The 104,456-nt window shown below is 42.4% G+C and overlaps 2 protein-coding genes across 6 annotated transcripts; one reads left to right on the forward strand and one right to left on the reverse strand.

The window, feature by feature from the left end:
- Nucleotides 1-602: 602 nt before the first annotated feature.
- Nucleotides 603-40,373, reverse strand: ATP6V1C1 (ATPase H+ transporting V1 subunit C1). Of its 3 annotated transcripts, none has more exons than XM_073330400.1 (13): nt 40,283-40,373; nt 29,337-29,519; nt 25,540-25,607; nt 20,759-20,844; nt 18,969-19,063; nt 13,576-13,667; nt 11,332-11,430; nt 9,531-9,599; nt 7,439-7,531; nt 7,260-7,353; nt 5,546-5,643; nt 3,073-3,199; nt 603-1,384 (listed from the first exon to the last, which is right to left on the reverse strand). In XM_073330400.1, the coding sequence occupies exons 2-13, from the start codon at nt 29,466-29,468 to the stop codon at nt 1,289-1,291; spliced, it is 1,149 nt and encodes a 382-aa protein (XP_073186501.1). In that variant the 5' UTR covers nt 29,469-29,519; nt 40,283-40,373; the 3' UTR covers nt 603-1,288. The 3 variants fall into 3 exon arrangements, with proteins under 3 accessions (XP_073186501.1, XP_073186500.1, XP_073186502.1); XM_073330399.2 differs by having other exon boundaries at nt 40,198-40,362; XM_073330401.2 differs by lacking the exons at nt 25,540-25,607; nt 29,337-29,519; nt 40,283-40,373 and adding an exon at nt 21,044-22,032.
- Nucleotides 40,374-40,537: 164 nt separating this feature from the next.
- Nucleotides 40,538-79,340, forward strand: LOC140906445 (uncharacterized). 3 transcript variants are annotated; one of them, XR_012157112.1, is made up of 3 exons: nt 40,538-40,735; nt 77,912-78,035; nt 79,025-79,340. XR_012157112.1 is itself a non-coding variant. In XM_073330403.1 (2 exons), the coding sequence occupies exons 1-2, from the start codon at nt 40,564-40,566 to the stop codon at nt 54,907-54,909; spliced, it is 654 nt and encodes a 217-aa protein (XP_073186504.1). In that variant the 5' UTR covers nt 40,538-40,563; the 3' UTR covers nt 54,910-56,140. The 3 variants fall into 3 exon arrangements, 1 of the variants encoding a protein (XP_073186504.1); XM_073330403.1 differs by lacking the exons at nt 77,912-78,035; nt 79,025-79,340 and adding an exon at nt 54,428-56,140; XR_012157113.1 differs by lacking the exons at nt 40,538-40,735; nt 77,912-78,035; nt 79,025-79,340 and adding exons at nt 50,538-53,786; nt 54,428-56,140.
- Nucleotides 79,341-104,456: the final 25,116 nt, after the last annotated feature.

Below are 104,456 nucleotides of genomic sequence, written 5' to 3' on the forward strand. Positions count from 1 at the left end.
AGTGTTTATACTAAGCAATTAGAAGTCACACTACTGATCTTCCTTGAGCCTTTCAACATTGCTTAGATCCCGATTACAGGGGAAACAACTGACTAGGGGGAAACAGTTCCAAAAGACTACAACACTCCAGAGAGGCACTGATTTACCAAACATTATTTCAAAGCTCAGGACTTGTCCGGATGACTACAATAAGCTTTAGTGTTATAAATCCAGTACTTGGAATCCATCAGTGTTGAAGTAGTGAGTGAAGATACAGTTTCAAATGCAAATGTCTTGAGAACAGTTACTAGAAATGTTAATAAACTCTTTCCGACAAGAATTAAAAGGATGCTGTCTTGTGTGATGAGGATATAGGGTAAGTAGCAGCTCTTTCTCTAGAATTTTGCATGCTACGTTATAAAAGAGTAGCCACCGTTGCAAATAAGTGAAAACAGAGTAATACATATATATAAGTAGAAATACTGACTAGGCCCAGGGCGTAAGAAGCCTCTCTCTCTCCCACTTCTCCAGAGAGTAAGGCCATGACTGTCTCCTTAAGAGAAGTTGTGTACGTATATTCACACATGGAACTTTAAATTATAGAAATAAAATCTGCTCCAGTATTTCTCACAACAATGCAGATGTTTATTTTAGTTTACCTCGCATCAAATATTTATGTTAAACTGAAAACTTCATTTTTATATGGTCAGATACAGCATATATCACATCTTTACATTACCTGTATTCATGTTTGGCTGGAGATTTTTACAGTTCTATGCATCAGAATAAGACAGACCATACATTTGCACAGGTATTTTTATTTTCTCCGACAGTGCTTATGGATTATAATTTAAAATATTCTGAAAGCACAGACTGTATATCAATCTCACATACTTTACATCACAATTCAACAACGTTAACATCTGTATCTACTAAATACAGAGAACAAAATGGCATGTTTACACTATCTTCCTTTGTAAACAAGGTCTTTATGAACAATGGTAAATGAAATTAATGCAATCACCATATGAAAGAGGAATTATCCTTTTCTTTAAATAAATGACTGTTTATAAATACTTTCATTCTCTCAATATACATTTACAGACTTGATTGATTAAAAGCAGTAATACCTACATTTTTCTTTAAAAGAAAATGCCAAGAGATGGACCACCATGGGGAAAATTCACCTAAGTAAAGGGAGTAAGAAGCAAGCATAGGATTAACAGAGTTAAAAGTATCATTGTACTTCAACCTCACTTCTGTTTGTTTACACCAACACTATCAGAGGATTGTCAGGATAAGAAAAGGTTTACTTGAAGTCCAGCAAATTGCAATCAATCTTGTAATACACATATGGGTAGTACTCCTGTTGACTGAGGTTTAAGCCTGGAATATCCATAGTTGCCTGTGAAAAAGTTTTTAAAAAAAATTACTAAACATTTTACAATATAATTTGTCAGTATCCCATTCAGGAGATTACATGACATAGTCAAACATTTAAGATGCACAAAAGTCATGCCATGTTTTGTCTGGTAATGTAAACGTTAAGGGAAGAAAAGGATAATATGCCATCAGGCTTCTCAAAATGGAGTAAGATGAATAGAGGAAAAAAGATCCTTCCTCACAAAATATTGGTAGGTTAGCATCAGTAATACATGCCATATTTTCATATGAAATGACATTTGGCTTTGTTACCATAATATAACTATATGGAGCAAAAATGTAGTTACTTGTTTCTTTTTTTCAGTTTCTTAGCTTAATACAATCTTCAGCAAATCACATGCGTTACTGCTACTCCTCTACAATAGTTTGTATTAAAGGATTTTCCTTTACATAACAACATTTAAGTAATGCAGTTTTGTCTAACTATTTTCAAGTGTGGAAATCTAAAGGAGACCCTGAAGAATCAGTATAAATGAAATTTAGATTTGTTTATTTACATCCCTATTTCATTAAACTATTGTATTTAATATTTATGCAAATTTAAAAATTGTACTGGAGGACAATTCAGCTGATCCAAAAGTTTGAACATTAGTCCGCAGGATTAAATATGATTTTTCATTCCCTATTTCTGATCAACATTGACTTCTTACATTAAAAGAATTTTTGAAACATTTTCAGAAGGAACCTTCATGATTATTTGGCTGGACTCCACATTTCACCTGCATTTTGCTCTGAAGACATTGGCTTGTTTTAAGGTCAAATGCTCATGAAAGGTAACAGCTATGGACACTGAAGTTTTATCTAGACACAGAACAAGTATAGTATTGGCAGCAGCAGTGCAAGCTTTCCTTGCACTGAGGACCTCTAGAGGTGGAAAGGGTAATTCTGAATTCATGTCCATTCACTCCTTCGCATCTCTGCTGAAACTGCCAAGTAAAAGTATGCTTTTCTTGTTTTTAATAAACAGAAGCAATCCCTCAGATTGGAGATGGCAAATACTATCTCCTGTATTATTTGTGCTTAAAAGTTATGAAATGCCTAGAGATGAATTCTAAACTAAGTTTAAACTTGACTGAAGGCATTTTTCTCAATCCATTTGACTTAAAGTTCTATTTTCTTCTTACTGTGCCACCATGGTACATTGGCCATGGAAAGGTGCTTTAAAAATTGTACAGTGTCTGTTGGACCCACAGCAATCCCCAAGAACACAGAAACAGCTCTTCAGATGACTTGGTTGTAAATTGAGTACTTCCTCCTTTGCAAAAACCCATGCACAAGGCGTCTGGAGAACTCCACTGAATTAATTCCAATAAGAAAAAATGGCCTCTGCAGTAGAGGAGAGCAATGAGGAACGGTTGTACTTAATGGAGAGGATGAGCTTTAAACAAACAAAACAGCTCCTGAAACCTTTTGTGACCTGCCCCAAGACAATCCATGGAGCATATTTCTTGTTAAACAGCATCCAGAAGAGCCTAGAAGCCTGAGTCTCTTTCTTTCTCATGGAGCAATTCCTTTCAGAGGATTAACACTGTACAGTGAGGCAGACCATTCCCACTTAATTTTAAGAAAAGACTAATCAATGTAGGGTTGAACGTGGGTGGCAACTGGACACCATAAACACTAGTTATAGAAATTACACAAGTTACTTACATCAATGATAGCTGCTGCACTGCTATCAAGGTGTTTGTATAAATCATTCAAAACCTCTCTCAGTTTCTTCATTGTTTTCTTATTGGGTTGAAGGAGCATTGCCTGGAAATTAACTGGCAAACCATACCTGAGGGAGCAAGCAGAAAGCTGTGACAGATGCTAATGAGATTTTTTTTAAAGTGGCTTAAGAGTTTATTCATTCTTACTTCAAACAGTGCTATATCACTTTTTAGGGAGAAGAGACCTTGCTAAAGGTTTCTGGTTCCTGAGAATAAAACATCTGCTTATTTTTTTAATTTTGGGAAGACCATATTGTTATTACTGTTTCATCATATTGAGAACTTTGGAAAAGAATTTTATTTCATGTTAAAGAAGAGGAGATATCTAATATTTAGACACCTGTTTTTTTATTCCTTCCATGGTCAATATTGAACTCCCATATTCATTCTTACCAAGCTTCATCCCCCACTTTATTATTATTATTTTAAGTTTTGAAGACTTCAATTAGCTTACTTCTAAGTCTTGGGGTTGCAACAAAATAATTTACCTAGGTTGAAAGATCTCATTTGTGTGGAAAGGCTAGCCCCCTTTCTTATCAATCCCTTCTCACAACCACCTTTTAACTTCTCTAGGTGCATATTCATCTTCAACACTTACATTCTCATCTTACTTTCCTTACCCACATTGTCTCCCAAGGTAATAAGTCTGCATAGTTGTGGGATGGGCAAGCTGTGGAAAAGACCTATCAAATTAATTTAAGATTCTATTATCAATCCCTACCATTCTTTCAACACTGCTCCTTCACCTACCTCATTCTATTTTTTACACTGTTCCGTTATTGTAAATGTAGTATCAAGAAGGTTTCAGTAACTGTCCAAATTAGAAAGCTGCAAACGTCAACTGAGAACCAGATGTTGCTATCCTAACAATCCGCCTTCTTCGCAGAATTCATCCAGTTATTTTAATCAACTTATTAGCTATGCTTCTTGTTCACTTATGAACAAGAGAAAAGCAGAGCATGAGCAAATAGTAAAGCCACATGCTGGGGAAAAAATAAATCTAGTGGTTACTGCTACGCAGAGTCTTGGGTTGCTTTGTATGCCTCAAAGCCTGAGCAATTTTGTATTAAACTGTGTTTACCTAATAATATGACTGAGTGCTTTGTCTTCTGTGTACAGTAACTCCTCGCTTAACGTTGTAGTTATGTTCCTGAAAAATGCGACTTTAAGCAAAATGATGTTAAGTGAATCCAATTTCCCCTTAAGAATTAATGTAAATGGGGGGGCGTGTTAGGTTCCAGGGAAATTTTTTTCACCAGACAAGACTATATATATATATACACACACACACAAAGTATAAGTTTTAAACAAACAATTTAATACTATACACAGCAATGATTGTGAAGCTTGGTTGAGGTGGTGAAGTGAGAGGGTGGAATATTTCCCAGGGAATGCCTTTCTGCTAAATGATGAACTAGCACTCGGCTGAGCCCTGAAGGGTTAACACATTGTTGTTAATGTAGCCTCACAAGCTACAAGGCAGTGCAGATGGAGAGAGGCATGGCAGACAGTGACAGAGACACACACCATGTGCGTGTGAGAGAGAGGCGCATCGCCCCTTTAAGTACACTGACCCCACTCTAAGTACATTGCCTTTTTAAGTAGATCTGCAAGTTGAGACAGCAGCTGCTGCCAGCAAGCTCCCTCCATCCTGAGCCCTGTTGTGTCCCCCCCTGCTCTATGGAGATGGGGTAAGCGGGGGCCAGGAGCAGGGGGGAGGGGAACACCCTGACATTAGCTCCCCACTCTTCACCCCCCCCCCCCGTACAGCAAGCAGGAGGCTCCCAGGAGCAGCTCCAAGGCAGAAGGCAGGAGCAGCACATGGCAGTGGGGGGAGGGAAAGCTGCTGGCAGTTCAGCTTTCCCTTCCCCCACTGCTGGGTGGCTGCCACACAGGGAACTTAGGGGAACGGGGAGCTGATAGGGAGGCTGCTGGTCCACCCTGGTGCCAAGCCCCCACCAGCTAGCTCCAACGGGCTGCTCTTCCTGCAAGCAGTGGACAAAGCAGGTGGCTGCCAAACAATGTTATAAGGGAGCATTGCGAAACTTTAAAAGAGCATGTTCCCTAACTGATCAGCAACGAAACAACATTAACCGGGATGACTTTAAGTGAGGAATTACTGTATCTTGAATAGATCACTTTATTTATTGCTTGCATTTCTAAGTCTAGAAAGTTTTCTTCTACAAGCCATTCAATTAAAGCAAACCATTAACAGTCAGTGAGGACCTCTTGCTCTAATATACAGAAAGCCCAAGATGCTTAAAGGAGTAAGGCAAGAGCACCTCCAAGAACACTACAGAATGAGCTGAGCCAGATGGTGCATGGATTAAGATCCTCAGTTATCTACATGTCGCTCCAGATAGGTTTTTTAAAGTCTAGGAAAAACAGTGACACTCAGCTCCAGATCTATTTACCTTAGAACAGATTCAACAAAAACTCGTAATGCTTTCACATGAATCCATGCAATGAATGCTTCACTGAAATTCACTTTCAGCCACCGAACCAGAGGTCCCTGTTAGAGGGGGAGGAGAGAGGGGACAAGAGACAGGAAGTTATTCACAAGCATCAATAAAGATTCAGCCTTATTAAAATTTGTTTAAACAGATACTCAGTGTTAAAAATGGTATTACTACAGACACAGAAAATGGATGAATGGAATAGGTGACGCTGGACAGCTAACTCCAAAATGTTTTAGTATACAGAAATTACAGTAGGAATCTCATATGAAAACTGCACTTGGGTTTACTGAGACTACTCTGGACTTTAAGAATAGCCAAATATCTATTAGTGAAGTTCATAATCACTCTGCTACTGTACTTTTAGCCCATAGAAATCTGTTAACTCTGAAAATTAGGGCAACAATCCTGAGTCATGCCTCATCTACTTTGCTCCACTCCAACGGTATGAAGCAGCCCTAAACCCAGAAACCATACTGTTAAGATCTTCTTTGCATAGGGAGATCCCTGGACAGGATAGAGTCCCCACAGAGAATCAACGTCACTCCTCTTAGCTGCTGGTATAGGAGATGTGGACAGGGCTCTTGTGCACTGGGAATGCCTAGAGCCATAATGGCTCCTTAGGTCTGCTGGCAGCAGGCACAGGTTAGATCAGTGATACTGAGACTTCAGTGGTTTAGGAACCAAACTAGCAATCAACATTATTGAAAAGAGAAACAGTAGTGTGAATTCATTGTTTAATTTACTATAGCGCTATATATTCATAGAGTTTTATATTTTTTTTATATATATATATATATACACACACACACACACACACAATTCTCACAGCAAAATAATTGACCAATTATCATCATCTTATCAACTACAATTAACAGTAAAAAAGCAACCTGATTGGTTAATAACTTAGATCAAGTAAAAACTAAATCACACAGTGTTTAAATATGTGCTTTAAAGAGCCACAGGAGACACATTAAAGAGCCACTTGTGGCTCTTGAGCCTGTCTGCCTAGCATTTGGTTAGGCTGACCTACTACACAGCAGCCCCAAGATCAGGGAAACACAGAGAGCATCACTTCAACCCCCATCCTCATTTACCTTAGCCAGAGCTAAGGATCTGGCTAGGTATATTGTACCACTGAAGGAGGACAACTTAATGTGTGTTTTTTCTTCTACTTAAAAGGAGAGAATTGAGTTTTAGCTTTCTGCTTGGACACCATAGTCTTTCTAACAGTGTTTTTGGACTAGAGACATAGTTGTATATTTTATAGAAGACTTTGTAATGCTAGGAGCTACTATCTGTAATGTTTTCAGGCAAGCTACAATGCCTTTAACTGGCGTTCATAGCCAGGATCCACCATATTTCAAGCGTGAGTGTAATGGAAACAACTTACATATTATCCAAGTCCTTTTGGGACTGAGTTACCATTTTGGTGAGTTTATTCAATATCAAAAAGCCATTCAACAGTTCACATGCAACTGAGTATACCCTTATCTCAAGGATTATCATCTCTGAGCATTATGTCTCAAACCAAAAACAGATATAACAGAGAAAAGGACTCTTGTTGTGAGCTTTGTAGTTGGAGGATGATTGCAACAGTGAACTTTTCATGCCTAAATGCTCAGTTATAGTAATTTCTGTCCAAAATAATATTTAGTTTATGCCAACTTACAAACTGTTTTTTTTTGTCAGTAGATAGCCTGTTCATTTCTTCTTTGTCTGCTTTCATCTCTTCTTCATTATACTGGAAATCACGGACCATAAACCTACATTTGGAGAGGAACAAGAACACTGCAAGTGGCTGTGTAGAGTACTCTTAAATAGGAAATCAATCTGAAGAAGTGATCTTACTTGTATTCCCTGGCTTTGTGTCTGAAGTCATCCACTGCCTTCCTGAACAAGGTGACATTACACAGGTAACTATCTTGGTCCTCAGAAAGAACACTGTAAAGGAAAAAAAAAAGTGTTACAATTCGCAAGTTTAGAACCTTTATGGGGCTGAAGCATCACAATCAAAATTCTAGTCTGTGGTCACTCAGAACTAGTAAAATCAAATTAGTTGCTTATGAATGGTTCTAGAACAACCCTACCACACCCAGAATACTTAATTTCCAGAGTTTAACTACATTAGAGAATAGTAATTGTAGCTCAAACATGTGCCTTTGTCATCCTTGAGCAAGAGAGGAACTGTTTACATTTTACATTCACATGCTTTCTGGAGTAAAACTGTTAGCTGCGCTAAACCAGATATTTCTTCAATTTAAAGCCATATTTTATTGGAAATGAACTTGAGTTGATTTCATTTCAATGTACATAGTCATGAGACTTTTCAGTAGTTACATTTATTTTGGTGCCTTTCAGGTGAAAGGAAATGGGTGCAAGTATGGAGAGACAGGAGTTGAGGTAGCAGCGAACTAAGAGTAGGTGATTGGGTGGCATAGAGCTGCGTTAGCCATCTTGGAAAGGGAGTGCTCTAAAGAAGTCCAGCTAACGTCCCAATACAATGTGGCTTTTCTCACAAAAGTTAATCTTTCTAAAAGCCCAAATGCTAAAATGTCTGTAGCGAACAATTAAAGGGATCTAGCTTGTTCCCCACTGCCATGAAATCCATCATCCAACCCACCTGATTTACACCACCCACCCATCTAAGAGCAAAGTGTGCAATATACCTAATTATCAAAATAATCTACGAGGAAACTACTAAAAAATGATGCCTCAAATAGAAAATGACAATTTTGCCTCAGTAATTATAATGCTTTTAACACTTGGAACACACTGTTTGCCTAGCCATCTCCCTTGCCACATTCAAATCCCTCTAAAAAAATCATTTCTATCTCCAAGTAAGATAGGGGCAAGAATAGTAACAAAACAGAAAGGACTGGAAGTTAGGCATCAAGCTTGCATGTGCTCGAGTTACCACGTTATATTACTGTTGCCCTTGTTCTCTCTCCCACTACTGCTATCACATTTGTCTTTACGAACATTTGTTGTGTTAAATTTACATTGTAAGCTCTTAAGGGAAAGGATCATGTTTTTACCACATATCTAGGCACTCTTAAAAATCCAGTGTTGCTTAATATGACTTGCAGACAAAGGAAAATGCATTTGCCCATTCCCCCTTCCTGCATGATTTTTTTTTTTTTTTAAATAGTAAAGTTCACTGGATTTCCCCTAGCCAATCCTCTGGCATGTTCCCAAATATTCTCCCCACCAAAAAAACCCAATCCAACACCCACACTCTCCACTCCCATCAAGGATTTGCACTTACACAGATCCATCCTGTTTCTCTGCACCACCCCCAAAACACTACACAATAGTCACCTCCACACCATCACACAGAGGCACACGTGTGTGCCTCCTCACACATTTTTTCTAGGTAATGTGCTGACCTCCATGGTTATAGAGTGCCAAAACATACATTACTCATCTCCACATCTCCATCCTATCCCCTGCCCAGAACCATCTGCATCAGGTTTCCAGTGATATAACTTATTTGTTTCTAGCCCTTCTAGTAATGGCAACACAGTTACCACTATCAAGCATTGTTTTGTAGAGGGGGGTTTTGTTGTTGTTGTTTTTTAAAATAAGACACTGGGGCCCAGGACTAAAGCAGCACATCTAGACTAGTTTAATTTTCCTGCTTCAATTCTTCGGTCCATGCCTTATAAACACTGGGGCTGACTGACACCTTTGTGAACTACAGAATTTAGAGAGAATCTTAAAGTTTAGAATATTGTACTTGGAGTTGAATTCAGATGAATTATTTAATAAGAACATAGGTAATGACTTTATAATCAATTACTAATCAGCAATTAAAACCCAATTACAAATAAAAGGTCCCAAAGATTTAGGGTGAAGAGGTACTCTTATGCATCATTAAAACCCAATTCAAGCAAATCAAAGATTTACTTTGGAAAAAGCTGAATCATAAAAAACCACTTACTTGCTGGATCGTGGAACTACCATCTCCGATAATGTTTCATATTGCTTAACCCAGTCATTGTAATTTGACCTACAGAATAAATAGGTTATAATTCAAGTTTAGTACTACAACAATAAAACCATGGTAAAAATCAAATGGGTCACAAGAAGCTGGCAGAGAACCCCTGAATATTAAGATACCCACAGGAGTATTTCAAAATTCTTTCTTCCTCTTGCTAATCAAGTTTCCTTCCTATCATTGGAGGACATCAGAAAGTATATGAAATAGGGAATTTGGTCCCCTGTCCTATTTTTCAGGGCACGAAATATTGCAAAGAAAACACTCTGAAATGAGAACTCAGAGAAATTGAGAAATAGTATCTGATTTTTAAAAATATTGTTTATAAGTTTACACGTGTATTGTATAAGGTGGGCTATTTTTTAAAGTGAAAAGCAAAGTTTTTCTTAAATCTGGCACAGCTACACAATGAAGTTAATAATTACATGTTTAACACCTCTCAGAGGATCTCCAAATGTCTGACAGACATTGTTCAATGAAGTCTCTCAACACTCCTATGAGATATTTACACCCCTTTTAGGAGTTGGATAAATGTAAGTACAGAGATTAAGAACCAGCTTTTCAGAGACATTATGCACCCCAGCACTCAAAATTAATATGATGCATTTGTGGGTGTTTTATTCCTGTTTATGGGAATGGAACCCATCCCTACGCAACCTGCCCAAAGTCAAAACAAGTCAAATGCAGAAGGAAAAATATGATCCATGAGTCTTCACTCTCATTCCCTTGCTACTACCACTAGAATAGATAATATTGCTTTCCTATGGTGTTACACTTAATTCTTACTGAATACTGAACTACTATTTAGTAATGTTGTGTGTATATATTGTAAATTAGAAGCCCACCATCTGCTCCCCGCCCCAAAGGGATAGCCTGGTGACGTAAAGGCAGCACAACAAAATGCCCTGAGTTTACTCAGTTTTTGAATCAAGAAATAGTCAGTCTGCTATGTTCCATCCCATTCGCTCTAAAAAAAGATTTGGGTTTCTAGGTTAGCACTTTTTGGCAGAGGGGCAGATTTTCAATTTGAAGCTAATACTTCAAAAGTTATCTGTACAGTACTCAGCATGTACCTGACAATTCCTCTTGACCCTCATGCCAGTCAGAGCATTCCTTTAGAAGACTTAATGAGATTTCAAGACTACTGAAAGGAATATTCCTTAAATTGCTAGAGGTTGTACATGATTCTAAAGGCAATGCTCAAGCTCTTTGAGAAGATGGGATAAAGAAACTAAATAGAACCTTAATGTATTAAAATTAATGTATGAAAAAAAAAGCTTAAGTTAAGTGGTACAAGCTAATACTGAAATTACAAGGCAAATCAGTGACTAGTTCTTTTAGGAAAATTAGGAAAGAAATCCTGGCTTTCTTCCAGTATTTTGCTTGGATTTTATTATTTTATATGGACAACTTTTGTAACATTAGCAAGGGGAATCACCTTTCCATACAAAACATTAACGGCCTAATTCCAAATTTTCTCCAAGGGGATTTGTGGATAGTGAGCACTCCCTATGATAAAGCCAAAAAATAGCAACAGTGAGAAAATATCCACACAGGCTTATTATGCCACAGGTGAGCATCCAAAAGTTTGGGCTACATTGTTTTCAATCTCAAAATTGTCTAAAAGCCATACTATAAACAGTTCCTTTCCTACTTCAAACAAAACATATTGTACAAAACTTACATTTTTGCTTGCATTTTGGTTATATTTGTATTCAGTGTTTGGTACCACAAGATTACTTACTTTGGTACAACCACCACCAATGTAATTAAGTATTCTGAATCAAGTACAAAGTCCTCTTTCTTTACAATATCAGCCAGACTTCTAGTTAGCAAGCTTCCCCTGTAGAGGAACAAAAACTGCTATAGTAAGTGTATAGTTCAAATCTTAAACTTGGTCTGGATAACTTCTAGTGTTTGGTTAATAACATTTTAGAAAGTACTTCACTTAAGAACTAATTACTAGTATGCAGAGTGCACTTACTACTCTTTCTGTAACTGAAGTTTTTGTAACATAAGAGTTATCAGTGGTTCCACTGTCACTACTATAGCCCATGTGGCGTGGCAGCAGCTGAGGCTCCTGATCAGTGATGAGCTGCCAAAATCTTAACAACGGGTTCCCTCCTCACCCCACGAGGGGGTCGTTGCCTGCCCCTGCCCCCCCGGGACTCCTGCCCCATCCAACCCCCCCCGTGTTCCTTGACGCGCCCGCCCCCCCAGAACCCCTGCCCCCTGACTGCCCCCAGAACTGGGCAGGAGGGTTTCGTGGGCCACCATAGTGGGTGCCCACTCCTAAGAGCCAGAGGCACCCGCCGGGGGGTGACATGGGGAGTCCCGGAGGTGCTTACCTGGGGCAGCTCCCAGGAAGCATCCGGCAGGTCCCTCTGGCTCCTAGGGGCAGGGGAACATAGCTGGGGGGGAGCAGGGGGAGTGGCCGTTCCCCCACTGATCACATCAAAAGTGGCGCCTTAGGTGCCGACTCCCTGGGTGCTCCGGGGCTGGAGCACCCAAGTGGAAAATTTGGTGGATGCAGGGCACCCACTGGCAGCTCCCCACCCTACCCCCAGCCCCAGCTCACCTCCGCTTCCTCCCCTGAACATGCTGCCCCACCCTGCTTCTCCACTCCCTCCCCCGGCTTCCCGTGAATCAGCTGTTCGGCGGAAAGCCTGGGAGGGCTGAGAAGCAGGCGGCGGCTTCCCACTCAGGCTCAGGCCGAGGGTGGCGGAGGTGAGCTGGGGCGGGGAGCGGTTCCCCTGCAGCCCCCCCACCCCCGGGTTTACCTGTCTGCAGTGCGGGCAGCCCTCCTCGCGCCCCAGCTCACCTCCACCTCCCTGGGCCTGAGCAGGAAGCCACGGCCTGCTTCTCAGCCCGCCCCGGCTTCCCGCGCAAACAGCTGATTCACAGGAAGCCTGGGGGCAGGGGGTGGAGAAGCAGGGCAGGGCAGCACATTCAGGGGAGGGGGAGGAGGCGGAGGGGAGGTGAGCTGGGGCTGGGAGTAGGGCGGGGAGCTGCCAGTGGGTGCTCTGCACCCATCAAATTTTCTACTTGGGTGCTCCAGCCCTGGAGGACCCATGGAGTTGGCGCCTAAGGTGCCACTTTTAGCCACTTAAATTTAGAAGCCCTTTTAGAACCGGTTGTCCCTCGTGGAACAACCGGTTCTAAAAGGGCTTCTAAATTTAACAACCAGTTCTAGCAAACCAGTGAGAACCGCTCCAGCTCACCACTGCTCCTGACCAATCCATATGTGAGGGTTTGCGATAAAAGTTCCTAAGTCAATTACGTGTTTTTAAGTCCCATTTTAAAAAATGACTTTAAGAGGCAAAAGTACAATTGACTATCAGAGACTTAGGAGCCCAAATCACTTCTGAAAAATGTATCCTTAGGGCTTGTATATAGCCACTGGGCATACCCTCCCAAAGTGCATGCCTCCACACAGAAAACACTATAGTCTGGTTACATTAAGGACCTTTCACACGCAGAGAGGAAGGACAGAATGTTACCCTCAGTTACTTAAAGTTACTCCGATTCCCTATTTTCATTACGTTTTATCTTTACCCATTTAAGACATTGTATCTACATTGCTCAACTAATCTGGGTTTTTGGGGACAAGTCACCTATTACTGGAGGAATATATCAAGTTCAATATTAATTGATTTCTTCAGACAGCAACAATAAAAGGAGAAACTTCCTCAAGAGAAGTTTAGGTAGATACTTAAATTATAAGGAAACCAATAGCAACAGGCTCAGGTAATTAGTAGCATTATTCAAGTAGAATACTGTTTGCGTATAACTATAGTGAAGTAAAAATTACTATTTTAGGCCTGTTCACCCCCGTAAACAAGCTAATTATCATGACACACCAGAATTCTGAAACATAGGCACCTCTAAAAACCTACCAAGCCGAAATATAGTATATTCACATTACCAACACTTTGCAGTTAAACTGCCATTTTTCTGTGCTGCATTAGCAAGGTCTAAGATCACTTACGCATTCTTTCTTTCCAAGTTCTGAAGGTTGCCTTTCAGATTGTTATATGCTGATGCTCTTGATTTTAAGTCATTATCAATCTGGGTTACTCCCTTTAAAACACAAGATTCAAAAATCAAATTGTTCACTTTAAGTCTCATAAAAGGATAAATTTAGCAAACAAATTATTTTTTAAATTGTCTCTAAGAAAAAGTTAGAGATTTCATTATTTGTAAGCAGAAATTTGACAAAATTGGAAAAACAAAGCACTGAACAAGTTGTATTGCTACACAATTCTAAAACTGGGAACACACTGCAATCATCTCTAAGGAAATCCAGTGAGTAATGTAGACTGGAACTTGCCATTTATGAACCACAAGTTCTATGCTGACATGCGGTTTTTGTTTTCAGAAGTGTCATGAAGTGATGCACACTTCACTCACCTCCCCCTTACCAAATAATATTTCATCTGTATTTTTATGTCAACTATCTTTACAAGATATTTAATTTATTCCAGAAACTTTCAGAGACCCCACAATCGAAATTGTTCATCCATTGTGCTTCTATAGTGCATTACATGTCCAAAAAACACTATACAAAATATAGTTGCAGAAACAGTTTACCACAACTCTTCTGCCATAAAACACTCTCATCCATTTAAGTGGAACTGACCAACTGCCAGTAGTGAACAGACTATTTTCTAATGCATGATCTTCACTTGTATCATAAAAAAAAAAGTGAATTGTGACCATATTTCATCCCCTACCCAATATATCTCCATATACTCTTCTGTACACTAATGGGAGTTCAAACATGTTGCTCTGTATTAATATTAGATCCTCCAAGTTTAGTTTCCAGACTTCAAAAGGAGTACAGATTTTGAATCTTTAAAGCAGGCTCTCTCTTTACTACTACACACTAAGCTATTTACTAAATACACTTTTAACTTCCTCCCTCGACCTTGATTTCTAATCATATTATTATTCCTTCTATCAAGCCATTTCTTGGCCAAAGAATGTCACTGAGGCCAAGAATTTAGTAAAAAGAAAAGGAGTACTTGTGGCACCTTAGAGACTAACCAATTTATTTGAGCATAAGCTTTCGTGAGCTACAGCTCACTTCATCGGAGATCTTCTACACTTTCCACAGTATGCATCTGATGAAGTGAGCTGTAGCTCACGAAAGCTTATGCTCAAATAAATTGGTTAGTTTCTAAGGTGCCACAAGTACTCCTTTTCTTTTTGCGAATACAGACCAACACGGCTGTTACTCTGAAACCAAGAATTTAGTATGATTCAAAAAGGGAATGGATGTTTACATGGATTCAGACTTACACTAGTTAACAACAGTATTTTCGGAAGCAATATAGAACTTCATGCTTCAGGGTTTAAGCCAGTCTGTATCAAGAAGAGACATGAATGGGGGCAGATTACACAGATTACACTGCCTATTGCATGGTTTCTTATACCTTCCTCTGAAGTATATGGCACTGGACACTGTCAGACAAGATACTGGACTAGATGCACTGGGTCTAAATCCAGTATGAAAATTCCTATGTTCCAATTCTAAATATTGTCGTGTTTATACTACACCATTTTTTTTTAACTAAGCAGTTCCCTGATTGTATACTTTGAAGGGAAGATGTAGCAAAGTTTGCATCAGAAAGCCACTTGCCAATTCCATTTAGGAAGTTTCAGTCCTGTTTTATATCTTGGCATAACACCAAGCTATCTCTGCTGCAGGTCTGTAGCAGTTTGTTATAACTAAAATGGTGGGGTGGGGGGAGGGCTGTTTCAGCATGTTTTATGAGAGTTTTCTTCATTTAGTAAAGAGTGCCATGAGATATTTTGGCTTGTGCTGAAATTGCACTGGGCCACATCCAATGTAATTATTGCTGGTTAAAAATCAAAGCATTTCAAAATTAAAAATCAGAGCCTGACTTATTTTATTAGCTACAGATAATTGGGTATGTCTTAACTCCTTTCTTTCTTTCCTCCAGACTATTTTGCCCCCCTTATTCATTCACTGTTTTGGGTCTGATTATTTCCAATTACATTAGCCTACATGCTAGTTTCAAATATAAGGTATCTTTGGCATTACAGACAGATTCTCTGCCCATCTCAGAGCCATCTTGTTATAAGATTCTATTAAGGATTTACATCTGTAATTAGAAGTCTAGTCTCTTAGAATTGCCTACTTCCTCCATGGCTACTCAAGCCAAGTATAACTTGTACTCCACCTTTAAGATTTAGGGGGTCACTGTGAACCTTTAATGATCTTCGATAAAGAGATGGTAAAACAGATATTCCTTTATCACACGGAATTTAGGAAGGCTCTACATGCTGGCTGCCTGTTAAGCATATTGATTTAAAAATGTTTAGTTATATATTATATATATATATATATATACACACACACACACACACACAAAAAGGACTTAGTACAGTGTACCTCTCTGGTCTTATAATTAAACCTAAAACCCACCTCTACTGCTTCTATCTCAAGTATCTAGGTACATATACATTACACAATAATATATGAATGCCTTATTAATAGACAAGAGCAGCAAAGAGTCCTATGGCACCTTATAGACTATCAAATGTACTGGAGCATAAGCTTTCATGGGTGAATACCCAGTTCATCGGATACATGTCAGATCCAGACTAACACACCTACCCTTCTGATTATTAATAGGTAGTGCCTTTATTTGGGCCTACATTGTTGTCAGAGAGTTTTTCAGTGTTTTTTACCATGACTGCTTCCAAGGTTAGGTTTTTTAGTTACTGGCAACAGGTGTCCCAGACCCAGTCCCAGCTCCCAGGATTATGTCTGGGGGGACTCAGCTCAGAACCTTTTTCTCCCTATGTGCCAGAGAACACGGGAGCTTGTAGCCAGCTTCAGTTGCTTATCTTACTGGCTCCCCAGGCCTCAGCTGCTGAACTGGTCTTCAGGTTGCCTAGTTTGCCAGCCTACACTTCTGTTTCCTTTGCTCCCTGGCTGCGGGTTGGACTTGGGCTCTTTCTCAAGTCCCTGCTCCATGACTCCAGGGAACAGTGAAGGGAACATGCACTGTGATGAAATTAACTCCCCCTTGTGGGGAAAGCATCAGAGTTTTTTTAGGACAATAATATGGAAGACGAGAACCACCAGAGTTATATTTAATGCAAAAGGTATTTTGGAAGTGATCTAAAAACCTCATGCTTCAGGGTTTAAGCTAATCTTTAACTATTAGGAATCAGCAAGAAACTTTCATGTGCGGCAGATTATACCACAGTGCCTACAGTGAGGAGGTTTCATACTGCCTACAGTGAGGAGGTTTCAAACTGCCTACAGTGAGGAGGTTTCAAACTGCCTACAGTGAGGTTTCATACATCTGGTGTTGGCCATTCTCAGACAGGAGACTGGCTAGATGAACCATGTTGTGATCTAGTATGGCAATTCCTGTGCAGTAAGAGGCAGCTGTAGGCAGGTCCTGGAAGGGTAAGGCAACAGACAGAAACAAGATGTCTGGCCCTGGCTACAGCAAAATGGCAAAATTTCATGCCACCTTGAAAATTCCCAGGTATGCACAGTTGCAGAATTGCAAAGTGCATGGAGCCTGGATTGAGATCAATGTGGCTGGTCACCCCTCAGGACTATTGTTTCAGGTTCTCTACAGACTCAAACAGATGACACTATCAGTTTACACTGTTCATTTCAGGTTCTCCGCAACTCTCAATGGCTAGAAACAGGTGGCTTTAAAAAATAAAAATAATCAAAAGTAAGGTTCTGGTGCACAGTTTTGTGGCAGGTGGGCAAGAGCTTTAGCAACTTCCAAGGCTGGGAGGGAGCGGGGAGAGAAATCACAGAGGACACTATCCTGCTTATGTTTGAGCTATTTTTGAAATGCAATTAAATTACACTTACGTTTGTGTAGTTCTCTAAGTGATTTCCATCCTCTACCTCTGGACAGATAAATTACTATAACTATGATTGTTTCTATAGATAATTTCCATTGCAGGACCAATAATGAGAGAAGATATAGTGGCAAAATCTTCTGTTACTTGTCCAAGTACTCCATACTCTCTTACTTATTAAACAAAACCAGATTTCAGAGACTGCTTATTTCCTCAAGTATCAGCTCAATAAGACTTTCACAAATCTACCAGTGAAGTTACTGTAAAACTTTTTCCAGAGTTTAAATTCTAGGAGTGGATGAACATTTTACAACTGATCAATTGCCAAAAACAAATCTCTTCATTTTTTCTGCTTTCTTCAAGATTACAAAGAACTCATGACCTTACATAGTTTCACATTTTAACACGAACACATTTCACATAAGAAATATTACGGTCATGCAGTTTTTATCAAAGCCAGAAGTCAGCCTTCATACTTCCAGTAGGACTAAAGTATTGCAGACACAAAATATATGAAAGTTTAATTACCAAGCCTAGGAACATGATTATTGATAAAGAGGTGATCTTAAGCTATTTATCTAATTTAAGAAATGACAGTTACTACAGCTTGAATTTAGTCTTCCATAACACTGCATCAAACTAAGTGTCAGATACAGTCTGGATCAGCTACATGGTGTATACTGGTATAACAAACTTAGCAAGAAGTTCAAACCAGAGGATGCAATCTGTAAACAGCTGGGGCATGCACCCTAATTGCAGAGCACATGTCAGCATTCTAGCACTGATCCTTCCTTTTACTTGCAACCTACTTCCATGATTCTCAGTTTTGACCAACTGAACTAAAGAAGAAAAGGAGTACTTGTGGCACCTTAGAGACTAAAATTAATTTGTTAGTCTCTAAGGTGCCACAAGTACTCCTTTTCTTTTTGCGAATACAGACTAACACGGCTGCTACTCTGAAACCTGAACTAAAGAAGGTACTTCTGTGTGCCCTGTGCAGCTGCTTCATGGTTGTCTGGATTTTCTTTTGTGCAAATTCCACCATTAGCCAGTTCAGACACCACACAGGAGAACAGAAACAAACCGTAAAGTACCCTGGAGCTATTAACGCAGTGGAAAAATATACTGAAATCTCTTGTTGCTTTAACACAAGGGGTCATATCTGGCCTGACCTGTGTAATCCCACAGAAATCCATGAGATTATACATGGTGAGAGAACAGATTTTGTTTTAGGAAGAAAAAAAGAGCACAGATACCAAACGAAAGACATAACGAACCTGCCAAACAGAAGCAAGTTTTGTTTATATATGGTGTTAATATTGAATTTTTTGCTGTAGCCAAATACTACAGTTGTCACAGAACTGGTGATAGGTGGAAAGGAGGTGACCCTTAAGAAAATCTCTCGTTTCGTAAGTAGTTCAGAGTGGAAAAAATTGAGAATCATTGTCAAACTAAGTTCTCGTATCAAGGATGAAAGCAACACAATATATATGTAGTTTGAATTACATGTCATCTTACCTTTGCAATTATTTCTGAAATATTCTTCAGGGACTGTTTGATGGGATACTTGGCCATATCCCACTGGAACCTTATTATATAGGTAACCAAGTCAACTAAAAATGCGAAGGAATGAATGTGTTAAATTTGGTAATAAAGAAAATAGACTTTAATACTTTACTTGTTTGCTATAGTATTGTTTATGATGCCATGGAAGGTACTGAGAAAGACTGCAGACTTTCAGATATATTGGCCCTATTACTAAGGCTGTGTTTACACTGCCACTTTCAGCGCTAAAACTTTAGTTGTTCAGGGGTGCGAAAAAGTGACAGAAGTGACAAAAAATTTTGCGCTGAAAAGCACCAGCACGCTCTTGGCAATAAAGCTACCACCCCTCATTTGCGGTCGGTTTTGGTTGTTTTTTTAAAAATCGCCAGGAGAGCTCTCCCCTGGTGATAAAGCATGACTACACTGCCCACATCACAGCGCTGCCGTGGCCGCGCTGTAATGTGGGCAGTGTAGACATACCCTTAGACTTATGGTATTAGAATTTCTGATACTAAAATGTTATAGGTGCATTAATTGAGATTCTTGCCTTCAGATATTGACTGCTGTAGACCCTTAAAATTGAAGAAATATTAACCTGGAGAACATGGCAGTGATATCTCTTGAGAACCAGCAAAGTGATGAAGACAAAAACAGTATGTCTGCCTACCACCTATGACAGGGATGGCCCAACTGCAGCTTGTGAGCCGCATGCAGCTGTTTTACAGTTAAAGTGTGGCTCACTAAGCCCCTCACACCTCCCCCCCATTCTCCAGCTGCCAGACTGGGGCAGGGGGCTTGTGGCTTCTGCCCTGTGGCAGGGTGGTGGGACTTGGGGCTTCTGCCCTGCTGGGGAGGTACCTGCTGGGGCTCCAGAAGGAGCAGGGATGAGGCCCTTACCCCCGGCAGGCACGCCCGGCTCTCAAACCTTTGAAGATTATTGTGTGTGGCTGAGGGTCAGTAAGTTTGGCCACCCCGACCTATGGCATTCAAGTCTTGGATTTGCACAAAGCTGTTTTTTAATTTAAAATTTAATTTGGGTCTCAGAATAGCAGCTTCATGCATAGGTGCTGGGAGCAGTTTCTATATAGATATGTATATATCAGATTTCCTTTCTGTTGAGCACTACTTCAGCAGTTATTTTAACTGAATTTTGTATCTGTCCTTAATATCAATACCAGGCAATAGTAAACTCAGTTTGAATTTGCCAGATTACTTGGTGACAGAATGCTGACATGAGGGATCAGTGCTGTGTTCCACCATAGCCAGTCTTCTGTTTCTAAGAGAAAACTAGCTTGATAAAATGCCACTTGACAACTTGGGGGAAGGCAGAGATTCTCAGCTAGCTTATGTGAAGAACTTAGTAAGCAAAATTTGGACACCCTTTTATGAACATAATTTATTGATGGAGTATTGGATTCTAAACAAAATCTTTAAAAATGTATAAAAAGTAAAGAAAAAAATTGGACTTTAAACTGGTGGAGGTATCAAACCAGAGTACCCAAAAGGAACTCAAGGCTTTTCTTGGAAGTGGACAGTTACCATACACATCTGTACCTATATTTTCTACCCACAATTGGAGGTATCATCCCCTCCGATATAAGTGACTTATGTAAGACTGGTATAAATGACTTATGCAAGAGACAGATGAAAGCATTTTCATGTTTAAACTAAGTTCTCAGTCTGATTCTTTACATGATCTGTTAAGTCGGTAGGAAAAAAGGCAGAAAATCCTGAAACACTTGAGAATAAAGTTAACACTTTACCTCCATTAGCCAATAGATTTTCCTGAACTTTATCTTTACTGTCTTCCAGAACATCAGCCATGTATTGGGCCACCTTCTTGACCACTCTGGAGAACAAAGATAGAGCAACAAAACATGAACTGCTTTGAGGATGAAGAAAGCACTGCCATCTTATAAGAGAATCTGTTACATTAGTCCACTGAGTCAAAGACAATTTGGCCCAATCTTTTTTAATACTGTTTTCCAAACAGTTTCAGATCAGTTACATCAAACTTAATTTTTAAATTGCGTTCCTGGAAGCCTCACCTTACAGAATTTTTCCATTTGCAGGAAGCCATCTCCCCAACAACTGCAGACATATCTGTTTTGTTTTTAGGCTTTCATAGGTGCTTGTCATTGTGATGTGACTATCTTCCAGAGTTCCACAGTATTTATATTCTATTTATATTCAGTGGGATTTGGGTGCCTGCTTCCCTTAGGATCTTCTGAAAAATCCCAGCCCAGTGAGGTTGGGAGTATGATTATCTCTATTTAATACAAAGGAAACTGAGACACAGACTGATTAAAGCCATGTCTACTATGCTACTGTAACTCCGTAGCATAGATGCAGATACAGTGACAGAAGGGGTTTTTCCGTCGCTATCAGAACTCCACCTTCCTGAGCATAACTATGGCGCTAAGGGTTGTGCCTTTTCACACACCTAAGCACTGTAGATATGCTAACCTAAGCGTTAAGTGTAGACCAAAGTGTTAAGTGAGTTACCAAAGGCACAAAGACAGACTGTGGATGAGCCAGCAAGAGAACCCAAGTCTCCTGAGTAATAGTCCAGTGCCTTAAACACAAGGCCATCCTTCCTGTCTAGTAAAGTAGAATGCTATTTTAACAGTATTTCAACCATTTACATGTACAAACCTAAAAGATTATTTGCTTTGTTTGAAAGCTTTACAACAAAGTTACCACACCATTAATCATTTCGCTTTCCCTCCCTTTAAGACTATGTCATCAAACTGTTAACTAACAATTTTAGATTTGGATAAGACAATGGTCATCTATATTGAATGCCTTACTATGTCTGTATCAGTAAGACACACACTGGTTTAGCAGGGACACTGTGAACATAATGCTGTGAAAGGAAAAGGAGTTGTGTTTATTTAGCTCTTCATTTTAAAAAGCAGTTATGTTGCCCAGGCTACAGATACTTTCCCCAACACAAACCTCCTCAGACAACAATGAACAAACTCATGTAAGGCTATACCTAGCAATTTGTAAAATAAATTACCACAAGCAACTGACTGCAGATTTGCTAAGGAAAATGTCAGCACCACTACTAGTCGGCCATTTGATTAGCTGAGCTTGAAGGCCTTACTCAAGGAAATTTGTTAGTCTCTAAGGTGTTACAAGTACTCCTCATTCTTTTTGCTGATACAGACTAACATGGCTACCACTCTGAAACCTGTCAAGAACATCTGTTTCTCATGCAGTAACTTTTGAATGTCACGTCTGATCAATTCCAAAATTTCAGGGAATGTTCTAGGCATCAGTGGCCAAAATCCTACTTATTTGGGAGAAAATTGAAAAACCAAAAGGGGACAAGTGGGGAAACATAAGAATGGCCATACAGGGTCAGAGCAAAGGTCCATCTAGCCCAGTATCCTGTCTTCTAACAGTGGCCAATGCCAGATGCCCCAGAGGGAATGAACAAAACAGGTAATCATCATCAAGTGATCCATACCCTGTTGCCCATTCCCAGTTTCTGGCACATGGAGCTCCTGCCACCTGATTAACACAGTCACAGCTTCAAGCACCTCTACAATTGTCCACAGATCAAGCAGGTTGATGGCATTCATTAATGCCTTCCATCATAACTATAGCCTCTTATATTTCTGCTTATCCTCCCAACAGTTTAACTTGTTGGCACTCTGAATAACTCATCTTCTAGACAGAAAGAATAATGCTGAATAATGTCGGTGCCAGGGGCAGAGGCATGGTGCCTGAGGAGAAGCTTGGTGTCAAGTCCCCTACTGGTACACTCAGTGCCATGGAGGAGGCATTCTTTGTGCCTCAACTCCATCTCCTTCGCACGGACCTCGGTGGTGCCAGAGGTGCCCGGAGCGCCATAGCTGCTCACCCAAGCATATATTGGCATCAGGGGCAGCGACCTGGAAGGAGACCGCCTCTGTTTTCAAAGTGTTCTCTATGAAGAAATCTGAGCCCTCTTTTTTCATTTTTCAGAGGGTATGTCTCCTTTCCCATTTGGAGGAGTGACCAGAGAGGCAGTCTGCTTGTCCGACTCTGGTTGGAGGGATTTCTCCATTAAAATAATTTTTAGCCGGAGATCCCTGTCACATGGGGCTCTGGCTTTCAAATTGCTGCAGTGGGGGCATTTTTGGGGGATATGCCCCTCACCCAGGCAGCGTACATGCAACGAGCATAAGGAGCCGCAGCATTTGAAGCCTGAAGAACCAGGCATCTTAGCAGGTAACCATCCCCTGAGGGGAGGTAGCTAACAAAAGAAAACTTTTCTTTTTTTTTTCCCAATAAACTAAAACTAACTTTCTATCTAACTATCTAATTAACTATTTTTCTAATGGTTTTAGAGAAGAGTGCTAACACTGCCCCAGAGCTCCATCTTCAGCCGAGGACATTTGAGAAAGAACTGGAGGGCTCAGATCATGCACATGTTACATGCAACACCAACAGCACGTGCAAGAAGGCTACTGGGCACGTGCAACCAGTGTGGACACTGCTATTGTAAATCCCTGATCAACAGCGCCGGGACACACCAACACCTGAAGTGGAGCACCCACAGGAACAGCACTAGAAGAAGAATTATAGCATTAAATGGAAAGATCCTCTAATCTCTTTCTTTTCTTCCCCACCTAAAGAAAGACCAAACCCTTGCCCTTGAAGATAATGAGTCTTTTTTGGAATTGGTAAACTCCATACCAGACAACCCTGTAGAACAGCAAAGATGCATTCTGTTGGAACAATGGCCCTACAGCAAAATTAATTTCTTTGTAATCCTATATACTTTACCTCAGAGTTAGCTAAGAAGGTATTAACTACTCCTGGGGGAATTCTGCGCCACTGTGTGCCTGAAGAAACATCGGCCCTGCAGAATCCCTTTGCCTCCCCACGCTAGTGCTCACTCACCCCTCCCCAGCAGCCTGGAACCATCTGTTAGGGCACCTGGAGCAGCTGTGGGAGAGAAGTCACCGCACGGGGGGGGAGGGGGGAGGAGAGGGCAGGGGGAAGGAGAGACAGAATTCCCTCTACCCTGCATGGAGCAGCCAGGGCTGGGTCAGATCAACCCCCAGAAACCTTTCCCCCCGCTGCAGGAAGCTCTGCACAGCAGAGGGGGTGTCTGGGTGCAGAGGGTAAGACTCAGCATAGGGGAGCAGGGGTCCAGATGCACTGGTGTCAGGTGGATGGGAGAGCAGCTCCCCATACAGTGACCCCTTCCCCCACTTCCTGGCCCCATCGCACCTCGGCCATTGGGGGAGGGGTCACTGTATGGGAAGCTGCTCCCCGTGTCCACCCGACCCCTGTGCATCTGGACCCCCACCCACACCAAAAACCCCTTTCCCCACTGAGAAGTTTTGTTGTATCTGTGTTACTGAAATATGTTGTGAGGTTGGGAACACCCACAACCAGCCTTTCAGGTGCAAAAATGGAGGAGCTAGACATGCTGATGGCCCATTAAAGGGAATCCACGCTCCCAAGGACTATCCCGAGAACTGTATACAACGGAGACTTCTCAGGAATAGCATGTAGACAATGGAGACTGCTTGACCCATGTCATAACAAAGGATCTTTCCAGCAAGGTGGAAGAAGCTTTGAAAGGAGGGGAAGTATATCATCACTTGGCCTCATGCTCCCCACAATTCACCACCTGGAAACATGTTTGGTGGACAAAGACTTTGAACTGGGGAAGTAGTCCTGGGCTGGAGGAGAATTCCAGCCTGTGTACTGAAGATCTGTAACCTGCTTACACTATCAGGGTGAGACACCACTTGATTCAAATCTTGTTTAATTTATAGAACTTACATTGTGCACTTATTTTAATTTTCTTTGGTAACCATCTCTATCCTTTATTCCTACCACTTATAACTTCCCGTAGTTAATAAACCTGTTTCATATTTTTCCTAAAACAGCGTATTGTGCTTGAAGTGCTGGGGAAACCTCTGCTCAGTGTATAAAAGCTAGTTCAGGTCCTCTCCACATTGGGCAATAAACTTACACTGGTCAGGCTTCTGACCAGGGCAGGACGGTACATCCCTGGGGTCCTAGGCTGGGGAGCTGGGGGAATTGGCTGGAGTCTCTCTACTGTTAGTTCATGAGTGGCTAGGAGAAGCATTTATGTAACTCAGCTGGATGTGTCCCTGCCTGTGGATGTCACACAGACAGTATCTGGAGAGGTTTGTAGCTTGTCATAGTATAACAGTGTGAGAGGGAGCCCAGGTTGGTAAGCCAGTGGGCTCAGCAGTATTCCAATTCCAGTTGCACCCCAGGAAAACCCGTCATACTCACCATCACTTCCTGTGATTCTTAAGCCAAGATCTGAACACATTTCTCCTGAATCTGGCAGCACACAGCACTTTTTTTTTTTAATTAATGAAGGTAACCTTAAGCCTGTTTAGATCTCTCTTTTTATAAAAAGTATGTGTACTACTGAACAATAGGTCAATCTGCTGAAAGGTTGACTATGGAGTTTGACATTGTGAAGGTTGACATGAAGCCTGAGCAACATCAATTATACGATATATACATATATATATATATATATATATAGTTATATTACCCCTCCACAAATGCGTCCAACTTAGCCAATTCATCTGACAAACCAACTAAAATATCCAGTGTGCCAACCTAGAAGAGAAAAAATAATTAAAGTTTATTAATGGATTTTAGGTTCAAGTCAAGTCTTAGAGACCAAGCACTTAACAAAAAAAGCTTTACACATTCTATACAAACCCAGACCTTAAGGATTCAAAGCAGTACAAGATGTCTGAATTTGATAATTACCACGGACTTTAATAGGAGTCACACAAATCAAACTTTAAACATTAATTGCTTCCTGAAACGGTCTTAGACTTGACTTAATGTAGCTTGCTACAACAGGGCTTTCTGCACTATACCCATTCAAAATCCTTTGATACTGTCCATCGATACTGAAAAGTCAATTGTGATTTGCTGCAGTCTTTTTGAGTTCTGTATGTAGAAATTGCCAGTGGCTAGTTCCAGATGCTCCAATGGAAGTTATAAGAACACTGAAGTAGGCAGATGTGGGATAATTTGCCACCCATATTAGGTCTCACTCTTATCTAATAATTAGAGATTGGTTTAAGCCCTGAAACATGAGATTTAACATCCCTTCCAAGATTTGTTGCTATTAATAACAACAACTCTGGAAACTCATTATTCATATAAGTGTCCAAAGTACAGTAATGAAGTGTAGTTTTTTAGCATTGGTTCTTACTTTTGCCACCCTCCAAAAAGCAGTCATCTTCTTTTCCTTTTTATATATAAGATATTTGCAGCTACTTTTGCACATTTACTTTCAGGAGACTAAAACGTAACCATTTTAGATTCAAATATTGTGTAATAAAGTGTGGATTATATGAAATATTTTGGGTGCCAGTTATTTGATGTTTAAGTCACAGGAAGGTCTTGGAACCTCATATATGGTTAGACTTCCTCAAATATACAGACAAAAACTGAAGGGTTTTTTTTTGGGGGTGGGGGGAGAGGACATGTAAAATAAGAGCTCAGAAAAATCTCTTGACATGTGCTGGTACATGTTGTTCACATAAAGAAACAAATGTTTTACAAAGAACAAGCACTAAGTCTACGACCTTTAAAAGCCACATTTAAATGCCTTGATTATGTTACACTGAAAATTAAATAAAGGTGCGTTACAAACCTTTATGTAGACACAATCGTTAACCTAAGCTGTTGAAGACTCCAAATCTAACAGATTTCTGTTCTATGCACTCACATGTACATAAAAATGTGCCTCAGGTTGCAATTTTGAATACAATCCCTGTGCCCTTTTCTTGCCTTGAGGGCTAGGGAGGGAAAGAGGATGTTTCACATTCTAATCCCTGGTAGTGGCCTACTTACAGGTTCATATACAGCCAAAAATCCTAAAGTGAATGATTTATGAGATTTTGGTCTCAACAGGGAGAAATCTCAAGAACATCTTGTGATATTTTGATGCCATCCAAACCTTAACCTAAGCTCCCTCTGCACCTGAATACAGCCTCTTTGTCCACACAATGTTTAGGCTGGAAGAACACAACTTTTGGCCATAAAGCGTACACAGGAATTAGAAAGGTTATACACAAGCACAGCACAAAACAGTCTTGACTCCATGAGGAAAGAGTCTTACTTCAGCAAGATCAGAGATAAAGGAAAAAGGGAAGAATTACTTGCTTAGGTCCTCAATGAGGGGTACAACAGTAAAACCCACAGAGAGCTGTCCTTGGTAAGTATTGGCCTCACCCCTGCAGACAGACAATTATTTGATTCTGTGCCAGATCCACAGATGCATTAAGCTTGTGCTTGACACAACTGAAGAGAAGGAGAGGGAAGATTGTTTTAATCTACCTTCTACTCTCAGGATGCTGGGTCTGAAACTTCTACCAGCATAATATAGAGTATTTCCAGGGGTGCTTTAAATTATACCAGCTGGAGACGACTCCGAAGAACCTCACCACCCGCTAAGAATAAACTGGAGCATTGTGCTCTCTCACTCTCGCTCCCAAGGACAGCGACAGGTAAGCCGGTGGTAGGTAGCCAGTGGCCTCCTATTTAGGAATCATTCCAGTGACAGGCAGGTTTTCCTACCTTCTTCCTTTTCTCCTTCCCCTTTGGTAGATTTTTCTTCTTTTAAAAGTTGATCTGGACTTATAATTTCTTATTGTTTCTGAGACTAGGATGTGTCTTTTCTTACTTAATGTACTGGCTCCCAACTGTGACTGACAGGAAGAAGTAAACCAATTCAAGAGAAACTGCTTTTCAGATTTCCTTTTCCTTGCAATGGTATCCACTGTCTCTTACTACTTTTTTACTCTTGGGGGAATTCTGCACCATTGCACATGTGCAGAAGGCATGTTCCCTCCACAGTTTTGTTTTTTTCTATGCAAAATACGGATTCTGCTGGAGAGGTGTTGCTATACACCTTTTGCCCAACCAGGGGTTGCTGTGGCACCAGAAGAGAGGGAAGTCAGCTGGCAGAGAAGCTGCGCTCCTCACAGCAGGGCCGGGTGACGAACCATGGGATGGACAGAGTGGGGCACACAGGGCTGCTGGGGGGGTGGGGGCATCACAGACTGGGGTTCAGAAGGGCTAGCAGGGCGATAGACTGGGGCACAGGCTCAAGAGCTAGTGGGTGACAGCATTGAACCAGGGGCTGAATGGGAGGGGGGCTGCAGGAACTCGTGGGAACAGGGGCACATGCGCCTGACTGAATGGGAGAGGGTAGGGGTCTGACAGGGTCTGCATGGGGGAGGCTTCCCAACTCCCTAACAATCCTTTCCCCCCCTTCCCAAAAACAAAACAAAACAAAAACACAACCAACCTTGTTCCATACATCTCCCACTCACATCCAACAACCCTCCAGATTCACTCTCAGACTCCTTCCCAGCAATTACTTCCCCTCCCTCAGTTCTTCCATTACCCCTGACCACCACCCAAACCTTTGCTCTGATTCTGAGGTAAATACATTTCTGTATTGTAGTGTAAATTAATAACTCAATGCTCTGTATTAATATGTCTAGTAAGGTATCTATTTGTCCTGAATTTTTTTTGTCTGTATTGTTAGAAATACTTGCTGACAGGTATTTCAAAATAGATTACCAAAATAATTGAAACTAGTGTGATTCTGTTTTATTTTGACCAAAAAAATGCAGAATTTTAAAATATTGTGTGCAGAGTTTTTGGGGTTTTTTTGCCATAGAATTCCCCCAGAAGTCATTTTTCCATGCAATAACTTGGCAAGACACACTGAGGCAGCACCATTTGCACTGAAGGAAGAAGTGCTGTGTCTGGATATAGGTTCTGTCTCTGACAAAGACTCTGATTTTAATCAAGCCATTTCATGGTATCTCATGTGAAAAAGGAGAAGCAGACAATTCAGAAGTGGACCATAGAAAACCCTACCGCAGACAGCTCATATTACAAATCTTAGTTGATCAAAATACATTTATATCTTCTCCTCCATTTAACTACTAACTCATGGTTTCAACATTTTTTTTTCTTATGCAGCAGTTGCCAGATCTAGAAGAATGCAGTGAGTGCGATTTATTGCATCTTCAAGCCTTGCAGAGTAAATAGAACCCAGAACTCAGAATATGTTAAGCAGAATAATTGATTTTTCAGTTATTTTCTTCAACTGAATTTATTTCTGGTGTTCCGGTCTACATAAACTTCTAATTATCTGCAATTTTCTTCATTAAAATTAAAGTTTCACAATTCAAACCACCAATAACTACCTAACTAGAAACATAAGTTCACTGAGTTTTTGCAGCAGAAGAATCCTGAATTAGATAAAGAAAATATGCACATTTTAGGAAATATGAGAGAGTATTTACGTACCTTTAAGTCAGGAATATTGAACTTTGAATTGGTGGAGAGATTATTATTTTTTGTAGTAGCAGCATGTAGTTTCTCCCATGTCTGTTGACACGTTTTCTCCCCAGGAGCAGAAATAAGCCAGAATTCTGTCATTTTTGTCACTTTATCTTTACACTTAATATGTCTGAAAATAGATGCGAGACACTGGAGAGAAAAAGGATCTATACTTAGCCACAGATTAGTGTCCCTCAAAGTAGTACTGTAACTTTAAAAAAAGTCTACTGTGTTTTCAGAAAAAAGAAAAGGAGTACTTGTGGCACCTTAGAGACTAACCAATTTATTTGAGCATGAGCTTTCATGAGCTACAGTTCAACACACTGCAAAAAGCCTACTAAAATACCCCATAATGTTGTTACATTTGTTTTTTTCATTACTTGCCATTTTACTTTTAAATTACCAGCCCTGCAAACTCAACCTAGAAATTGCAAGTTAAGGTGGGTTCTTTCAACTACATAGATTCTCCAATAGGACATAATTTACAAGTCTACTGAAGGTGCACAAGTGATAACAGAATTCAGCTCAAACTCCCACAGCCATATTTACTCTGCAGTGCCAATATAAAGAAGGTTTTTTTTTAAAAGCCCAGACAGCAAGCAAATACATTTGAATATATAAGGAGAACAAATTGGCTCAGTAAGGTGGCGTTAAGTTTTACCTGACCACTTTTCAGAGTAGAATCACACTTGAAGAGCTATTGCTTGACAATGAAGTAATTTTTGGACGTTTACTGCTCTGAAGTTAAGAGTGTTTTCCAAGTGGCTAACATGAATAGGGAATTTGTTACACATAATCTAATAGTCACTGAATCTCTGATCTCATCATGGTACTTTACAAAACTGTACACATAATAGACAATTGTTCATTACAACAATGCAAGTACTGAAAGAAAATTACAGTGAGACAAGTAAACTTTTCAAAGAAGATCAAAGAGGAAGTATTTAGGCACTGTTCTAGACATGAAAAACAGAACCAAGCCTATTGAGAGTTACTGGACTTTTTGAATTAGTAAATGAATTTAAAAAAAATCAAGTTTAACACATCACTAAGTGGGCTTTGTTCATTTGACAATTATGGCTTAGTTCTGTTAATTCCTAATATTTTTTTCTATAGTATATTTTGGAAAAGTTGTGAAGTTTTAATGAGACCTCACTAAAGCACTTATAATCTTTCTTGAGAAAGGGGCCCATATCTTTAAGAATCAAAGTGTGTGGGTTAGCAAAGCTCTACTGTACTTTAAAACACATGTATTCCCTTGATTGTATGACTTCCAAATTAATGCAAGTCTCTTCCAATTAGAAGATAAACAGGATGAGGCTCATATTACTAAACTCTACTGTCTGCCCACACAGAAGATTTCCTCAAATGACAACTGCCAATTTATTTCCTCCCTTAATAATATGCCCTTTCACCACCACCAAGATCCCTCTTATAAAGGAAGCTACTTAATGCAATAACAGAATGTGGCACATGACTGCAAAGATTTTATGCCCATGAGTGTGATGTCTATGCAGGGGAAGGAGGGGGTATAATTTTCTGGTATATAAAGCCTAGACATCTACATGAAAAAATGCTAGCTATATTATCTCACATCATTTGACTTCCATAGAATTTGGTCTGCTAAATATCCCATGTTTCTGGAGAAAATGAGACTTACACCCTTCCCTTCTCATGACTTAGAAGCACTCTTTCACTTAATATATGACAAAAATCCAGCACTCCAGGTGCAACGCTAGACGCCTCTTCCACTACCCTCACTCTTAGTTTCTATATACACACTTACAAAGCAAAGTACTGATGTTGCTTGGTGCGTGCGTTGTGGGTTCCCTATTCCAACCACCTTTCACATCATTTGTATACTTTATCTGAAAACAGTGGCAGAATGGCTTTGGTTTACTGTATAGCACTTGAGCATTTTACAGCTAACATTTGCTCACAATCTCTTCTGAGTGGAAACTCCCAATCAGCTTTTGGTTCTGCCACTGCATGAGATGGAGCTCCACTCTTCCCCTGCCTCCTAACCCTATCCACAGGAAAAGACCAGAGTTCAATTTAGAGACACACACCCTGACATCTGAAATGCTAAAGTCATTTGTGCTATTTTCAATTTGCCACACTTAAGGTTTGACTAGAATTCGAAAGTACTAAAACTTATTTTTAAAACGGATTTTGTGGGAAGACGGAGGAACTAAAAAACAGGCCTCACTGCAAAATGAGGAAGTAGTTCTTCTGAGAGCATAACAGTGCAAGCAAATATCCTAGCAAAACCAAATCTGACTCATTCACTCCAATAAGTGGAACATTACATGATTCCATTTAGATCTGAAAGGCTCCTCATGCACGTGTTATAAAGTATTTCCAAAAGATGTCTCAGATATGATCAATAAGAGAACAGTTACATTTTCAAGGTGACATGGTCCCACATTCTTTGCATTACAGATAATTATGTTGTGAAAGGTAGCTTCTCTGAACAGAACATGCAGTAATCATTAATAAATTCTTTTAAATACTTAAACTTTTTTCTGAAGAAAACAGTGAATACAGGCTGACTTCAGAATGTCAAGTTTTAGGGATTTTTACAGATAGTACAGAACACCTTTGAAAACTATTTTAACATAGTTCAACGTTTAGTCTATGGTAAAAAATTATAAACTATTGAAAAGAGGGACTTGTAGCAAATCTTTAATTCGGCTGGTACAATAAAAAATACAAGAGGCTGCATTGTAGCCTTATATTGTTATATTCAATTCCTCTTTCTGATAACCAAGACTGGTTTTGACTTAGACTATCTTTACACTAAAAACACAGGAGTGGCACAACTGCAGCTGTGCTGCTGTAATATTTTACTATAGATTTCAGAGTAGCAGCCGTGTTAGTCTGTATCCGCAAAAAGAAAAGGAGGACTTGTGGCACCTTAGAGACTAACCAATTTATTTGAGCATAAGCTTTTGTGAGCTACAGCTCACTTCATCGGATGCATTCTGTGGAAAATACAGTGGGGAGATTTATATACCCAGAGAACATGAAACAATGGGTGTTATCATACACACTGTAAGGAGAGTGATCACTTAAGATGAGCTATTACCAGCAGGAGAGTGGGGGGGAAAAAACCTTTTGTAGTGATAATCAAGGTGAGCCATTTCCAGCAGTTGACAAGAATGTCTGAGGAATGGTTGGTGCGGGGAAAACAAGAGGAAATAGTTTTACTTCGTGTAATGACCCATCCACTCCCAGTCTCTATTCAAGCCTAAGTTAATTGTATCCAGTTTTTGAAGTTTTTTTGTTGAAGAATTGCCACTTTTAAGTATGTCATCGAGTGACCAAAGAGATTGAAGTGTTCTCTGACTGGTTTTTGAATGTTATAATTCTTGACATCTGATTTGTGTCCATTTATTCTTTTACGTAGAGACTGTCCAGTTTGGCCAATGTACATGGCAGAGGGGCATTGCTGGCACATGATGGCATATATCACATTGGTAGATGTGCAGGTGAATGAGCCTCTGATAGTGTGGCTGATGTGATTAGGCCCTCTGATAGTGTCCCCTGAATAGATATGCGGACACAGTTGGCAACGGTCTTTATTGCAAGGATAGGTTCCTGGGTTAGTGGTTCTGTTGTGTGGTTGCTGGTGAGTATTTGCTTCAGGTTGGGGGGCTGTCTGTAAGCAAGGACAGGCCTGCCTCCCAAGATCTGTGAGAGTGATGGGTCGTCTGGGTACTCTTTAGTGTAGACTATGTTTACACTAAAAACACTAGAGTGGCACAACTACAGAGGTGCTGCTGTAATACTTTACTGATAGATGTTCACTATAGCAATGGAAGGGGTTCTTCCATCACTGTTGTAAATCCACCTCCCCCAGAGGCAGTAGCTAAATTAATGGAAGAATTCTATCAACCTAGCACCATCTGCACTAGGGCTTAGGTCAGTTTAACAACATCTCTCGGGGTTGTGAATTTTCCATACCCCTGAGTGACACCAGAGTCGACCTAACTTTCTAGCGTAGACCAGCCCTAATAATACTGTCATAACTAGCAATAGAAAAAGTATGTGGCTATGTCAGCTGCTCAAATCAGGATCCTAAGTAAAACAATTATTTCATTTCCTTGCAGACTGCAGTAACAGTTGCATTTAAACTGTCACCGCTCAGGGCTTGCAAAATTAACTTGCCATCTTGCCCTGTGATGAGAAGGAAGCTTTCCCAGGCAAGGCCCATTAACATCTCCATTTTTAAAAATAGTTTGTTTCTAGTCCTTTGATAGAAAGATATCCTTCCAAACATGGAATGTAAGCCAATGCAGTGCTGTCATCTGAAATGTGCAGACAGAGCTCAGTGCCTCTGCTGCTGCTCAAAGCAGACCTGAGCTGCAGTAGAGTGAAAACTGATAATTCAGACTATTGTGGGCAACAATGAAAGTGAAAAGAATCTGATCAGTTTCATTCTACCACTACTGCTTGGGAAATCATGGAGCTATTCACTGGGAAGCAGACTGAGGGTTTGTCTTCACGTACAGAAGCACAGGTGCACTTTAAGTGAAGACACTACTACATCAATGGGAGAGCGTCTCCGTTGGTGTAGTTAATCCACCTCCCTGAGAGGTGGTAGCTATGTTGAAGGTAGAAGCGGTCTCCATGAGGGGGTTAAGCCAGTATAAAGCCAGTGTGAAAAAATCCACACCCAAGTGATGTAGTGACACCGATATAGGTGTGTAGTGCAGACCCGGCCTGAAAAACAAAGGCTGGCGGAGGGGTTGAGTAGTAGAGAAATACTCCATTACCATCCTCAGAGAAGACTGAAAGCTGAGGGAAAAGGAAAAGCAGAGGAGACCCATGCACATGTTCATTAGCAGCCAAGTGTGTTTACCCTAGTCAGAGAACATAAATAAGCATTCCTTCTCTTTTTCAGTAGCCAGAAGAGAACAGCACCACTTCAAGTTTCTCAGGCACCTATTAGCTGGAGGTTTATATGAAACTGAAGCCTCCAAGCAGGGTAGGAATTCCAGAACCCTTCCATTTCTCATCAGTTGCAAGAAGAGGTTAGCTTCTTACTTGGGCATTGCCCCACACAGTTCCATCAGCCTTTGACAAGTAGTATAACTATTGTATATATCATATAAAGATAAGCAATAATCTATTATAGGAAAGAAAATATGGCAGAACAAAAAGAGGAGATCGTAGTTTTTACTTAAAACTCACTAGGAGTCCGGTGGCACCTTAAAGACTAACAGATTTATTTGGGCATAAGCTTTCGTGGGTAAAAAACCCACGAGAAGTAGGTTTTTTACCCACAAAAGATTATGCCCAAATAAATCTGTTAGTCTTTAAGGTGCCACCGGACTCCTCGTTGTTTTTGTGGATACAGACTAACACAGTTACCCCTCTGATACTAAGTTAAGTGATTTTTTCTTCAAAATACATCAATAGAATTGCAATTAAACAGTAAGCCACTGTTTTGTTCCTTTAAATTGCATGGGAGTGTTGATTCAGACTCTTCTCCCGCCACTGCAAACTGTTAGATTTTGTCTTTAGGCTAATAGGTGTTGGGTACATTTTGAAGTCCTGGCATCACAAATAGTATCTGCTGATATTAGCCCAAGCATTGTGATAGCTGAGACTAATATCTGTCAGTTTCTAGGGAAAGTGGTCTCAAATTTGGGAGGAAATATAGATATATGGTTTTGCAGACAATTACTTTTAAATACTGGAAAACAATTATATAAACAAATACCAACTTCCATCCAGGTAAACAAAACTAGAATCATCAGGCCTTTACACTAATGCTGGCAGCAGTTATACCAAAGATTAGTACAATCCTCATTTCAAATTCTAGCACATAGTATTTCAAAGATACTAGTAAATTTTGAAAACTGGGCAGCTTATGAATTAGCAAAAGAAGCAGAGTATATAAAGCAAAGTTCCTTGCAGACTTATTACCCCCAATTTCTTATTCAGACTGTTTTAAATTCTATAGTACAATAACTGAGATATTGTTTAACTGTCTAATGAACTGGCCGATTCTATCAAAAAAGTATGAAAAACCCTTCTCCGTTTAATTACTTAGTAACAAGTAGTCTGACCTAAATTCAGCTGTTCAATTTTAGTGTTGCAAGTCAGAGAAAAAATGAGCCCTTTTACAGAAAGACCAAATTCCTAACTGTATTCAGTTTAGAGTCATAAAATTCATATTTTAAAATCTTACTTCAGAAATACATTGACTGTAAATACAGGTTGCCTACAAGGACAGTCAATGTTTTTCCTGCAAAGAGGTTTATCCAATGCTGTTAAAAATAACACTGAAGATTAAAACTACTACTATTGCAATAAATAGGTTTATAAACTGTGCACGATAACACCCAGAAACTCCAATCAAGGTTGGGTCCTATTGTGCTAGGTGCTATACAAATAAATATAAGGACGCAGTCCCTGATCTGTAGAATCTGCAATCTAAGAGGGTGCAATTATTATTACATTTTTATTGCAAGTAGTTTTCAAGTTGTGCCAGATTAAGATTCTAAGTATAATTTAAGAGTATTACAAGAAACTATTGTAACAATATTCAAAAACTAAATAAAACTGAAGACACTAAGAGCAGCTTAATTGTACATTTTAAAAGTGCCTCTCAGAAGTTTTCAGAGCATGTTTCTAATAACTGAAAGATTAGAAAAGAGATCTGTCAAATTAGTTTGCAATCCACATCTGACAGCACTTTGTGTCCCGAGTTTCACTCAGTTTCCCTTATTTGTGAGGTTTCACAACAACAACTGGGGCTTGGGGGGTGAACAGCTTTGAAGAGAAATGATTGACAGGGCAGTAGAGGACAAGTGTAGTACTGAAGACTACTTTTCACTCATTTTAAGAAAAGCTGATTATGTTATGAAAGAATGTCAAAGGAACATAGTATTTGAACCCCCTTGGGTAGTATTCTTTATAGAATTTAGGGTTCAATGAACACTGGTACTGCTAGCGATTTCTCCCCATTGCAATTATTTCTGATATACATTCATAAGAAATCAGAGGTATCCATATTATGTAATGGAATTCTGCCTGCAACAGGGAAATACATCAATTTCTTCCAAGTCATTGATTTCACAGTGAAATGAAATCAATTTGGCAGATATAGTCTTAAGCGACAGGCCAAACAAAAGGCAAAATTTCTCATTTGCTAGTATAGTTGACACAGAGTAAATAATTCTGAAGTTTCTACGTGTTTGTGGAAAACTAGACACCACTGTTAATTTTGAAAAATAGATGCAGATGCAGATAGTTCAGTCAAATTGTTTGATTCCTCTAAAGGCTGATTTTTTTCCATTGATGTTGTTATTCTGTTTTAAGACATTCTGTTACATTGAATGGGCAGAAACAATGTCCTGAATCCTGTTGCGTATGAGCAGACCCATGTGCTTATGTAGAGACCCAGTGAAATCATTAAAAGTAACCCCTCCACAATATATTGCAGGAGTGGGACAAAAGTTCTCTCGTCTTCTGAAATGTCACTATGAAAAATTAATCAACTTTTACAAGAAGTATTTGTATACAATTTAAAAACAAAAAGTCACCAAGCTAAGCAAGTTACATAAAAACCTCTCATTGGTTAAGCCTGTGAAAGGATGTCTGGAACTTCTTCAATATTTTCTGAAACTCTGCTTCTTATCTAACTAAAATATTTTTAGAGAGACAAGGTGGGAGAGGTAATATGTTTTACTGGATCAACTTCCATTGGTGAGAGACACAAGCTTTTGAGCTGACGGAGCTCTTCTTCAGGTCTGGGAAACTGCACTAGATACCTTACAGCGACATAGCTGTACCAATGCAGCTGCATCACTATAAGATTTCCCACATAGCCGCTCTATGGCGACAGGAGAGAGCTCTCATGTTGACATAATTAAACCACCCCCAAGAGTGGCGGTAGCTATGTCGGCAGGAGAACGTCTCCTGCTGACGTTGTGCTGTCCACACCGGCGCTGCTGTCAGTGTAACTTATATCACTCAGGGGGCTGCACCTGTGAGCAACGTAAGTTATACGGACAGAAGTGCTAATGTAGACATAGCCTAACTAGAGTGTCACTGCTAAATACAAGATGGAACAGACTGTTTAGCATAAGTAGTCAGCACATATTTCAAGGGACCATTCAAGAAGCCCATTGACACCCCCTCCAGTCATAGGGAAGAAAAGTGAGGGGGAACATGGATTGTTAGTGGGTTTCAGATTGTTGTAATAAGCCATAAATCCAGTGTCTCTATTCAGTCCATAATTTTTAGCGTCTAGCCAAGATATGAATTTAAGCTCCCAGGCTCATCTTTTGAAGGTGTTGTGCAGGTTTTCTTTCAGGATGAGGACTGATAGGTAAGACATAGAGTGACCTATAGCTGCTGCAGTACAGCTGTGCTGCTGTAAGGTCCACAGTTTAGACACAGTCTTCATTTCCCAGACCTGAAGAAAAGTTTGTGTAAACTCAAACGCTGGTCTCTCTCACCAGCAGAAGTTAGTCCAATAAAAAGATATTACCTCACCCACCTTGTCTCTCTAATATCCTTGGACCAACACAGCTACAACATTGCATAAAGTATTATTAGTCATTTAATGTTAAGGGGCATAGATAGGATGCTGCAGGCTTGTAGATTATTAGTTATAGGATTGACCAACTGAAGTCTAACATTTCACATGAATCATTTTGCTCCAATTATCTTACAAGAAAATGGAATGTTTTAGCCGGTCTTCATATGGAAAATTTTTAAATCTTTCCACTATTAGAATACAGGATACTGGGCTACATGGACCATTAGTCTGACTCAGTAGGGACATTCTTTTAAAATGATGCATTATTTAACACTTCAGTACTACTGATAGAGAATGTCTATTCTTGTTTATAATAAAAAGGATCAGTAGAGTTTTAATGGAATACACTTACAACTTAGTTTTCATTTTAGTGTCACTGATTAAGCAGCACATTACACTGAATTTTCCTTGATACTCCTTTATAAACATGCCTGTAAGGGATTTCAAGATAAGACTTACGATATTAGCAACTGCTAAACTACAAAAGCAGTCACAGAAACACACAGATGTTTCCTGGTTTTCAAAATACAAGTTTATATATATCGAAAGATTATATTAACTCTGACTGAACTAATGGGGAAAAAAATTATTTTTGGCATCACAATAATTGGATGCTTAAATATGCTTAAAACAACTACACTAGGTACAAGGGGTGGAACTTAATGTACAAAACCTCTTAGAAACATGGAAGTTAAGCCTCAAAGAATTTTTCATCAGGTGATGTTTACTAATGTTTTGGAACATGCCTGCTGCCACATCTATAGAGATCTTTCTTCATTATTATGAATATTTTCATGAAAGCCCTCATGCGGTATCAAGTGAAGAATGGACAGTGGGGAAGATGCATGTCTGTAGAGCCAGCTTTCATGCAGTGTGCCATACATAAGCACAAGCATCCCTAAACAGAAGTTAGAAAGTTCACTAGTAGACCAGTGAGTGTAACTATAATAATGCCAAAACAGGATCTTAACTAGTACGCATTTTATATTGCATTTTTCTAGACTAATTCAGAGGTTTTTATATTCAGCTCTCATCTTTACTAAGGTGAGTGTAAGGTTTCCAGTACCTCAGAGTGTAACTGTGTTGTATATACTTCTTCATTTTTGTCTCCAGAAATCACTTCTGGTATGTATTGCTTTGCTATTAATGTCCCTACATTTCATAAAGGGAAGTCTGCCATAGCAAGGAAGTGATATTTGTACTGGGAAGAATTTGAGGAAACGCAAGCTTCGTACAAACACACTGGGGGGAAAAAAGGACATGTTTATATGTCATAAGACAATATCACAAGAAGTAGACTACAGTGCTCCATTTGACTGAGCATTCAGTGCCCATCACTACAGAATCTCAGTCATTTCCAGGTTTTCACAAAAGCTTCACTTAAATTTACAAGGGACAAAGACATGCCAAAGTTTTTATCTTCAACCCTTGACATTTCAGGTCAGACGAAGTTTGTGTCCTTGAACCAGTTGCTAGAAGCAGCAATTCTCAGGATATAATCCTGCACACATACAGCTTCTGCATTTACAGCTGACTGACTCAGGTAGGATAGATGGGGTCCTGTAATGATCCCTGATAACTGAAACCTTTGGTGGCCTAGAGAGCCTAGGAGAGGCTGTTATTATCTCACTAAACAAAATTTTAAAAGCAAGGAGTTGTTAAGTGTTTCATTAGACAATAAAATACTTTAGGACCAGAAATCACTAATTCTAGAGTTTGGTTTCCCATGGGCCCCACAGAGCCCAAGTTTACTGACCAGAAGGCTTTACTCAGCTTTGGGGAGGGGGGTTGTTTTTTGCACTTTAGGGACAAGAGCAAAGCTTTTTTGATTTAACATTGGGTCAATGGTTAGCCAACATGGTTTTTAAAAGGATGCATGAGAAAAAGAGGTACATTGGCAGCACACACCCTACACCAAATTTCAGCATCAGCCTCACCCCCTATTCAGCGGGAGGCCGGGGCCCGGGCTACCCGGTGGAGTCTCTCTTTTCCCCACCGCCTCCCCTGAGTGAGAGGCCGGGGACCAGGCCCGCCCGGGAGAGTCTCTCTGCTACCCCTCCCGCAAGCCAATGAGTCAGGGGCCGGGGCCAGGCCTGCCCGGGCGTGTCTCATGCGCTGAGGGGTGACCCGCTCCCAGCCCTGACACCGCAGTGGCCCTCACTCTCGGGGGCCTGTCAGCCCCATTCACCCGGGCCGAGTCTCACCCCCCGGGGCTGGGCCCTTCAACGCTGCTGCTGCTGCTGCTTCGGGACAATGTCTCCCCGCACTCACCGGTGTCCCCGGAGTGGCCGGGCCGGCGCAGGGAGGGAGAGAGGGGGCGGGACGGATCCCGCTGGCGCGCCCGGTGGCAATTTACCCGTCACTGCTCCATCCCCCCGTGACAGCAGCGCTCGCCACCCCCGCAGCAGCCAGTGAGTCACGTGAGGCGCCAGTCAGCTGATCCCTGCGGCAGCTTCACCCAGGGGGACCGGGAGAGGAAGGGGTGGGGCGAAGACCGGAAAGGGCTGTTGATTGGCGGGCGGGGGGGCCGGTGAGGCGCCGAGAAGGGTCGGCGGCGCGGATTGTGAAAGCAGGTAGCTGAGGGGGGCGGGGCCGATGGCCGTGAGGGGAGGGCGGTTAGGACGGGTGCCGGGAGGGATGCCGCCCTCTCCAGGTTTCGCTGTGGAGCGGCCTGCACGGGGCGGGGGCGAGAGACGCGAGCAGCCCCCAGCCTGGGCCGCCGTGAGCCTCCCTGTTGTTGAACCCAGTGGGGTATTCGGGGCCGGTTCCAAGCGGCCTGGCCTGGCCTGTCAGCCCGCTGGGAGTCGCAGTGAGTTGTGTCCAAGCTTTGCCCCCGCCCACAGGGCACCACATCGCTGCTGTCTCATCTCTTCCCCGCCCTTGCATTGTAGTAGATGGGTAGGACAGCGTGAGAGCTTGCATGAAACACACTTGCGCCCTTGGGGCCCCAGAGATTAGCCCTTGTACCTAGGGTGGAAGGAGCTCATGCGCTCAGTCTCCAGCGCAGTCACGTCTGCCCTTTCCTCCCTACTAATGCAACAACGATCTTCTTGGAGACATAAAAAACAATAGATTTAAAAAAAAAAAAAAAGAAATAGGCCTGACAAAGGTAAGGAAAGGCCCCATAAAGGGGGCCCTTCAAATCAAAGGGGCAGTTTAGGATTATTTATAGCTCTAGTATTGCCTGCATATAAGAAACTAAACTGAATAAAATAAAGAGACAAAAAGAGGTCCAATAAATTATATTAGCTCACCCACCTTGTCTCTCTAGTATCCTGAGACGGACACAGCTACAACTGCACTGAATAAAATAGTCAGTTGCTGACAGGTTCCATGCCCTGGGTGTTTGGCTTGAAGTTAGTGGTCTGTTACATGTGTGGAAAAATTATCAGCCCTGCAAAACAAGGCTTAAAATCCTAGCTAATGAGCTTTGAGCAGAAGAATTACAAATACAGTACACTGGGTGGGAGCATGTAGTCTGCCTTCTATTATTTGCTGTTCAGTTGTTTTTGTGAGATAGCAAGGTTTTTAAATTTACAACAGTCTTTAAGTCTACGGTATTTTATGTTTGGCACTTTAAGACTCTCCTAACTCTGATTTTTTTAAAAGATGGGGGGAGGGGATTTTGCTTTATAAGAATCACCCTTTCAGCCTGTTAATTTTACCTTTCTCAATGTGTTCAGATACTCTGAACATGGCATGAGCATGGCATAGAAGTTAGATAGATTTATTGTCCCTTTAACGTATCTGTTGTGCCTATTCCAGAGTCCTTTAAAGAGCTACTGCAGTAGCAAGAAGAGAAAATAGGGAGCCTTAGCTCATGGTTTCCTTGTTTTGTTGACCTAAAGGGGGACCTTTTATTCTTGGAGAGTGGTAGTAATTTTAAAAAAAGGGGAGGGGGGGGAAGTACTCTTCCAAGGTAATCTCCAGATCTGGACACATCCTAAACATGATCATCTGACTGGAAGAGAATTTAAGGAATAGAACTGACTAAAAATTTGCTGTTGAGAAATTTCTAAAGGAAATACTTTGACAGCAAAAAAAAAATTTGGAAAAAAAATGAGAAAAAGCCAATCCCCTCCCCCAAACCCACAGAATTTTAGTTGAAGTGTTTCATTAAAATAACCCAACAGTTGCCATTTCAAAAATGGTTGAAGTTTTAAAATTTTTGGTAGGATGAAAAAAAGTGCCATTTTATCTCACTGTCACCTCATCCCCTTTTGGCCAGTGGAGGAAAATAAGTCAAAGGAAAAAATGGGTATTTTAACCATTAAAACCAATTTTTAAAATTGTGTGTAGTTTATTGGAAAAAAATCCCAAGTGTTGAAACAAAATGAATTACCTGAAATACTTATTTTTTTCAACTGTCTGTAACAGTAAACATAAAAATCATTCCCCTAACCTGGATAGATTATTACCTCATCCAGTCAGATCAGCACTTGGGCTCCAAGCTCAACAATCCACTGTCTGCCCTTATAAGATTGTGGATCAAGCTAAATTCTAGAGCATTCTTGAAGAAATCGCACCCAATCAGTGGACCAAAGATGCCTTGTCTACACTTGGAAAATAGATCATGCTAAATGTCATATACTGTATTGCTTTTAGTAGACAATGACAGTGTTTAAAAATGTGTGGTTGTGGTTTTAACTACAGTTGGCTAAAGCTTTTTAGCAGCAACTTGTCTTTCTACACTAGGTACTAAGTCTTGGTTAACATCCTATTAATATAGTATTAGAAAACATGTTTTAACATTTTTTTGGTGTAGACATAGGGTTCATAATGTTGGGAAATTTAATGATAATACATTGAGCAAAGCCACTAATACACACTTGTGCCTAAATGTACCCTCCCTAAATGTACCTCTAAGGTGCCACAAGTACTCCTTTTCTTTTTGCGAATACAGACTAACACGGCTGTTCCTCTGAAACCTCCCTATGCTGGTTTTCTAATGACCTGCAGTGAATTTCCTGCTCTCCCACTTCATTCAAGTGATGGTGATGGGCAGAAGAAGACTAAATCTGCCACAGTTTAGTCCAGAATGTGCAGCACTGAAGCTAGCGTTGAGGTAAATGGCGCTGCGCCGACCAGATTGAAAATCTCTTCCACTTGGCAAGGTATGTGGCCCTCGTCAAGGGTTTCCTACTGCCAAGGAGGACCTGTCTAACCTGGTCTGAACAGGAAAGCTCCAACGGACTTAATCATGGATCTTCCACGCCATGAGATGGAGCGACTGAAGGTTCAGGTGCTAGAGATATCTGATCTTGTGTGAGAAGGTCCAGAGAGAGCGGCAAGGTAATGGGGGCTCCCACAGACATGTCTAGGAGGGATGTGTACCAGTGTTGAAGGGGCCAGGCCAGTGCTATCAGTATGACCCAAGCTTGATCCCTGCAGATCTTGAGCAGCATCTTGTGAACGAGCGGTATCGGTGGAAAGGTGTATAGGAGAGAACCTCCCCAATGGAGGAGGAATGCATCTGCGCTGGAGCTCAGGCTGTGATTTTGGAAGGAGCAGAACTGCTGGCACTTCCTGTTGTGTCACGTGGCAAAGAGGTCTATTGGGAAAACCCCAACCTCTGGAAGATTGAAATTGCGATGTCTGGGCGAAGGGACCACTCATGGCTGAGGAACAACCTGCTGAGGTGGTCCATCAGCTCGTTCTGAACCCTGGGGAGGTATGACGCCTGCAGGTAAATTGAATATTCTACACAGAAGTCCCACAGCATGAGGGCTTCATGGCACAGGGGAGAGGAATGTGCCCATCCCCCAGTTCGTTGATATAGAACATTGCTGTTGTATTGTCAGTCATGTCTGATACACATTGTCCAGTTAGGTAAGGACAGAATGTCTGACATGCTAGGTGCATTAGTCTGACATTGATGTGGAGACGCAAATCTGCTTGCAACCAGAGGCCTTGAGTTCTGCGGTCTCCCAGATGAGCTCCCCAGCCCAAGTCTGATGCATCTGTCAGCCACGACAGAGATAGCTATGGGGCAGCAAAGGGGACCCCTGACCACACCTCCTGAGCGTCGATCCACCACCAGAGGGAGTCGAGGACCAGGCGAGGCAGGGTCATGAGCCTGTCCAGACTGTCTCGAGCTGGGCGATACACTGATACGAGCCACGACTGGAGCGCTCGAAGCCTGAGTCTGGTGTGCTGCACCATGTAGGTACAGGCAACTATGTGTCTGAGGAGTTTCAGGCAGTTTCTCACTGTAGTGGTGGGGAACTGCAGGTGGCCTCTTATGTCGTTGAGAGCCTGAAACCTTGCCTGCGGCAGGTATGCCCTAGCTTGGGTCAAGTCCAGTACTGCCCTTATGTACTCCATCCTCTGGATGGGAGACAGTCTATTTTTCTTTGTTTAGGAGTAGACCCAGACTCTTGAAAGTGGCTCTGATAAATGTGACCTGAGTTTCCACCTGGGTCCTGGAGCAGCCTTTGATCAGCCAGTAGTTGAGGTACGGAAACACCTATATTTGGAGCCTTCGCAAGACCACGGTGACAACTGCTGTGCACTTGAGGAATACTCGAGGTGCTGCTGACAGGTCGAACGGAAGGACAGTAAATTAATAGTGAGTACCGTTGACCACAAACCTGAGGTACTTCCTTTGGGTCTGAGTGATTGCGATGTGGAAATACGCATTCTTCAAGTCGAGGGCAGCATACCAATCTGCTGGATCTACTGAGGGGATGATGGAGGCCAAGGAGACCATGTGGAACTTGAGTTTCTTTATGAACTTGTTGAGTTCTCGCAGGTCCAGGGTAGGTCTGAGGCTGCCTTTGGCTTTTGGCATTAGGAAATACTGGGAATAGAAGCCCTCGCCCGTGTGCTGCTGAGGAACTTCTTCCACTGTCCCTAGTGATAGGAGCAACAGCACCTCCTGGACGAGGAGTTGCTCGTGATAAAAGTCCCTGAAGAGGGACGGGGAAAGGGGGTGGAAGGGCGGGAGGGCACAGAATTAGATGGAATATCCCCTCTTTACCATTCGGAGCACCCAGGGGTCTGAAGTGATATGGGACCACGCACAGTAGAAAGGGGATAGTCAGCAGGAAAAGGTAAGGTGGCATAGATCTAGTCTCTGATCTGGTGCACCGTCTTTGACCGCACCTTCAAAAGACTGGTTTAGGGCCAGAAGGTGGCTTGGGGTGGCCAGAGCTCTGGCCTGAGGATGGGTGTTGCCTCCTCCTGCCACTCCTGTTCCTTCTCCGAGAACCGTCCTGTCGGTTCTGCTGCTGGAATCTGTGAGGAGGTTGTGGTCGGAAGTATCTCCACTGTGTGGCAGGAGAGTGCAGGCCCAACAACTTGAGGGTAGCTTGTGAGTCTTTGAGGCTGTGCAGCCTCTTGTCTGTGTTTTCAGAAAACAGAGTCACACCCTCAAATGGGAGATCCTGAATAGTCTGCTGGACCTCGTCAGGGAGCCCCGAGACTTGGAGCCAGGATCCCCTCCTCATGGCTACCCCAGTCGCCATGATCCTAGTTGTGGCATCTGTAGCGTCCAATGTGGCCTGGAGGGAAGCCTGGGAGACTAGCTTCCCCTCCTCTACCAACGTCGAGAACTCAGTTCGGGAGTCTGATGGGAGGAGCTCTGTAAATTTGGCCATCGCCGCACAGGTGTTTTATGAGTACCTGCTGATGATGGCCTGTTAGTTTGAGATATGGAGCTGAAGACCCCCGGTGGAATAGACCTTTCTCCCAACAACGTCTAGACGCTTGGCCTCCCTGTTTTTTGGGGAGGGCTCTTGGAAACCCTGTCTCTCATGCTGATTAGCAGCATCCACAAGAGAGTGAAGGGGTGGGTGAGAGTATAAATGGTTGAACCCTCTGGAGGGCACAAAATAACTCCTCTCATTATGCTTGGCAGTGAGCGGCAAAGAAGCTGGGATCTGCCACAGGGTCTTGGTGATGTCCACAATGGTTTTAATTAATGGAAAGGCAATATGGGAAGGTCCTGAGGGGGCGAGGATGTCCACCATGAGATCAGCCTCCTCGACTACTTCCTCAGCCTTAATGCCCAGACTATGAGCAGCCCTGCGCAGCAACTGCTGCAGCACCCTGTTGTCCTCGAGTGCTGGTGCTACGGCTGTACCTGCCAATGCTTCCATCAGGTGACGAAGAAGAGGAAGCGCTTATAAGGAGCGGATGCTCTCTGCCATCTGCTCCCAGGGGGTCTCTAGGCTCTCGGGGCAGCATCGTTGCCAGTGGTGCGCTTGATGGTGCTAGGGTGTGCTTGATGGTGCTAGGGCTGCAGACGCCGGACTATGTGTTGTCGCTGTCATCAGTATGATGAGAGGAACCTCGATGGAGCTGGTGCCGATCTGCACTGACAAAGATGGAGGGCCAGGCCATAGGTGCCTGTGTCATAGTCGACATTGACAACGGTGCTGGCATGGAAGTCGGGTGTGTCAGCGATGCCGAGGTTGTTGCCAAGGGTGGTGCCGGGGTCGGTGCCAAATCCACTGCCGGAGTCAACGACGGTGCCACTGTCAGAGGAATTGGTGTGTGGGCAGGTGCAGAGGGAAGATGCGTAGCTGATGGCAGGATAAAGGTGGCTGAGGCCACAGAAGATGCAGCAGAGCGGTGATCTTGGGTCCCTCCCTGTCCTTGGTGAAAGGCCCATGGGGTCCAGAAGGGCCACTGTGGTAAGTTCTGCCACTGCGGAGGCCATGCCTGGGGCTCCCTCCTATCTCTCCTGGACCTCGATCTGCAGCTTCTGCTCCTCCTGGAGCGATAGGAGTTGGACTCTGACTCTGAGGTCTCAGAGACTGAAGACCACGGAGGAGCTGAGCGGCAAGAGCTCAGGGAGTGGGTAGGCTCTCTGTCTGAGTGGGCTGATGGAGAGGGGGAGCGCCTGGACATCATAGCCGGCTTCCCTCTTGACTGCACCAGGGGGCGGGGTGGGTCTGCCAGTGCTGGAGGTTCTTCCCTCCTTGGGGGTAGAACGGCGCTGTAAGGTACAAGAGGTCCCAAGTGGCTTGGTAAGCTTTGGCATTAAAGGGAGCTGTCACTGCTGTGTAGGGACCGGTGATTGAGGGGGGCCTGGACTCAACTACCTCGCCTGGGCAGGAGTTGACATGGCCCCGGTAGGGGATCTGGAGCTGTGGCCCGCCCGGGGTCTCACTTCTCTGGATTTAGCTGGAGGTGAGCGGCTGTCCAGCTTCTTTTTCTTCTGAGGCACCAGTGAGTGGGATTGGTGCCTGCTCTCAGCCGGGTCTTGTGAAGTGCCCTGTCGGTGCTGAGCATCCTGGGACGAGTCCTTTCTTGGCTCCGAGCTTGACGACGGTGCTGGGGCTCTCCATATCAAGGATGAAGTGTTATGAGCCGGGTCCTCTGACCCGGGTCGCAGTGAGGCCGTCGGGCTGCCTCCATGAGGATCACCTTAAGCTGCTGTTCCCTTTCTTTAAGAGTTCTAGGGCGGAACTTGCTTCAGATTTTACAGCGATCCTTTTGGTGGCCCTCCCCTAGCTACCGTAGACACTAAGAGTGTGGATTGCTTTTCAGCATGCGTGTTGCATGGGCCACACAGTTTTTAAACCCCGAGGACTGCGGCATACCACAGTTCCAGGGAGGCGGAATGGGGGCAACGCCCAACAACTTTATACTAAGAACTCCAATACTAATACTAAGAACAGATACTAAGGTAACTATACACAGTAACTATAGAATGCGCTTGCTAAGCAAGGGCTGAGGGAAGTTCCAGCCAACCGTCACTGGCGGTAAGAAGGAACTGAAGGGGTGGCAGGTCGGCAGGGCTTTATATGGAGTGCCATGAAGGCACGGCTCCAGGGGGCGCCCAGGCCAGCCTGATGGATGCTGCTAGGGGAAAAACCTTCTGGCCACTGCACATGCATGCGCACACACCTGATTGGAACGGACACGAACAAGCACTCGAAGAACAGCTATTTCCCTGAATTTTGTTCAAGACTACAGAAATAGGTTTCAGAGTACTCAGCATGTGTTCAACATTTCTCTTAAGCCCAATGTTGAGAACTTTGGCTATGACCGTGCCATTTATTTTTTCACGATTTTGTTCACAAACTGTCATCAGATTAGGCCAGTTCTTGATATAGTGCTCAAAACAGGCCACTACTGAGTTCCATCGAACGTGTTGTGGGAGAGTTAGCTTGGTTCCTCCCACTTCTTTCAGAGCAGCTGCTGCAAAGTGATTGTTATGGAAGTATTTTGCAGTTTCAACAACATTAGCCTTTATTTCTGGAACACAGAAGTCTTTGGCTAGGAAGTGCATCAAATGAGCACTGCAACCATATGTTATTAGCTTGGGACTCTCTTCTAAATTTCTTCTCATCTTGGATTCATTTGCAGCATTGTCTGTGACCAAGCTGGGTACTAGACATTTGAATTTTTTTCACAGTTTGTTACAGCTTTTAATGCTACTTCTTGTAAGTATCATGCTGTCTGTGCATTTCCTGATGTATCAATTGTTTCTGTAAGGAAGACATTCCCTTCTCTTGCCACACAAGCACATACAATAGGATTATTGTGGACATTGCTCCACCCATCAAGACTCTGATTATCCATTTTACCCTCTAGACCTTTTGCACACTGTTCAATTTCTCTTTCATATACTTTATCCAGCAATTTGCCTGCGGCATCTGCTCTGTTGGGTGGAATGTATCCTGGTCTTAATGACTGAACCATGTTAATGAAGTGTGGGTTCTCAATCATACGGAAAGGTGAGTTTGTTGCATAAACAATCTGGGCAATTTTTTCATCAATTACCTCTTTTTGTAATCTGCTGGTTCTTATCACAAACTTATCTATGGTTGTTTCTGGATGGTGGTTGTTTTTTTTTCCTTTTTGCCACAGGTGATATACTGTGGCTTTGTGACATACATGACGTGACTGAAAAACTATCATTAGCAGATAACTCTGAAACTATAGAAAATTATGGTGATCTTGAAGGTGGATCATCTTCAGAATCCTGTATGTTGAAGATGGATTCTCCTAAACAAAATAAGTCAATGCAGTTATTTAATTATTATTTACCATACTGCTCATTTAGTATTACTCATTGCATTCACTAACAGTCAGTACTACTTTAAAGGTGAAATTTGTAAAAGAAAGATCTGCCTATTTCAGCTATTTGTTTTTTATCACAATTGCATCTAAAATGATAATACCATAGAGTAACGAGTATATTTATTGCTCAAAATGAGAATTCAAGAATAGTCCAGAAGGAAGACAGGCAGTCCTTAAGAAAGAAGTAGGAAATAAAGTTTACCAACCTGAAGATCCTGCATGTTCAAACATGTTCCTTTCATCATCTTCAATGCAGCTTCCCCCTGAGAAGGAACACTTCTCATGATGTTGTTTCATTCGGGCAACCAAGCCTTGCATTTCTTTGTTGCACTGTTTACATTTTGCGCGCATGCCTGTCTTACCCACAGGTAGAGGAAGTTCATTAAAATATTCCCAAACTGGGTCTCTTTTACGGCCTGCTGCCATCATAGGTTTTCCCTTCTAGTGAGAGAATAGTATGGTGGATCTCAAATCAATGAAGGCTACACTCAGAAAGACCTCAAGATTTCTGGAATATGTTGGTCACACAGTTTCACTTTTGTTTCTACTGCGTGTCCCTCCCTTCTCACATTTATCTCCAGACTTCTTCTCCTTGTCCAGATCTATTCCACCTACAACAATTTTCTGTTCATTGAACTTTCTGAAACTTTGCACTTTTAGAGAGAGGTAAGGGATTGACTCTGTGTACACAAATTTGCAGGGGGACAATAGGGTTGAGGTCTGTTATTCTCACCTCTATATATTATTTATTTTAAAACATTTTTGCTATTAACAAGCATGTTATCTCTGGAGACACAAATCCACAGTTTGAGAACTGCAAAACTAAGCAACTCTGATGGTATCTTCTAGACCAGAGGTGGGCAAACTGTGGCCCGCGGGACCATCCTGCCCAGCCCCTGAGCTCCTGGCCCGGGAGGCTTGCTCCCAGCCCCTCTCACGCTGTTCCCCCTCCCGTGCAGCCCCGCAGGCAGCGGGCCTGCAAGCTCCTGCCGCTCTGAGCGGCATGGTAAGGGGGCGGTGGCAGCATGCATGGCAGTGGGGAGGGTGGGGTGTTGGGTAGCAGGTCCCGGGGGGCAGTCAGGGGACAGGGAGCAGGGAGTGGTTAGGGGTGAGGAGTCCCAGGGGGGCAGTCAGGGGACAGGGAGCAGGGGATGGTTGGATGGGGCAGAGGTTCTGGGGTGGTCAGGAGGTGGGGAACAGGGGGGAAGGGGTTGGATAGGGTGTAGGAGTCCCGGGGGGTCTGTCGGGGGCAGGGGTGTGGAAAGGTTGGGGCAGTCAGGGTATAGGAGTCCCAGGGGGTTTGTCGGGGGCAGGGGTGTGGAAAGGTTGGGGCAGTCAGGGTACGGGGGGGGAGAGCAGTTTGGGGCGGGAGGTCCCAGGAGGGGGAAGTCAGGGGATGGGAAGTAGGAGGAGGCAAAATTGGGGGCAGGGGCCAGGCTGTTTGGGGGGCACAGCCTTCCCTACCCATCCCTCCATACAGTTTCGTACCCCGATGTGACTCTCAGGCCAAACAGTTTGCCCACCCCTGTTCTAGACTGAGCACTGAGTCCCACTGGGTAGATAGAAAGAAAGATTAACCTAAATAATCTTTACAGAAGCCCCTGGGACCCCATAAGATTGGGTCCCTAATGCATGAAGTATTGGAACTCATTTCCAAAACTTTTCTTAAACATTACATGAATATATTGTCTCATACTATAGAATTTATAATCCCTATTCCGTGATGAGATATCTCTGAGCTATAATGCATCTTAATTAAAACTATCTTTAGATAAGTTTTTTCCTCAAAAAGCATTTTATCAAAAAAATCTGTTGTTGTTTTTTTAAACATTGATTTTTATCCACCCTGGCTTTTGCATATTGAGTTGGTATGCTACAGTATGAGTTTAATGTACTTATTTACTGATGTTTACAAACAATTCTGAGGATAAAAGGCATAATAGAGGGTTAAGTATTGTAACTTCTAATTCAGGGCACCTGATATAAGCACTTTGACTAAGGATGAGGTGCCTCATCTCTTTGCACTGCAGGTGGTACTCAGAGGCTGCTAGATACAACAGAAATAATACAGCTTACTGTTGGGTGTGCTTACAGATGTGCCTTTAATAACAAGAGGTTCTGGATCAAACAGGGCTATATACTGTATAACCAATCTAGAAAGATTTTCCTTTATTCAGAGAAAACTTTAGTAGTTGACCTTACTGTCCTAGTTTCCCACTCTTGTCTCATTTAAATTCCTTTTTCAGTGATGCCCACAAATCTAAAGCCATACCAAATACCCTCTCCACCTTCATAGGCCTCCACCTCAAGGCCAGAAGAGACCATTGTGACCAGCTCACCTGACTTCCTGCCTAATGCAGATCATAGAACTTCCCCAAAATAATTCCTAGAGCAGATCGTTTTGAAAAATATCGAATCTTGATTAAAAATCCTCAGTGATGGAGAATCCACTATGATCTTTGGTAAATTGCTCCAAAATTAATTACCCAAATTGATAAAAATGTACACCTTATTTCCATTCTGAATTTATCTAGCTTCACTTTTCAACCATTCAATTGTTATACCTTGCGCTGCTAGACTGAACAGCCTATTAATATTTGTTCTCTATGTAAGTACTTAGACTATTATCAAGTAATCCATTAACTTTCTCTGTGTTAAAATGAATAGATTGAGCTCTTTGAGTCTATCACTATAAATAAAGCATTCTTTAATCATTCTTGTGGCTCTTCTCTCAATGCTCTCCAATTTTTCAACATCCTTCTTGAATTGTAGACACCAGAACTGGCCACAGTATTTCAGCAGCCATTGCACCAGTGCCAAATACAGAGGTAAAGTAATCTCTCTGCTTCTACTCAAGATTCTCATTTATGCATCCAAGGATCACATTAGCCCTTTTGCCCATAGGGTCACAGTGGGAGCTCATGTTCAGCTGCTTATCCGCCACAACCTCCAAATCTTTTTCAGTCACTGCTTCCCAGGATAGAGTTCCCCATCATGTAACTATGACCTACATACTTTGTCCCTAGATGTATATATTTACATTTAGCCATATTAAAAGCACATATTACTTTTTCTCTGGTCCTATCCTTCTGTAATAAAAATGAAACCCTCCAAGCTTGTACTTTATTTTGGGCCTCTCAGGGCCTAATCCTGCAAGGTGCTGAGGGCCCTGACCTCCCAGATGTTCAAATTCTCAACACCTTTGAGCTCTCCATGCTGAGGAATGTGAAAGCAGCAGAGCAGTCATCCCCCCTGCCAGCAGCAGTCTGCCTGCTTCTGTGTTCCTTGGGCAGGGAAGAACACAAGCATTCCAATGATTTGCTCTTTGTTCCCCAAAGGGAGCAGCATTCTCAGTTGTCAGATATTTCCCTGGGCTTTGAAAGGGGAGGGCACATGCATGCAGGGCAGCAGAGATCTAAACAGTGAACAGGAGAGTGGTCAGGGCAGGCATTGTGGGATACTGGCGGAAGCCAGTTCTTTCGACAAAACAAATAGCAGTGTCTAAACTGAAGCTTTGTCATTTTAACTTTGCCGCAAAAGGATTTATGCCTCTAGATGAGTGGAGTTTTGCCACCAAACGTAGCTTTGTAGTGTGTACACCTCCCCTGTTTTGTTGGCAAAAGGCAGCTTTTGCTGACAGAACTTTGTAGTGTAGACAAGGCCTCATGCTAGTGAAATAAATGGGAGTTTTGCCATTGACTTTAATGAGAACAGATTCAGAGTTCCTCCTGAAAAAACTTAAGCAAATTAACTCCTTAGCTTTCACTGGGGTCTTGGCTACACTTGCGAGTTACGGCACAATAAAGGAACCCCAGGTGCACTAGCTCACTACCCGTCCACACTGGCAAGGCACATACAGCGCTCTGACTCCCCGGCTAGAGCACTGCGACTCCACCTCGGCGAGTGGAATAATGTTTGCTGCACCCCCGCTGGAGCGTCGCAGCACCAGTGTCGACGCCCTGGTCCTATAGTGCGTTCTGATCGGCCTCCAGAAGTGTCCCACAATGCCTGTGCTAGTCACTCTGGTCATCACTTTGAACTCTACCTGCCCTCAGGTGACCAACTGTCAGACCCGCTCTTTAAATGCTCTGGGAATTTTAAAATCCCCTTCCTGTTTGCTCAGCCAGGCATGGAGTGCTCTCAGCGAATCTTTACAGGTGCCCATGCCTCCACGCACCAGGCGAGCCCCTGTATGGAGCAATGGCAAGGTGCTGGACCTCATCAGTCTTTGCGGGGAGGAAGCTGTCCAGTCCCAGCTGCGCTCCAGCTGTAGGAATTACGGTACCTTCGGGCAGATATCAAGGGACATGATGGAAAGGGGCCATGACTGGGATGCACTGCAGTGATAGCTCAGTGGTTTGAGCATTGGCCTGCTAACCCCAGAGTTGTGAGTTCAATCCTTAAGGGGGCCATTTAGGGATCTGGGGGGGAAAAATTAGGGATTGGTCCTGCTTTGAGTGGGGATTGGACTAGAAGACCTCCCGAGGTCCCTTCCAACTCTGATATTCTATGATTCTATGAGCTGCGGAATGCCTACCGCAAAGCCCGTGAAGCAAACAGCCATTCCGGTGCTGCCCCTGTGACCTGCTGTTTCTACAAAGAGCTGGACATGATACTTGGGGGCAACCCCACCTCCACTCAGAGTACCACCATAGGCACTTCAGAGCCCAGTGCAACAAGGCAGGACAAGGAGGAGCAAAGTGGGAGCGAGGGTGGTAAGGCGCAGGAAGACACCCCAGAATCCGTAGATGCATGCAGCCAGGAGGAAGGTAGCCAATTGCGACGGCCGGTGCTTGGGGAATGACAAACACCACAGGAGGTTCCCAGTAAGTGTCTTTTTTATTTTGGGAAGTTATTCGGTGTGGGCTCTTGGGGTGAGGAGGGTTAAGGCTGCATGCATGTCTAGATGCGGAACAGGGTGTTGATGTCCTCTCTCACATCGTGGTAATCGGCCTCAGTGATCTCTTCAGAAGTGTCATCCAGAATTGGGCAATATGCTTGCGCAGGTTTCTCGGGAGAACCACTGTGTTCCTTGTCCCAGTAAGGCTAATTTGTCCACGCCACTGTGCCGTGAGGGGTGGCTGTACTATTGCTGCACACAGGCAAGCTGCCAGGGCGGAAGCCGCATTGTGGTAGAAGACCCTCCCTTGCTTCCCAGGTCACCCTCAGCAGCGAGATATCTTCCAGGACAAACTCCTGTGGAAAATGTGGGGATGGTGTTCAGTATAGGGGTCCCCTACTGCTGATGGATCCCCAAGGCACAGAAACCCAGAGGACAGTACAGCCGTGAAACAATCAGTCACGCTTGACCCTGTGCTTACTCACCATTTTGGGGCTCCCGTGGGTTATGTGCGCTCGCTTTGGGACGGGCAAATTTGCTATTGTGTAGACTGTGCTTGCCCTTAAGTATGGGGGAATCATTGCTCTGTCTGGTGTGAACAATGCTGCCTGCATTTTGCCTTTACAGATGCAACCTTGAGATCTCAGCTGTCCGTGTTATCACCAGCCGAAAGACTCCAAAGAATCAGAAAGAGGCCCCGTAGAAGCAAGGAAGGCATGTTGCATGAAGTAATGCAGCATTCAAGTAATGAAAATCAGAAAGTGCAGGAATGGCGGGACAGTGAAAGGAGGGTCTGCCAGCAGAATGAGGAGCGCCGGCACAAAAGCGCGGTGCTCCGGCAGCAAAGCACGGATCGGCCGATAAGCGTAATGGAGCGGCAAGTGGACTTGATCCAGGCACTCGTAGCCATGCAGGTGGAACTTTACAACCCTCCCTCCCCTCCGCAGCCCTTGTCCCAAAATTATTTCTCTTGTGCCCCCATGTCACCTCCAACCCACTTTCCCCAACATCCGGGTTCTTACCACCACCAGCTGCCTCCAACACCTGTAGCTTCACCACCCAGCCCTGAAAACTACAACCCTTATGTCAAGGTTCCTCCCCCACTCTGAACTCTAGGGTACAGATGTGGGGACCTGCATGAAAAACCTCCTAAGCTTATCTTTACCAGCTTAGGTCAAAACTTCCCCAAGGTACAAAATATTACACCTGTTGTCCTTGGACTGGCCGCTACCACCACCAAACTAATACTGGTTACTGGGGAAGAGCTGTTTGGATGCGTCCTTCCCCCCAAAATACTTCCCAAAACCTTGCACCCCCTTCCTGGACAAGGTTTGGTAAAAAGCCTCACCAATTTGCCTAGGTGACTACAGACCCAGACCCTTGGATCTTAAGAACAATGAACAATCCTCCCAACACTTGCACCCCCCCTTTCCTGGGAAATGTTGGATAAAAAGCCTCACCAATTTGCATAGGTGACCACAGACCCAAACCCTTGGATCTGAGAACAATGAAAAAGCATTCAGTGTTTTACAAGAAGACTTTTAATAAAAAAATAGAAGTAAATAGAAATAAAGAAATCCCCCCTGTAAAATCAGGATGGTAGATATCTTATAGGGTAATTAGATTCAAAAACATAGAGAACCCCTCTAGGCAAAACCTTAAGTTACAAAAACGATACACAGACAGAAATAGTTATTCTATTCAGCACAATTCTTTTCTCAACCATTTAAAGAAATCATAATCTAACACATACCTAGCTAGATTACTTACTAAAAGTTCTAAGACTCCATTCCTGTTCTGTCCCTGGCAAGAGCAGCATACAGACAGACACAGACCCTTTGTTTCTCTCCCTCCTCCCAGCTTTTGAAAGTATCTTGTCTCCTCATTGGTCATTTTGGTCAGGTGCCAGCGAGGTTACCTTTAGCTTCTTAACCCTTTACAGGTGAGAGGAGCTTTCCCCTGGCCAGGAGGGATTTCAAAGGGGTTTACCCTTCCCTTTATATTTATGACACAGGTGGAACTTTACCGTGCCCAACCCTCCCTCCCCAGCCCTTGTCCCAAAATTATTTCTCTTGTGCCCCCATGTCACCTCCAACCCACTTTCCCCAACATCCGGGTTCTTACCACCACCAGCTGCCTCCAACACCTGTAGCTTCACCACCCAGCCCTGAAAACTACAACCCTTACCCTCTGCACTCAACCCCCATCACCATGCAGTATAGCTATCCTGAAGTGCAGCACTCATTGCACTGCACTCCAGACAGGAAGGCTGAGTATGAGAATATGGAAATCTGTGATTGTACCATTCCCCACCCCACCCCCTTGCCCTTTCTGTTTCCAAAGCAGTTGTGTTTTTCCAATAAATGGATTTTTTGGCTTTGAAAACATTCTTTATTATTGCATAAAGTAAAGGTACCTTAGCCCAGGAAAGAAACAGGCACTGCAGGTCAGCGTAGCTGACACAGATTCCTACTAACATTGGAACCACTGCACTTCACTCCCGTAGGATGCACCAGACATTACTGGTGGCTTGCAGCCTCAAATTGCTCCCTCAAGGCATCCCTAATCCTTTCAGTCCCGCGCTGGGGCCCTCTAATAGCCCTGCTCTCTGGCTGTTGAAATTCAGCCTCCAGGTGTTGAACCTCTGAGTTCCATGCCTGAGCAAATCTTTCATCCTTCCCTTCAAAAATGTTATGGAGGGTACAGGATGCGGATATAACCGCGGGGATGCTGTTATCAGCCAGGTCCAGCTTCCAATACAGAGAGTGCCAGCGGCCCTTTAAACGGCCAGAAGCATACTCCACAATCATTCTGCACCGGCTCAGCCTGTTGTTGAACCGCTCCTTGCTGCTGTCAAGGTTCCCTGTGTAGGGTTTCCTGAGCCACAGCATTAAAGGGTAAGCGGGGTTCCAAGGATCACAATGGGCATTTCTACTTCCCCTACAGTGATCTTCTGGTCTGGGGAAGAAGTCCCGGCTTGCTGCTTCCTGAACAGGCCAGTGTTCTGAAAGACGCACGTGTCATGCACCTTTCCGGGCCAGCCTGCATTAATGTCAATGAAACGCCCATGGTGATCCACAAGCGCCTGGAGAAATACCCCTTCCAGTGAAGGTACTCAGAGGCTAGGTGGGCTGGTGCCAGAATTGGAATATGCGTGCCATGTATTGCCCCTCTGGAGTTAGGGGAACCCATTTGTGCAAAGTCAGCCACAATATCATGCATGTTAGCTAGAGTCATGGTTCTTCTGAGCAGGATGCGATTAATGGCCCTGCAAACTTGCATCAACACGATTCCAACAGTCGACTTCCCCACTTCAAACTGGTTAGCGACCGATCGGTAGCTGTCTGGAGTTGCCAGCTTCCAGACTGCAATAGCCACCTGCTTCTCCACCGTCAGAGCAGCTTTCAATTGTGTGTCCTTGCGCCGCAGGGTGGGGGCGAGCTCATCACTCAGTCCCATGAAAGTGGTTTTCCTCATGCAAAAGTTCTGCAGCCACTGCTCGTCATCCCAGACTTGCATGACAATGTGATCCCACCACTCAGTGCTTGTTTCCAGAGCCCAAAAGCAGCGTTCCATGGTGGTGAGCATGTCCATGAATGCCACAAGTAAACTCGTGTCATATGCATTACTCACATCGATATCATCGGAGCCCTCACTGTCACTTTGGATCTTAAGGAATAAGTTGACTGCCAAATGTGACATGCTGGTGAGACTCGTCAGCATACTCCTCAGCAGTTGGGCCTTCATTCCCACAGACGGAAAGGGAAGATAGAGTGCGCAGTACAAAAAACATTGAAAGATGGCACCAGATGTGGACAGAAACAAAGGGAATGCTGGGATGCGAACCAATGCAGCACAGGGCGTTGGGACAGGACACAGAATGCCCCGTACTCCCTGCCCGCTTCCTACAAGCCACAGCGCCAGAATGGGAAGAGGTGTTCTGTGGGATAGCTGCCCATAATACACCTCTCCCAATGCTGCTGCAAGTGCCGCAAATGTGGCCACACAGGTGCGCTTGCAGCTGTCAGTGTGGACAGACTGCAGCGCTTTCACTACTGCGCTCTACGAAGGCGGGTTTAACTCACAGCGCTCTACATCTGCAAGTGTAGCCATGCTCTGAGACTATTCACATGAGTAAGGTTACATAAGTGAGTGAGAGATGGACCTTGGTGATTAAAAGATAGTAATGTATATGGTGTCACAGTGGAGGGACAACTGCACCTGTATTTCTCCCTCATGGTCCAGCAAGGGCAACTACTCTAAACTCCCAGCTACTCAGTCATCACCTCTCTTGGGCAAAAACCTGTCTCTCTCTTCCTCCTGAGGAGGATATTTCCAGACTGCGTAGTATATCTACACTATGAATTCCCCAACAAAGTCCTATTATCTAAGCAGGCCTGCTTTACTTTTCTCTTCAGATGACACACAGTGTTATTGCCACAGGTATAAGTTACCACACAGCTCTTTCTAAGCAAGCACATTCTTAAGGTAAAAACATTACAGAAAAAACATATTAAAAACAATAAAAGAACCTGCACACATGCTAAGAAGCTTACTAGTGATTACCCCGACTCCAACAAAGTTTCTGGCCTGTGAATAGCCCTTCAAACCCCACCCAGGGTTTTTCTGTAGTCACAAATTCCTAACAGCTTTTAGCTCGGCACAAGCACCCTCACGCCTTTATTAGTTTGGGTCTTTGAAGAGATCCAGAATAGGTAATCAGCCAAACAATGGGTTTCTCCTCAAGGTGGAGCACCAAAAGCATGGATCTGGAGATGGGTCATTTGCATTCCCCTGCTCCCAAATATTTCCTAGGAAACCTCCTCAACTAATAGTTCATTCTTATCTTAGCCCATTGTTTTAAAGAGTCCTTTAAAGCTCATTAATGCTTCCCAAGTGTTAGTCAGATCTCCTAGACAAGTTACATACAATCCCACGATAACATAAACATTTGCATTTTAATACAGTGAGCTCCTAAAATACTTAATTCAATAAGGTTGGCCAGGATATTGCAGGAAATTGTCATCTTTGTCACATATGATACACTAACTTATTCTGCTAACATAAAATACTTTTACAAAGTATTTCATTTCTATCTCTATGCTTAGACTCTATCATAAAACCTCTGATATTGTGCAATATCTCAGCCTTCTCCAGCTTGCCTCCAAGGCAGAGTTCATTGGCAGCCTGATGCTCCTACCTCATTGCCTATTTAATTGTTCATTTTCCTGTCTGGCAATGAACTCAGACACATTAAAAATGAATTCAGACACATAAAAATATTCTCTGAGGGCTCATGGAAAGTCGTTTCCCTCTTCTTAGGTGTGTGTGTTATGCAGGCAATGAGAGATAAGTTGAAAAAAAAAGTTACTAAAAATCTAGGCAAGACACTGCATCCTTTCAGTACAGTAGGGACCAGCAAACTAATACTGGTCAAATTAAAACCAGCCCAAACCTGTGCCCCAAACCCAACCAAATCTATAATGAGGTTTAATAATATATATAGCGATCATGAGTGGTGAGTAAATTCTGTTTGTTCTACTCACCAAAAGAGAAATGCAAAGCTGTGTCTCTGTCTGAGGGAAAGCCCCAGGTGAAGGCAGCAAAAGTCATTGGATATGTCTACAATACAAGTGTAGTGGGATGGGAGGAGCCTACACAGGAAGGATGGGCTCCACCTAAACCAAAGTGAATCCAGACTGCTGGCACTTAACATTAAAAAGGTTGCAGAGCAGTTTTTAAACTAAGAGATGGGGGAAAGCCGATTGCTACAGAGGCGCACGTGGATCGGACAGAGACTTCTCTTAGAGGAGAGTCTATTGATAGAGATTCTCTAGGTTTTAGTCAGGAGGAGAGGATGAAAGAGGACAAAGTATGGGCCAGATCAGACGAGAAACATTCACATAAAGAATCTGACACATCAGAAAAGGGCAGACAAATAAACAGTGACAAGTTTTTAAAGTGCTTGTACACAAATAATAAGATGGGTGAACTAGAGTGCCTCGTGTTAAAGGAGGATGTTGATATAATACGCATCACAGAAACCTGGTGGAGTGATGACAATCAATGGGACACAATCATTCCGGGGTACAAAATATATCGGAAGGACAGAACAGGTAGTGCTGGGGTGGGGTGCGGAGTGGCACAATATGTGAAAGAAAATGTAGAATCAAATGAAATAAAAATCTTAAATGCATCCACATGCTCCATAGAATCTTTATGGATAGTAAGTCCATGCTCTAATAAGAATATAACAGTAGGGATCTAATATCGACCACCTTACCAGGACAGTGATAGTGACGATGAAATGCTAAGGGAGATTAGAGAGGCTATCAAAATAAAGAACTCAATAGTAATGGGGGATTTCAATTATCCCCATATTGGCTGGGTACATGTCACCTCAGGATGAAATGCAGAGACAAAATTTCTCGATACTTTAAATGACTGCTTCTTGGAGCAGCTGGTACTGATCTAGTCCTGAGTGGAGCGCAGGATCTGGTCCAAGAGGTAACTATAACAGGACCACTTGGAAATAGTGACCATAATATAACAACATTTAACAGTCCTATTGTGAAAAGAACACCACAACAGCCCAACTCTGTGGCATTTAATTTCAGAAAGGGGAACTATGCAAAAATGAGGAGGTTAGTTAAACAGAAATTAAAAGGTACAATGATTTGAGTGAAATCCCTGCAAGCTGCATGGACACTTTTCAAAGACGCCATAATAGAGGCTCAACTTAAATGTATGCCCCAAATTAAAAAACACAGTAAAAGAACTAAAAAAGAGCCACTGTGTCTTAACAACCATGTAAAAGAAGCAGTGAGATAAAAAGGCATCTCTTAAAAAGTGGAAGTCAGATCCTAGTGAGGTAAATAGAAAGGAGCATAAACACTGCCAAATTAAGTGTAAAAATGTAATAAGAAAAGTCAAAAAGGAGTTTGATGAACAGCTAGCCAAAAACTCAATAGGTAACAACAAAATGTTTTTTAAGTACATCAGAAGCAAGAAAGCCTGCTAAACAACCAGTGGGGCCCCTGGACAATCAAAATACAAAAGGAGCATTTAAAGTCATCACAGAGAAACTAAATGAATTCTTTGCTTCAGTCTTCATGGCTGAGGATGTTAGGGAGATTCCCAAACCTGACCTGTCTTTTGTAGGTGAGAAATCTGAGGAATTGTCACAGATTGAAGTGTCACTAGAGGAGGTTTTGGAATTAATTGATAAATTTAACAGTAACAAGTCACCGGGACTTGATGGCATTCACCAAAGAGTTCTGAAAGAACTCAAATGTGAAATTGTGGAACTATGATTTGTAACCTGTCCTTTAAATCAGCTACTGTACCCAGTGACTGGAAGACAGCTAATGTAACGCCAATATTTAAGAAGGGCTCTAGAGGTGATCCTGGCAATTATAGACCGGTAAGTCTAATGTCAGTACTGGGCAAATTAGTTGAAACAATAGTCTGACCATTTTATTCTTTACACATAGAAGAACATAAATTGTTGGGCAAAAGTCCACATGGTTTCTGTAAAGGGAAATCATGTCTTACTAATCTATTAGAGTTCTTTGAAGCGGTCAAACAAACGTGTGGACAAGGGGGATCCAGTGGACATAGTGTACTTAGATTTCCAGAAAGCCTTTGACAAGATCCCTCACCAAAGGCTCTTAGGTAAATTAAGTTGTCATGGGATAAGAGGGAAGATCCTTTCATGGATTGAGAACTGGTTAAAAGACAGGGAACAAAGGGTAGGAATAAATGGTAAATTTCAAGAATGGAGAGGGGTAGCTAGTGGTGTTCCCCAAGGGTCAGTCCTAGGACCTATCCTATTCAGCTTATTCATAAATGATCAGGAGAAAAGGGTAAACAGTGAGGTGGCAAAGTTTGCAGATGATACTAAACTGCTCAAGATAGTCAAGACCAAAAGCAGGCTGAAAAGAACTTCAAAAAGATCTCACAAAACTAAGTGATTGGGCAACAAAATGGCAAATGAAATTTAATGTGAATATATGTAAAGTAATGCACATTGGAAAAAATAACCCCAACTATACATACAATATGATGGGGGCTAATTTAGCTACAACTAATCAGGAGAAAGATCTTGAAGTCATCATGGATAGTTCTCTGAAGACGTCCATGCAGTGTGCAGCGGCAGTCAAAAAAGCAAACGAGATGTTAGGAATCATTCAAAAAGGGATAGAAAATAAGACTGAGAATATCTTATTGCCCTTATATAAATCCAGGGTACGCCAACAATTTGAATACTGCGTACTGATGTGGTCCCCTCATCTCAAAAAAGATATACTGGCATTAGCAAAGGTTCAGAAAAAGGCAACTAAAATGATTAGGGGTTTGGAACGGGTCCCATATGGTCTTGGATAAAATCTTTATTTACCTAGTCCCTGAGCAATTTCGGGAGGGTAGCAGGCAAGTGTTCAAATGGCTATGTGCTGATTTGGGGACGGGTTTAATGTGGTGTTTCCAAAGACATAGTGCAGAGATTTAGAACTGACAGCACAAGTGCCTTAATCGCTGAGGGAAAAGAAGCATGTGTGCTGCCAAGGTTGCCAAAGTGTGGATTCTGGGGGATTCCTAGATCATAAGGTTGCCGAAGTTTGCGAGAGAGCAAGGAATACACAATGACATTGGGATTGCTGACTACAAATACATGACTATTGCTGATATTTGGCTCAGTATGCAAACTGAGGTATAGGATATATACAATTGTCTAAAAAACTACTAATTCCTGCCAACAACATATCTTTTCCTGTTAAAACTAGGAAACTCAGTGGCAAAAACCTACATTAATGCAGAGTTAAGGTAGCTTGGAGGTGTGCTGTCCCTTTGCAGAATGCTGCATTGAACAGAACTCATGCCTCTGAAAACCAGGAAAGGCACGTGGGCAACCTTAGCGCCGCCCTCTTTCAGCAGTGCCCCAACACAAACCTTTTAATCTGCCAACCCCACAGCTGTTGAAATGTACAAGCTCTTCACCTCCTTTTACAACCCATTCACTCCCACCCATAGGATTCCAGTTAACATTATTAAAGGACAAAAGGGGGAAAAAAGTTGCCCACGCCACCTCTCCGCCCCCCCCCATCTTCTTCAAGCAATGCCTCAATATGCACATAGCAAATGCTCACGCTGGCCCCTGGCACTTTCAGATTCAGGAGGTTCCAGGTCATGGGGTACAGTCACCCACTTAGCTAGCTCCCCAGAAAGAACACCACTTGTGTACAATTTAAGAACCACTTCACAGCCTTTTACAACTCCCTTACACTTACTCACAGGATACCATCTCAGCATACACTTTCTCTTAACCATCATTAAAACATTAGAATCCTCTTATTCCACCTCACTGCTGACAATATCCTTTGTAATAAAAGTCCTATGCCCTGCTACTGACATAACTTATGGTACATTGCATCCTGAAGGTACACATGCATCTCTTTCTTTTCCTCACACAGGAGGGGCTAGAAAACATGGATCTCCTCATATCACAGCCACAGCTCTGTCAGGCACCTCAGAGCAATCCACAGATCTCACAAACATACTTCTACCGAGCAAAGCTAACTACTGCCTCCATCAGCCAGAGCAGCATCACCTGACATAGACCACACACACTTTACCTGGAGTGCATGCAGATAATAAATGCTTAGACTGCTCTTCTGTCCTGTCTCACAACTGACAAAACCCTTTGTGGTAAAAGCCCTATCTCATGCTAATTAAATAACATTCATAAGTCTGCACTGAAATGATGCATACTGAAGGAACACATACAGCTCTTTCCTTTACTCACACACATCAGAGGAATGTAGATCTCATATCATAATCACAGCTCTGTCACATATCCTCATATCACAAACACACCTATACCAAGCTTGCCTAACTACTACCTACATTATTTAGTGCAGATATACCTAACATACTGACTGCACCTGGAATGTATGCAGATAATTCCTATTAGCTACTGCCAGCTCCAGGTGAACAGAGGAAAGGTGGCATGGGCAACCTTTTTGTTTTGGTTTAGTTTTTGTCATTTAATAGTATTAGATGAGGTCCTGTAGGTGAGAGTGAATGGGTTGTAAAAGGAGGTGAAGAGCTTGTACATTTCAACAGCTGTGGGGTTGGCAGAGTAAAGAAATGCATGGTATTGTGGTCTATTGAAGCACTGTGGAAAGAAGGCAGAGTTAAGAATACACAGAATACATTTTATACTGTGATTAATGAAAAGACTAAAGTGTTCGCTCTTTTCTAGCCATTTGGAATACAGAAACACCATAAACAGCATTCAAAGAATTCACTCAACCTTTTAATGCATCATTTTGCTCTGTGATTTCTTGATGGTGGTGACTCTGAAAATACTTTGGGGTCTCTCTTATGTTTGGTCTCTTTTGGAGGTAGGCTAATGTACCAAGTTTTTCTCTGCATCAAATCTTTGATTCAGCTTTATTCTGCTTTGCCTGAGTGACATAGTAACTGACTAGTTTCATCTGGATACTTTGTTTCCAATTACAGTCAAAACAGTGAAATCAGTACTAAACCTGCACTGCATTCACTAGATTTGGAACACCTGCAGTAAAGCACTAATTTCCTATGGTAATTTGCATATTAAGAATAAGACACTTCTGGGAGACTGTCTGGGGACACTTGTTGCATGAGTTTGAGGAGGCAAGGTATTTGGGGGAAGGTTTATGGCCTGTGTTTTACTAGATCAGGCTAGATGATCGTAATGGTCCCTTCTGGTCTTAAAAGCTGTGAAAGTGGACTCTTTTTCCCACCTACAACTCAGTTTTAATGATCATCCAAGCACTGAAACCTGGTGCATGCAACTGTGATTATCACTATCTTCCCTCGGTTTCTATAGCGTCTAGCACCTTAGTATGTAAGAGTTGAGGTATAAATATTTTGGATATTAATTAATACCTAGCTCTTCTATCCATACATGTCCTTGTGCTTTATAAAGGAGGTCAGTATTCTTATTCCTATTTTACAGGTGAGGACACGGTAGTATAGAGAGACGAAGTGATTTGCCCAAGGTAACCCAACATACTAGTAGCAGGGCCAGAAATTGAACCCAGGATTCCTGAGTGAGAGTCCAATGTCCTGTCCTCAGCCAATACTGCCAGAAAGAGTGGGTTCTAGGAAAGGTAACCCACTACTCCTTCCTCCTCCGCTCCCCCCATACCTCCCAAAGCAAAAAGGTTAACTTTTCAATTAAAATGCAACACTGGTATAGAAAACTCCTTGAGTTCTCTGTAACACAGCTGCAGTAGGAATAATGACAGGTTTCAGAGTAACAACCGTGTTAGTCTGTATTCGCAAAAAGAAAAGGAGTACTTGTGGCACCTTAGAGACTAACCAATTTATTTGAGCATGAGCTTTCGTGAGCTACAGCTCACTTCATCGGATGCATACCGTGGAAACTGCAGCAGACTTTATATATACACAGAGAATATGAAACAATACCTCCTCCCACCCCACTGTCCTGCTGGTAATAGCTTATCTAAAGTGATCATCAGGTGGGCCATTTCTAGTTTCAGTTTCCATTTCCATTTCCAGAATAATGATAGTCTCTACCATGCTAGGACTGCATTTAAAGAGGTAGCCTTGACGATGTCCTTTCAGTACTTCAGGAAAATCCTGAAGTAGGAAGAGAGAGCACAGGAAGACTGTTAAAAGCAACAAGGAGTAGAAATGTGAATTTTAGCTTTTGATCTTACAAAGTTTAAATGTAAAGTAAGTCAGCCAAGACCCTTCAGATTTAGATGCATAGAATAAGTATGGAGTTGCAGTGCAGTTCTACCTGTTGTTGTTACAGTAGATGCTATAGTGTAGGCCTAACAAATAGGACAAAACAGTATTGTCTTGTCGCTTAATGCCTTTCATCTGGAAATCTGAAAGGGCTTTACACACAATTAAGCCTTGCAGCAACCCTGTTCAGCAGGAACAGTGAGTTTTATACCCATATTGCAGATAGGTAAACTAAGGCCCGGTTTACACTGCAGAAATTGCACCAGTTTAACTAAATCAGTTTAAAATGGATCTAGTAAATTACCGTATTACATATGGGTAAACTAGGGTGGCCAGGTGCCCAGTTTTCAACGGGAAAACCTGGTCGAAAAGGAGACCTGACAGTGTCCGGTCAGATCTACTGACCAGACACCTAAAGTCCAGTTACTCAGAGCGGGGTAGGTGGGGAGGCTCCAGGTCATCACCTGCTCCAGCCCCTACTCAGCCAGGGGGCAAAATCCTTCATCGGGCAGCTGCAGCTCCCAGCCCTGGCTCTGCAGGCAAGTCCCTCCTGACCCAGGTGGCAGGGGGTGGGAGGTGAAAAACAGCAAGCGACGAGGGGAGGGAAGGGAAGAGGAATGAAGGGAGGGGTAGGGCCTCGGGGGAAGAGGTGGGGCAGGGGAGGTTCTGACACTCCTGCTGGAATGTCCAGTTTTTAAGTATTACCAAGTTGGCAACCCTAGGATAAACTACGGCCTTGTTTACACTGCAGAAATTGCACCCAGTTTTACTAAATCATGTTGAAATTGATCTCGTAAATTGCTGCAACTTTTCTATTATAGACAAGGCCTATGGCACAGAAAGATTAAGGGCCTAATTTTTGGGACTACGAGTGATTAGCACTTCTGAAAATCTGGCCTCAGGATTTTGCCCAACGGTATATGGTACAGTGAACTAGTGGCAGAGAGAAAAGAATCCAAGAGTTCTAGCTTCCAATCCCCTGCTAGAACCACTAGTCATACCCATAAAACTGGCAGCCAGGAACCAGCAACAATATATATTTATTTGTAAACTTTTGTTTATTATATATATATATATTTCCCTTTTTGGATGCTAATTATTCTAGATACTTTTAAATTACTATTGTTTGCTGAATACTCTGGGCATTACGGATAAAAAATATAGATATTGCTATGGTTATAAGTGTGATCTAATACAAGCTACCTGGGAAATTATGGTTACCTTTTTGGATTTTTCCATACCTTTTGCTGCTGTATTCATGGGATACTGTGGTCATTTAGTAAGTCTTGTACTTTGTAGTTGCTGGCAACCATGTAACACTCTTAAGATTTCTGGTGATGTCACAATGACTGGTCAGATGATGACATCTAATTCAAATCCAGATTATGACTGCACGCTATATGGATGGGGAGGCTGTCATATACAAAAAGGGAAGCCCAGTGCATTATCCTAAGGGAGAACTTATGCACGCCAGAGGAATTATGAGGCTCAGTTTGAGGCACAATATCTTCTGGACCTTCTTCTGGAGTGATCCAATTCTGTCATGCTACAGCTCTGTTCTGTCTATAATTTACCCAACATGGACCTCTAGAAAAGTGTAAATGGTCTCATGGGTGTACTGCATATATATGCCTGCATTTGGGTGTGGGGTTTTTTTTCCTAAATAAAATATTTGCTATTATTTCAATTAAGTAATTCTGAAGACCCAGGTTAAGACTACAAGACTGATGGGAGAGTAAATGGTCTCTCATTACTCAGACCAGACCCGAAAATGGGCCTTTCTGCTCCTCAGCATTTTGAACTGTAATACTAACAGTTTTCACATGCGCTTATAGCTGCTGCAGTGTCATCCCCAAGCTTTCAAAAACAATAAGTCAGTCCCCCTTAAAAAAAATAATCATGTGATAGTGTGATAGAATGTAAAAACCACTCAATAGGCAGGAAAGGGTTAAGGAACAGTTATGGGCTAAGGATGCCCCACCCCTTAGTTCTTACCGAGCATGCTCAGACTGAGGGCAGGCGTTCAAAAGGCAGCCAAGCAGCTCAGTCTCAGCCTGACCAGCCAGGTTCTTTTTATTTGCTTTCTACTTTTTTAGCTTTTTGGGTTCATGCTTTCAGGTTTTTCTCCACAACCAGGAGGGCTAGAAACCTCTTCATTTAAAAAAAGCAGAGAGTCTCATGTAATCACTTCACTACAAGAACTAGAGCTTTAAGCAAAAGATCAAATATCACAAGATTCACACAATAAATTTGTGAGAGTTGGCAACACTGCATCTGGCTTACTATGTACATGGAGACTCCAAACACTGTTGGAGTGTCTTTTAAATAACAAAATATCCACTAATTAGTCATTATTAGTAGTAACTGACCCTACAGATACTCTGACAGTAGCTTTTTAAAGAGTTTTGGGTGTGATCCCACAAACATGCACTGAGGTCTCAGTGGGTCATTGAATCAAGCTGTTAATGCTTCATTTAAAAGAGAGGAAGTTACTAGCAGGATGTTCTCTGTGATCATGTTTTTACAATGAGATAAAGACATTGTAAAATCCTATTGTAGGGCAAGCTATACTTTTACCTTGGATTCTCTTCAACCAGCTTCACTGAGGTGGAGCTGCACCTTGCCCTGTTTACGTTAGGGGTAGGATACCCAAGGGGCACTTAGGTACGTAACTGCCATTTTATGCACTTAATATCCAACATTTAGGTGCCAATGGCATTTACAAAACCCTTGGTCAGCTACTGCCTGTCTCTGTAGGCCCTTTTGACTAATATACACTGACTAGCATACATATATACTATGCTAATAATACGACCCACAATGTATATATTTAAGCATTTAAGTATACATATTAATCATTAGTATAGCAGTTACATAGCCCAGATTGGCCTGTACCTGAGGCAGGCAGCCCTGGGCCAGCAGCAGCAGTTTGGGTATGTGGAAGGGGGCTAGGGGCAGAAGGTTGGGGAGTGCAGAGGGGTACTTACCTCAGGGTGGGGGACTTCACGGCTCCCACTGGCATGGCCCCCCTGCAGCTCCCCTAGGCGGCAGAGGGGTGGGGGTGAGGGGTGTCTCCATGCTGCCTGCAGGCCCCACAGCTCCCATTGGCTGCAGTTCCTGGCTAATGGGAGCTGTGGTAGCTGGTGCTTGTGGCAGGAGCAGCAGAGCTCCTCCTCTGCTGCCTAGGAGCTGCAAGGATGCGGAACCAGGTAGGAAGCCTCTGCCAGCCCTCCTCCCCTAGTACCAGCAGGGGTCCCAGGCCGTGTGCTGTGGCCATGGCTCCCCTCCCCCAGTACCAGCAGGAGTCATGGGCTGTGTGCTGTGGCCATGCCCCTGTCTCCACCAGTACCAGCAGGGGTCCCAGGCCATGCGCCATGGCCCAGCCCCCCCCCCCAGTACCAGCAGGAGCCCTGGGCTGTGTGCTGTGGCCATGTCCCCCCTCTCCCAGCACCTGCAGTGCCCCCAGACCACCACCACCCCTCCCCCTGAACACCCAGGTATTTTAAGTAAAAGTCATGGACAGGTCACGGCCCATGAATTTTTGTTTACAGACCATGACCAATAAGCCAATTATGGGGAATTACTGGGGCTATCGAGAGATAAATGATATAGGCAGGAGGTGACCTGGCCAGGAATGGTTTTAAAGATGTGACTTAGTCTGTAGGAGAGGGGAGATATGATTATGTTAAAAAAAAAAAACACTTTCAAAATGCTACAGCACACTGCCACACAAACAGGGGAGTTTGAGTGAGAGTTTGCGGGGCGGGGGGGTGTTTTGGGTTTGTTTTCTTTTTCCTTGACAGGAGTTTAGGCGAGAAGGCTATAATAGATACAGAGGCAGCAGTGGTAGTGACCCAACCAATGGAAGAGACAATGAAGATGACTGGATATGGAAGCTGTAGGATGTACATGATCCTAGAGTGGGTACTTGAAAAGATCTTTGTTTGTATGAAGTGCCGCCTGATAGAGCTGATGAAAGAGAAGATACGAGGCTTGGAGATGCAGGTGGAAACTATGGTTGGGTTTTGAAGGGGGTTCGAGCAAATGACAGAGCAAAGAAGAGGAAGCTGAAGGGAAAAGTCAAGACTTGCAGATGCAAACTGGACTGAAGAACTTGGAGGGGAGACTGGTCTGTAACTATGGGAACTAGGCAGAGGAAAAGACCGGCTAGTGAAGGAGAAAGAGAGTTAGAAGAGAAGAGTGGCTAGTACTGTAAGAAGAGGGAAAGAATCAATGGAGATACCAGAGTTCAGAGCCACAGGAGTGATCATGAGCTAATTCAGTTTAAACTAAATGGAAGAACAAACAAAAATAGATCTGCAACAAGGGTCCTTGATTTCAAAAGAGATAATATTTTTAAATTAAGGGAATTAGTTAGGGAAGTGGACTGGACTGAAAAACTCAAGGATCTGAATGTGGAGGAGACTTGGACTTGCTTTAAGTCAAAGTTGCAAAAAGTATCTGAAGCCTGCATCCCAAGCAAGTGGAAAAAATGTGTAGGGAAGGGTTGTGGACCAAGCTGAATAAACAAGCATCTCAAACAGGTGATTAAAAGAAAGCAGAAAGCCTACAAGGAATGGAAGATGGGATGGATCAGCAAGGAACACTATGTCTTGGAGGTCAGAAAGTGTAGGGATAATGTGAGAACTGCCAAAAGCCAAGGAGAGTTGGACCTTGCAAAGAGAATTAAAACCAGCAGTAAAAGGTTCTATAGCCATATAAATAAAAAGAAAACAAGGAAGGCAGAAGTGGGACTGCTAAGCACTGAGGATGGGGTGGAGAGTAAAGATTATCTAGGCATGGCCCAACACCTAAACCAGGGGTTCTCAAACTGGGGATCGGGACCCCTCAAGGGGTTGCAAGGTTACTACATGGGGGGGTCGCGACCTGTCAGCCTCCATCCGAAGCTCTGCTTTGCATCCAGCATTTATAATGGTGTGAAATGCATAAAAAAGTGTTTTTAATTTATAAGGGGGGTTGCACTCAGAGGCTTGCTATGTGAAAGGGGTCACCAGTACAAAAGTGTGAGAACCCCTAACCTAAACAAATACTTTGCCTCAGTTTCTAATGAGGCTAATGCAGAGCTTAGGGGTAGTGGCAGGGTGACTAATGGGAATCAAGATATGGAGGTAGAAATTACTATATCGGAGGTGAGGTCAAACTCAAACAGTTTAAAGGAATAAATTGGGGTTGGGAGCGGGGAGCAGATAATCTCCATCCAAGAATATTAAAGGAACTGGCACATGCAAGTGCAAGTCCAATAGCAAGGATTTTTAATGAATCTGTGAACTCAGGGGTCATTCCTATTGTTAAAAGAGGGGGAAAATGATAAGGGTTTTTTTTTTAACTTTAAGCTAAGCACATGTGATGTGGAAGTCACAGAGGGGCAGACCTAGAACCCCCAGTGCCACTTTTTGCTGTATAATCACACACTGATACCCCTGAATAGGTTATGTGTAGAATTACATATTGTTTCACTTTTTGTCTGAAAAGTAGAAGTTCTCTAAAATGTAATACTTGTCTACATGGGGGAAATTGGGAAATTGACCAGAATAGCTATTGCACCACAACAGCTATTCTTAGATAGCTCCCTGTGTGTACCCATGTGGCCACTTTATTCTAGAATAAAAGTCACTTTATTACAGAATAACTACTGTGTTCACAAAGCACCATAATAAATAAATAAATTGTGGCTTTTATTCCAGAGTAGAGTGTCCAGATAGGGAGCTATTCTGAAATAGTTCATTCCACAATAGTTATTCTGGTCAATTTCCCCATGTAGATAAGCCTACAGAGTAAAAGGTCTCCACAAACTATTTGGCACTGGGCTAGCTAGCTTCAGTGAGTTTCTGATTGAGAGCCAAAACATGTTCTTACAAAGGTGCTTTCCAGGTTGATGGCATTAAGACAGAAGCAGTTTGGCTAGCAATTGTGATATACATAACTGCATAACTACTAGCTAGATTGTTGGGCTCAGCGGGTAGTGATCAACGGCTTGATGTCTTGTTGGCAGCCAGTATCAAGCAGAGTACCCCTGAGGCCGGTTTTGTTCAACCTCTTTATTAATGATCTGGATCATAGGATGGATTGCATCCTTGGCGAGTTCGCAGATGACACTAAGCTGAGGGGAGAGGTAGATACACTGGAAGGTAAGGATAGGGTCCAGAGTGACCTAGACAAATTAGAGGATTGGGCCAAAAGAAATCTGATGAGGTTCAACAAGGACAAGTGCAGAGTCCTGCACTTAAGACAGAAGAATCCCATGCACTGATACAAGCTGGGGACTGACTGGCTAAGCAACAGTTCTACAAAAAAGGACCTGGGGATTACAGTGGATGAGAAGCTGGATATGAGTCAGCAGTATGCTCTTGTTGCCAAGAAGGCTAACGGCATATTAGGCTGCATTTGTAGGAGCCTTGCCAGCCGATTGAGGGAAGTGATTATTCCCCTCTATTAGGCACTGGTGAGGCCACATCTGGAGTATTGCATCCAGTTTTGGGCCCCCCACTACAGAAAGGATGTGGACAAATTGGAGAGAGTCCAGCGGAAGGCAAAGAAAATGATCAGGGTGCTGGGACACATGACTTACGAGGAGAGGCTCAGGGAACTGGGCTTGTTCAGTCTGCAGAAGAGAAGAGTGAGGGGGGATTTGATAGCAGCCTTCAACTACCTGAAGGGGGGTTCCAAAGAGGATGGAGCTAGGCTGTTCTCAATGGTGGCAGATGACAGAACAAGGAACAAGAGTCTCAAGTTGCAGTGGGGGAGGTCTAGCTTGGATATTAGGAAACACTGTTTCACTAGGAGGGAGGTGAAGCACTGGAATGGGTAGCCTAGGGAGGTGGTGGAATCTTCATCCTTAGAGGTTTTTAAGGCCTGTCTTGACAAAGCCCTGGCTGGGATGATTTAGTTGGGGTTGGTCCTGCTTTGAGCAGGAGGTTGGATTATATGACCTCCTGAGGTCTCTTCCAACCCTAATCTTCTAGGATTTGGCCAGAATCCTGAACTCAGCAAAGCTTACACACATGTAGCCTGCCATTTTTGCTGTTTTATCCATTTTTGCTCAAGGCAACAATAGCAGCTACATGCATATGGCAAATAAAAATAGCCAAAGTAAAAGTATTCTAGATTTGTGCCCTCTCGCTTCTTTCTTACCCAAGAATTATCCCTCTCGGAACTCCAAATAATGCTTAACAGCTCAAAAGCTGGAACAGGCTGAACACAATAGAAAGACTAATATAGTCTTAGTTGTTGGAAAGGCAATTAATCATTCAACATTAAAAGATGTTAGGTAGGGTGGGAGGGAGGAGATAAAACTGCTGAAAATTCCATTCTTACAATCTTGCTGTAGCAAGTGGTTAGAGAAAGTTAATGCAGAAATCACAGCAGTGGAGTTAGCTCCCTTTTTCAACTATGGCCAAAGGAGGTTTCACATGACTTATGCAGACTAAAGTTTCAAAGTAGCACATGCCTGGAAGGACATTCTAGTCTACCTAGCTAATTCCTTAAATACAACCTAAAGCCAACGTTTGATTGAAGAGAGTTTCACACATGTACTGCGCTTTGCTCAGTGGGTTGACCTAATTGTTCACACAGAAATGCACATACGACAAGATGGTTAATTAACTGCAGATTTCTTTAAACATATTTTTCTTTCAAAAAGAAAACTGGGAAATCTTTAGACACGTAAAGCTCATAGGAGTTCACGGTGTTTTTTTTTTTTTTTTTTTTTTTTTTTTTGCTTTTTGATGTTTCTTGTTCTTTCTTTGCCTCAGTTACAATGAGAAGCTGTAGTAAATTTCAGTCCCCTGCACTAGAGATTGAAAGCTAATTGTCATTTAATTTGTAAAGATCTTGTGTTATGAGATACCCTGTGCAAGATCAGAATGCGATGCAAAGAAGTGGCCCTCAGGGGTTCCATGCTGCCTCTCAGCAACTTCCACATGGCATGTGCTCAGTTTACAAGAAAAAGAGATTGGTCAAGGTTTCCAGAATTGAGTAGTGATTTTGAGTGCCTCTATTTTTGGATGCCCAAGGTGAGAAGAAGGCTGAAGTGTTTAATGCCTATTTTGAGTCAAATCTTCACTAAAAAAGTTAATGGTGAGCAGATACTTAATACGATATTAACAACAAGGGGAAGGAATAGACGCCAGAATAGGGAAAGAACAGCGTAAAGAATATTTAGGTAAATTAGCCATATTCAAGTTAGCAAAGCCTGATGCAATTCACCCTAAGGTACTTAAGGAACTAGCTGAAGGAATTCTGGAACCCTTAGTGATTATCTTTGAGAACTTCTAGAGGACTGTCAAGGCTGATTCCCCACTCTGGCACTTGGAGTGCAGAAGGATTCTAAAAATTAATACTGGCCACTCCAGGCTGGTATTAATCTCCCAAGGTCACAGCTTGTCTCTGACCTTGGATGGGTAAATGCTGCTACCACCCAAATGCAAAACCCTTTGGAACCCAGGAAGGCTTACTTGGGAATTCCTTCCTATGGGGTACCATCAAGCCCTTTCACCCCCTCTGTGGGGAAGAGCTGAGAAAGAAAACAAAGGAAATTATCTGTTGCCCTCGGCTAATTAAACAACATATGCACAAACCTCTTAGGACACCAAAAATCCAATCCTGTTCTTTAAAAAGGTAATTTTTATTAAAAACAAAAAGAAAGAAAATACATCTGGAACTTAGGCTTTTGCTAGATTTTAAAAACCCACTTACAAAAATTAAACATCAAGAATAACCTTCTTGAGGTCCAGCTTAAAGGTTACAAGCAAAACAAAAAGAGTTTGGGTTTAGCACAGAGGAGTCCACAAGCCAATAAGAAATAAACCTAATTGCATCTTTCTAAACATTCCTGATCTACTTACATATCTGGGTTGTTAAGTAAGTAGTTCTAGATATGATCTGATGATTTTCATATCTGGCTTCAGCTTCTCACAGCATAACTGCTCCCTGTTCCCCTCTTTCCCAGAGAACAACAGCACACAAAGGGAAAGCTTTTTCCCCCCAATTTTAAAAAGTTCTAGCCTTCCCATTGGCTCTTTTGGTCAGGTGCCCACTCCCTTCCTTTTACCTGGACCTTTTTAACGCTTTACAGGTAAAGCGAGTCAAGAATAGCTACCAAGAGGGACTTTATAGCTAACTGGGTGGCTGAGTGTTGATAAAAGGAATTACGGCTCCCTCCCTCCCCCACTTCATTTATCACAAGGACAGATGAAGTCCCAAAGGCCAGGAGAAGGGCAAACCTAGTACCTATCTTTAAAAAGGGAAACAAAGAGGACCTGGGAAGTTATAGACCAGTCAGCCTAAATTCAATACCTAGAAAAATACTGGAACAAATTAAACAATCCATTTGTAAGCACCTAGAGGTTAATATGGTTATAAAAAACAGCCAACATGGATATATCAAGAACAAATCATGCCAAAGCAACCTAATTTCCTTCTTTGACAGAGTTACTGGCCTAGTGGATAGGGGGAAGCAGTAGATGTGATTTATCTGGATTTTTATTAAGGTTTTTGACACAGTCCCACGTGACAGTCTGATAAGTAAACTTGGGAAGTGTTATCTAGATGAAATTACCATAAGGTGGATGCATAAATGGTTGCAAAACCATATTCAAAGAGTTGTTGTCAATGGTTTGCGGTCAAACTTGGAGGATGTATCTAATGGGGCCCTGCAGCAGTCTGTCCTGGGTCTGGTATTCTTCAACATTTTCATTGATGTCTTGGGTAGCGGAGTGGAGAGGATGCATATAAAATTTTCAGGTGACACCACGCTGGAAGGGGTTGCAAGCACTTGGAGGACAGGATTAAAATTCAAAATGATCTTGACAAATTGGAGGACTGATTTGAAATCAACAAAATGACATTCAATAAAGACAAGTGCAAAGTACGTCACTTAGGAAAGCCATGTTTTAATACAATGTAGAGCATTAAAATTACTCTCACAGCACTGGTTGCGGGCACCGACAAAATAATTTTTATCAACTTCACCACTTTGGAAAACAACTGATGTTCAGGCTAGCTTAATGAACTGAGATGTTTCAGTACTGACTTCAGTGATCTTTCTGTAAACCGGAAACCTACTGACCACTATTCCTACCTACATGCCTCCAGCTTTCACCCTGACCACACCACACGATCCATCGTCTACAGCTAAGCTTTGCGATACAACCGCATTTGCTCCAACCCCTCAGACAGAGACAGACACCTACAAGATCTCTATCAAGCATTCTTACAACTACAGTACCCACCTGCGGAAGTGAAGAAATGGATTGATAGAGCCAGAAGAGTTCCCAGAAGTCACCTACTACAGGACAGGCCTAACAAAGAAAATAACAGAATGCCACTAGCCGTCACCTTCAGCCCCCAACTAAAACCCCTCCAACGCATTATTAAGGATCTACAACCTATCCTGAAGGATGACCCAACACTCTCACAAATCTTGGGAGACAGGCCAGTCTTTGCCTACAGACAGCCCCCCAACCTGAAGCAAATACTCACCAGCAACCACATACCACACAACAGAACCACTAACCCAGGAACCTATCCTTGCAACAAAGCCCGTTGCCAACTGTGCCCACATACCCATTCAGGGGACACCATCACAGGGCCTAATAACATCAGCCACACTATCCGAGGCTCGTTCACCTGCACATCCACCAATGTGATATATGCCATCATGTGCCAGCAATGCCCCTCTGCCATGTACATTGGTCAAACTGGACAGTCTCTACGTAAAAGAATAAATGGACACAAATCAGATGTCAAGAATTATAACATTCATAAACCAGTCGGAGAACACTTCAATCTCTCTGGTCATGCAATTACAGACATGAAAGTCACTATTTTACAACAAAAAAAACTTCAAATCCAGACTCAGCGAGAAACTGTTGAATTGGAATTCATTTGCAACTGGGATACAATTAACTTAGGGTTGAATAGAGACTGGGAGTGGCTAAGTCATTATGCAAGGTAGCCTATTTCCCCTTGTTTTTTCCTACCCCTCCCCCCCCCCCCCCCCAAGATGTTCTTGTTAAACCCTGGATTTGTGCTGGAAATGGTCCACCTTGATTATCATATACAATGTAAGGAGAGTGGTCACTTTGGATAAGCTATTACCAGCAGGAGAGTGAGTTTGTGTGTGGGGGATGGGGGGGTGAGAAAACCTGGATTTGTGCTGGAAATGGCCCACTTTGATTATCATACACATTGTAAGGAGAGCGATCACTTTAGATAAGCTATTACCAGCAGCAGAGTGGAGTGGGGGGAGGTATTTTTTCATGCTTTGTGTGTGTATATAAAAAGATCTTCTACACTTTCCACAGAATGCATCTGATGAAGTGAGATGTAGCTCACGAAAGCTTATGCTCAAATAAATTGGTTAGTCTCTAAGGTGCCACAAGTACTCCTTTTTTTGTTTTCTGTAAACTGGTTTGCAACAGATGAAGCTGAGTAATCAGTCTATACACCTGAAGCACATCTTGAACTTGTGTTTGTTAGGTTTGGAATTATGATGAGAGGTTTCAAGATTTTGAATAATTTTGTAGCCTGTGTAAATTTCACTGAATACTGGACATTCTCAAATCAATTGCTTCATAATAGATGTATTTATAAAATTCTTTTACTGAATTTGGGTAGCTGGGTTCACCTGTCCCTATTAGCATTTTCCTGGGAATTTCTCTCTTCCTTGGAAGCTCAGGCCAGTCAACTATCTCCAATTTTAAACTTTTTTTCTGGTGGATTTGTTCTCAGTATAAGCTGTAGCATTCATAGGTGCTGACTCCGTGGGTGCTCCAGGCCTGGAGCACCCACGGGGAAAAATTAGTGGGTGCTCTGCACCCACCGGCAGCCAAGCTCCCCACCCTGCCCCACCTCACCTCACCTCACCTCCACTCCACCTCTGTCCCTGAGTGCACTGCATGTCCCCACTCATCTACCTACCTCACAGTGCTTGCTGCGGCCAAACAGCTGTAGCAAGCTCCGGGAGGGAGGGGAGAGGAGGCGGGGAAGAGGTGGGGCCGGGATTTGGGGAAGGAGTCGGAATAGGGACAGGGAGGGGACAGAGTTGGGGCGGGGACTTTGGGGAAGGGGTTGGTATGGGGGCGGGAGGGGGCAGGACAGGGATGGAGTCAGGGCGGGGCCCGGAGCAGAGGGGGGTCAAGCACCCACCAGCGCCAGGAGAAGTTGGCGCGTATGGTGGCATTCATCTAATTGGATGTACTGAGGTGAATTAAATGAGTTAGACTGAAGAATTTGGAACAGATTGTCTAGCATGCTTAACGCTTCTTGAATGAGTTCCCTACCAAAGAGGAAGTGAAACTTTTCTGTTTGAGCTAATTTAAGATCTCATTTCAGAATCTTTCACTGCATCTTTCACAACCTCCCAAGATGCACACAGTTCAAGGTAGTTCTTCAAAATTCAAGCCAATGCCTCTGCACGGAGAATACATCTTGTTGGACAGAGGACACAAGATGCCAGGTGATGAATTTAACACTAACTTATTTTATGTTCTGAAATATCTGATTTGGGTGACTTTTTTAAAATTATTTTTGTGATTTTTTGTAAACAGTTTCAGGAATATCTTTTAGGATGGTGTTAATTGGAATAGTGTCCTGGCATGTCAGATTCAAGGCAAGCCCATAGCAATGAGTATATATAGCTCATGGTTCCTCCTGTTGCAGTTTGGTTGCTTCTCCAATACTATGTCTGCCTTATTAATTAGTGGTGACATCATGGTGATATGCTAGGTTTTCAGTACTCTCAGAAGAAAGATGAAAGCAGGAAGAGCCTGCTGAAAATACTAAGTAACATATGTTATCTTGTTAGAAAAGGACTTGCATTCCAAGGCCATTATACTGAAAATATGCTTGTCACAGGGTGTTCTACTCACCACTGGAGTGCCTCCTTTGGTTACATCAGGGCATTAGCTCTGCCAGTATGATGCTCCTTCCTGTAGTTGCTCATTCCACCTGCCTCTCACTCTCATTCTCCCAGGATTTGACTGCTCTTGCGTCATGGCTTGGCCCTCTGGCCAGGTCCCTGTAGTTTTCCTCTTCCGGGCCTGGGCCCAGGCCCAGGTCCACCCTCTACACTAGGTTCCAGCCATGGGACCCTACAACAAGAATTCAGAGTCTGCACAGTCCTAAACCTTACCTAAACCTAGCTGTATCCCTGGGCTACTTCCTATTTTGTCTTCTCCCATCCTGAGTGACTTCAGCCTCACTCTCTGCAGCCCCTTCTACTCTCAGCTAGTGGACTTAATACAGGCCTCTCCTGTTCCTCTCCAGCTGAGCTTCATCTCTGCTTAGTCCCCCTTGCTCCATGGCTCCTCCTCCAGGTGCAGCCTGGGTGGTTCATTGGCCCACCTAGTCACCTGAAGCCCTTCAGGTCTGGAGTGGGGTGGACACGATCACAAAGCCCTTAAGTGGAGAGGTTGACTGCAACTTTATTCAACTGCTTTTTTGCAGGCAGAAGAGGATCCTTATATATGAGCTGAAAAAGTCAAGACAGATTCACAACGCCAGTTGTTCAAAATGAGATAAAGGAAATCATGACTCTTAAAATTGTGAAAAATATTTCTGAGAAAAATTCTGGAAAGTGGCATGCAGCTATAGTAGATGAAACAGTAGTCTTCTTCAGCAAAGAGCAAGAGCTTTTATGCCTACTGTATGTGAATGATGACATGAAGAGTTCACTGGATTGTACAATTAGTCTGTATATCAGCAGAGGTAAATGTATCAGTAATTAAAGATATATCATTGTGCCCAAATCTGAGGATCTCTAGGGTTTGGCATTATTGAAGTACAATAAACTTTTTGGTAGAAAGCTATTTAGTGGTTCGTTCCCCAAGAAATCTCTACAAGATTTGGTGACCTGGCTGTATCGTGCTTCCACCATAGCAGAGGTTGAACAGACCAAGCAATGGAGGACTCTGCCAACACAGGGAGATGACCTTATCTTTTGAAGAAGCTGTAAACAGTTCTGGCTTGATCTCTGGATCCCCACAGGTACTGCCAGAACAGCCTCCATCACCTCATGACTTTTTTAAAAGGTCTATCTAGTGGTTCTTGTACAATGATCTTGTATTACAACAGAAACAGAGTTTAAAGATCTTTCTACTTATTGAGCCATAAAGAAAAGAAGGGAAGTCACATCCTCTTTGGACTTGTTCACAACCCCCAGGTTGAGAATCATAGAATCATAGAATATCAGGGTTGGAAGGGACCTCAGGAGGTCATCTAGTCCAAACCCCTGCTCAAAGCAGGACCAATCCCCAATTAAATCATCCCAGCCAGGACTTCGTCAAGCCTGACCTTAAAAACTTCTAAGGAAGGAGATTCTACGACCTCCCTAGGTAACGCATTCCAGTGTTTCACCACCCTCCTAGTGAAAAAGTTTTTCCTAATATCCAACCTAATCCTCCCCCACTGCAACTTGAAAAATAATAGTATTCATAGAATATCAGGATTGGAAGGGACCTCAAGAGGTCATCTACTCCATCCCCCTGCTCAAAGCAGGACCAATCTCCAATTTTTGCCCCAGATCCCTAAATGGGCCCCTCAAGGATTGAGCTCACAACCCTGGATTTAGCAAGCCAATGGTCAAACCACTGAGCTATCCCTCTCCCCCAATCAGTGCTTAAGCAGAAACTGTTCTTGATATACAAGAGCTTCAAGTTCATCCTGGCCTTCATTTTGAGTAAATAACTAGGAAATGGTGCCAGTACTTGGTGGTTCATGTTCATGGGTTTGACCTCTTCTCTCACAATTCCCCTAGACTCCCAGAAGGCCTCAAAATCTCCTAACAGCTTCTGCTTGAGAGAGAGGAACTAGGAACTGTGGGACAGCTACCCACAGGGCATTGCAGATACAATGGTATAGAAGACCACTAATATGAAAGTGGGTATGACACTCTGGGATAGTTGAGTGGTTACCTTCTCCCCTTCTTAGCTTGATGGCTTTGTTTATCTTTTATGTAAATGCATTTCCAGTGTCTTTTGATTTATCTTCAAGGAGATGGAACCACATTCCTTTGTCTACGGTGGGGTACTTTGTCCTGCCATTTTAAGAACATAATTTCAGCACATATGTATAACTCTTTGTACACATCCCATACATACATCATGCAAGAATATTGGTGATCAGTGATGTATTAGTTTTCCAGTGATATATTATTATATACTACCTTTGGGTATATATCATGACATCAGTGTGTTTGGTGTAGTGAGTATGTCAGGCTTGACAAAAGTGCTGCCACAGAGTAGCAAACCACTAATGGGCCTCTGTATAAAACTAAACTGAAACGGCAGGGGTAGTATGGACATAATGAACAGTAGGTACTTACACTTGTTCAGTTGACTTTGGTCCAGTTCTTGAGGGTGGACAAAGATAGCCGAGGTGGGCCAATTGTCATTGTGACGTTGTGGGAATCACCCAGAATAGTAAGGGGTTCTTTTACCATCTGTCCTGTAACCTTGGGTACCTTAATGCTGTACTGCTATGGTTCAGAGCCCTGACACCAGTAGCTAGCCTTCAGGCATATAGGTCTCACCCTGGCTCCCCCAGCCTAATTACTCCTTGCAGGGTCACACCAACAGCCCTTCCAGTCCCAAGTCCCTCCAAATCCGTCCTCCCTGAGTTCTTAGCTACCAGACGCTTGGAGTTTTCCCCTCTGTTCATCACCCCCAAAAGAGGGAAACCAGCTCACTTGTTATCAGCTCACTTTGGCCCAGACACACACACACACACACACACTCCATGCAGTTTGCACAACAGAGACCTGCTTGGGGCAAAAAAAAAAAAAAAAAACCAAAAAGGTTATTTAATAGAAAAATCCAGCACTTAATTTGTAATGAAAGAGGTACTGGGGCTCAAGCAATTTTTTTTCTTTCATAACTAATGTGGTAAGCCCAGAGGTGCTGGGGCTATGAACTGCCAAGCCTAGAGGTGCTGGGACTCAGCCCTGGCAAGCCCCAGCACAAATTAAGCCCTGAAAAAAATCACAGATTCAAAGATGAAATAGTAAGGAAGGGCAAACTCATACCAGTTACACAGCAAAGAAACATAAATGTGCAATTCCAGGCTTTATGCTTCTATATTATACAAATCCCCTTTTCTAATACAAGTTACTTATTGCCTCTGAACAGTTTTACCCTTAGCCCTAGGTGTTCCAGTGTTCACAGACAGCCCCCTGCCTTTGAGATTGTCCCTCAGTTCTGGATGTCTCTCACTTCAAACCCCTTCCCTTTTAACAGGGTTTGCAGAGTTTGTTTCTCTCTCTCTCTCTCCCTCTCTCTCACTTATTCATGGTGGGGGAAATTCCCTCTTGACTTGATAGTCAGGATGTCTGTGTCTTCCCATTAACTGCAGTGGTCCATCATTTGTCATTTCCTGGGATGTATCATAGATAGTTACTTGCATCTGTTTTTTTGTAAAAAAATCTGGATTGGGAGGAGCCCCTCCCTGCTGTGAGGTACAGTATTTGAAATTGTAGTACAGGTCATGAGCATAGCCCTTTATAGAGATAAATGCATAGTCATAACCACAGTCTGTATACATATCTCATAATGATCATCAAGTTCAGAAGATCACAAGCTTTCATAAAAGATCTTACTCTATATTTTTATACACAACATTGTATACAACCACTTGGTCCAATTGCTTACTCTTTGGAATTCAGACCCCCTGTTGGGATGTGTAGATCCTGACTGTCACAGTCAGCTCCTCTATCCAAGTGTCCTAAATGGATCATTACTCACATCTATTCATATATTATGGAGTTCTATAGCTAAGTCCCACATATTTAACCCTTATGGAGAGTTTCATATCAAGTGTTCATTTCAGTAGTGCACTTCTTCACCACCTTAGCCATAACATATCAGTCCCTTTTTCTGAGACTTCTTAGCATAAGTGCAGTTTCAAAGCATGCACTGATAGTATAAAGATGGAAAAATGTGTGATAATTAAAAATATAAGAAAAATAAAGGGAGAACAGGAAAAAAAATGTAAAGAAATGGGAAGGGAGAAAAAGGAAAGGAGGGCAGGAAGAGGAAAGGAGAGCAATCCAGTTTCCATCCACTAGGAATTAATCAAAAGTTTCTAAAAAGTCCAAACAAAATCTCCTCAAATTTGTCTGAGGGCCCTCTTCTCCAAAATGTTACCAACTCTATATCTGCCAGGTCAGCCAAGTTCCTGTGCCAAGTTGCTATCCCTAGAGGCAGTCTTCTTCTCTAAACAATATGACTCAGTTGGCTACAAGCACTGCTCTAGAGAATGAGTTTTTCTGTGAATTGAAGAGTTTCCAAGTTGATGGGAAATATCACTAAACACAATTCTGTGAGGTAATTTTTAAGGAGATAGCAATTATAATTTTAATCTTATCTACTTCTAGCCAAAAAGGGGACATTATTCTAGGACAGTTCCAAACATGTGAACTAATGTAGCTCCACCAGCAGTCTGTTTTGGCAAGACTTATGAGGGGACCAATGTGAACAAAGTATAATTTTCTAGTGCATCAGCTTTAATTATAGATCAGTAATAGAGTTTTTAAATGGTTTGCAAGGCACTTCCCCATTGGCTAGGGCTCAAGGATATACACAAATCCTTGTTCCAAATGTGTCCCAGGCAATCTAATTTAGGGAGGTCTGCTGGGCCAGGAGTTTTTAACAGGCTAAAGTTGGTAGGATGAACCTATGGAGCTCTCTCCACATCAACAACAATTCTGCTGTCTCTGGTGTTCCCAGGACCAAATATATCCTTCAAGAGATGCTTACACTGTAACATGCAGTTGGATCGAGTGGGTTGTATTGTTTTTGGAATGCTTGGAATAGCAGAAACTGATCCTCTGAGATCAATAGAGAGCAACTTGATCATTGTTGATCTTCCGAAGATGACATTTTCCAGTATTTCTACATCAGTCCCAGAAATATTCCATTGTGAGAGTGATGGCAAGGTGACATTTAACTTGGGAGAGAATCAAAACATAGCTCTTCTGATGAGCAGTTAAACTGAGGATTGACTGCATTGTATCACTCTGAATGATCACATCACTGTTGGATTAGTTAGAATCCTTTGTCTCCTCATCCCAGTGGTAGCTCTCCACCTTTTCCTTTATACCTGGAACATCATCCCTGATACAGGCCACTACACCTTCAAATCTCTCCTAAAGAACTCAGGATCTGATTTTTGCTTTCATTAAGACACTTTTTTCACCACTCTCGCAGTATAAAGGAGCCTTAAAGTGGGTATAAATGCCATCTTCCTTTTAGAAGATCTGTGTTTTCCTTGGAATATTGAATGCAATTTACACCCACTTTCAGACCCCTTTACAATTCCAGAGTGGTGTAAAAGAATCTTAATTTGAATGAGAATCAGGCCCTCAGTTCCTTCAGCTCACCTCCCAACTTTAGCCATCTCCACACACTCTCATAGCCCAAAATTATCATCAAATTAATGTCATTATCTATATCTATATATTTTCTATATTTATATATATATATATATATACACACACACACAATACCTAGTCAACCTAACCAATTAATAAAATTACAGAAATTTATGCTACATCCCTTTCTCCTATTTCCTTCCTGCTGTTCCTGTCTGATTTAGACTGTTTGTTCCTCAGCACAAAATGTCTTCCATATTATGTCTGGTAAGAGCAATGTACATGTTTGGTGCGATAAAATTTAAAACATTAACTCTCTGTATGACAACCTTTGTATGCCAGGAACCGCTGTCAGAGCAAAAAATGTACATGTGGGATTTGATAATGCAGCTCTAGTGCCCCGAGTAGTTGGATAAACTCCTCATCCATTGCAGTAGCACCAGGTTGCATATCTAGGGGAAGCATCTCACGCAGAAGGCTAGGTCTTTTGGATCTCCAGGGATTGCACTCGCCAAGCAGTGCCACATTAATCTATAATTAACTGGACATTAAAGAATAATATTTTAAAAAACAGGGTGCCCCCATTAAACCTTTCAGTGATTTCTCTGTACTCCTTGATGTGCTTGACTTCCACACATTTCATCATGGCTGCTGTAGTGTAACCTAAGTTCATTTTTCATGAGATACTATGGCTTGGATTTGATTCATACAGTAGAGAACTCCCGTATATGCCATGTGAAAGATCATCACTATGATGCTCAGTGCTCTGCAAAAAATGCCATGACATCAGTGTTTCAATTCAAATACATTGTATTTAAAAGTGTAAGTTAATAAATGAATGTAAATCAAGATCACCACTAAGAATCAGCTTAATAAAGGTTTCTAACACATTTGTCACAAAGAAATGTAAAGGTCTAACATTTTTAAACTTGCTTATGCATGAGATCACGTGGGCAGCTGATCAATTTCACAGGGATGTTTTAGGTTTTGTTGAACAAAGTCTACCACAAAATAATACAAGCTTTGTAACCCAACTTGAAACAATTATAAATTTATCTTGGCATACAACACAGACATGTTAAAAGATGAAAAATAACTGTTAGCTCTGTACAATGAATGGCCCTGTTGTGGGAAATAAATTAGCATGTTATACAAGTAAATAGTAGAACTAATCAAGTTTAATTTACCCTTGGCCATGTCTAACCCAATGTGGTGTTATAAAAAAAAAAAGTAATGAAAATGCAATAGAAGTCACTGAAGCTGATGAATAAAAGATACTGTGCACACATGGTGATATCTCAGAAACCGATGCAATCTAGGAATGATTACATGCCATTTTACCAGGATAGGGCTTTCCTAAGGATACTGAATTCTTTCCACAGAAAAATCTGTTACACTTTGAAGTCTTCACAGAGTCCTGATGCTGCTCCCACTTGAGCAAATGGTAAAACTCCCGCTGACTTGACGGAGCTAGACTTGGCCCAAAGCAATGTGTCTAATCAGTGGTATGGTGTGGGAGATCCAGGGCAAAGGAGAGGAAGAGTGCAGGGGGAAAAATGCATGACCCCAGATTCACCCCACGTTGTACTTTCCATTCCAGTGATAGATGGCTCCTTGACAGTAACTCACCTTCCCTATCTGTTCCAGTGGTACTATAGATGAAGCTAGACATGGTATCAGCTCCTGTACAGAGGAGCAGATTCAGAAAGCAGCTCATCCAATCTTCTCTTCCCCTCTGGCACTCAGTTCAGCTACAAGAAAATGTACACAGTCCCATAGATTCAGCAGTGGGTCACCCCCATGAGTAGCATGTAACCTTCTGGGGAGTGGGGTAATGAAGAGAAGTGAGAAATAGTTTAAAAATATAAAGAAAAAAATACATAGTGAGGAAGAAAAACAAATGCAGAGAGAAAGTGGATATAAAAAAGGAGAGATGCTGGCAACTTGGCTCGAGGCAGCATGAGGGCAATATAGGGAAACAGCAGGGGCTATCTACTAAACAAGATGGAGGGTAACATTTCCCAAAACACCTAGGTGTCCTAGGGCTTGTCTACACTTATCTTAGTGTAAGCAGAGTCAGGATGAGCTCCACCCTGACATCTGGTGGTGAGGTGTGGCAAGTTGTGGAAAAGAACTTCAGGGGCCGATCTCATTTGCACAGGCACACCCACCCCGCCTAGAATGAGGCCATAGCTGCCCAAATGGTCACTTTGGCTGCTGTGGGATCCCCAGTGTCTCTGTTATTGGGGCAGGAAGAATAAATTGTTACTCGCCATCAACTAAGTAGCACTTGCTAGGCAAGGGACATGGGTTCCAAAACTCTGTGAATTGAGAGAGGCTGGAGACAGGTGTTTGTACCTGGTGGGGTGGGCAGGGCCAGGCCCCCTTTGTGAAACATCAATTGCACCTCTGTCTCTCTCCACTGTGGAATGTCAGAGCTAATTTTGGGTCTATTAAGAGTCTAGCTACAGGTACTGTGCTGAATTCACTTTGGCCTTATGGTGCACCAGCACTGAGGCTCCCACTACTACAACCTGAAATCACTAAAGAGCTGAAATCACTGAGCACTGTGTCAAGCAGTGGGGAGCTGTTCGTGGATGGGCTGGTGGAGCAGTTCATGGGATGGCGGGAGCTGCTTGTGTGGAGCGGAGCAGAGTGGAGCCGTTCATGGGACAGCTGGCGGAGCGGAGCCGAGCGGCTTGTGAAGCGGATCAGAGTGAAGCCCTGTAGAGCTGTGGGGCAGTCAGCTTCAGGTCACGTAAGGTGCCCCTTACCTCTTCTCCCCTCCCCCCCACATTTTTACCCAGACTGGGGAGTAATACTCTGCAGATAAACTTTTGAACTCTGGGGCTGGACTTTTGGGGTTGTTGGACTTTTTGGACTTTGGGTGATTTTTGGATTGCTGGACTCAAGAGACGTTTGGGTTGTGGGACTCAAGAACCCGAGGGAAAGGACATGGCCCAATTTGCTGGGGTGGGTCTTTGCTCATGGTTTGGTTGATGAACCCTAGTTGTGGTGTTTTCCCAATTTAATGCTGATGTCGTTTACCTCATGTTATTAAAGATTCTCTGCTACACTGAGACTCTGTGCTTGCGAGAGGGGAAGTATTGCCTCTTTGAGGCGCCCAGGGGTGTGTGTAAGATTTTCCCAGGTCACTGGGTGGGGGCTCAAGCCAGTTTTGCATTTGCTTTGATGAGAGGGAAACCCTGTGTACTGAACCTGGCCCTTGCTGCTATCAACTGGCAGAAGGGTTACATTAGGCAGTCGTGCAAGGCTGATAGTAGCTGAATGATCCTGGCTGTCTGTCTTGCATGAGCACAGGCCATCTTGCAATTGCAGGGCAACCTGTATGGGGGGAACTTTTGCAACACTCTTATTGGCACTGTTTACTGTTCCTTGAGCAAGAACAGGCTGCACCTCAGCTAGTGCTCCGTGCTAACAGATACACTTTGGCTGGTTGGGAGAGTGGATGTGTCCCCTAGCCCAGAGATCGTATTTCCTTGTGGATGTGGTGTGTATGCTGGTGTGTTAGCTGGATGTATTTCTCAGTACATTGTGGAGCTCTGTGAAGGCACACTATCTTGCTGCTTACAATAGGTGGAAAAAGAAGAGGATCAGCTCCCAAACAACCAGTATCACCTCAGCCTTGTCTGACTCAGCCCCTTGGCTTTTATCTGTACCCCCAAACTCACTCAGAAGTTGAGGTCATTGACCATTTTGGCTGGGTCTGATGAAAAGAAACATATTGAAAACACCAAGCCCATGTCCATATACTAACCATCCTAATACAAATTGAACAGGAGCCTTTGACATCAGTGACTGCTGGTAGTGAGACAGGGTGGTAACAGTTGAACTTGCAGTTTTTCATTTAAATTTATTTTCTTTTTTAGTATGAAACACCCTTACAACAATGTTTTCTTTTCTTTAAGCAAAACTAGCTATCTAGTTCTATTTTCCTTGTTTATATCTTAACACAGTATCTTTAGTTTGAAACATTTATATTTAATGTTTCATTTTCCACTTATTTTTCTTATTTGATCAACAATGTTGCTTCACGCAATCTTGGATAAACTGGAACTACAGTAACTAATCAAGATCTGTTTAGATGGCTCTCTGGACTCAGAGAATTAAGTAATAGGAATTTCCTTTGACACTCATCCCTGAGGACCACTAACACAATTAATTTATGAAAAGAAAATATGAACTATAAATCAAAGAACTAAGCGCCGGATTCTGGAAAGTGCTGAGTGCATGGGAGAGGAGGCTGCTCGTTCCCTTGAAGAGGCACGGTGGCCAAACTTTTCAAACAGTGACTAAAGTTAGGCACTAAAGCCTATTTTTAGGCACCTAAAAATAAATGGCCTGTGGTTTGATATTCAAAGGTGCTGAGAATAAGCAGCTTCCATTGGGTGCTGCAGGCACTCAGCACTTTTGAAAATAAGGCCACTTACATGCATAAATACCAGCTTAAATGCCTGTTTTTAGGAACTCAGGTTTGAAAATGTTGGCATCAGCACCTTGCAAGGTCAGGCTCTGACTTGCCATGCAACTCAGCTGGCTCTAATATCCTGAACAGTAATTGTACCTCAGTAAAATGCAGACCAACAGAATCTCAACAATTATGTATGATGTTGTATATGTGACATAGGTCCCAGGTCTGCAAACCCTTATATGTATGCTTAATTTTAGTCAAGCAAATATTGCTTAGTATCAGGCCCAACTGCTGGCCTATTATGATTTTTATATTTTATTTGTGAAAATGTGTTAGAAAACCCACAAAGGTTATATAACGTGTTTTGATCTTTTTCAGATGTTCTGTCATCAGCGGTTTCAGGAAAAAAATGCATGCAGTGAAGGAATTTCAAATATAGAGAAAATATTTTCAAATATATTACATAAATATGAATAATTATTATGCATGTCCATATGGTTTTTACTACTGTTGTGCCAAATCCTGCTAACCTAACATTAGTGAGTCTACTTACGCAAGTAAGGCAAATAGGTCTTGTTGTCTTAAACAGGTTCAACTATTTCTACAAATGTTGTGCAATTTATTTTTAAAAATTGTAGCAGTTCTGTGTTTTTGTCTGACTGAAGAGTCCTGCCCTTTTCATCCTTGTGGGAACAGACCTCAGCCTTGATTTGTGGTTCTCTCACCCCAAGAATGCATGAGGCAATGCTGTTGATCAAACAAAATGCAGACGCATGTCCATTGACATCTAAGAATGTACTGAAGTGGAATCGCAAGAGAGAGCACTTTCTTTATCTTCTTTTATCTCTCACCTTCCAGTCACAAGAGGGAAATCACTGCTACTTACCAGAGGTGGAAAAACAAGAAGAGAGAAATTGACAGGTGTAAAGCACTCCTCCAAGACTCAGTTGGAAAACTTCCTCTTTTAAGATGGTGAACTAATTAGTTTGATGCCATGTTAATGCCCTCTCAGCTGGAGGAAACTCAACTGAAACCATCATGGACTCTGAAAGATTCTGTAAGTGTAGCCTTAGAAAGCACAAGTAGTATGTGTCTCTGTGTGGGAGGGAAGGTAACAGATGAGGATTATTAGGCAGCAAAGCAGCTTGAAAACACTTTTAATCAATGCCTGGAACTAGTCCCAAGTAGTCATTGGAACAAATTCCAGGTGGACTTTCTTCAGAAAAACTACAGAACTATTAAAGAAAATCTGGGCTATGTAACAAAAATAAAATAATCATAACTGATTATTTATGAAAAGAGTGTTGATATTACCAAGATAAAAAGAACCGGAGTACTTGTGGCACCTTAGAGACTAACAAATGTATTAGAGCATAAGCTTTTGTGGGCTACAGCCCACTTCATCGGATGCACAGAATGGAACATACAGTAAGAAGATATATATATATACATACAGAGAAGGTGGAAGTTGCCTTACAAACTGTAAGAGGCTTATTAATTAAGATGAGCTATTATCAGCAGGAGAAAAAAACGTTTGTAGTGATAATCAAGGTGTTCCATTTAGACAGTTGACAAGAAGGTGTGAGGATACTTAACATAGGGAAATAGATTCAATATGTGTAATGACCCAGCCACTCCCAGTCTCTATTCAAACCCAAGTTAATGGTATCTAGTTTGCATATTAATGCAAGCTCAGCAGTTTCTTGTTGGAGTCTGTTTTCGAAGCTTTTCTGTTGCAAAATTGCCACCCTTAAGTCTTTTACTGAGCGGCCAGAGAAGTTGAAATGTTCTCCTACTGGTTTTTGAATGTTATGATTCCTGCTGTCAGATTGTGTCTATTTATTCTTTTGAGTAGAGACTGTCCGGTTTGGTCAATGTACATGGCAGAGGGGCATTGCTGGCACATGATTGCATATATCACATTGGTAGATGTGCAGGTGAACAAACCCCTGATGGCATGGCTAATGTGATTAGGTCCTATGATGGAACAGATACTTTGTAATAAAATGCTATTGCATTATTCTTCAGTAAGCACTAATAACAGTAAATAATTTGCATGTGCTGTCTTTTTAATTTTTAAAAACATTTGTCATGAGTCCTGATTTAGCTCTTAAAGATGAACGAATTTATCTAATTTTAGTATTTTTTTAAACAGTAAATTTAGTGGTTATTAATGGTGCTCAGCTGACTGCTCTGGAAACTGATTTCTTCAAGTTAGCCATAAAAGGTGCTCCGCACATTACCAGAACATTATGTCTCTTCTCTGATCTGGGGGTACTACTTGTAGTGGGAAAGGATAAATTCCACAACAGCAACCTCTTGGCTGATGCTCCTGATTTTGGTAATTTGTGTTACTTGCCTACTAGAACTGGAATGAGACCATCAATTATTTTCCTATAGGGCACTGAACAACCATCAGATGGTAATGGCTTTAGGTCATTTCTGACCTGGGCTGAATTTATGCCTGTGACTTAGAAGCAAGCAGCTCTCTGGTGGATTACAGAAACCCTAAGCCGTTCAGTCCTCCAGTTCTCACTGATTAGTATCAGTGTTTTTGAGTGTGTAATTTGACTCTGGCCAAACAAAATACTGTATATTTGAATACACTCCTTAATTGTCCGTACTCTGCGGGCCAAATCCTCATTTCAGACTGATTTACCTTTAGTCCATGTGTCTCTAGTTCAGCTTTTATTGTGATGTAACTGACAGATATTGCACCTGCATGCAGTATCTTTGGGGGAACATATTGTATTAAGGTTATGAATTGTTTAGGTATCACTGTGGGCCAGGGGTTATATGGGAGGAAGGGAAAAGGGTTGCTTTTAGCTCCCCCAGGAACTAAGAAGAGTGCAGGATGATTAAGATGAATCACTCAGGTTGTAAACGTCTCCAGAGAGATACCTCCCTTGGGGAAGCTCGCATATACTAGTTCAAACTGGGTTTTCCAGAGGCCAACAGACAAAGAAAAGGCTTCTGGCATAAAAATGCTGCTTTTAAACTGAGTTGGAGTCGGGGCCTTCTTTCTAATACAGCAAACGGATAGGACCTCCTGTTCAAGGGGTGTGTGTGTGTGTGTGTTGCAATCCTTGCAGTAGGGTTGAAAATACTTTGACCTACTAGGGCCCCATAAGACTGATGGTTGACTCCTGGTGCGTTTAGTGTGTGTTTAAATCTGTTTATGGTTTTTATTATGTTTTCTCTGTAATGCTTTTACCTTGATTAAATGCACTTGCCTAGTAGGAGCTTTGTGGTGTGGTAACTTGTAACTGCTGGCAATGCACTGTTCATAGGATTTGGAGAGAAAGCAAAGTACGGATGCTGGACTTTCAGCAGACCAGCTTGCTGGGCACATTACAGTGGAAGACAGGAAGCTATACAGCTTTAAAACCCCCGGTTACAAAGGAGTGGGACAAGGGTCCCTGTCCAGAGACAGGTGACAGCTGGAGATCTGAGATCTGACTGGGAACTCCTGGAGTGGACAATAGGCATTGGTGGATACAGATGCAGTTACCCTGAAATTGTGATGGTAACAATCTGGTATCAGTCTGGGGGAGTGTTGCAGTTGGAAAAAGCAGAATTTGGGTTAATGCTGTATTGCTGGATACCTTCAAAATAGGATTACATTTCCCATTATACTTCCCAACTGTCTCTGATTTTGTGGCTCAACCATAATTTGTTTAGTTGTGGCATCTTGATACAGTGCCGTGCGGTCCTATGTTCCATTAAGCCTCCATGTGTGACTTCATGCAATTATACACCTGTAGAAGCTCAGTTAGTGAAAACACTGCCACTAGTATTCCTTTTCCCCTTCCTGTGTGTAAGTGCTTCAGTCTGCACATGGGATGTTCAGCACTGTACTCAGTGTACTGACATATTCTGGGTCTGGGATGAAGATGATCCAAGATAACACTAGGAAGTCATGGCACCTGTTTGTGCTCCAGTTAATTTTGATCCAAACAGCAATTCAGTAAAAACAGACAAAAGGTTAGTGCTGTGTATATGCTCAGTAAAAGACATTCTCCCTCCTGACCGTAACTGTGTTTTTAATAGGTATGCATCATCCCCCTGGCTTCCATCAAAATTTCATTTAACGTACCAGGGAGAGGAAAATGGTGATTCTTTATCTTAAATGTATAGAAATATGAAAATTGCTGTTACTTTCAGAAGGTCCTACTTGTGTCTTTAATCTTAATAAAAAAGATTAAAAGACTTACAGAATCATAAAATTTCTATGAAAACCACCAGTTCCTTGTAACACCTTGTGAAAGAAAAGTCCAGAATCACCACTCCTTTAATTTGTCTCATATAGCTGCTCTGTACACTGGGTTGTTCTGCCCTGGGACTGAAATGAAAATTCTAGCTGTGATTCTCTCCCCATCCCCCTCGATTAGGGTGCAGCTGGAGAACAAGAGATTTTAACTGTTTCCAACCCTGATTGACTCAAATAGTGAGCTGCATTAGAGCAGGAAAGGAATAATATTGCCAACCCCAAATGTTCAAAAATCATGTTAGGCTCCAAAAAAAATCATGAGAATGGCTTTAAAATAGTGATATTTTATAAAACCTTAAGTGTTAGGTTCTTTTTGTTTGCCTTTTGGTGTTTGAACCTTTAGGGCCAAGTTTTCAAACTTTTCTGCATAATCACCTGGACTAGAGACTTACTCTTTTTTAATGAAAAGTGAGAAACTCACAGAATCATATGACTCCAGGAGCTGAGGCTTTAAGAAAAACACCAGCTTTCACAACTCACTAGAATTGGCAACACTGGAACAAGGGGAGAAGAGTAAATAGAGCATACAGGTAAGGGAATGAGACTTAAATCTGGTGCCACTGCGAAGGTCTGGTGAGGGAGAGAGCGTAAGTGGGGAGAGAGGAAGAAAGAGGTAGCATACGGGAGAAGAGAAAAAGTGACCCACGGGTAGACACATAGGAGGAAGAGAGAAGGAAATGCCTTGGTTTGGTGGCAGAGGTCAAAAAGCCCGGTGTGGAGCCTCTGTAAATCAAAGAAGTATTTTCAGGATGTCTACCCAAATCAATTCTGAACTCCAAACCACTTAATTTTATCATCACTGATTTGAATGTGTATTTTTTGCAATCCAGACAGTGGATTCTTTCCTGCAGCTGTATGTTTTTGACGTGCTGTGTCATGTGGACAAAACATAATTTACTATATACCCAGCTGTAAACACTAAAGGAGGAGAATGTGGGGATTTAAAATGTGGTGAGTCTGCCACACTACCAGTATCTGGGAAAATCTTGAGGCCATGCATGTATTTTGTCCTCTGGTGACCTTTTATCCCATGTGAACAAAAATTGAGTTGCTTACTTACATTACAACAGCCTATGAAATATACACACAAACACATGGATTGGGTCATCTGGTGACTTTTTATCCCATGTGCTTACGTCACAGCCACCTATGAAATATACATATACAGAGCTTTACAATGTACATATTTGGAGATCATGTTTAGTTTTGATATCAGGAGAGATTAAAATGAGGAAGGAGAGAAGTCTCATTGTTTCAGCTGTCTTGTATCACAGCTTGCTATGGACAAAGTGACATCATTGTTCTGTACAATAAGACATTAAAAATATTGATATTTGAGTTGTGACATCAGTTTTATATCACTTCTGAAGGGAATATTACTAATATCACTAATGATGGAAAGATTGTATAAATTGATGGAAATGATAGAAATTTTGCTATTTTCTTTCTGAAATAAATGTACAATACCTGAAAATTTCATAGTCATAGAAATGTAGGGCTCGAAGGGGCCTCAAGAAGTCAGCAAATCCAGTCTCCTGCACTGAGGCAGAACTGAGTAAACCTAGACCATCACTAGCAGGTGTTTGTTCAACCTGTTCTTAAAAACCTCCAATTATGGGTTTTCTACAAACTCCCTTGGAAGCCTAATCCAGATCTTAACTACCCTGATAGTTAGAAAGTTCTTCCTGATGTAAGCAGGGTCTGAATGAACTCTCCCCTAACAGCTAGCTAGGAGGAGGCAAGACTTCAGAAGCAAACTGTATTTACCTGAACAAACCTACTCTGCTTAGATATCCAGCAGATAGAGTGGTGTTGCTCAAAGTGATCAATTTTGGCAGGTGTTGGGTTACAAATCATTTCAATACTGAATGCAGTAGTAGTGAAATGCTGTTATCAATGTTGTCTTTATTGTATAAATAAAGGGGATCAGAACTGTGCTTAACCTGTCTCAAATAACGGGGTCATCCTCAACTGAACGGACCTCGTTAAGTCAGGGGCTCGAATGCCAGACCCCCATGAAAGTAAGAGGGGCAGGGGCAGGGTGTCGGTGTTCTAGCAAGGAGATGTGGACTCTCTTCTCCCCCCTGCGCCCCCCCCAGGTTTAACTTATTCCTCCCCACTGTTGAAAGATAGAGCTAAATAGGCTTCATTATGAGCCATTTGTTACATTAAGTACTCAATGAGAGCTGAAATTACTTGTGGTGGGGCAGTGTTTCTGCTCAGGCTGCTAAAAACTAAAAATCACTAAGAGACTGATCTACAGAGGTCACAGCAGAGAGGCAGGTGACAGAAAAGGTGGTGAGGAGGCAGAGAGCAGGCGGCTGGTGGCATTGAGGAACAGCGGATGGCAGGGTGGCCAGGAACAGCAGCTGGCGGCGTGGACAGCCAGAGCAGGTGCTCACATGGCGGTGCAAGCCAGGTGTCTTCTTCTCTGGGTGGGAGGTGAACTCACACAGATGCACTTCTGAACCCTGGGTCCTCACTGACTAAGGACAACCACCGTGAGTGGGGTCTGGTGAGGAAGCAGAGAGGGGCACAGTAAAAGAACTTTTGGTTGTAGAACTCAAGAACCTGAGGCAGAAGACTCTACCCCATGGACTCAGAGGTGGGTGTCCTGCTCACAGGTTTATGTTTATGTTATTCTGCTGCGCTCACTCCTTCTTTTCCTTAGACTGATGAAATCTCTGATTCTATGATCGCTTTCACACAAATTGTCCTCCACCTCAAATCCACAACCAATTCCTCCCTGTTGGTCAGAATCAAATCTAAAATGGCCATCCTGTTGGTTACTTCCTTGACTTTCTGAAACAAACAGTTGTCCCCAATACCTTCCAATATTGGAAATTTTGCAATATTACTTTCCCCCATTACTACCAGGTCTTGTGTTTTGGATATTTCTGTTATTTGTTCTAGAAATGCCTCATTCACCTCCTCTTCCAGATTTGATGGTCTCTGGTAGATCCCTACCATGATGTCACCCCTATTTTTTCCCTTTTATCTTTACTCGGAGACTTTCAACTGGCCTGCCTCTAATCTCTTTTCACCTGTTGGTTTCACAGTTAATAATAAATTTTATTTGCTTTTCATACAACCTGTCTCAAAAATTGAATTCTGACTGTGGTTTCCCCCTTGGCTTTCAGAATGTAGTAGCTACTTGGTTGCTTCCCCCTGTTACGAATTACACCTGGTAGGACACGCACACAAGTGCTACGAATTACACCTGGTAGGACACGCACACAAGTGCTATGAATTACACCCTGGTAGGACACGCACATAAGTGCTATGAATTACACCTTGTAGGACACGCACACAAATGCTGCGAATTATACCTGATAGGACACGCACACCAGTGCTGCGAATTATACCTGATAGGTCACGCACAGTTTGAATTTAGGCTGAGGCACAGAAACAAAGTCCACAACTGCAGAGTTCCCAAAAGACACTAAGTTTATTACGCTCGAGCGTGGTGCCCCCCTGCTAGCCAGGAGGGGATCCTGAATGCAGATTATACAAAGATTATATACCTTTTAGCAAAGCATGTTGCCCTCGTGCATCGGAAATCTTAGCCAATAAACAAACCCTTGTTTTATCTACCACCTATCCCTGCTTGGTGCATTCCTCGTGCTATACCAGTATGTTAATTACACAGCATGGTCCTAAAGCCATGCATCAGTAACTTTTATTATTAGGATGGGAGGCCTCACATCAAGGCCAAGAAACTGGGAGTTAAAGACTGACAAAAACCAGATACTGGGAGTCAAGGCAGGCTGGAGACAAGGAGGAGGATTTTCACAGGGATTCAATATCTAAGGATTACTCCTCCTGGTGTATGATGTGCTGGCATTTAAACAATGGTGGGCCCTAAACCAAAATGGAGTCACATGTGCTAACTTTTCCTTAACACCCCCATCTCTCCACAGGATTTTTTTCTTTCCATCTTCCCTGCTGCTTGTACACCCTAGGGATGGAGCTCCCAATAGCAGGTTGTAAGCCTGTCTAGGTGGAAAATGAGAAGCATGTGCATAGGGGTATAGCACTACAGGCATTTTAAATTTTTGTGCCCAGATGCAGAATATCTTGCAAAATACCTGCTGACTTTCTGCCTGCTGATCCTGGTCCTATTGACTTATCCACATGGAACCACCTGTGCCTACAGGAGATGAAGAGACACCATAATGAACCCAGAATTACTTGCCAGTTCACCTTGTCCTCACCAAAGTGATTGACAAAAGGGAAACTGGACTGGTGGAAGAGTGAGAAGCAAAGATGAAGTCACCCAGACCTACCATCCTTGGATGCTGTATACTTTCAATTTTTTTTTCTGAAAAGTTGACAGGTCTGTACCTTTTGCTTAAGACTATCAACTCTCTCTGTATATTATTATAAAAATATTGCTATAAATAGTCTTGCATTGAAGGAAAACAAATAGTTTTCCTCCACACTGGTAATTTCATATTTTTCTAGTGTTGGGTGCATTCTCAGCTCAGCCATCGGTTTGGAAAGTCAGAAGCACCCATCCTCATCTGGCTTTTTGGTGGGTGTAAGTGAGCTGGACAATTCATTCTATACTTGTGTGTGTAATAGAATTGTGACAGTTTGAACAAGGTGAGTTTTTAAAATATCCTAAATGTGTCATTGTGGTTGAACTACTGGATCAGGATTGTGGATCTGGGTTCAATTCCCAGCTCTACCACTTCTTTTGTAACCTTGGGCAAGTTAATCTCTCTGTGCCTCAGTTGTAAAACTAGGATAATACTTCCTTTCCTCAGGGGGTTTTATGAGGACAAATTGTTTGTGATGTGCAAAGATACTAGTGTTGGAGACCATTAGTGCCCAGATAAACTATATGGAATATACGGAGCTACCTAAGTTTTTTAGTCTACATATTTGCTTATGCAGTAGTCCTGAGGGCCTGAGAAATCCATAAAAAGCCTGCGTTTGCCAGGTATGTGAACATGATTAAAGCCTTCTTCAGTGAGAGTTAATAACAGCCTATTAATGCTTAGTGAAGTCAGTCAATTAATAGGCTGTCATTAACTCACTGAATGAGGCTGCTGATAGACTTTAAAGACCTAGTTTCTGCCATGACATCTGCTTCCAAATGGATAGAGCCAGACATTATTTTTGTGGGGGCCTCCAATCAAAAGCAGGGCTCCAACTTGCCATAATGAAGTGATGCATGGCTGTCCAGTTGCACTGTATTTTGAGAGATGCCTTTTATTTGATGCCTAATGGCCCATGACCCATTTCCAATAAGGAACTACCATGAAGCACTGAATCAGATAAAATGTGTTTTCAAGCAATAATTATGCCAACAATCAGACTCTTTGACACAAATGAATTATTTTGTACTGTGTACACTTTTGTTCCATGCATAAAAACATTGTGGCTGGTGTCCTTTAACAATAACTTTTGCCTGACATTTTTCATGGAGCAGTCGTTTATTTTCTTAACACACAGGTACCACCCTACTCCTTGTGAGCGACAATCAGACTTCATCCTTCCTTTCCCCACTGCTCCTATTGCGAAGTAGAGATGAATAGGATGCTCTAGTAATATGCTGCTTCTTCCCTTTTCAGTGCCTTTGTTGGAGGTTGGAAAGATACCATGGTAAGTTGTTTCCTTATCCTTGGTCCCTTTACAGGGCTGTCGTGGGCAGATGCAGTGCTGAGTTGTTTCCTTCTCCTTGGACCCCTGGCTGGCTGGGGGTTGGTGTGGGCAAAAACCTAGAAGATAATAAGGTGATAAATAACAGTCAGCATGGATTTGTCAAGAACAAATCATGTCAAACCAACCTGATAGCTTTCTTTGACAGGCTACCAAGCCTTGTGGGTAGGGTGGAAGTGGTAAATGTGGTATATCTTACTTTAGTAAGGCTTTTGATACTGTCTTGAATGACCTTCTCATAAACAAACTAGGGAAATACAACCTAGGTGGAGCTACTATAAGGTGGGTGCATAACTGGTTGTAAAATCATTCCCAGAGAGTAGTTATCAGTGGTTCAGTCATGCTGGAAGGGCGCAACGAGTTGGGTCCTACAGGGATCAGTTCTGAGTCTGGTTCTGTTCAATATCTTCATCAATTATTTAGATAATGGCATAGAGAGTACTGTGATGTTGCACCCCATAATGCTTTATGGAAATATACTTATGAAAGTAAATAAGACATAACTGGAATATGTTTTATGCTAGATATACCATGTAACATATCTCTGCAAAGGTTATGACTTACTGGATATATTCATCCTATTTGTATGCATGTATCATTTTTGTATTCGAAGTTATGAATATTGGATGTGTACTTGTTTGATTTTAAGTAGCCTTAGTAAGGCATTTGGTCAGCTTCTTTAGAAAGAAATTTGCAAGTTAAGTGCCCAATCAAGAAACACTTAAGCTGACAATGAACTCTGAGATTCCAGTCCACATCTGAGCTTTCCTGGGAATGGGGCCTGGCTTGTAAGGACTGAGTCATGCCTGGACATGTGATTTGCCCATGTGACTCCAAAACTCCATCTTGAATATGGATTCTGCATAGGAGAGGAGAAGGGGTTTCCATACACAAGAGGAAGTCTATTTAAGCCCCTGGAAACCCCTCCATTTTGTCTTCAGCTGACTCAAGAGGTAGCCTCTCAGCCCCCAAAGGATTCCTGAAACTGGAACAAAGGACAGTAACTACAAGGGTGTGAGTGATTGTTGGACCCAGACTAGAAGGAGGCTAGTCTGTAAAAGAAACTTATTGGAACATCTCTGAGGGTGAGATTTCACCTATAATCACTTTCTTACTGTATTAGGTTTAGACTTGCGTATTTTATTTTATTTTGTTTGGTAATTTACTTTGTTCTCTCTGTTATTACTTGGAACCACTTAAATCCTACTTTTTGTATTTAATAAAATCACTTTTTACTTATAAATTAACCCAGATTATGTATTAATACCGGCGGGGGGGGGGAAGGAAACAGTTGTGCATACCTCTCTATCAGTGTTATAGAAGGCGAACAATTTGTGAGTTTACCCTGTTTAAGCTTCATACAGGGTAAAACGGATTTATTTGGTGTTTGGACCCCATTGGGAGCTGCATACCTGAGTGTTGGAGACTTGAACACTTCTTAAGCTGTTTCCAGTTAAGACTGCAGCATTTGTGGGATGTGGTTCAGACCTGGGTCTGAGTTTGTAGCAGGCAAGCATGTCTGGCTCAAACCAGGCAGGACACTGAAGTCCCAAGCTGGCAGGGAAAGCGGGCTCAGAGGTAGTCTCAGCACATCAGTTGGCAATTCCCAAGGGGGTTTCTGTGATCCAACCCGTCACAACTACACTTATAAAGTTTCCGGATGATACCAAGCTGCAAGTGCTTTGGAGAATAGGATTAAAATTCAAAATGATCTGGACAAACTGAAGAAATGGTCTGAAGTAAATTGGATGAAATTCAATAAAGACAAATGCAAAGTACTCCACTTAGGAAGGAACAATCAGTTGCACACATACAAAATGGGAAATGACTGCCTAGGAAGGAATACTGCGGAAAGGGATCTGGGGGTCATAGTGGATCACAAGCTAAATATGAGTCAACAGTGTAACGCTGTTGCAAAAAAACCAAACGTCATTCTGGGATATATTAGCAGGAGTATTGTAAACAAAACACAAGAAGTAATTCTTCCACTCTACTCCACTCTGATTAGGCCTCAACTGGAGCACTGTGTCCACTTCTGGGCGCCACATTTCAGGAAAGATGTGGACAAATTGGAGAAAGTCCAGAGAAGAGCAAGGAAAATGATTAAAGGTCTAGAAAACATGACCAATGAGGGAAGATTGAAAAAACTGGGTTTGTTTAGTCTGGAGAAGAGAAGACTGAGAGGGGACATAACAGTTTTCAGGCACATAAAAGGTTGTTACAAGGAAGAGGGAGAAAAATTGTTCTTCTTAACCTCTGAGAATAGGACAAGAAGCAACGGGCTTAGATTGCAGCAAGGGCGGTTTAGATTGGACACTAGGAAAAACTTCCTAACTGTCAGGGTGGTTAAGCACTGGAATAAATTGCCTAGGGAGGTGGTGGAATCTCCATCATTGGGGATTTTTAAGAACAGGTTGGACAAACACCTGTCAGGGATGGTCTAGATAATACTTAGTCCTACCTTGAGTGCAGGGGACTGGACTAGATGACCTCTTGAGGTCCCTTCCAGTTTTATGATATCCTAGTGAGTTGTTTCCTCCTTTGCCCCCTCACAGGGTGGGTGTGTTGGTAGCCAGCCTGTTCTCCCCCACAGGATACCCTGCTGGTCCAGAGGGCCAGCCTGGGAGTTGCTGAGGTGCTGTGAGGCCCCAAGTAGATACTGGCTACTGCCCTATCTTCCTCTAATCCTCTCCTCCCCCCCACCCCATCATACTGCAGTCCTCAGCCTCCTCCACACCTCTGAGGCCCCGGTTCACATTACTGCAGCCCCTCAGGGAATGGAGCAAGTCCCTTCTGGCTGCCCCCAGTGCGGGGAGGCTGCCTGGCATGGATTCCCTGAGACCTCCCCTTGGGGGTGTACACCCCCCCCGAATTTCCCCAACACCCCCACCCCCAGTTACATGCAGTGTTGCCAATTTAGTCATTGGTTGGAAATCTGAATTGAAATTGAAACATTAATAGACACTTTAAAAGCATATGCAGTATATGAGAAAATACTTGTACCTGAGAAAGCATAATGGGTTTGAAAAGTATGAACAAAGACTAGCTTCCTCATACAGCTGTTATTTATGACAATGTCAGTACATTTGTTTTGGCTAGATTGGCCTACCTAATAATTTCAAATTATTATTTATAAGCAAGGTCTGAATGAGCTCTCCCCTGATAGCTAGTGATGAGCCAGTGGTGGGTGGAAAGGCTTCAGGACCAGACTGTATTTACATGAACACACCTACTCTGCCTAGGTATTCAGCAGACAGAGCTATGCTGCCCAACTGATCAATTTTGGCTGGGGTTGGGTTACAAATCACGTAAGTATTAAATGTGAGGGTCATGAAATGTTGTTGTTCTTATTGTATGAGTAAAGGGCAGCAGAACTGTACTAAGAGCTTAGACCTGCTATGGGAAAGTGTTTCTGTGGAAGAGACAGCCCAGCCTGCACTAGCCGTGAGGTTTCCTCACTGAGAGCTGGATAGAACCGTGAGAGACTGACTTGCCGAGATCACAGTGGCAGGTGGCAGCAGACGGTGACAGTGCAGGGACATTGGGGACGGAGTGGTAGTATGAACAGTGGCACAAAAAACAACAGCAGCCAGAGCATTGGACTATGTTTTAGTGACTTTGCTCCAGAATGCTAGATTTGTGACTGGGAAACTTATATAAATATACGTTTCCTAGTAGGCCAAGATTTTTAAAATGCATTATTTGCCAAGGTTATTATCTATCATCATCACTATCTCAAGAGGTCATTATCTTGGGGAGTTTCTGTACTAAACTTTATTATTATAATTATTTTTCATGTAAGAACGGCCATATTGGGTCAGACCAATGGTCCATCTATCCCAGGATCCTGTCTTCCAACAGTTACTATTCCAGGTGCTTCAGAGGGAGTGAACAGAACAGGGAATCATCGAGTGATCCATACCCTGATGCCCATTCCCAGCTTCTAGCAAACAGAGGCTAGGGACACTCAAGAGCATGGTGTTCCATCCCTGCCCATCCTGGCTAATAGTCATTGATGGACCTAACCTTCATGAACCCTGTTATAATTTTGGCCTTCACAACATCCCTGGCAAAAAGTTCCACGGGTGACTGTGTGTTGTGTGAAGAAATACTTCCTTTTGTTTGTTTTAAACTTGCTGCCTATTAATTTCATTTGGTGACCCCTGGTTCTTGTATTAAGTGAAGAGGTAAATAACACTTCCTTCTTTATTTTTCTCCACACCAGTCAAGATTTTATAAGCCTCTATCATATCCCCTCTTAGTCATCTCTTTTCCAAGCTGAAAAGTTTGAGTCTTTTTAATCTCTCCTCATATGGAATCTGTTCCATATGCCTAATAATTTTTGTTGCCCTTCTCTGTACTTTTCTAATTCTAATATACCTTTTTTGAGATGGGGTGACCAGAACTGCACACAGTATTCAAGATGTGGGCATATCATGGATTTATATAGTAAAAGTGGAGGAGCTTGGTTTGCCAGACTGATCAGCTAAGCCAATACTGACAGCCTATATGAAAAGGCTGCAAAACACCATGGCTTGGACTGCATCAACATGCAGAAAGCATTATAAGCCAGTCACTGTCAAAGCCAATTTTAGAAGAATTTAATGAGGCTGTAAAATGCTGGAGACTCAACTCAGTTTATATGAACTGTTTATGTGGCTATTGCATCATACTTTCTATTTCAGCAAGAGATACCACACACTACAAACTGGAGACCAATGAAAAGTGCATTGTCACTTGTTAATCCTGAAGTTGGACACTGGTTTTGAACAAGACTGGCAAATGCTCGCTATCTTTCTGAAAAAACACAGCTGACTCTCTAGAAGCATGCGGTGCAACAGTGAAAGACTCAGCAGTTGAAAAAGTGAAGAACTCTCTCACCATATTCAAAATATATGCATACATGGCTGATGAATGCACCAATGCAAATAGGCATTAAGTTTTAAGTCATTGCGTATGTTATCTTGATGTCCGTGGTAGGCCAGTAGATGCATTCTCGATGTTCAGGTTATAGAAGACACATCAGCTGCATCTGTGACATCTTAGAAGAATTAAATGTTTGTAAACTGAACCCTAAACAGATGGCTGCTTGTGCATTTGATGGAGCTACAAACTTCTCTGGAAGATGTAGTTGAGTACAAGTTTTGCTCAGAGAAAAGTGTAACCCTAATCTCTCCTATACACACACTGGAGAGGCCATCTACTCCAGCTAGCGCTAGTACAAGCTGCAGAATCTTCAAAAGACATTGAAAAGCCTTACATTTTCAGCAAGAGTCCAAAAGGACTGAACATCTTGGAAACAAATAAAAGATACACTGGAACTGAAGTTCAAACCTGGGAAAACCTGCTGGCTTTCTCATGAGCAATTCTTGTCTGTTGTCTTAAAATTACTGCAACCATTGTTACTGACTTTGGAAAGTATCCAAGATAGAACAGATCTAAGTAAGGAGACTTTTTTTACTAAGTTCAGAGAAGACTAACGCCATTCTCTCTAAGTCTATTGTTGAAACCACTTGGGTCATTAAACAACGTCATCCAGGCATCTGCTACAACAGTAGTAGACCTTTGTCCAGCAACAGAAGCTACCCTTGGATCAATCAGAGATATCCATTGAAAATGGACTAGAAGCAAAAACTTCAGTCCAGAAGTTGACTAATGAAGGTCTTAAGTGAAGAAGATAAGAAGTGTTTGTTAAACCAGCGGAAAAAGTACACAGACTTGATTCTTACAAATCTACAATATCTATTTCTGGATTCTACTCAACCTCTACATAGCTTTTATAGATGCCTGTCCTATAAAACACCTACAGTTGAGTGGAGTTAGGCACTACCAGCAATAGGATCAGGACAGAATAGAAAATTTTGAACAGAGGGTGAAATATCAGATGACAAATAAATGAAAACTTAACTTCAACTTCTTTATCATCACTAATAGTTTGACCCAATTTTTGTGCTATGTTTCCTGGGATGAAAGAAGTAGAAATTCATCTCTTGCTACTCCCAGTCACAACAGCTACAGCTGAGCATTCTTGTCGCCTTCTGCCTGATCATGAGCATATCATGAAGGACTGGAAGTAGGACACACAAGAAGACACCAAAGGGTTGTGCAAAATTACAACAAGAAACCAAGAAGGAGGCAGATGTAG

The sequence above is a fragment of the Lepidochelys kempii genome, chromosome 2, assembly GCF_965140285.1.
Source record: "Lepidochelys kempii isolate rLepKem1 chromosome 2, rLepKem1.hap1, whole genome shotgun sequence".
In the NCBI taxonomy this organism is placed as follows: Eukaryota; Metazoa; Chordata; order Testudines; family Cheloniidae; genus Lepidochelys; species Lepidochelys kempii.

What these genes read in the sequence shown, in the direction of transcription:
- ATP6V1C1 (XM_073330400.1), bottom strand. Translation starts at nt 29,468, where the DNA reads ATGACAGAATTCTGGCTTATTTCTGCTCCTGGGGAGAAAACGTGTCAA. An exon ending in TTGGACGCATTTGTGGAGGG is followed by an intron (nt 20,845 to 25,539) that starts GTAATATAACTA and finishes TTTGTTCTCCAG; the next exon opens with AGTGGTCAAGAAGGTGGCCC. An exon ending in TTTCAGAAATAATTGCAAAG is followed by an intron (nt 13,668 to 18,968) that starts GTAAGATGACAT and finishes TGTGTTTTAAAG; the next exon opens with GGAGTAACCCAGATTGATAA.
- LOC140906445 (XM_073330403.1), top strand. Translation starts at nt 40,564, where the DNA reads ATGCCGCCCTCTCCAGGTTTCGCTGTGGAGCGGCCTGCACGGGGCGGG. An exon ending in TCAGCCCGCTGGGAGTCGCA is followed by an intron (nt 40,736 to 54,427) that starts GTGAGTTGTGTC and finishes TTGCCTTTACAG; the next exon opens with ATGCAACCTTGAGATCTCAG.